Source organism: Rhinolophus sinicus, linkage group LG02, assembly GCF_036562045.2.
Source record: "Rhinolophus sinicus isolate RSC01 linkage group LG02, ASM3656204v1, whole genome shotgun sequence".
In the NCBI taxonomy this organism is placed as follows: Eukaryota; Metazoa; Chordata; class Mammalia; order Chiroptera; family Rhinolophidae; genus Rhinolophus; species Rhinolophus sinicus.
In genome coordinates, this window is record NC_133752.1 from 71,845,830 (window position 1) to 71,990,008 (window position 144,179).

Sequence of the window (144,179 nt, forward strand, 5' to 3'; positions counted from 1 at the left end):
CGGCATCTGGGTCTGCCCGGGGGACCCGCGCGGTGAGGTTGCCGCAGCCGCGGAGGCGAGGGCCCAGGCCCGCATTTCAGTCCAAAGATAGTGAAGCAGAATGTAAAAAGGAAAAGAAAAAGGGCGAGCCCGGTGGCCCGGGGCGCGGGCGGCCGGAGGAGGGCGTAGAGGCCCGGGGCCAGGTGCCAGGGCCGGCGGGAGGCCGGGCGCACGGAGGCAGCGCGGGGCGCGGGCCGCACGCGGCGCGCTCAGGCGGCCCCTCCTCCTCGCGCCAGCGGCCGCGGCCCAGGCTCCCCCACTCCGCCACTCCCCGCCCTCCGCTCTCCCGCCCGCCCTCCCCGCCTTCCCCGCCCTCCCCGCCTCCGCCTCCTCCCTCCCGGCCTCCCTCTCCCAGCCAAACTGAAAGCCGGACCCCAGGCCGCCTCCCCGCCGCCTCCCCGCCGCCGCCCGGCCTCCCTGCGGGCGCTCCACCATGGACAGTCCTGTTTTCACCTTATAAAGATGGCGGTGCGGGATCGCTGCAACCTTTAGACTAATGACTGTCCGAAACATCGCCTCCATCTGTAATATGGTGAGTGGCCGCCGCCGCCGTTGCCGCCTCGGGGGTCGCGCCCGAGGCGCGGCGAGGCAAAGAAAGGGAAACCCGAGCCGCACACTCGCCTGGCGCCGGGGTGGGGGTGGGGGCGAGGGGCGGCAGGGTCTGCGCCGCGTCGCTTGAAGTTCCCCGCCCCGGGCTGGGCGCGCCGGCCGCAGCCCCTAGAGCCCCCGGGGGAGGGGCCCCGAGCCCCCCTGCCCCGCTCTCTGCGCTGGGACCTGGGAACCCGCCCGCTGGTACCCGGCCGCGCCGGGTGCCTCCGCCCTCGGGTTGAGGTGGAAGCGCCTTAGCGGGAGGCCGAACCCGGACGTCCCGGTGGAAGGGCTTGCGGGATAAGCCGGGGGTGGGGGGTACCCATCCTGTCCTTGCGGTAGATGAAGCCCTGCGGGTCTCTCTGACCGCCCTCTTCACATTTTGAGTTCACTCCTTAAACTGTATTTAAAATGCACTTTCCAAAGGCAATCGCTGTATCTGGAGAAATTTGAAATGTAATAAAGCTGTAAAAAAAAGTGCAAAATTGTGCTTAGGGAAGTGAATTTCACCTGGTTTGAGAAAGCACGATAATTGGTTTTAGGTGCCTCAGTTTCCCCACCTGTGAAAGAAGGACAAGGTTATATGGCAGTGACATTTGAAGGCCCTGAGAGTGGTGAGACAGGCTGTGGGAGAGGAGAAGGTCTCCAGGGTTATCCGGCCTGATGCGCTGTGGGCTCAGTGTAGGCTGGTGGGCGTAGACACTGCAAGGGAATATCACGGGGCTCTGACGGGGACTGGTTCCATGGCGGCGTGGTGACTTTAACTTGGGGTTCTCTTATTGCTTTCCCTCGCTTTTCAGTTTCTGCAGGAACAGCTTCCAGCCCTTGAGTCCCCAGGGTGCACCCTGCTGGCACCCCCACTTCTCAGAGCCTTGGGGTGCACAGATTGCCTCCTGGAGTAAGACATTGCCCTCCTGTGCAGGGTGAAAGAGTGTCTGCCTTCCTTCTCCAGGGTCCCCTTGCCCCAGCAAAGCTCCCCTATCTCCAGCTGGAACACGTGCTTTTTTAATGCTAGTTTGGGGAAAACCTCCCTTATAGCTAATAATACAGGCCCCTAAAGGAAATCTGAGGAGGTTTGATTAAGAAGCCTAGAGGTAAGGTGATCTGGCTGCCCTTCCCCCATCACAGAGCTTTTTAAATCTTCTGTCCCACATTTTGTTGTAAGATTAACACATGGCAGAGAAGCATTAAGGAGCCATGTGTTCGCTCAGGAGTGGAATTGAGACCCACTGGTGCTGGCTTCAGTTTTCAGCACTGTTGGCTGTGGTCACTGCCATGGCCAGCAGAACAAATGCTGGGGCTTCCCAGAGTGATAGCTGCCAAGGTATTGGCACAGGACCAGTTAGATGTGGTGGGTGGCTCCTGGAGCATATCCATTTCCTCTCTTTCCTGTCCTTCTCTACACAGTTGGGTCTCCTGCTCCGTCATCCTGTGGAGATAATGTTGCCTGGTGCAGTGAAAAGGTGACGCCTTTCTTCTAGGTTTCCCTCTGTGCTAGACCAGCTCCAGAGGGGCCGGTGAAACCAGAGCAGCTCTAACACTCTTGTTTCATGCCTGCTGGAGTGGCCTCAGGCTTACAGGGCAGTGAGGTGCAGTCCCAGCCCTGGGTGGTGTTCCCGTCCTAAGCTGGTGTGTGGTGACACCTCTCTCTACTGAAGCAGGCTGGAAACTTGAGAGCGAGTAGCATGTCCCAAGCGGAAGCCAGCCTGCAGCTTTTAAAAATTTATTTATTTCTCTATCTATCTACGTACCCTCGGTGCAGCTGGGGCTCTTTGGCACATCTGGACAGAATGTCGCAACCTATTCGCAGTAAAACTCAGCCAGGGAGGCAAGCAGCAGGGAGGACATGAGAGGAGTGAGCTAGTACTATGTCTGGAAAGTTGACACCTCGTGGAATCTTTAAATAGGTACCAAATTTAGGCTCATCACCTAAGTGTGGTGAGGAACCAATAAATAATTCAAAAGTAAGGAGTTTTATGTTCTGGTTTGGACACTGTGTCTTAAGCAAGTGATGAAGATTTGGGCTCTCAAGTTAGACTTTCTGGGTTTAAGTCCTGGTTTTAACACATACTAGCTCTTTGTCCTTGAACAAGTTGTTCTTTGTCTTATCTATAAAGACGGGGTGATGATGGTTCCTACCTCCTAGGACTGTTGTAGTAAATGAGTTACTGGGCCTGGTACATAGCAAGTACTTATTGAGTGTTAGCTGTTTCCAACATCATTATGTCACCTGCAGTTGTTCAAAGGACAATGGGGAGTATGCCTTCTTGGACTTGATGACAGCAGCCACTAATATAAACAACCCACATGTTCATTTATGCAAACCAAGCCGAGTGACTGTGTACAAAGCCTGGAATGGGAATCCTTAATCCCGCCCCTTATGAAAGGCTGCTCAGGTCACCCCGCCCCTCCCAGTCTCACTTCCCACACGGGAAGGAAGGCTTGGGGATGAGACTGCTGTCTTTTCGCCTGCTCAGATGTAAATTTTCATTGGACCTGTCTTTAGATTCTTCACTCGATGATGAATTGTTTTCAGGTAGGTGTTCTGTGGGTCCCTCCTCACTGTTCAGCTTCTTTCTGGGGCTGTTATTGATTCTTCCCACTCTTAACTTCATTTGGTCCCAGCTGGTTTGAGTAGTTGTTATAAGAGCAAGTGGCGATGGCATTTTTTTTTAAGCAGGTCATTTGGTATATTTTAAACAGGCTGATGTATGTGTCTAGAAACGGTGTTAAACGATAGCATCTTTCTAGGTAACACTTGAGCAAACCAAGATCTAGCATTGAAAAATGGATTCGTTTCGTCCACCAGACAAGAGAGGACCCAGCAGAGCAGAAACAAAACTTACATAGCAAATCCTTCATGTGATTGAGAAATAAACACCTTCTCTTCCCCTCATACTACTTGTGCCAATTTTAGATATAGGGACTTGGAAATTTTCACATGTCTTCACTTGTCACCTTCCCCACTGAAGTTTTATTGTGCATGGGAAGTTTAATGCTAGCTCCCATTTGTTTTAATTTTACTTCCATGTGAATTCCTGCCATAGTGATTCTTGATCAACTTGCTTAGGGCTTGTCAGCTTAGCTACACAGCATGTCTGGTTCACAGATAGTAAAGCTTGTTTGGCTGGTGTGTTGTAATTTTTAAAATGCACTAGCTGCTACCAAGCATGAGAAAATGTCCCTTGTTGATAATCCTCTGATATTTGTCCAGACCAATGGATTTAGCTTCCTGCATATTTTTATGACTTTACAAATTGAAGGTTTTTGTGTTTTCATTTTTTGGGCAAGTTTTCTGTTTGAAGAGTTTGAGGAATTTTCTAAAGAGGAAGCATTTGTTAGGAGAAACCAACTGTGCTCCCTAGAAATGTGACTTGGACTAATGCAAATAGGTCTAAATCATCTAATCTTAATTTAACTTGTTAATAGTGTTACAAGATGTACCATACAGGAAATGCTGTGTGTCAAATAGGTTACCTTTTTGTCCCCGTAAATGGCCATTTGTTGAGGACCTGCTGTGTCCGTGTCGGCACATCCTATGGGCAGGTGCTAAGTAAATGAAGGAGGTGAGTCCCTGTCTGCGTGGAGCTCAGCAGTGTCTTGTGGCCATGACATGGGTAAAGATGAAATTTTTACTATAGTGTGGTGTCTGCACAGATAAGGGTTGAACAAAATCTCAGAGACGACACAGTGGAAAGACTGATGAACACAGCAGGACGCTTCTTTAATATATTTGTTTGACCATAGTTTGTGTTTTATATGAGGACGTGATTATAGTCAGTGTAACTGAGAACTGGAATCTGTACCATTGGGTGTCTCTCCAGTGAAGCCTGGGTCTAACGCTCACTTTGGACAAATCATATTTCTTGGGATCTTGGTTTTTCTCAACTTGTAAAACTGACATATTGTTTTGTTGTTGTTTTCAAAAGCTTTTCAGTAAATAGTATTTCTTGGAGTCTTTATAAAAAAATCTACATCTTTTAATTGTTTAGTGACCACGTGAGTACCTAACTACTTTGTTTAAAACTGTGTCAAACGAACCAGATAGTAGGTTAGCAGCCAGTGAACAATCCCAGGGCATTATTGGGCACCATCATGAGTGCCAGATTGAATTCTTTTAAATACGCGTCAAGGAAGTTACCTTGATATGAAGGGAAAGTAAAATTAGTGAAAAACAAAAAGAGGATTTTACAGAGTTTATTTTGGTAAGTCAATCACTGACCTGAGGCAAATATTTGAGAATCATTGGAAAACATTTTTTAAAAACATTAAAAAGTGTGTAAGTCGCATAATTTGGGAGAAGAGAGAACTTGCCTCTTCGCTCTCTTTCTGTTACTCATGCTTCCCATTCTCAGAGATAATTTGAGACTGTACGTTTAGTTTAATGTATCAGTTGGAAGGTGTTAACAGTCGTGTGAGGGTCTACTCAGATAGTTGTCAGGTTTTAGAACTTGCTAGGTGGGGTGGGTTAATGTTTAAAGAAAAATTCTGTTCTTCTAGCCTCTCAGCCTAATATGTAGGCATTGTGTTGGTCAGGTTCTGACAATGAGGTTTACAAATTTTTCTGTTTTGGAACCCTAAGGGAAAACAAAGTTGAATGGCAATATTTAGTTAGAATTCAAGCTTGTCATACCATTTGCTGGATATCACCTTTATTTGTTCCAGTTCACCCATACAATAAAACCTATTTATTTTTTACTAATGTGGAACTTTGGTATGTTTGGATTGTAATTGAAAGTAATTTTCAGTTTTGATCCTTTAGTAATTAAGAGAAAATTCTCTTGTTCATGTGTCTCCCCCCCCACCCCCCCAGCTTGGTCTGTCTAGTTAGTTTGAATGGGTTGAGGATTTATGATGTTTAATTCTGTGGTTATCATCGGAAAGGTGTCTCTTGGTGGTTTTATCTCTTAACCTACCCATGGAGCCAGTCCAAAGCAAATTGACTTGAAGAATTGTAAAAGACTAGTGAACTCTCCTGGCCTAAATATTTTAATGCAACTTCTTACAATAAACCTTCAGTTGTGGTGAAACCAAATGCTAGTCTAAGGGTTTGAAAGGCCTTGCTGACCTTTTCAGAGAAAAGGCCACCCAAAAATGAACCAGGAAAACTTTCTCGAGGCTAATAAATTCTGTATCAGGAACCAACCCCAGCACGCAAGGCATTTTGCAATGTTTCTGTTCTGGGATCACTGCTTAGAATTTGGGGGATATCATAAGTTCTCTGCATGGAATTTCACCATAATTCTGAGAATAATTATTTGCTTATGGATAGCTTTAAAGAGTGTTTGTGTGTTGGTAACCCTACTGGTTCCTAAAGCTTCACTTTCCACTTATAGGTCCAACCTTCCTCCTGCCCATCAAGTTTAGAACTGTCAAATGCTTTCAAGTAGCTCCGACTTGGGACTCTCTTTCTGGGTGATGATAAATTTCAGGCATACAGAAAAATATGGAGAATGATAGAGGGCATCTACCACCCTGTGAAGAATTATATTACAAATATAGATGAACCCGTCCCCATTTCATTCCTCTTCCTCTAGATGGAGACTACTGTTCTGCATTTGGTATTTATCGTGTGTTTTTATACTTTTGCTAGGTATGTATATATTCATAAACTAGATACAGTATTGTTTCCTCATGTGTTAAACATGCTCTGTGATACTGATCAACTCCTCAGTTTGCTTTTGTTTAAATTATGATTTTGAGATTTATCCATTAAGATACATGTAATTCCAGGTTGTTTTAACTGCTGCTGTATAACATTCCAGCACAGAACTGCTAGAATATATTCATTCATTTTATTGTTGATAGGCACTTGGGTTTCGTTTCTGTGTGTGCCATTTTAGAGCGATGAACAGTTTTGAACTTGTGTCCCTGTCATCTTTAACGTTTCTCTGTGGTGTATACCTAAAAGGGAAATTTCTGGGTCAAAGGACATGGGCATCATTGACTCTAATGTGTTGGCAGATTGCTCTCCAAAGCCCTTGTGCCAATTTGCAGACCAGCCGCAGCGTTTGGGAGTCCCAGTTGTCCACAGCCTTGCAGACACCAACGCTGTTAGACCTGACGTTTTGCCGGTGTGATGGGTGTGAAATGGTATCTTCCTGGTTTAAAATTTGCACTTTCCTGTTTACTAGTGAAGCTGAACATCTTTTTATGTGTTTAGTGTGCTGGGTTGTTTTTAATCCAGGAGTCTTTGGAGCAGTTTTCCTGAGTTTATACATTAGGATTGCGTTTGGTTTTGTGTGGAAATAGGGAAAAGGACAATAAAGGGGGAAATCAGGGAAACACACACACACACACACACACACACACACACACACACACACACACAAAGTCAAGCAAGGTAGGACTGGAACGGAAGAGACAAGTTGAGGGAATGATAACACGGTGCAACCAGTGAATCCTTGTAGCGAAAAGACTGTAGACGAGAAGATATCTTGAGTAGTGAGAGTAAATTCGGGGCGTATTACTGTGCTGGCCAGGCCTCTCAGTTCAAATCACGTTTCTCATAATTCACATTTTTCAATTGAATTGAAATTGGCTTTGGTGCAGATCGTGTCCGGGGCTTTGTCCAATGAGAACAGCAGCAAGGCTGGACTTGGGGAGTTTTCCTGTTTACCCAGTTGCTTGTTGAAGTTCTTTCAGAAAGACAATGTGAAATTATATTCTTCACAGAATACATTTCTTTGTCCTTCAGGTTAGGTACACGGGGCAGGAAACCAGCTTTTATCAGGATCCGCTTGAAGGTGCTTGTGAAATTACCTATCTCAAATATTTAGAAAACATTCCCCACACTTTATTTTATTTTCAGAGTATGATGAATGTCATCTTATTGAATGCAGACATGTATGGTTTTAAAAATGTGATTAACAATAGCTCTAAAAATATGTTGTATTTTGTGGTTCTTTGGTATACCAAAGAATTGTGCCCACATGTGCACTCTGTTACTAAAATTTCAGACTCTGGGTGCCACCCCCAGAGGTTTTGATTAGGTGGACCTGAGGTGGGGCCGCGGAGTCTGCATTTTAAATAAGTCGTCCTTCCTTCTCCCTGCTCCCTCCTCATTCTATTACCGGTGAGCTGACAACTACACTTTTAGAAATATTGATTTCCTTTGGTAATAAGCTTGGCCTCCTAAAAAAATATTGCTTATAGAAATTACCTGCCCTGTGAAAGTTCTTTAAAATCTTTGTAAAAATTTTAAGGTGGTAATTTAACTTCAAGAGCTGTATTGATCATTGCCATTCTGTAGATGTATTTCTTGATATTAAATAGCTAGGTTTTTATTACTTTATGCTGCTAGAACAGGGATTCCCAACCCTGGCTATGTATCACGTCACCTAAGAAGTTTTTAAAAGAAATTTAAAAACAAATCACAAAACATTAACACCCAAAAAAATAAGGAAAAAAATAATATAATTTAATATATGTAATATACCCAAGTGCATTCATTCTAACTGCTCTGTAACCATATTCTTTCACTTAACTATGGTTTGCTTATTCATTTCCTTATTTAGGGACAATTGGATAGTTTCCAAAAAACACTCTCTCTGGAAACAGTGCTGCAGTGAATGTTCCTGTTTCTGTCTTCTTTGCATATATGTGTGCCTTCATTTCTCCAGGATATAGTTCTGAAAGTGGAAATGCTGCTCTTAGGATGTGCCCATCTGCGGCTTTATTAGGTATTGTCAAATTGTTCCCCGAAGTGTTTACATCAGTTGGAGATTTTTGTTTTATTTTTTTCAATTAAAGTTTATTGGGGTGACAATTGTTAGTGAAGTTACATAGATTTCAGGTGTACAATTCTGTAATACATCATGTATATATCACATTGTGTATTCACCACCCAGAGTCAGTTCTCTTTCCATCACCATATTTTTGAATTTGGAGCTTTTTTGATAGGAAGTTTCCAGGGCCCAGTCTCAGTTTCTGACTATACATAGGTTTGCGGTGGGTTTTAGGCACCTGCAGTTTTTTTGTTTTTTTTAATTGTCACAGCTTATTCTGATGAGCATCAAGGTTGAGAACTCACTGTTAGACTGGCAACTTCCCGAGGGCGGAGCTGTGTTGACCTTACTCACTGTTGATTCCCCAGCATTCAGCACAGTGCCTGGCCTCCGTGTGGAAGATGCTCAATAGATAATTATTGGGTAAATGAATGAAGAGGTGTAGCATGGTACAATGGAAGAATTGCCTTGTAGTAAAGCAGTGCTCCTCAAATTTTATTGTCCATAGAAATTACCTGGGGATCTTATTAAAATGCAGGTTCTGATTTTGTTATTCTGGAATGGTCCGAGATTGTGCATTCCTCGCGATCTCTCTGGTGACCAGATGCGCCTGGTTTGGGGAGGACACTTCGAGCAGCACAATCCTAGGGGGAGAAAAAAAGGAAAAGAAAACATCTTTCTTCCATACAGCTCTATAGTGGAGGAGTTCAAGATTTGGAATGTCAGAGCTTGATAAATCTCGGAGCCTGTTTCCTCATCTCTTTACAACACAGAAAGGCAGGTGATGAACTTCCTCCCAGCTTTTTTGGGAGAATCAAAGAAGATCCTGCCTACTAAGCATTTTGTGAGCAGTGATGCCCTCATGCATGTTGTATGTCACAGTTCTCACCCTTTTCTTGGATTAATATTTTCCTTTGTTTGCTGAAAGCACAGAGCTGTGGTATTGCGGGATCTAATAGAATTCTGCTTTCATTTCAACCTGCCGTCTACATTTAGTGGGCATTTTGGGAGGAGTGGGGAGGGGGGAAGGAGGTTGGGCGAGAGTAGAGGCAAAATTCACCAGATGGTGTGGTTCTGACGGTGGGTGCTGGGAAGGTGGGGGGGTCCCTTCTCACTGTTTCTGTAGTATGGGGAGGAACAGGCCTAGAGAGGGGCCCATAGCTCTCTCCCAGTCAGCTCTGCACTGGAGCAGGTGCTAGAATAGTAGGGAGGCCCTCTAACGTATTCCCTAAGTCAGACGCTTCTTAAAGTGAGGGGGAGGGGGTGCTCAAAATAGTTATTTGGTATTAATTGATCAGCTATAGGTGTGATTGGAGCTATTCAGGGCAAACTAGGACTGTGGTCAACCCAGGGTGAAGCCACCACAAGACACTGCTGTTTAAATGCAAGTTTTCATTCAGGGTGCTTTGGTAACGGGTCCTGCCTCATCCATCTGAGAGAGGCAGTGTGGTGTGGAGAGAGAAGGGCAGATAAAAATAAAAACACACACAAAGGTGTCATTCAGAACTAGCGCGTATTGTCTGCTGAGGTGGGGGTGGTGGTGCACCCATTATTGCCAAGCATCTCTTCCTCTAGAGAAAAACCATCGAATGGATCCAGTTCCTTAGACCAGCAATTCCCAAATGCCAGTTTGTTGTTCTTCCTGGTTTTCATTATATTTGTGAACCACCTGAACTTATTTATTTAGTACTTTTCCTTAAATCTATTCACCTTCTTTGGTTTCATTCTGTGCTACGACATCTGAAATAATGGATTTGATGAGCTAGTTATATGTCAAGTTAAAAACATTCATACTCGTGCCACCTAAGATTATCTCACCTCCTTCCAGATTCATGGTCCAGAGTTTGGGAGACATTGGCTCAGATAAGAGGTTCTTTATGGAGGTTCAAATAACTGGCTATTGGAGGACAACTGTTACACTGGCTTGTAGATTATGGGCTGGTGAGCTTCCTGGGAGGCAGGTTGGCATGCGGATGAGATCTGGTTGGAGTTTCCGAGCTGCTGTTGTTGGGTGTGAGGGCTCACCATTATGTGCCCTCTCGGGGACTCTGCTTCGCATCCGTAACATGTGCGTGATGAGAGAACTTCCGTGTTGTCGGGCTTAAATGGAATCATTTATGTCTAGTGCTCAACCCAGTGCCTGGCCATTTTATTACTGTTTTCTCCCAGATCTCCTCTTTGTCCCACCAGCAAAGGAGTCCAAATGATGTAGTGGAAAGAGCCCTGAACTAGGGACCCGGGGTCCTGAGTTCCAGTCCTGACCCTGACACTTCGTAGCTTTCGGGACATTGGGCAGGTGGCTTAGGCTTCTCTGGGTCCATAAGATGTGAAGAACCATTTCTGCTGGTGAGCAGTGCTGAGGAGGAGAGGAGCAAGCACATTGTAATCTAGCTGTGGCTTCCAGTGAGCGACAAGACCAAGGAAGAAGAGTGCGTGGAGCGCACAAAAGGAGGAAGAAGCTGTGATTTCCGACAGATGTCTTGGAAGAGGCAGCGCTGATGGTGTGTGCCAAAGCTTTTGTAATCCTCAGTCAGGATACAGTGTTTTTCTCTTCCTGATAATAAGGGCACATCATGTAGAAAAGATTTTTAGTCATCCAGTAAGCGTATAACATACGTTTTTGTTTTATTCGCTATACACAGGTGTTTCGAACTGAGAAATACACAAAGTGGCTAAGCTCAGTTTCTTTTCTTTCAATATTATTTTTTTAAAATTTTAAATAAAATTTTTGAAAAGGTAATATGAGTTCACATGGTAGAAATTTTCAAATTGTACAAAAGAATATGTGTTGAAAATCTACCTACCACTCAATTCTTGTCTTTGGTATCAATCAATATTGGCTGTGTCTCCTGCTTCCATTCAGAGGTGTCTTCTGCATATACAAGCAAATATGTTTCTATTTCTCTCCTAGTTTTTCAAAAACACAGGTAGTACTTATAGCATCTATTCATGTGTCCTGATCTGCTCCATGTTTTTTGTATCTTGGAGTGTGGGAAGAGCTTCCTTATTCTTTTTTTATGGCTACAATGATAGTTTTCCAGTCTTTGGTTTTTACAAACAAGCCTGCAGGGAACAACTTTGCACATCATTTTGCATATGTGGGAGTATATCTGTCAACTGACTTCCTAGAAATGGATTTGCATTTTAATTTTGGTGGGTTTTGTGAAATTGCCCTCCACCAGTCGTATGTGCAACTCTTGTTGCCTACAGCCTAGCCAAAACAGTGTGCGATCCAAAAACCTTTTGATCTTTGCCAGTCAGGGGAGAAATGGTGTCTTAGTATATTTTTAGTCTGCATTTCTCTTACCAGGAGTGAGTTTGAGCAGCTACTCACATGTTTAACAAAACAAGCTGGATTTCACTTAACTGCTTTGCTGTTGGCAATTATTTTCAAAGTCTGTCGGGAAGGACCCGTTTTATTTTTATTTTCAATCTGTTGTAGACTGATATTTTTGTAACATACAATAAAAGAGCATTATTAGCAAAGAGAAATAAAACCCCCAAACATACATAAAACACAAACCCCAATTTTTTATTACTAAACTTGACAGATACAAAATTACTTACTCATTATACATGTTTTCCGTTTATGAACTTCGCTCATGGCAGAGTGTTAGCACTTTGAGTAATATTGCTGCTGTAAAGAACTTGCTCTGTCTCTTTTCTCTCATTGCCATGCCATTTGGGGATGGGTGCAGAGAGCACAGAATTTTATATTTGATATTTCACAATCAGTGCATTACAGGATGTTTTTGTTCCATTTGAGTAAGAGATCTCTGATGGTGGAATACTGATGCAGAGCGCTTGGTTCCCAAGCACAGAGAAGCCACACACACAGTCAGGCAGGCCTCCCATGCAGTGAGGCAGGCGGCACGGGTGTCCTGGGTTTTCAGTGATGAAGACATGGAGCTTAAACTAGAGAGGGGGAAATGCTGGAAATGAACCTCTTGGTCAGATTTGCCGAGTTGGTCTCTTTGAGCTGGGGCTTTGCCATGATCTCATGCCACCCATGCTGCTTTTCCGGGGAGCGATGGGAAGGGCACTTCTGGGTAAAATAGGAGCTTAAAAAACCCATAATCAAGGAGGCACCATGGTGGCTTTGTAGAGCATTGGATTGGCAATGAGGTCCTTGCCTCTAGCTCACAGAGTTCTGTGACCGGTGGGGAATATTTCCTCCTCCTCCACCTTCCGCTGGAAGACAGACATAGGCCCAGTATTCTTTGTTCTGCTTTTGAGTTGAAATTTTATCTTTGCATTAGGACTTTGTTATGCTGTCTCTAGGCACGTGGAGAGTTGTTTTATAAAGCAGAGTCTAGCTGCTCTTTACTGTCCCTTCCTCTGATGACTTGGGATCACTTAGTATCCCACAGTCATCTTTCTTCAGTTGCAGATGTTTTTGCTTCTATGTCATGATCATTAAGTGAAGTTGTATTGCGGTCTTTTTAGAGTTATTTCTCCCCACCCGATAGCATACAAGGCATGGAAATGGCACGCTCTCATGGTGCAGAACGAAAATGCCCTTTACCTGCCTTCTTGTGGATGACTGGCTCCCGTGAAAGCCTGGAGAGAAACGGGGGGCCGATGGGCACCGTAAGGCAGGACTTGGGTGGTAGTGTAATGGTATCAAGATTGCGGGCTCACAACTGATCTGCTCTACACTAACATTTCACCTTGGCGACTCACTTGACCTTACTTAACCCTCACGTCTGAGATGGGGAATAGTGAGTTCACCCTGTTTGTAACTTAACTGAAGGCAGCGTTTTGCTCAGTGTTGGTCAGTGGGACTGGGTGACTTGTCTGCTATGTAAGCAGGATGGGCACCCATAGCCACTGTGAGTATGGCGTGCGTGGCGGTTAGGGAACGTGTGCCAGCCAGCAGCTCACGAGGACATGCTCAGAAACAGTCCTGGCTCTCGGCCCAGTCCCTACATCTGCAGCTAAGGAATTATTAAAAATATGAATGAAAAGATCATCTTCCCTGACTTGTGGTCAGGAGCACAGACTTTGGAACAGAATGGCCTTGATTTCAGTCCTGGCTCTGTTTTTAAGGACTGAGTCAGCGTGGGCACATTCCCTCCATTTCTTCATGTGTAGAATGTGGATACTAAGTGTAGCTGGCCTTGGGTTAGTGGACAAGATTACATGAGTATATAGATGTGAAGTTCTCTTGAACTAGTGGCACATACTACTTATCCTTCTCCCATGTCTCTAGTTTATTCAATCAGCAAAATTTTTAAGTGCCTTTTATCTGCCAGATGCTCTGCTGCTAGGTCCTGACAAGCCAATCGGAGGGAATCCCTGTCCTCATAGAGCTTATGGTCTAGTGCAGGGGTTGGCAAGCTTTTTGGTAAATGGCTAGATGGTAAATAGTGTAGGCTTTGTGGGCCAGAATGTCTTTGTTGCAACTACTCACTTCTGCTATTGTGTTGTGAAAGTAGCTAGAGTAAGTAAGTGAATGATCATGGCTGTGTTCCAATCAATATTTACAGAAACAGTTGGTGGGCCAGATTTGGCCCATGGTCATTTGCCAACCTGTGGTCCAGTGGAAGATAGATGTTAAATTACAAAGAATTATGTTATTGCAAATTGTGATAAGTGCTCTGAAGCTACTGTTAGGATTCTGTGAGAGGGAAGGGTCAGGGAAGACAGCTTTGAGGAAGTGACATTGAAGCCAAATGGTGAGGAGGAACAAGCCAGAGAAGAAGGGGGCAGAGGGAGCCTGCTGTGAGGGGCAGAGAACTGGCCATACTAGTTCTGAGCCAGAAGGCTCAGAATTGTAATTTTATGGCCCAGCAATTCCACTACTGGATATTTATCCAAAGAAATCCAAAACATTCATTGAAAAGATACATGCACCCCTGTGTTCACTGCAGCACGAGTCACAATAGCCAATATGTGGAAACAACGGAAGTGCCCATCAATAGAAGATTGGATAAAGAAATTGTGGTACATCGGGACGGCCGGATGGCTCCTTTGGTTGGAGCGCGAGCTCTGAATGACAGGGTTGCCGGTTTGGTTCCCACATGGACCAATGAGCTGCGCCCTCTACAACTAGATTGAAGGACAACGATTTGGAGCTGATGGGCCCTGGAGAAACACACTGTTCCCCAATATTCCCCAATAAAATTTATTTTTTTAAAAAAAGTGGTATGTAGATATAATTGGAATATTACTCTGCCATAAAAAATGAAATCTTACCGTTTGCAACAACATGGATGGGCCTAGAGGGAATTATGCTAAGCGATATAAGTCAGACTGAGAAAGACAAATACCATATGATCTCACTTACTTGGAATCTAAAGAACAGAATAAATGAACGGACAAAACAGAAATAGACTCATAGATACAAAGAACAACCTGATGATTGCTCTGTGGGAGGGGTGGGGGGATGGGCGAGAAAGATGAAGGAATTAGGAAGTACAAATTAGTAGTTACAAAATAGTCCTGGGGATGTAAAGTACAATATGGGGAATATAGTCAATAATATTTTAAAAACTATAGTGTCAGATGGGCACTAGACTTATCATCAGCATCACTGCATAAATTATATGAATGCCTAACCACTATGCTGTACACCTGAAACTAATATAAAATAATATTGAATGTCAACTATAATTTAAAAAATAGTCACGGGGGTATATAGTACACCATAGGGAATATAGTCAATAATATTTTAATAACCGTGTATAGTGTCAGACTTATTGGGGCTATCACTTTGTGAGGTATATAAATGTCTAATCACTGTGTTGTTTTGTACACCTGAAAATAAAAATAAAAATAAAAAAGAATTGTGATCTGCATTTCTGTCTTTCAGAGGCACCACAGATAATTTGCAGCTTTCTTTGGATAAAAAAAAATGGTGTTTTTTTCCTGATACATAATTCATGCCAATTCTTCTCTCACCCAATAATCCTAAGACTAAAAAAAAGACTTAGGATAAATAGTTCATAAGCTATATTAACATATTAAAACATTTTGTTCTGATTACTTCTGGTAGGTTATTTTTCTCTCTGTTCCATAGTTTTTATTAGATTATCGTCAGTATCAAAATATTTAGAAGTTAGGGCAGTAAGATTGCACCTTATTCCATTATTAAGTGTCTAGTGGTTTACTCCTTAGAAGTCATTTCTCCTTTAGGATGCTGATTTCTCTTTCTGTTTTTTTCAGCTTCATGTTATTTCCTTTTTCTGTTTGGCTAGACAAAGAGTCACAGTTCTTGAAACCATTTTGAAAAAATCAGTTTTCTCCTTGACAACATCTTTTGTTTTGCCTGACTTCCAACCTCAATTTTACGTTACCTTTAAACAGGCTGCAGTATTCTGCGGAAATTTTACAGAAAAGGACATGTGTGTTCCTCATTCTAGAGTATTTTGAGGGGTGCCTCAGAGGTAGGGGTTCGCCTGTACCATTGTGACCCCTTTGATTTCTTCAGTTCTTCAGTTCCTGCAATTCTGTGGTTTCCAGGGGCCCATCCTCCATGAGAATCTGTGGTGTAGTGGTTGGGAGCACACACTCTGGAGGCAGAGGGTGTGAGTTCAGACCCAGTTCCACTACTTATTAGCTGTGTGAACTTGGATAAAGTTACTTGCCCTTTCTGTGTCTCAATTTTCTTATGTTTAAAATGGGGACAATGATGGCATCCACCTCATGGGTTATTCTGAGGATGAACATGAGTAAAATACACATCAAGTCTTAGAGCAGTGACTGAATACACTAAGTGCTATTTATATGTTTATTATTATTATTGTTATTAATTACGTCTGGGGAACTAGTGTCCATAATTCCTTGTCACCGTTCTTGAATTCTGGCAAGTGGCTGCTGACTTCCTGAGGTGTAGGGATGCTTCAGTTCATTTTTGCTTCACTGTCTCAGTAAAGCTATAGGAATGACCTTTTGTCATCAGAAGTCTGGGAGTGCCAGTCCTTTTGAAAACTAGTCCTTTATATACTTCTGTACTTTGAAAACATACTTGATAAGTAAAATAGGTTTTGGAACATAGACCTAAAAAATGTAGTTTTAGGAACAATATTCACCTCTCCTGACATATATTTTAATTCATAATTAATTAATTGTAAATTAATGACATAGTGTCTGTGTACTTAGAAATCCTTCCATGTTCTTTCTGACTTTTCTTATATCCCTTCTCTACTTTGTGCCGACTTGAAAGGCAGGCTGCCTGTCTTAGGATAAATGGGCAGAAAAATGGGCTACCTTGGGTGATCTTGGGCAAGTAAGTTTACTTCTCTGAGCCTTGGTTTTTTCCGTCTGTGAAATGGTCCAGCTGATCGCCAAGGACCCTTCCTAGTCTCTTGTGTTTTGGTTTGGGCTCTCCATATTATGATAAGGTTCTCGTTTTCTATAGACCTTGCAGTGTCATTGTTCTGATTGTATTCTCCCTCTGGGCAACGATCTGTCTTTTTTTTTTTTTTTTTTCTTGCCTCCAAGGAAGAAATTCTAACATGTTTTTCTCGCAAATTGTTTTTAAAATTGCTTTAAAAAGAAATGTCTTTTCTAAACTCATCTCATGCTTTTATGATTCATCCTTCCCAAGTTGTTGTTGTTGTTTGTTTTGTGTTTTTGTAGCACCCGTTGGCAGTCACAGAATTGCTTTCAGAAGTGCTTTGAAGAGCCAACATTACAGTCTTCTTGTTGGAACTTGTCCCAGCCTAGATTCTATTTTTAATAAAGTGTGGTGCATTGTTTTTCAAAGGTTACCAGATTGTTTCACTGATGGAAATAGGAATTCTGTGTTTCTTAGACCTCCAAACCCTGTGATTTACCGCCACAGATACATTTTTATTCAGCTTCTGGTCATGGAACAATTCTTGTCAATGCCTCCCCATTTTCCTTTTGTGGTCCTGTGCTGGGTGCTAGCAGAAGAGCAGGCTTTTGGGTGTGTAATGCGTGTTACCGTTTACATGGTGCTGATAACATTCTCAGTTTTGCTTGATTCTCTCTGCCACCCTGAGCAGTATGGCAGGCTTCATATCAGCAGCCTGACCTCTCAGGCAGGAAACTAAGGACAAGAGTAGAAGTGACTAAAATCAAAGGCAAATTCACACTGAGGAGGAAAAAAAAATGGTCCATACAGTTCTGAGGTATGTGCTGTGGGCCTTAGGTAACTGGTCTGCAGGATATTCGTTTGCTAAGTTTTTGTTAAGTTTTTTATGACAAAGGTAATGTATGCTCATAGCAAAAAATTCAGTTGAGAAGAGAAAACTAAAGCCCCGTGGTAACCTCCTCATCTCCCAGCCCTACTCCCAGGCCCTGGGACTGGTGGCAATAATCTCTCCAGGATTCTGAAAGGGGTTTCCATGAAAATGTAGGTGTTGAATGGACATGGTCGGCTGTGTTCACCTCACGGGCCCAGAGCAGTGCTCAGGGTCTGTAGGTGGAGTGAACACATTAACAGTCTCGTCCTGTACACAGTGCTTTCACTTCTCTTTTGGACAAACTTTCATAGCCGTACCTATAGAGGAGTCTTACTTTTTTAATAGCGCCGTGGCATTCCATCGTATGGATTACCACAGCCATGTAACCAGTTCAAGTTATTTCTAACTTTATTCTGTTACAAACCTTGCTGTGAGGACCATCTATGACATCGACAGCTGGATGTTCCCTCAATATGCATTTTCCATTTCTAATTTTAGCTGGTCATGGCAGCTCAGGTGAAGACCCCGGTTGCCGTGCTCCCTTGCAGCTCAGTGTGGCCGAGTGGCTAGGTTAGATTCTGACCAGTGAAATCATGAGCTGAAGTGAAAGGTGCAGGCAGGGACATCAGTGAAAGGGGAGGAGCAGGATCTCCCTTCTTGTCTGCTCCCCCAGCAGAGGATGATGGTAAGAGCTGGAGTGGCCATCTTGGTTCCGGAGATAGAAGCTGACGGTAGAAGATGACGGAGCAATAAGGTAAAAGGAGCCCAAGCCCTCAGCACTGCAGAGCTGTCAGATCAGGCACTGCTTCCTCCTGAACAGTTACATAAAAAAGAAATAAATGTCTATCTTGCTTAAGACATGCGTACATTATTTGGGTCTTTGTTACAGCGTCTATATATACATTTTTATCTGTATGAGTTTATTGGTAGAGTATATTGCTTAAAGTAGCATTGCAGGGATGAAGGAGATGCTCATTTTAAATTTTGATTGAAATCTGCTTAATTGGTCTGTAAGTCGTCATCATCATCTTGCAAAACATTCTTCGTCATGTCTGTGTCCTTTCATCATGCCGAGATTTACATTTAACATATTGAATCACCAAATCTGTTAAAGATGCACAAAAATTCATGGTACCAATGGAAAATACTAGCATGTGAAGCAAGAGTTTGGTTCTAAATGTCAATATCAGTGACATTCTGTATCCATGGGAAGCGATTCCTAGAGTGTGTGTCTACAAAAGGGGAGGGGAGAATGGGGGAGTGGTGGAGGGTTCTACTTAGGCCTCACTGAGCAGTAGACGGAGAGCTCACACGTCTGTGTCCAAATTATTATGCACACGGAAGCTACTCAGGCCTCCCTAGCCATCCTCATTCATCCATCTGTCCGTCCGTCCACCCATCCATCCATCCGTCCGTCTGTCCACCCATCCATCCATCCGTCCATCTATCTGTCCATCCATTCATCCATCCATCCATCCATTCATCCATCCATTCATCCAGCCAGCCAGCCAGCCAACCAGCCAGCAGGTGCTGTGGGCCTACTATGTGCTAGCCACAGAGCGTGCAGGCCAGACACAGTCTTTGCTCCCTTGAGGTATATAGGGGATAGGACGGATGTTATAATTACATAAATAACAATAGGAATAAGTACTATGAGGGAGACACACAGGATGCCACGAGCGGGGAGTGGAGGTTGCATGTGTGGAGGTGTAGTAGTTTCCTATTGCAGCTATAAAAATTTACCACAAACTTTGTAGCTTAAAATGACACACATTTATTTTCTTAGCACTCTGGAGGTCAAACATCCTAAGATCGAGATGTTAGCAGGGCTGCACACCTTCCAGAGGCTCTAGGAGAGAATGTTTCCTTGACTTTCCCTGTTTCTAAAGGCTGCCTGCAGTGTTAGGCTTATGGCGCCTTCTTCCATCTTCAAGACCAACAGCTTGACAAGTGCAAATCTTTCTCTTTGTCTCTTTCTGTGAACTCTGCTTCTGTCATTGCATCTCTTGGCTCCCTCTCATGAGGAACCTTGTGAGTACACCAGGCGCACCCAGGTAATCCAGGACAATCTCCTCATCTCAAGATCTTTAAATTAATCGTATCTGCAAAGTCCCTTTTGCCATGTAAGGGAGCATAGTCCCAGGTTCCGAGGTTTAGGGTGTGGACATCTTTGAAGGGCCATTATTCTGTCTGTCAGAGGGACTGTGTGAATCCAGGAGTGGTCAGTGAGGACTCCCTGGAGAAGGGTGATTGGTACAGGTAGGTGAGGAAGCAGGGAGAGCCGTCAGGTGACGGGTAGGATGGAACTTGAGGTACTTGAGGAGCGGGCCATTGTGACAGGCCAAGTGTAGGAGCCAGTGAGGGGCAAGCAGTGACTTGGGAAACAGCCATGGAAGTCCCTGGAAGATTTAAAGCAGGTTTGTACTTAAAAAGAGCGCTTTGGCTGCTGCGTTCACTTTGAGGTCAGAGGTGAATAGGAGGCTGTTGTAATTCAGATGAGAGACGCTGGTGACCAGCCTCCCTGGTGGTGAGACATTAAAGAGACGTGAACAAGACAAACAAATGAGAAACAGAAACTCATAGACACAGAGAATAGTTTACTGGTTACCAGAAGGTAAGGGGTGTGGGGGGTGGGAGATGAGGGATAGACACAGAGAATAGTTTACTGGTTACCAGAAGGTAAGGGGTGTGGGGGGTGGGAGATGAGGGTAAAGGGATCAAATATATGGTGATGGAAGGAGAACTGACTCTGGGTGGTGAACACACAATGGGATTTATAGATGATGTAATACAGAATTGTACACCTGAAATCTATGTAATTTTACTAACAATTGTCACCCCAATAAATTAAAAAAATAAATTAAAAAAAAAAAAGAAGTGAATGGACTTGAGAGATACAAGGAGTGAATCAGTGAATGGGTGCAGAGTGCAGAGGGGCGAGCGAGGTAGGACCCAGAGGGTTCTAGCCAGGAGGTGGGTGGCATTGTCATTTACTCCGTGGGGAAACACCAGAAAATGATTGGATTTAGGGGGAAGGAAAAGTGCAAGGTCTAGTTTTGGGTAAACTGATCTTGATGGCCTGTGACAAGGAAGAGGAAATGCCAGTCAGTACTCATTCAGTTTGAAGGAGCTTAGAAGTGCGGTTTCTGGGATGAAGATAGAGTTGGAAATGGTGGGCATGTAGCTGTTGATTGAAGCTGTGAATGGCTGTTGTCTGGACCCTACAGAGAGGCAGGCTGGGGGGTTGGGGGATGTGTCTTGGACAGTGCTCTGAGAAAGCCAGGACATAAATGTGCCCCCCGCAGTTGGCACTATTTGGAGCTCCTGGGGATAAAGTGGGGTAGAATCTAGAAGGGGCTGTTTTGAGGGAGGTAAGAAGGTAGAGACAAGTCTTAGTATGGAAAACTTCAAACATATTGTGTTTCCTATTGCTGCTGTAACAAATTCCCATTGACTCAGTGGCTTAACTAATACAAATGTATTATTTTACCCTCCTGGAGGTCAGAAATGGGTCCCGGGAAGCTAACACAAAGGCGGTGCAGGCCTGTGTTTTTCCTGGAGACTCTGTTTTCTTACTTTTTAAGCTTCTAGAGGCTTTCTGTGTCCCTTGACTCCTGACCCCCTTCCTCCATCATCAAAGTTAGCAAAGCTAATCACATATTGTGGCACTCGGATCGATCGTTCTGCTTCTTCTGTGCCCCACTTTTAAGGATGCTTGTGATTACAGTGGTAATCCAGGACAACCCCCCTGGATTCAAGGTCAGCTGATTAGCAAATGGAGTCCATCTACAACCAGAATTTCCCTTTGCGGGGGGACTGTGTTCCCAAGTTCTGGGGATTAGGACATGGACGTCTTTGGGAAACCATTGCTCACCTATACACATGTGTGTAAAAGTATAAGCAGGACAGTATATTGAGTCCCACACCCACCACTCAGCTCCAACACAATTTTATCCCTACCCTCCCATCTCCCGACTTCAACATTGGATTATTTGAAACAAATTAGAAATCGTGTGACTCATTTATAAATGTTTCACAATAGACGGTTTAAAAAAGTTTAGCAATGAAGGGGAGGTGGAAAGAGGGTGGTAATTAGTGGAGATGTATAGGAAAGTACGTATGCCTGTATATTTAATAGGACAGACACTTAAGCGTGCTAAATTCCTATGGTAAGAACTTAGTAATGGCGGCGAGATTGGCCTTGAACGAGAGAGAGATCTCCATCATGAACAGGTGAGCACATAGGTTTGAAGGTTTGGGAGTGCAAAATGAAGGGAGTTCCTTTCTGCTGGTTTAATTTTTTTTTTCTCTGTTGAGTGGCAGGCCAGTGAGAGGGGCAAAAGGGGTGTTGAAGTTTTGAGGAGCTGGGGACAAGTTGGAAATAGTCATTGTAGAGTGGAGAATGAGTGAAATAGAGAAACACTGTCGGAAGTGGGACATGTTGAGGACCCCTTGAATGTGGTGGGTTCTAGGGAATCTGGTGAGCGTGGTTCTGTGCCTTCCCCCAGCATTGCCTGTCTGTCCGGGTGTATATTCAGAGAAGGTGGATAATTTGGTTCTTACTGGGTTGCTTTTTTTGTCAGGTGGTGTGACCACAGGACAGGGTGAGGGGTGTTTATAAGAGCACTTGAAGTCCTGATCTGTGGACTGTCAGCAGAATCGGAAAGTCGAGGAGTAAGAGGTCTTGGTGAGATGTACGTGTAGCCGTGATGGGATGCTTTAGGAAGCCAGCAGGCAAAGCTAAGCCTGGGTAGGTTGTAGGGGGTCACTGCATCCAGGGTATGTCTCTGGGAGTGGGTAGCTGGAGTGGAGTGGAACAAGAGGCAGTTGGGAAAAGGACAGCAGCTTGTTGAGAGAACAGGGTAGGGAAGACTCCTCCACACAGGTGTCAGAATCACCCAGGATGTTGGCAGCAGATGGGATTGTAAAGGTAAGTCTTCTGTGAATGGGGGTCAGCCCAGGGAGGAGAAAGGAGGGGCTGTGTACAGTGCGGAGGCAAGGCCACTGAAGGGCAGACATTCTGACAAGGTGTTTCTCTTAAATACTGACCTCTGGGTCACTGTCCTTAGTAAGAGTCATTACCCCAACTCCCCCTCCAATAGGGAAATACTAAGGTAGATAGAAAACAGCAGACTCAATCCAAGAATTCCTGAATAGCAAAACTCATGGATTAATTTGAATGTATGGCTACCTTGTAAAGATTTAATGAGATTTGTCTTCATGTGCTATACTTTTATATTTGACATTCCTTGTGGGGTCTAAGCCGTATAGTCTAATGTTGCTTGAAAAATGGCTATGGGTGTATTTAATATGGACTATTTACATTGATTTATGATTAAAATGTAGCTTTATTAAAAATTTTAGTGATTTTTGTCTAGATCATAAAATCCAGCTATAGTATGATAAGCGTTATTTAAGTTCAACCTTGTATATGGGATTGCATTATTGTGAAGGCAGTGAAAACCACACACGCACGCACACACACACACACACACACACACATGAAAAGGTAGCAAAACTGTTGTACACACAGATGACCGCTGAATTCAAGGTCTCAGATGACGGGTAAAGGAATTTCGATTAGTGGAACAGTGTGTATACCTAGGAAACAAGTGAAAACAGGATATTATGATGAGATGGAATGTGCTATTTCTGCTGTGTTATCTTTGCTTAGAATTGGGGTTTTTTGCATTTAATGTTGCTTATTGACACATGACCATTTTGACTGGTTCTTAGCCCACGTTTTGGCCATTTCTTGCTGTGACAGGAGATGCTAATTATATGATTCCAAAGTAAGTAGCAGCAGCAGATTTTTTACAAAATGTAACAGTCTCTCTTTTTAAAATATGTATCTCCCAAATCTTTGAGATTCTGCGAGCTGTGTGTCTTCCGTGATAGCCTGAGAACACGAGAAGGCTGCGGGATAGAGCCACAGTTCGTGGGGAGCCTGATCCTACCCGCCCCCCAAACTACTTACCTTGTTAGACTGAACTTTGGTCAGTTTTCCTAATCCCAGCAGACTCATCCAGGCCTTGGGGAGGAGTGACCATCAAGGTGGTATTGCCGGTGGCCACTTGGCCCTTACTGGGGCTCAGTAAATGGTTTTGTTTGATATGATTGCTCTCATAGCATTTGGTTACGATCACAGGCTCCCAAGTCTGACTCCTGGGTTCAAGTCCAAGCTCTGCTCTTACTGACTGGTCCTCGGCCACATTCTCAACCCTTCTGAGCCTTACATTTCTGTCTGTCAAATGGGGATTGTAATAGTACTTAGCTCACAGGATTGTTGTGAGGCTAAATAGCACAGTCTGGGGCACACTGTAGGAGTACCCAGTAACTTATTTATCCTCGTGCTGGAGTGTTAAACTTGGGTTCACATGGCTTAACAATTTGATGTATTAGGGAATTGTTAGGTTTTAAATTGCATTTTTCCATTATTCACAATATTCCTTGGACATTTCACCTACTCAGTAAGGCCTTCCCTGACCACCGTATCTAAAACTGCAGCTATCCACCTCCTACCACCCACCCCCTCGCCATGTCTCTCCTTCCCCTCTGCTCCCAGGAGTCCCCACACCCATTTCCTGCTTTATTTTTCTCTGCTGCACTCATCACCTTCTGTTCAGTGTACTTGATTTTTTGTGTAGGCTGTCTTCATCCACTAAAACCTGAACTCCATAACAGCAGGCACCCATGTCTGTTTTGTCCATTCTTCTATTGTCAGAGCCTAGAGTAGTGCCTGGCACGTAGTGGGTGTGTGGCAAATCTTTGTGAGAAGGAAGAAATTTACTTTGAAAGGGAGGATATGATTCTGTACACCACCAAATATTATAAAAGTTGCTGCCGCTATCTGGACTTTGAACATTTTATTCAGAAGCTCTTAATGATAGTCTGCTCATTTGCCTATTTCAAACCACTCTTCCCAGTGGAAGATAATTAAAGCCAGGTAGGACAGGTTCCAGGGGATGATTAAGTTGGATGAGGAGAGGATTTACGGCTGGTTTACTTCTGACACCTTTTCTTTCAGCAAGAACATCACCAAACACCAAGCGACTAGGGGACATGCTTGTCTCAAGTGGCCTCTCAGGTATCATTTTACTTTCTTGTCTATTTTACATGCAAAAGAGCTTTTATTATTTTTCTCTTTTAGGGCACCAATGCCTCTGCTCTGGAAAAAGACATTGGTCCAGAGCAGTTTCCAATCAATGAACACTACTTCGGATTGGTCAACGTAAGTATTTAAAAATGTATTCTTTTTATCAAATGTTTTAGCATACTTGACACAACTCCTCTGCCATTTTCATCATTACCAATTTTTAGATAATTATTCATGCTCTTTGATTACTAGAAGTGGCAGATATTGGGGTCTGGGAAATTTAGTCCAGTTTTTGAAAGTATGAGCTGTCTCAGAAAAAAGCGTTGAATTACTTGCATTATTGGGTGAGATTTTCATCCCCTTTCTTCCCCCCGTCTTCTAAGAGATTTCCTTTGCACACATAACTTTCAATGATTTCGTAAGCCTTTGCAACCAAATCTGCTTTTACAAGGTGTGATCAAACAATGCGATGAATGTTTAAATAATAAAAAAAATATTACCGTAAAAGACACATTGCCATTAATCCCCCTCAAAATATTCCCCCTTGCTTTGAACACACTTATTCCATCGTTCTTGCCACTTTCTGAAGCAGCTCTGGAAGCCCTCTTTCATGAGTGTCTTTAGTTGCGTTACCATGGCTGCCTCGATGTCCTGAATCAGTTTGACTTTGAGGAAGAGCCAGAGGTTGCACGGTGCCAGATCCGGTGAATAAGGTGGATGAGGACACACTGTGATGTTTTTATTTGACAGAAATTGCCATATACCAGAGGTGATGTGTGACATGGAGCATTGTCATGATGGAGGATGATTTACAGCACACTTTAAAACACACCTTCTCTCAACTGTAGCTCACACCCGACTGACTGTACCAAACAAGTTGAAACTTGTCACACACCATTTACTAAGGTTCAACGCACCGCTTCCGTATTGAAGATCCTTGCCTTTCCGTTGGCAGTATTCAGCAGCAGTATTCACTGTATTTGTTGATCACAACGGAAAGGCTCTGTGTCACACATCACTTCTGGTACGGCAATTTCTGTCAAATAAAAACATTATGGTCCGTCCTCATCCGCTGTATTCACTGGATCTGGCACCGTGCAACTTCTGGCTCTTCCTCAAAGTCGAAATGATTCGGGACATTAATGCAGCCACGACAGCGCAACTAAAGACACTCAGAAAAGAGGACTTTCAGAGCTGCTTCAGAAAGTGGCAAGAACGATGAGATAAGTTCCAAGCAACGGGCAATATTTTGGGGGGGATTAATGGCAATGTGTCTTTTACTGTAATACATATTTTAAATTTAAACATTAACAGTATATTTTGATCATACCTTGTATATGTTCTCCCTTTATCCTCTGGATGAACTTCTCTGGCAGTCTTTGTTTCAGTATGCATCAGTACAACCAGAGTTTTAAAAGTGTCACCAGCTTATCACCAGTAACTGTTCAACAGTGTAACTTGGTGGTGGTACCTGAAGCAGGGGTGGGGTGTGGGGGAAAAGCTGGGACCAGTTTGTTTCAAAATTCCTTGGCCTCATTTTACCTGTGCTCAGCAGTGGCTCCCTCGTATATGGCCCGACTTACCCTGCTTCCTTGATAAGTTGATTATGACCGAGTAGTGAGGCAGTATCACTCACTGCCCTCGTGAGCTTTCTCCCTTACCCGAACCTTTCTCTGTGGAGTGGAGGTTTTAAGTGACACCAAGTGTTAACTCATAGCACCTGGTTTTCTGGAACAATTGCTCTGTGAGCATAGTTTGTCAGTGCCCAGGTGAGATAGGCAGTGATTTCCACTGGGGAAGCTGGAAATATTCTCTGCGAGTGAATGCTGCCTGTGATATAATGGAAAGAATATTGGCTTCAAAGTAATACAGACCTAAGTCTGAGTTCTGCGTATGCTATTCCCTAGCTGTGTGATCTTGGGCAGGTCACTTGACCTCTCGTAACCTCCTTTTCCCCATCTCTAAATTGGAGATCGTAATGGTTTCTACCTCTTGGGTTATAGTGAAGGACCAATCAGAGCTCCAGGTGAAATCCTTGACATGAGGCTGAGGGGCATTGTGGACACTCAGTGAATGTTAGTTCTTTTTCTTTCCCAGGAGTTGTCCATTGGATCAGGACCAAGTAATGTTGAAGGGTGTCTGGGTAAAGGCAAGACACTGAGTAAAAGAGCGAAGGATGGAAGAAGGAAGGCTGAAATACTGGAATATAGGGCATTGTGTTGATGAAACACTGACTTCTAATTTTCATACAATTTTTTTTAGCTGTTGTGTGCAGGCCTCTGCTGAAGCTCGATGAAGACAGTCAAGTTGTGAGAATTCTGCCTTGGCTAGAGAAAAGACAAGTGCAGGCTGTGGTGGAGGGGGAAGAATTAAGGCCACCTACTAGTTTATGAAGATCTAAATTTATTAATAGCTTTATTTATGTTCACTTTGAGTGATAATTCATGGATGTTCCAGTTTATCTTTAAAAACAGGGTTGTCTCCTATTACATAACTGTGTCCAAGTCGATTAAAATATGTAAAAATAGGCAATGTTCTATCTTAGCATACGTAGAAATGGCATGTTAAGTATGGTGCAGCATCTGTCTGGCTTTTGGGTACACGACACACAAGCCAACAACCAATCCCGAGAAGATGTTCGTGTTCTATTTTAATCTCACACAGCATTTTTTAATCGATGATGTTAATCTTGTTATGGCCTTAATTTTTTTTCCTTTTCATTGTACTGTGTAGGAAAAATTCTAAAATGATAGTCTCGGCTGGTTTTATAGTCAGTAAACATCAGTGAGCTGATGACTTGGTCCCTCTTGCATCATCTGGGCATCTGTGGTATTTGAGAGGCACAGGATATTACTGTGCGAGCCCTAACCTGGTTGTAGGAGACCAGGATCTGAGTGGTATTGTGTTGCCATCTTGGCAGAAGGAAGATGGAGGGAAACTGAGGAGTTACGCGAGAGGAAGACTGTGGGATGACTGGAGGAGGCGGCTCTTTGCCTCCATTTCTATGGAGTAAGCGAGGAAATGTGGTCTGAAGCCAGTGGGCAGGGCCACTAGAATCTTGAAAGAGAAAAACGACAATAAGTCCTGATTCAGTTACGGCTGTTTCAGCTGAGCTAGTGGTTCCTAGTTCCTGGATCTCTTTTTGATTTGGATTTTTGTTTTTCTTGTCATAGGAGTTTTGATGTGTTGCAATGTGGTATCTTTCATTTAGCCAGCTGCTTTTCTGGGTCTCTATATTTATGTCAATTTTTTTCCTTCTCGCTACCATTTTCTCTCTACCATTTAAGCACCAGAAGGTCTCAGTATATTTTTTACCAGGTTGAGTGCTTATTATCATTTTAGAGACACTAACGGGCCGGAGAGGCGCCAGGCTTAGGTAAACTTGTATTCATTTCCCTGTTGCTCAGCTCCTCGCTGGTGATGAGAGTGGTTTACTCATTTTCTGACATAGCGAGCAGGAAGGATTCTGGTACAGGGAAAACCAGGCCGGTTCATGGAGGGTGGTGGCCTCCTCCATCTCCCCACCCGTTCGTCCCCAGACCATGTCCCCAGACCATGATTCGAACCATCCCTGTTGTCCTTTGGCAGTTTGGGAACACATGCTACTGTAACTCCGTGCTTCAGGCCTTGTATTTCTGCCGGCCGTTCCGTGAGAATGTGCTGGCATACAAGGCCCAGCAAAAAAAGAAGGAAAACTTGTTGACATGCCTGGCAGACCTTTTCCACAGCATTGCCACACAGAAGAAGAAGGTTGGCGTGATCCCACCAAAGAAGTTCATTTCAAGGCTGAGAAAAGAGAATGGTGAGTAATGTGGAGATTAATGTGTTTAAGAGTCTGAAATAAGAATTGACAGTTCTGTGTATCTTCAAAATGAATCATGGTGTTTTTTTTTGTTTTTTGTTTTTTGGAAGAGGAAAATAGTATGGCCAACTACTCAAATATAATTTTGTTAAGGAAAGATTTATCCTTTCCCACCCAGTATACATCACATAAAACTGGATAAAAAATTCCTATTTGTCAACCCATTTTGGAATGGTCTTTTTATTTGCCCCACATTTAGAAGGCATTTTTTCTGGGTAGGATCATTGTAAGAGGAAAAATTGCCCAAGGCAGCCTTCTACGCAGGACGCTGATAGGAATAAATAGGTTGATGCAATAATTAAATAAACTAGTACTATCTTATAAACTTGTCATAAGTGATTAAAGTAACTGCATATTATCTACTCAGGGCCCCTGCTGTTTTAAAAATAATATTTCTGATTTTAATTGCCTATGACAATTGGCAGATATTAAATTGATACCTTTATATGATAAAAATATTCCGCTGTCATCTGATGTTTTTCTGCTTTTTCTATCTTTTTCTTGGGGTGGGGGTTGGGGGTGGAGTGGTAGTAGAGACTAGGTCATTCCAGAAGTTTTACATTGGTAATTTTTCTGACTATAGAAATATTTGATATGGCAGCTTATGTTTATCCTCGATTTCGGCCTTACTCCAACAGAGTTGCGCAGTTAAATCAGATGTTTGTGTTATGAAGCCTCATTTAATTTGATTGCTGTCTTTTAAAGTTGTTGTAGTTTATACATAGCAGAATAGAAATAATCTGAGGAGGAAGCAGAGCACTCCCAAGTCTCGTTGTGAACATGATTAATAATGAAGTTTCGCAGCTGCATTCATCTCTAGATTGTTTGTCCTTATGGCGGGGAACAGCAACAGGCTTCTGGAAACATTTGTATTTGGTTTCAGAACACTATCAGATAGATACATTCTCACACACACTTCCCTCGTCAGTCTCCCTTACCCGTTTCATTTAAGCTGCTTCCAGGCGGGTCCAGGGTTTAATATGATCTTTGGGAAGAGACCCCAGTTGCTCTGGATAAATTACAAAATGAATAATTGATCATTGATGTTCACATCATATTAAATATTAATACTTTATTGGGGAACTTATCAAGTAATTTCGGCTATTTTTTTTGTAGACTAAAAATTTGGTAACTTTATTTACATGATGACTTTGGGGAGATTCAGGAAATTCACATCTTGTTGGGTGTTTAAAAATGGAAATGAACAAAAATTCAAACTTACCCATGAAAGTTGCAAAATAGAGATGAATATATTCCATACCTGTACACTCTTTGAATATAAAAACTGAAGTGGGGCATGTAATACGAAGCATTTTGTTTGTTTTCAAGAACCGAAGATTGAAATAACAATCTTCTCCTTTCCAGATCTCTTTGATAACTACATGCAGCAGGATGCTCACGAATTTTTAAATTATTTGCTAAACACTATTGCGGACATCCTGCAGGAAGAGAAGAAACAAGAGAAACAAAACGGGAAATTAAAAAATGGCAACATGAACGAGCCTGCAGAGAATAATAAACCAGAACTCACTTGGGTCCATGAGATTTTTCAGGGAACGCTCACCAATGAAACTCGATGCTTGAACTGTGAAACTGTAAGCATTACATGTAATTTGCTTGTGGATATTTGTACAGGCCGTGTCGTGTGTGAGAGCAGTGTGGTATTACAGCCCCTAGCAGTTGTCTTCAGTATGTGCAGGCAGTTCTGCTTACGTATATGAACCTGAGGTGCCCAGTTTTGGAAGCATTTCTCCATCCAAGCTGGCTAAATTGGGGTGAGGGCACATTTCAAAAACTGGATTGCTTGGCATCCTGGGCATGTTTTAGGGTCCACAAATTGAACTATTGAACTGGACCCCCCACCAGTTATCTTGAAAAGATTTTGGTCACGAGGAGGCCATGTGTGACTTAGCAGACCATCTCCCTTAGGAAATCAGCTGTGTGGTATGCTCAACTTGGAGTCTGAAGACAGGCTCCATTCCTGATTCTCCAGCAGTTAGTTGGGTGTTAGTTACATCACTGTTGTGGGCTGGGTGCGCTTTCTTACGTGTTTGGGTGAGGCTGGTGCATGGTCCGCACTTCGTGTTAGTTAATTTGAAGACATGCTCTCCAGAGCATGATTCAGGATGTCATGTTTGCTTGATATATTTGATTTAACGCTATGCATGGCTGTATGTGGTAATTAAAAAGCCCAGCTCTCAAGCTGGGCTGCCGAGTTCGTAGGCTGTCTCAGCCACCCAGTAGCTGTGGGGCCCTGTGCTAATTATTCAGCCCCTCTGTCCTCACTCACTGTAAATTCAGGATGATGAGAGTGCCTGTCTCATAGGGTGGCTGGGATGGGGGGATTAAATGAGTTAGCACTTGCAAAATGCTTAAAACGAAGCATAGCACATAGGCGGTATGCAATAAATGTCAGCTATTATTACTTATTGTAACTACTAACAACATAGAAAATCTCTGGGTTCATCAGGGGTCTCAGAATTTCTTGACAGTGTATAAAAAATTCTATAGGATTGTGCCTTTTTTTTTTTCTGGGGAGAGAGTAGCTTTCATCAGATTCTGCCAAGGGACTGTGACCCAGAAATGGTTAACAAATTTGGATATAAGTGGGAGGCTCTGTTTTTTTCTTGACAGTCTTTCTTTTGTCCTTTTAAACAGTTTTGGAATCGACATTCTGATTTGTTCATTGTAGACACAATTAGAAAACATGGCTAAGCAAAAAGAGACTAAAAGTTACCAGTAATCTCCCCATCCAGACATAAACTTGTAATATTTTCTAAAAATGGTGATCCCATTAATCCAGAGATAACCTCTTGAACATTTGGACGTATATCCTGCCAAAACTTTTTCTAAACATCTATTTAGAGATTTTTCCTTCCTCCTTTCTCCTTCTGTCCCTTTGTGTTTTATATTCCAGTGAAATTCCAATGCATACAAAAGTAGAGAGACTGGTCTAATAAATCCCACGTAGTATTACTTGAGATCAGTGATTTTTAACACACTGGCCCATCTTGTTCATGATTTGTTTCATGCCCCCTCCCCTACTCACCAAACTGGTCTGTTTTTAAGCAAATCTCAGATATAAGGAGTCATTTCATTTGTAGTTTCTTCATTACTTTGTTACATATCTCTAAAGGGTAAGAAATCTTTTTTTCTTTTTTTTTAAGTAAGTACGGTACCATTATCGCACCTAAAAATAATCCCTTTAAATCATTATTCATTCAGTGTTCAGGTTGCTCTGATTATTTCATATATTTTTTAGCAGTTGCTTAATTCACATCAGGATCCAAACGTAGTCCAGACCTTGCAGTTGGTGTTTTAATCTATAGGTTATCTTCCCCCCCTTTTTTTTCCCTTGAAGTTTATTTGTTGAAGAAATCAGGTTGTTTGTCCTGTAGAATTTCCCACATTCTGGAAACGTCTGTGGTGGTGTTTAATATGTGTAGTAAATGGCAGTATGTTTTCATCATCCTACTCTTTGTTTTTATTTAACTCACCTATTTTATATTTATTTTTCTCTCGTGCCTTCTTTTGGATCAATGACATGTTTTGTTCTGTTTCTTTTTTGCGTCTATTATTAGTTTCAAATTCTTTTACAGTTTGCTCTAGAGACTACAATAGGCATCCTTGACTTAGTTCATTTTTCACCACTTGCCCAAGAATGCTACAACCTTTAGAATACTTCATCTCTTCCTTCTTTTGTGTTGCTTTGTGATAAACTCATGAATTTCAACATTTCATGTGTTTTAATTCATTGCAGGTTTTCATTCTTTTTGATAATTTATTTTTAGAATAACTTTATGTACTTGAACCATCTAAATTAGGGTTATATTGTAAATATTGTCATTGGTAGTCTGTTTTTATTTCTGTCTTCTAATAAGGGAATATTCCTTGGTGCTACCCTCACCTTACCTCCTCTATCTATCCTATTACCCAGTCCCATCTGTTGTGTCTTCCTAATCTTCTCCTTCTCTTGTCCCCACTGCTCCCACCCCAGGTCAGGCCACCCATCAGCTCTTGACCCGCAGTCTCAACTAAACTACTATAGTAACTTCCTACTGGATTTTCTGCTTTTTCTCTTGCCCTCCTTTATATTATTCCCCAGCCAAAAATATAGTCGTGACCTCCAATTTCTTTCTTTTCTTTGGGAGAGTTTATATAAGTTTTGATATATCTGGTTTTTGAAATTTTGTTAGAACTGGCCACCGATCTTTGCATCCCTGAAACATAAAGCTCAGACTGGCTTGTTTTTTATCTTTATATGAATGGAATCATACAATATGTATTCTTTCGTGTCCCTTTTTTTTTCTTTTTGCTCAATATCTGTTGTGAAATTAATTTGTATGGTTCTGTGATGCTTTAGTTCATTTATTTTCATTACTATATAGTATTCCATTGCACGAATATACCACAACATACTAATCCAGTTTACTTTAGATGGATATTTGGTTGTTTCCAGTTTGGGGCAACTATGAAGAGTGCTGCTATGAGCATTCTAATACTTATAATCTAATGTGTACAAATCCAGTTTCTTTAGGATATATACACAGAAGTAGATTTGTGAGGTTATATGGTGTGCTTCTCGTTAAGCTTATCAGAAAATACCAATTTCTCCAAGTGGTAGCTAGCACCAATTTATACACCCAGTGTATTGAGCATTCTCATTTCTCCACATCCTTCCAAAACCCCCTACTCTTAGATGTCTTCACTTTGGGTAATATAGTGGCTGTGTAGGTGAATATTCTTTTATTCAATGAATGTGTCCCCCCCCACCATCTGCTATGTAAAGGTGCAGGCACTGAGGATACAGTGAGAACCATGCCTTTCTGGAACTTTCAGGATGGAAGACAGACATTAATAACAAAACGAATGATTAGGTAAGTAATTACGATTGCAAAATGCTGAGAAGAAGTACAGAGTACTCTGAGCTTATGGTACAGGAACCAGAACAACGGGGCACCACATTTCTACATTTGTAGCGAAGAAACCTGTAGCAGACTGTGTAGGTGGTCTAATCCTTTTGGTTATGTTTAAAATAAACACGTTACTAAATCCATCTTGCAGTAATGTGTGTGGATTTTCAAGAAGGCTCAGATGAGGGGCTCAATCATATTTGTAGTTTCATTTTTGTCTATGAACAGGTCAGTTGATCCTAACAAATGCACGTATTGCGTCTCAAATATTTGCATTGAAAAAGCTATTACCTAGCCTGTTATTTCCTGCAGGGTTACCGTAAATAAGAAGCCTGAGCCCAAAGATTTCTCCAAAAAATTTGGATGGTACCGTAGAATTTGTGGTAATGGGATTCCAACCATTTTATACTTGGTTTGTGGAAATGAATGAGTGCTGGGTATATGTCTTTCTGGAAGATGGGGCAATCTGAAAAACCTACATTTATTCTCCCTGAAATGATTACTAGATGATTTGAGACAAGAGTGTGTTTTTTCCTTGGAGTAACGTGGATAATCACTTCCAATTTCTTAGATCCTTTAACTGAATGGGATCCTAGGAGTTATCTAATCCTTTCTCTACCCGTGCCCGAGTCCCTTCTAGGACGTCGTAGCCAGTTGGTCACCAGCATCTGCTGGACCCTGTCCAGAGACCGGGAACTCAATCTCCTGAAGAGGTGCATTCCATTTTTAGAAAGCTCCAATTGTTAGAAAGCCCTCTCCACTTTCTAAGAAAATACCTAACCTGCAGGCTTTTTTGTCGTCGTCGTTACTGTAAAATGTTGACGACTTAGTGTAAAAGAACTTGAACCCAGCATTCAAGTTTTCTTCCACGGTGTGAGAAACACGGCCCTTTGCGGAACGTCCTCTGCCCAGGACAGGCAGCCCCTAGCCGCTGCTTCAGTCAGAACTGCCAAGACCCACATTCATGAAATCTCACCATGGGATTAAGCTGCACCAGATCCTGAGCAGCAGATTAGCCCTTGGGGGGGGGGGGGGTAGGGGGTGAGGAGGTGAGCCTTGCCATTGTAGGAGCTAGTTCTTCCAGTTGTGGAAAACTCCGTGTACCAGCCTTCATGCTTTCAGAAAATAATATATATTTTTTTCCTGGGTCTCACCCTTTATAAATGTTGCTTGTGATTGCAGTGCAAATGTCAGCTGGGGGATTTATGGAGACAAACAGTTTCATTCTGCAGTAGACCTGGAGAGACTATTTTAAGGGGGGTAATTCAGTGCTGACTCTCAGATAACCTTGAGCAAGGCACTTCAGAATTGAGGTGTGGGGATTTTACAGAGTAGCCTCAGCGCTCCCTTGGTGGTTTTTTGTTTGGTTCATAAGATTTGCGGAGCCAGTTGGAGCTTAATTTTGTTGTTAATTTCCCCCTTTCCATTTAAACAGTTTTTGCTCTGCAAACCAGTGCTTTTCAGTGCTTCTCAGTAGCTTTAAGACACATTTCTCCCTGTTACTGGAGCCAAAGGTTGTCTAAAGAACTGTTTTATTAAGTACCAGTGGTACGGCTCCTTGCTTTGTTTGCAGAGGTTAAAGTTGATCTAATCGAGTTCCTGAGCCCTTCACGAAGAGGAGTGGGGATGGGTGGGGTGGCCAGGTGTGACCGCACACTCAGCTAAGGTTCTGTGTCCCTAGCATTCAGGTGGGCTGCAATTGCCACTTGACCTAATCCCACCATTTGGGCACCGCTCTAAGCCAGCACATTTTCAGTTTCTGGCTGAACGACTTCAAGCTCCTGCCTGGTCACCTTTTCTAAGCCCAGGAAAGGAGCCTCTGTATTTAGAAGAACATTTGAATATGATTTTAATGACTCAAGAACTTAGCAAATTCATGATTTATATGTATGCCTATAAATTAATTTGTTCTATTAATTGATTTGTAATTATTACTTTAAGAAGAGTTAGTAGGGTCTCGTACCCTTCTTCAACTAGTTTTCAGGGAACTCTATGCCCAGAATTGGGAGAGAATAAAGGAGAACAAGATGTAGCCCATATTTGCTGAGAGTATTGGAGCCTTAGTGATATATATGTTTCCTTGGAGACAAGCTGTATTTTCACTTAGACCAGAATGAGATTCTTGTGTGTGGGAAGAAAATGGTTTTATTTTCTGGCAGCTTTTTGGGAAAAGAGAAAGGAAAAAATAAAATTGCTTAATCACTCATTGCTTTTGACTAAGTCAATCTGGGGCAGGGAGAGAGAAAAAGTCCAAATAGAAGGGTTTAGTGCCATGTTTTGATATCTCCAGCAAGGTTGATCTACCTGAGCATGCTTTTTCACACTCTTAATTCTGGAACAGTTTGCATTGGGAATTGAGAAAGTTATAGTAACTTTATTCAGTTAGTTATATTTGTACCCTTTCCTCCTCTCCTTGAAATAGCTAAGCAGAGGAAGATTTGCATCAAATAGGAGACAATGTTTCTTTGTTTTTGCTCCCTTCAAGTTACAAGAGCTTTAATAGAACCTGATCCTTGGTAGTTAAATTATGTATCATTTCTGTTGGCTGTCATCCTCCCCCAACCAGAAAGGCCATTTAGGTTTAAAAAAAAGTTTTGCTAATTAAAAAAATATAATACCTGTGGATAATTTGAAAAAACAGACACAGGAATGTATAAAAACCAAACCAGTCATAATTCTGCCACCCAGACGTGTATGGCATTTAGATATTTTTCTACTTGTTCAGTCTTTTATTCTGTTATTTATTCATTCATTTACTAAATATTTAATGGGTACCTAACATGCTGAAAGTTATTTTATATCCTAGGGATAGAGCAGTTAGAATAAACAGAAAAATTGTTCCTGCTCTATTGTTTATTAATATACACATTTAAGCTATAAATTTTCCCTTAAGCACTGCTTTAGCTGCAGCCCACAAATTTTGATAATGTGTTCTTATTCAAAATATTTTTAAATTTTTTCTTGTGATTTTTTTTCTTTGATCCATGCATTACTTAGAAGTATGCTGCTTAATTTTCAAATATTTATTTTCCTAGATATCTTAATGTTATTGATTTAGAATTTAATTCTGTTGTGGTTAGGATATATATTCTGTATGATTTCAGTCCTTTTAAATTTATTGTGACATATTTTATATCCTAACACATTGTCTATCCTGGTAAATATACTTGAAAACAGTCTCTCAACATTGGAGCTATTATCACTTAGGATCAGATAATTTTTTGTTGTGGGGTGCTGTCTAGTGAATTTTAGGTTGTTTAGCAGCATCTCTGGCTTCTACCTGCTAGACAGTACTATGCCTCAAGATGTGACAAGAAAGTGTCTCCAAGTATTGCCAGATGTCCCCTGGAAGACTAAGTTTCCCTTGCTGAAAACCACTAAGTTGAAAAGAGTGTATATTTTGCAGTTTTTGTGTGTAGTATTCTACAATTGTCAGTAGGTCATGGTGGCTGGTAGAGTTATTCAGATCTTTGATGTTTTTCTTGATTCCCCTCCCCCCCCCCCCAGTTTTTCTATCAGTTGCTGAAAAAGGGGTGTTAAAATATCTATTGTTGTGGGATTGTCTTATTCCTCCCTCTAATTCTGCCGGTTTTTGCTTCATGCATTTTTTTTTTCACTTTAAAAGCAACTTTGTTAAGATATAATTTATATACCATAAAATTCATGCATTAGTGATTTTTAAAAATTAATGTATTGAGTTGTACAATGATCGTCATAGTCCCGTTTTAAAACATTTCCATCGCACCAATAATATCCCTTGTATCTGACAGGAAATCTCTGTTGCAAGCCCCTCGCCACCACTAAGTTACTTTCTGCCTTTAGTAGATATTTGCCTTTTCTGGACATGTCACATAAATAGAATCATGCAAGATTGTGTCTGCTTTCTTTTACTTACATACCATTTTTGGGGTTCATTTGTGTTACAGCATATAAGTTCATTCCTTTTTAATGGTGAATTGTGTTCCAGCTTCATATATTTTTGAGACTCTGTTAGGAAGGCCTTCCATATTTTTTGTTTTTCTAGTAAATTGACCCAATTATTAGGAAATATCCTTTTTTATTTCTCACAATAATTTTGTCTAAAACCTATTTTATCTGATATTAATTATAGCCCACTACATACTTATGTTGACTCATTGCATAGTATATCTTTTCCACCCATTTAGTTTCAACTTAGCTGTGTCTTTATTGTATTTAAAGTTTAGCGCTTGCGGACAACATATAGCTCGTCTTGCTTTTTTAAACACATCCATTCTGCAGTTTCTTTTTTTTTTTCCCCCCCAGGCCTTTATTGGGGAACAGTGTGTACTTCCAGGACCTTTTCCAAGTCAAGTTGTTGAATTTTCAATCTTAGTTGTGGAGGGCGCCGCTCAGCTCCAGGTCCACTTGCCATTGTTAGTTGCAGGGGGCACAGCCCACCATCCCTTGTGGTAGTCGAGGAGTTCAACCAGCAACCTTGTGGTTGAGAGCCTGCGCTCCAACCAACTGAGCCATCTGGGAGCTCAGCAGCAGCTCAGCTCAGGGTTCTGTGTTCAATCTTACTTGCAGGGGCTTAGTTGCAGGGGGCAGAGCCCACCATCCCTTGAGGGAGTCGAGGACTCCAACTGGCAACCTTGTGGTTGAGAGCACACTGGCCCATGTGGGAATTGAACCAACAGCCTTTGGCGTTAGGAGCATGGAGCTCCAACCGCCTGAGCCACCGGGCTGCCCCCAGTTTCTGTCTTTTACTTGAAATGTTTATTCCATTAATGTTTAATGTAATCATTGATATGGTTGGGTTTGGGGCTCCCATTTTATTATTTGTTTTTTATTTATTTTCCCCTCTGTTTTTTGTTCCTCTGCTCCTCCTTCTCTGCCTTTTTAAGAAAGATATTATTCGAATATATCTGTTGTTTTTTAGTGGTTCTAGAGATTACAATCTTCACTTTTCACAGTGTACTTGCAGTTAATAATACTATTTCACATGAAACATAGAGCGCTTATAACTGTCTAGGTGCATATTACTTCTGCCCCTCCACCCTACCTTGTCCTTTATGTTATAGCTATAATCACATTTACATATATTGTAAATCCCACAGAGCAATGTTATAATTACCATTCTTGATGCTTTTCAGTCTTTCTTGAGGATTTGGATTTCTATCTGGAATCATTTCACTTTTGCTTGAAGAACTTCCTTTATCCTTTTTTGTAATTTAGTTCTGTTAATGAATTTTCTTCATTTTGCCTTCGTTCTTGAAGGATATACTTATGGGATATAAGAATTCTGCATTGGTAGTTTTTTCTTTTATCACATTAAAGGTGTTAATCCATTGTCTTCTGGCCTCCATAATTCTTTTTAACTAATTAATTTTTTAAAATTAAAGTTTATTGGGGTGACAATTGTTAGTAAAGTTACATCGATTTCAGGTGTACAGTTCTGTATTACATCATCTATATGTCACATTGTGTGTTCACCACCCAGAGTCAGTTCTCCTTCCGTCACCATATAGTGGATCCTCTTTTCCCTCATCTACCACCCCCCCTACCTACCCCCTTACCCTCTGGTAACCACTAAACTGTTGTCTGTGTCTATGAGTTTTTGTTTCTTCATTTGTTTGTCGTCTTCTTTTCTTTTTCAGTTTTATATACCATATATCAGTGAAATCATATGGTTCTCGACTTCTTCTGTCTGACTTATTTCGCTCAGCCTAGTAATCTCAAGATCCATCCATGTTGTCACAAATGGCAGTATTTCATCTTTTCTTATGGCAGAATAGTATTCCATCGTGTATATATACCACATCTTCTTTACCCAATCACCTATCGAAGGACACTTTGGTTGTTTCCATGTCTTGGCCACCGTAAATAAAGCTGCAGTGAACATTGGAGCACATACATCTTTACAGATAAATGTTTTCAGATTTCTTGGGGAGATACCAAGGAGCACCATAATTTCTGATGAGAGGTCAGCTTCTGAGTCATTATCTTGTAATATGTCACTTTCTTCTAGATGTTTTTAAGATTTGCTTTTTAACTTTGGCTTTCAGCAATTTGACTATGATGGGCCATGGCTGGCCTTCATTGTATTTATCCTAGTTTGTGTTTATTGAGTATCTTGAAATCTATAACTGTCTGTCCTTCACCACATTTAGGAAATATTCAGCCATTATTTTTCATATCGTTTTTCTGCCCTATTCTCTCTCCTCCCCTTCTGGAACTCTAATTACATGAATAATATTATTTAACAGGTCTCTGAGTAGCTGTTAACTTTTGTTTCAATCTTTTCTTTATTCTCATCGGATAATTTTTATTGATCTGTCTTCAAGTCCACTTACTTTTCCTCTGTAATTCCCAGTTTGATGTTAAGTCCATCTAGTGCATTATTTTTTCAGTTTTGGAATTTCCGTTTGATTCTTTTTTTAATATTGTTTCTATTTCTCTGCTGAGATTTCTTTTTCTTGTTGTTCATTGTAAATGTATTTCACTTTACTGAAGATAATTATAATACCTTCTTTCAAATCCTTGTTTGCTGATTCCAACATCTGGGTCACCCCAGGAATGGTCTCAGGTGTTTTATTTTAGAAATATCTTTCATTCCGTCAGTTCTTCATGTGTTGTAAGTTCGGATCATATCTAGGTTATTGAGAACATTAAGTCTGAGAGACTCTACTCTGGGTTCTGTTAGTTTTCTTTAGTGAGTACTGTGTTTCTGTCATTTTAGCAGGCAGTCATCTTGGTTGGACTCAAACTACAAACTCTTGCTTAGGCAACAGCTTGAATCTTGGGTCAGGCCTTTTGTCTTTAGCCAAGTTACTGTGTGTGTACTCTGGGCATGTGTGGCTCAGGGTCAGCCAAAGATGTGGGCAGACAGACAGAATTAGGGATGTCCTCTTACTCTTTCCCTTCTTTCCAGTGGACATGGTTTCCTAGATTCAGTTTTCTGGCTCCTACCAGAAAGACTGCATTTTCCACCTCCACAGATCTCCAGCTAAAGGCTGTGAAAACGTGAACTTATTTCGTGCAGCTCTTCTCCTCCAAGTATGGGCTCTCCATCTGCCTGTCTGTGTTTACCCTCCAAGGCCTTCAGGTAGCTGCTTTTAGTTGATAGTTATCTGAGTTTATAGTTTTCTAGACGAGAGTTAGAATGGCAGGATTTTAGTCATTACTGCATCCAGTCTTTTGAACTCTCATTTTAGTTAAGGGGGAAACAGACAATAAATAAATGAAAATAAAATATTTATAATGTTCAGTACAGTAAGTTCTCAGTTACCATCAATAGGCTCTGACTTTCAGGAAAACAATGTATAACGAAACCAGTTTTACCATAGGCTAATTGATATGAACAAGAGTTAAGTTCCTACAGTATCTCATTAGTGTTATAATGAAATGATGTTGAACGAAACCACATTATTCGAGGACCTCCTGTAGTTTGTATTGGTTATCTGTTGCTTTGTTACAAACCATCCCCAAACTCTGAGACTTAAATCAGCTATGATTTATTATTATAATTCATGCAACTATGGGTTAGCTGAAGGTCACCTGATCTAGGCTGGACTTGGCTGAACTTGTGTTTGAATTTCAGCTGGCTCACTTGGGTGTCTGTAGGCTTGCTGGGGGTTGGCTCTAGGGCTTGGCTGGGCACTTCACTGAGAACAACTCTGCTCCGTAGGTCTCTCGAATTCTTCCTGGGACAGTGGGCTAGACTGGGCTGGTTCTTCTCATGGTGATGACAGAGGGCAAGAGAGTAATTTCACAAGTGCTTGTTCAAGCTCCTGCTTATAACTTGTCTTATAACATTCCACTACCGAAAGCGAGTCACTTGGCCCAACTCAGAATCAAGAGTGGGGAAACATACCTCTTAATGAGAGGATCTGTAAAGTCGTGTCAAAGAAGCTAATATAGCCAGTGGTAAAGGTTTGGGGACTTTCATGCATTCTACCATAGCAGTAAGAAGTGCCTTAAAAAAAATTAAAGTAGGATGATAGTGATAAGGGTGAGTGTGTGTATGTGTGTGTGTATAAATATATATAGGCCTTTTTTAATACAAAATAGGAATTAATTTATATGTAATTGTATAGCCTATTTTTTCGTTTAATATGATACCACAGTATAGTAAACTGTTCCCAACTTTTTGACCATTTTAGGCCATTTAAAATTTTTTACCCCTCCCTGATTTGTTGAGTGCGTACTTCTTAAAGCACTTGTCCTGTATTGTCTTGTATCATCTTTAAAACAACGTTATAAAATAGATACTCCGACTGTCCTCACTTTACAGATGAAGAAACTGAGGTACAGAGAGGCTAAGTGGCCTTAAGTCCTACATTTTATAAGGGGCAGTGACAGAATGGAGCTGGGCAATCTGTCACAACATTCTGGTGTATACTTATAAAAGTACAAGTTTTATATCTGAATATTTGTTTAGATAATTTCTTATTTAAAAAAATTATCTTATTTAGATAACTTCATATCTGAATATTTCTTTAGATAATTGCTTAGCAGTGGAGTATTGGTTCATAGGGTAATTGTCACACTTAAAGGAGTATTATTTTCATTTTGCTGCCAATTGACCGAGCACTTCAAGGTTGTTGCTGGAATTGTTTATCCCTCCCACTTTAAGTCAGTAAAATGATAGTCTTGCTGGTAAACGGCTGGAATGGAAACCCTTACAGGGTGAGTTTCAATACATTGGAGACCCAGAATTGGTGTGGGGAGAGCTGTGGAGGGCTGAGAAATAGCCAAGGCCAGTGAACCAGCTTGGCTAAGAGTAGTCCATAGTCTGGTGGGGCTGTGTGAGCCACGGCTCCAGGCCAGCTCCAGGTCTGAGTGTTATTACAGACAGCACAGAGTTCTGCAAATGATGACAGCTTCTTGGACCAGAGGACAGTTGTGTGTGTAACTAGTGTGACTCTCCAGCCTGTATAGCCTGTTAGGCACCTCACGCCTTATGCAGTTTGAATGACAAGGCTCAGTAGGGAGGGGTTGATTTCAAGGCAATTTGGGATTTTCTGTAGATTGGGTTGTTTTCAGGGTAACTGATTTCCAGTGAGTATACAAAGCCACACACGACTTTACTGCAGTTACTGTTTTTGGTTACTTTAAGTGTTCACAAGGTACTACGTCTGTTTATTTTGTGCTTTACACATTTTTTCTTTTTCTTTTTTTTTGCTTCAGGTTAGTAGCAAAGATGAAGATTTTCTTGACCTTTCTGTCGATGTGGAGCAGAATACATCTATTACCCACTGTCTAAGGTAACAGCACAAGCTCTGACTGTGGTCTGAACTTTTGGTCGGGCTATTAAATAAGTGGGGAAAGATATCCTGTATTTCTTCAGGAGATAATCTTCCTTTCTGTTAAACCAACGTACTTGGTGTGATCAAAAAATACAGCGAATGTTTAAATAAAAAAATTTATTACAGTAAAAGACACATTGCCATTAATAACCCTCAAAATACTCCCCCTCGCTTTGAACACACGTATCCCATCATTCTTGCCGCTTTCTGAAGCAGTTCTGGAAGTCCTCTTTCATGAGTTTCTTTAGTAGTTGCACTGTAGTGGCTGCCTAGCAATCCAGAATTGATTCAAAAAATTTTCCTTTCATGGTCATTTTGACTTTGGGGAAAAGCCAGAAGTCTCACAGTGCCAGATCGGGTGTATAAGGTAGATGAGGATACACCGTAATGTTTTTATTTGACAGAAATTGCTATGTACCAGAAGCGACGTGTGACACAGAACATTGTCATAATGGAGGATGAAGTAAAGATACTCACAAAAGAGGACTTCCTGAACTGCTTCAGAAAGTGGCAAGAACGATGGGATAAGTGTGTTGGAAGCAAAGGGGAGTATTTTGAGGGGGATTAATGGCAATGCGTCTTGTACTGTAATCAATTTTTTTTTGTTTAAACATTCACTGTATTTGTACCTCGAAATCCTATTTTCTATTTCTTATTTTCCGAGAGAGTAAAAATAAGTGTGTATAGTCTGGAGAAGAGTCTTGCTGAGAAGAAGATCAAGTGGAAGCCATTAGTCATTAAGTTTAAAAATAAGTTTTTAATCTTTAATACAGATATATTAAAGTGACTTTCATACCTCTCTCTTTCTCTCTCTCACCCTCTCTCTCTCTCTCTCTCTCACACACACACACACACACACACACACACAAAATCATACAAGTTAATAAATGCTGTAGCTGCCTGCCATTACTTTCTTTTTCTAAGCTAGCTAGTCTATCATTTTAAAAATGCAGTTTGAGCTGAGAACCAATGAGGGAATTGCCTTATCCTTCATCTTTCAGCATTGTATGGAGATCATTCATGGGAAAAATTCCTCCTCATTAGGGTTGAGTGGAGGTAAGACGCCTGGAGTGTAAGAACAATACATGCCCAGGATAACTATAGATATTGTATATTGAAAATTTGTTCGAGGGGCAGCCAAATGGCTCAGTTGGTTAGAGCGTGAGCTCTTAACAAGGTTGCCGGTTCAATTCCCACATGGGATGGTGGGCTGCGCCCCCTGCAACTAAGATTGAAAACAGCGACTGGACTTGAAGCTGAGCTGCGCCCTCTACAACTAGATTGCAGGACAGCGACTTGGAGCTGATGGGCCCTGAAGAAACACACTGTTCCACAATGTTCCCCAATATTCTCCAATAAAATTTAAAAAAAAAGAAAAAGAAAAAGAAAATATGCTTGAAGTTGAAGTTGATATAAAGACATGGTTCCCCTTTCCCTTTCTTCACTCCCTTCTCTCTCCTCTTTTCAACAAGAGGTTGTGAGTACATATAATTAACCTGGCCTTGTTCTAGATGCTGGAGATAGAGTGAGCGTCAGATACGCTTACATTCTGGTGGAATCCACAGACGGTGATTGGTGCTTTGAAGGGAATTAAAAAGTCTAGAGAGTGCCTGGTAGTGGGGGTGCCAGTGTAGACCGAGTGGTCAGGCAGGCGTCCCCATTGCTTAGGGTATCGCAGTTCAGAGACAGTTTATAGTGTCATGGCAAAGCAGTGTTGATTTTTGTCAGTAAGAATCGGGTGACAGAATTGACCTCTCAGGAGTGCAGGTTACCTGGAACTTCCTAGAAGCAGTAGACTGAAGGGACTTGCTGTGGTGATTGACTGTTAGAAAGTCAGCTTTCAGGGCAAAGCCACCAACTCCAGCATAGAAGCACTTGTTGGTTCATCTGGGAGTAATGTATTGTGTGAGCTGGGGGCTGATTGCTACCCCGTTTCCCTGGACTCTGGCTCGCCCCCTCTATCCCCAACACTGGCTACTTTGATAGTTACCTCAGCACTTCCTGTTGGTTTGGCATTTCAGCTCTTGTCTCCAAAAGCCTTAGGTCCAGGTGTCGGGGACAAGTCTGTTATCTCTTTGTTTAGTAAGCCAAGGATGGGCTCTTTTTCTTCTGAATGGTTCTGTTTATATTAGGTTGGTGCAAAAGTACTTGTGCTTTAAAAGGTTAAAAATAATTGCAAAAACCTCAGTTACTTTTGCACCAACCTAATAGTATGTGTTCCTAATCTTCTAGTGAAAAGAAGCTATTTTTTTATTTCCCCAAAGTTTTATGATCACAGGGAGCAGAAATGGTTAAGGTTGTGCCAATGTTAGTGACAGATAAGGGAGTGGGAGGAAAGGTTTTACTTGCCCATTCCCCTTCTTTGAGAAGAGGGGTTAGGGAGAAGTGGGAGTTAGGGAGCTTGACTGCTTCCCTTCCCTTCTAAGAAGTTTCTGGGCTGTTCAGAAGAGCAGATGCCAGTGGCCGTAGCTTTGAGACTGACCAGGGAAAGGGCTAACTGGTTAGTTAAAATTTCAACCTTTGCGGGACCCTTGTTATAAAGAAATGTAACCCAGGTTTATGTTTTCATTTTTTCCTGGAGAAATGTATATATTGGGCATGCATACATGATGAAGGCAGGCTAACATTTGGAGATGTTAAGGCTGGGATGGGTGAGTACGAAATAGCCTTGCAATACCTTTTAAACAACATGAGATTGTCATGTGATTGGACTGTCCAGGCTCATATTCCTGAAGTGCCTGCCCCATTTTACACCTTAAACTAGACGTGACTCTGTCTTACCTGTACCTGCCTTCATGTACAAAGGTGTAATCTGAAACTATGGTGAATGTTTAAATTTAAAAAAGTATTACAGTAAAAGACACATTGCCATTGACCCCCCTCAAAATACTCTCCCTCGCTTCGAACATACTTATCCCATCGTTCTTGCCACTTTCTGAAGCAGTTCTGGAAGTCCGCTTTCATGAGTGTCTTTTTCTTTTTTTTTAAAACTTTTAAAATTTATTTAAGTGTATTTTTCCAGGTCCCATCAGCTCCAAGTCAAGTAGTTGTTTCAGTCTAGTTGTGGAGGGTGCAGCTCACAGTGGCCCATCTGGGGGATCGAAGTGGCAACCTTGTTTGTTAAGAGCACTGCACCCTAACTGAGCTAACCGGCCGCCCCCATCATGAGTGTCTTTAGTTGCACTGTAGTGGCTGCATCAATGTTCAGAATCGATTCAAAACATTTACCTTTCATGATCAGTTTGACTTTGGGGAAGAGCCAGATGTCGCACGCACGGTGCCAGATCCGTTGAACAAGGTGGATGAGGACAAACCAGTTTTTGACAGAATTGCCATTCCAGAAGCGATGTGTGACCCAAAAGAGTGGTGTTATGATGGAGGAAAAAGACACTCACAAAAGAGGACTTGTAGAACTGCTTCAGAATGTGGCAAGAATGATGGGATACGTGTGTTCAAAGTGGGAGAGTATTTTGAGGGGTATTAATGGCAATGTGTCTTTTATTGTAATAAATTTTTAAAATTTTAAATATTCACCATATTTTTTGATCACACCTCACACACCTAAGATCTCACCTCTCCAACATAAAGGGAAGTCTGCCAGGTGTTGCCATTCATCACTGAGAGTTCTGTGATGGAGGTGGCAGCTTCCCAACCTCTTCCAAAAGGACACACAGTAGAAAGGCCCAGGGAATAAGTGACGTCAGCTGATCCATCAGCCTCTTCTGAGACAAAAGAGAAGGAATGGTTATGACCTTTTTTGGGCCCTTTGGTAGTTTAATTTTGTCTGCATTCTTGAGGGTTTGTTTTTAAAATGAGAATTATGAATTTTCTTCCTTAACATCGTATCTTCATATCTCTTCTGCTGCGATATTTTCATCTTTCATTTGATGATGAAAAAGTTAAAAAAATAAAGCTAAAATTGTGGGATTTAAATATAAGATTTCTGCTACCTCCTTCCAGAATGGTTTCAGTGTTCTATTACAATGTGTTCAGTGAACTTTTGTCCTGAAGAATGCAGGATACAGGTCTAGAGAAGCCATTAAATCCATGTTGTCACTGAGCTATGATTCTGATATTTCAAATCTGGGTCCTGTGTCTTAGGCAAAGTGAGCCATCTATATCATAGGAGGGTACTGAGAAAAGTTGTTTTTTTTCTTTTTTTAAAAGTTCAGGGATGGCTTGGGGCAAAAATTTAAAATACGTGAAGTCTATCTTAATTATCCTTTGTGGCCTTTTTGGTATTTCTGTCTGCCATTTCAGAGCCTCAGTCCCTCCCTGTGTCTCCTTCACAGAAACTTAAGCCTTTCTCCTCAAAGTGCTCTGTGTTCTGAAACCACGTTCCTCTTCCTCTGTCTTCCTCTCATTTAAATTTTCCTGGTGCTGGGGAGGTTAGCTAGGAATCAGGAGGAAAGTAGCTTTTCAATTCTCCCAAAACTCTTATTTTAAAAATTAATCTTGTGGTTTTTTTTGTTTTTTAATTACCTTTCTACTTATTTTGAGAAACTACTTCTACATACTAAGTTCATATACATCCCACCATACTTCATTGCCACACACTTATCTATTAGTTTCTCTATTTTGTTTTTCTGACGTTTGGTGGTGGTTATGTGGTATTTTCTAATATTTGACACATACGTCTTTCTCAGAGATTTCTGTTTTTAATCTTCAATATTCTAGTCATTGGTTCTCATACTTTGGAGTGTATCACACTTGGGGAGGTTGGTAAAAATCAAAGCCCAGGCCATAGTCAACTTCAGTGAGCCTGGGCCTCTATGTTTAATTAATTTTCTGGGTGATTTGGACACCAGTGTTTGAGAAGCACTGCTCTAGATATTTTGCCACTCAGACAGGGGCCCATGGACTAGCACCACTGACATCACCTGGGATTGCATTAGAACTGCAGCACCTCAGGTCTCTCCCCAAAATGAATGAATGAATCAGAATCTGCACTTTGACAAGCTCTCCAGGAGACTTACATGTATTATATATTCACGTTTGCAGAGTGTTGGGAATAGTGGCTCTCAGCCCTGGCAGCATGCAGGAACAATCTGGGAAGCTTTAAGAACAAAAGTGGGTTCTGCCTGGAGAGATTCTGATGTAATGGACGGTGGTGGTGGCGGTGGTGGGGACCGGGAATGGAGATTGAGATTGTTTTTAAAACTCTGCAAGTGAACAGCAGGAGAACCACTGCTGAAGATTATAGAACAAAGATTCTTCCCAACTGGCGTGCCCTGGAATATGGGTTACAGGTGTCTGTTGATTCCCTCAGCTTCTTGGAGGCTATGCAGAGCCATATGGGAACTGCCGTATTGGTTTCCCCCGGCTCCCCCTATATTGTATCATTTTCTCTGTGGGTCATGACATGAAAATTATCGGGAAGCGTTGCTTGAGAATTTTTTTTTAAAATCAATTTTTGAACTTTTGGAAAAGTTAAGATTTTAATTTTTTTTAAAAAGCATCAAATACAGACATGAACTTGGGCATGATAGCTGTCTTTATAATATATAACCTTCCCATGAACATAGTCTTTCTTCATTTTTTCAAGTTTTCTTGTACACATTTCCATAAGATTTTGTAGTTTCCTTTCTTTATAAAGGTGTGCATTTCATATTAGATTTATTCCCAAAGTGTATTTTTAAATAGTGCTTTATTGCCACTATGACTCTTTTTAAAGAAATACACAAAAAGTTTTGCGCTTTCTCTCTAAGCTGTCCTCTGTATCTTATCCTGTTGGTAAGATGTCTCTACTCTCTCCTTCCCCTTTATCTTTCTCGACCTTTGTTGCCTGAGAAGTTTCCTCAACCTTTTTGTTCCAACTACTGTACAGCAGCAACTGAAAGACCTGATCTGCCTCAGAGTTTCCTGCTAGGGTTTTCCCCTTTTCCTCACTTAGCCTCTTCTAATTCTCAACTCAGAGACACCCTGAAAGCATTACCTTCTCTCTCGTGGCAATGAGTTTCTGGCCAGCTGGGGATGGGCAGGATGGGGGATATTTGTAAATCGGGTCTTTAAATTAGATACTAACTTCTGCTATATTTTTACATATCTGGGTCTACAAATACTTCAGAAAACTGTCTTTGAGAAATAAGAGTGAGTAGACAGTGTTTAATCCCTTCTTCATTGCTCTGCTTGCCTTGGTTATTCTGTCTTTGGCTGAATAAAGAGCTTTATCTGTGGTAGATGTTCCAAGGGTGTGAGTCTCCACCATCACCCATACTCACCTCCCCCATTTCCGGCTCCCGCCTCATTCCACCTCAATAAATCCTATGTAGGCCAAGAAAAAATTTCGTATCAGTTACTCCACTGAAGAGTCAGCCCGTATTCAGCTAAATTTGAGTCTGTATTATGCACCAAGCACTTGAAATCTGAGGGTGGAGTTTAATTGCCTACAAATTGTTTCCTTGCCTTTTGATCCCCTCCCAGTTCTTCCTTTACAGCGCTACCAGTAATGGTGTTTCCTAAAAGTTCTGTTTGATTATTGCCTCTTCCTTGCTGGGGCCAGTTGGTGGGACTGCAGAGCCACTGGGTTCACGCTAGCATCTAAGAAATGTACTGGGTGCCTTACCTCCATCCCTCTGTGTTGAGACATTCCATCTGTCTGCAACCCTTGACTCTTATCCACTGGCACACTTTCCGTTTTTGAGAACCCAAGTCAGATATCATCCCTAGGGGAAATGTCCTGAATTACCTCAGTTCAAGTTCATTTCTCCTTTCCCTGGACTTTATACACATGCTTCTGTCTTCATTCAGCCAACATATGACTGAGAGTGCTGGTGCGTTGGGCCTCTTCTCAGTACTCGTGCTGTAGCCGTGATTGACACAGACGGGGTCACTGCCCACATAGAGGGGAGGCAAATAATAAATGAATAGGAGGGTGGTTTCAGATAGTCATACGTGCTCAGAAGAAAACAAGACAGCAATGGGGTGGGGCTGGGTGGATTTGGAGAGAGTGGACAGGGAAGTCTTCTCACAAGAGGTGATGTTTGCACTGATCCCTGAAAGAGTGAAGCCAGCATGGAAGCATCTGGAAAGGAGCTGTCAGTGTAGAGAAAACAGCACCTGCAAATGCCCCAAGGCAGGGAGAGCTAGCACTTGACCTACAGAAGAAGGCCGGCCTGTATGGCTGGAGCAGACTGAAAGAGGTGGGGGTGGGGCAGGAGAAGAGGTCAGAAGAGCCATCAGGAGTTTGAGGATGGCTGGCCTGTCTGCGATGGCGAGGAATTTGGGTTTTATTCCTAAGTACACTGAGGAACTGCTGGAGGGTTTTAGGTAAGGGAATCAATCGTGTGAAATGATTTATGTTTAACCTGCATGAACACTAAATGTTGTCAGTGGTTCCCTTGCATGTGTCTCTGGTAGACTGTGAGCTGTGTGAGGGCAGGTGCTCTCTGAATCCCCAGCACCTGCTCTGGAGTGCTGTCAGTAAACATTCGGGGATTTGATGAATGAACAATCTGTGCTTTGATAAGCTCTGTTTAAGTAGTTGAGTCTTTCACACCATGTAAATAATAAATAACATTTTCGATTTAATAAAATGTGATCATTCTAGTGCTGGGACACTCCCTGTGGATACGGAGATGCCACAGACTTTTTCAGGGTATTATATGCTAGGGTATTATTATATTCTGGATGCCCTTTTCAGCCTTTGGAACAGTACCCCAGGAATGTTAAGTAGAATTTCGATGACCAGAAGAGAATGAAAAGCCATGACATTTAAAAAATGAAAACTATAAGTAGTACAATAAAACCTCATGATAAGGGAAATACAGATATAACATCACAATGACATTTGTTCTCAAAAGGAGGTAGGGTTATGTTCTTCTTATCTGGGGTGTGGGAAAGCGGGGAGCAGAGGGTTGGTAGAAAGTGGTCATCTCCTGATTACTTAGGACTTTCTTAGTCAATATAAGAAGAGTTGTGTACGGTTTAAATTTCATTATCTTCACTTACGAGCTTTTGAAAAATATAGATCACCTGAGACATACTGTTTTTCATTAACTGCACAATTATGTCACCTTCAATCCATTTTATGTGATTGACTTTTTTGGATTCAACTTTATGGTGGGCTTTTACTCCAGTTAGTATTTTTCTATTAAAATTTGTATCTCCAATTTACAGGCCCTGAGCTTTTTCTGAATCATTTGGAAACATCTATCTGTGTGTCCCATTAAATAAAGCTATACTTGAAAATATCTCACGGTGAAATCATAACCCAGTCCAGTAGACATGCTCTAATGGCATCGTAGCACCTACTCATAAGTAGGATCTTTTCTCATTACTTCTTTAGCCACATTTACTTAAAAGTCAGCCTGCAGGTAATAGAGGGTTTAAAACATGGCTTACCAAATACGGTTTGGACTTCTTTTTAAGTTGTAAATATTTTTCTCTGCAGAGACTTCAGCAACACAGAAACACTGTGTAGTGAACAGAAATATTATTGTGAAACATGCTGCAGCAAACAGGAGGCCCAGAAAAGGTGTGTAAAGGATTTCGCTCAAGGGGTGGCTTTGTATCGTGAGAAGGAACCAGACTGTGGAACCTGACAAGTCTGATTTTGAATCCCAGTTCCATTGGCTCACAGCCAAGTAGCTTTGGAGAAATCAATTAGCTTCCTTACTAGTAAAAACCAGGCTAAGAATGCTGACCTTCGAGAGTTGTCCATTATTCTGGTTGTTTGCTCATTTGTTCATTCATTCATTCATTCATTCAACAAATATTTACTGAGTGCTACTACTATGTGCCAGATACAATGCTAGGTAAACAAGTGGTGATCAAATATAATCACTATCCTTTTGGGGTTAAAGGCAAATTATAGAAAGGACTTAGCATAGTACGTAACACATGGTAGTCACACAATAACATTGTTAGTATTGCCTAAATATTGGAACTTTTTATTTAGAAGATACAAGAGATTTAAATAATTAATTATTTAATAAGGAATCATGAAATCAATGACACATCAATTATATGGACAGGTGATAAGAATGTTATCACATTCTGAATTGATGTAGGACCCAATGTTGCCCATCCTTTTATTAGCACCAACCAGCCAGTTACAGCTCTTGGACAATCTCAGATAACCAGTGATTCCCTGTTATTTTCCCCCAGAAGCCAAGAGACTTGACATTTTAATTATCCTGTGAAGCCTTACTGTGAGTTAAATTTACCCTGTCCATGCTTGTGGAATTTTCAAGGTAACTCAGATGCTTATTACTGCCGTCCAAACCCTCAGGGGTCTAGAGCTGAGGTTGAAATAATTTCTATGCCCAGCCTCCCAGCCCTTCTCCCCCAGATATGAACATCTGTCTTCGCAGCCTCAGAACTTGCAAAAGGTTAATCATTCTGGCAGGTGGAGTGGAGGTGGTAGGTAGTTATCTCCCATTAGTGGTCAAGGGACCACTGTTTCCATCCGTATATTCTAAGCCAGCCTAAGGGTAGCCCAGGTCCTCTTAGTGTCATGAAGGTGTTTCTGTTCAGCTCTGGAGGTTATGTATTAAAATATCACGTGTTCCTATAAAATTAGGGTTTTCCATAGTTCGTATGTTTCTGCTGATTTTTTTTGCTTATTTTTATGAACAGGGTTTTTACCTCATTAGATTCCTGAATAATAATCTCTTAAAATTTGCCCTTTTCAAATAGTATGCATTGAAAACGTGCACAGGCCAAGCATCATTTGCATTAATTCGGGATATTCACAGAACAGGGGGCCTGGAACGTGACCGGAATCTCCTCTATTCTAACCAATTTAACTACATTACACTGTTGTCTTTGTGACTTTTTACCAAGGAATACTAATGGTCATCTAGTGAAAAAAGCTGTCTGTGTTTATGTAAGTTTGCAGAATGTTGTTTCACACAAAAGAGAGCAGTTCCTTTACTGCGGGTTTCTCCAAACCTTCAATATGGTAAAGTACAGGGAGGAGCTTCAAAATAGAAAATAGCAGTGTCCAAACTTGGTCGCAGAAACCCTACATCTATTAACCTGTCCAGTGCTCTCATGAGCCCAGTTTGGGAAAGGTCGCCGTAAGCCCACCCTTGCATTTTACAAATGAGGAAACTGAGAGCCAGAGAAGGGAAATGACTTGCCCAAGAGCACAGAGTAAGGAGTGAGAAGGAACCTAGTGTGCTTGGTTTCCTGATGCCAGCAGCTGGGCAGTGTCTGAACATCCCCAGCGGTCCTCAGAACCTGAAGAGCAGACCGCTCCCTTCTGCTTGGCCACTCCCCAACTTCCCTTTCTCAAACGCTGTCACCCCTCCTCTCCATTTTCTCAGGGTGGGATGTGCAGGGGTGATTGTCCAAATATTGTTCCTCCCTGGGAGGCAGAAGGCAGTGACAGAGAGCAATTGCACGTTATATTTTTATTGGTACAAAAATTTGGGATTGTCTCCTTTGACCAGAGACCCACTGTTACATTTTTCTCTTGCTGACTCTGCTCCACTTAGCGGAGGATGCAGGGTGGATAAGGCAGCTCTACATGAGTAAGCATACTTTTATTCTTGTGAGTGGTTTGGTTATTTGCTGGTCTGAGGTTGGTTAGACCCTTTCTGCTCTGCATTTGCACAGGCAACAGTGAATTCTAGTCCCCTAGCAGGTGTTAGGTACAACTGATTTTCTATTTCATGGTTTCTTAGGATGAGAGTAAAAAAGCTGCCCATGATTTTGGCGCTGCACCTAAAGCGGTTCAAGTACATGGAGCAGCTCCACAGGTACACCAAGCTGTCTTACCGGGTGGTCTTCCCGCTGGAACTCCGGCTCTTCAACACCTCTAGCGACGCGGTGAACCTGGACCGCATGTACGACCTGGTGGCTGTGGTGGTTCACTGCGGCAGGTAAGGGCCCCGCGGCCCGGTGCGTGTGAGCAGCTGGGGGGCCGTTCCTGTGCGGAGACAGGCCCAGCCACGCCCTTCCTGGGCTGTGAGACAGTAATAATGGGACTTCTTGGGCTGTCTTCCAAGCTCATGTTTATGTATTATCTCAACAGAAATCGAAACATGCCTACGTAAATAAAATAATAACATAAAATGCATTATGATATAATGATAATACAAATGTTCGCTCACAAAGGAAATAATAAATCTCCGTTGGATATAAATGATGCTTAGGAAGAGTTTGAAATAGCATGGAGAGGAAAAAAAAAAAAGAAATAGCATGGAGAAATAAAAGCTTATGCTATTTTAATTTTTAAAAAGCCAACTTATGTATGTAATAGGATCTCAAGTGTTTCAAGATGTATGAATAAAGATTGGAAGTACATAGTAGATCTAATTGTTTTGGTATTTCGAATGATTGAAAATGTACTCTTAAAAATATTCTTTATGCAGTTTTCAGTCTTTGCCCAACATTCTATAAGAAATACATAACCAGGAAAAAGAGAGAGAAGGTCCTTAGATACAGGAGAGCAAAGTGTTTTGCTGAAAGTCCTTTGAACAAATACTTTTTATTCAGTAATTTGAAAAATGTCTAAGCATGGAAAAGTCTATTGAGAATTCACCTTTGGTTTCGCTTTGCTCAGCTGTGTTGGGTGCATGCTGTCTTCCTGGAGCAGGCGCGGCCTTGCTCCTGACCGTGCAGGTGTTGGCCTGGGATGCCACACAGCGGGCGTCCTTTCCTCCCTGTCTGCCTGGATTGGATGGTGGGGAAAGGAGCATCACCAAAAGGGTGCAGTTCTACTACAGGAATGGATGGATGCATTTTTAACCCTGTACTGGGGTGGATGGTATCAGAAACTGTACCTCACATCTGAAGCACCCTGTGTTTTGTCCTGTGCATATTAACTTTAAGTCACTGGATATTTTCTTACGTTCCCAGTAAGTTATAGTTATCGGCCAGTTACAAGCCAGCTTTGTGTTTTCTCCAAAGAACAGTTCTAACAGCAATTCTTGTAAAGCACACAAGGGTCCGGTGATCAGGAAGCTAGCCGTGAATGCTGGTGGGACCCCTGGTAGAGGTTCAGAGGAGGCAGTGTTGGCAGGGCCAGAGCCTGCGACCTGGGGGTCCTTGTGGCCGAGGCAGGCGGTGTGGACTGGTGAAGGGGAAACAGCAGTGTGCAGATTGTAGGGTATGTGTGGGTTTCCAGTATGAATCTCTAGGTGCCACCTCTAATCCTTGGGAGCGCTGGTGAGGGCAGGGCACACACCCATGTAGGGGGCTGAGGGACAAGTGGGGGGTTGGGTTCTGGAACAGTACGCTTCTGTAATGGGGGCACAAGTCCGAGCAGCCCTGGCAGCAAGGATGAGTTGGTGCCAAGGCATGCATGCTGCTAACAAGGATTCTTTAAATTCCTCCCCACTAGAGGTATGATTGTTCTGATACATGGAGCAGAGCGGGCCTTTGCACAGAGATCTGGGTGGGGGCCCCGGAAAGCTGTGAAGTTAGGGAGCTGAGCCCTTCTTTCTCCGTGCCGGCATCTCCTGGCCCACAGTTGCCGCGGGTCCGCAGCCTCATTCATTGATTTCTACTGCAAATATTTTTTGAGCCCTCATTTCCTGGGTTCTGTGGCAGGATCTAAAGGGACAGCAGTGAATAAGACACACAGGGGCTCTGCCTTCATGAAGCTGAGAATCTAGTGAGAAAGGTAATAAAGAAGTACACACAGCAGCCTGCCACCAGCAAACCCAAACCACTGCGAACTAATTTGTGATTTTGATTCATGGTGTGAGGAATGAACAGGACAATGAGAGAGCAATGGGAAGTGCCTCTTCAGGGAACGTGATCGGCAAAGATCGATCTGCCAAGGTGACATTTGAGCTGAGGCCGAAGGGATAAAGCGGGCCAAGCACGCAGATCCAGGGGATCATTTCAGGTGGTTACAGCAAGTGCAAAGGCCCAACCTGTGAAGGGTGATGTGTGTGGAAACAGAAGAGAGCAGAGTCGGCTGGAGCTCAGAGGGAGAGGGAAAGAGTGGCTGGAGGAGGCTGGAGACAGGCAGGAACAGGTCACGTGGGTCATCGTGTATTTTAAAAAAAGCAAACAAAAGGAAATTCAGCTTTTCAGCTTTAATGGTACACTGAAAACACAAAACTGCAGATTTATGGTTAAATTCCTCTCAGTTGTGCAAATCTCACTACATACTAACCGCTGTTTAGTTGTTCTTTCTACTTTTTTCCATATTGTGTAGTACACACGTTTTTAATTTAGTGGTTGCTATTGTTATGCATTGTCATTTGTTAACATCTTTCTACAACTTGCATCACATCATGTCACTCCTCATAATTTCCCAGTGTCTTCTGTGCGCTTTCACAGCAACATCTGAAATCTTAACCATGATACCTGACTCCCCACTTCTCAGGCTTCCTCCCCTGGCTCACGCTGCCCTGGCCTCCTTACTGTCCCGCAAACATAGAAAGAACTGTACCCACCTCCTCTCCCGGATCTTTGCACTTGCTAGTCCCTATTCCTGAAACTAACTTCCATCATGTAGTCACGTGACTTGCCCCACCCCACCCCCCTTTCCTTCAGGGAAATTTCCTTCTGCTTAAGTCTCGTGTTATCAGAGAGGACTTCTCTTACCACTTACCTCGAATAGTACTTTCCCTCTGCCAATCACTATCCCATTACTCTGCTCTCTTCTTCATGGCACTTACCACCCCTGGAAATATGTTTATATTTCAGTTTGTTTATTGCAGATTCAACCCCCTCCCCAAGAAAGTGGGACTTGGTTTTTCTCACTGCTTTTTCCCCTGACAGCCAGAATAGGGTCTGGCACATAGTAGGTATACAGTGATTATGTATTAATATTTGTTGAATTTAAATATCTGTTTTCCCCCAGTGGATTGTGAGTCCTTAGAAAACAGATGTTTTGTTCCTGTCTGCATTCATTCTCCCGTGCCCAGCACAATGGCACCGGGGCGCCTCCATAAACTGTCACAAGAACGTGGGCATGGACAGGACCTGGGCCACGTCCTCTGTCCTAATGACACAGCTTTTCCTAGGGAATCACCGCTTATAAAGCGCTACCTAGAGTTGTATAGAGAAGTGAATGCTAACGGGCTAACTTTGTCTCTTCTCTTCCAGTGGTCCTAATCGTGGGCATTACATTACTATTGTGAAAAGTCATGGCTTCTGGCTTTTGTTTGATGACGACATCGTAGAGGTTTGTACGCAGCGTGTTCTACAATAGGGGGAGGGTGCCGATGGCATTTGGGGGGATGTGGATGTGTGGACATTTTCGAAAATAGGCCTATTTTTCCATAATATGACTTGAAAACAACTTATATTTCTCTCAAAAGTAAATCTGCTCCCCATTCTTTATGAAAAGGGAGAAGGGTGGGTATAATCATGAACTCATTAATCTGTGTTTTTGCTAAGTTAACTCATCAGCCATAGACAGGGGATCGCTATGCCACCATAAATTCATATTTATATGTAAATCCTTTTTCCTAATATGACTCAGGCCCTCTCTGGTACAGACCACATAATAAACTTCAAAGTTCTGCTAACAGTCTCTCATTATACTAAATTTTTCTTGTATTAGTTATGATTTAAATATATCTGTTCAGTCTGTTGGACCTGGGAGTCGGTATATTACACCAAAGTATTCCATATATTGATTTTATTTTAAAGGAATACTAGCCGGAGAGAATTCCACTAAAGGAAATGAACTATGAAAGAATCAAGGTTATTCCCCAGACTCTCCAGTTTACCATTTGAAAGACAGAAATCCTGGCTTCTTCCAAGAGTGCTCACATATGGCTGCTGCTAGATTAAAGGGTGGCTTTCTTCCCCAAAGATTTGCAATTTATGTAATCATGTTCTTCTGCCAAGTCTGTGGGTTTATCCATTTGCTATTGAAAGTTCCCCAATTGTGATTTTATAGCCAACAGTGTTTCTTACATTTTTTTGTATGTGCAGTCCATTAATTTTTCTTTCCTTCTAGTAATCATATTAAACAACTATATTGTTTTTTTTTCTGTTTTATTGCAGAAAATAGATGCCCAAGCTATTGAAGAATTCTATGGTCTGACGTCAGATATATCAAAAAATTCAGAATCTGGATATATTTTATTCTATCAGTCAAGAGAATAACTTAAAGAACTGTGGGACTAATTTGAGTGGGGGAAAATGTTCAAAGCACTATTACTTGGTTTCTCTGCAGACTTTCTTCTTCCTCAGTGGCTCACCAATGGTATTACTCCAAGTCTCAATGGTCTGGCTGTGTGCGACTCTCTCTCTCTCTCTCTCTCTCTCTCTCTCTCTCTCTCTCTGTTTTTTACATGCAGCACTATTCGTGGTTTTATTTTAGTCTGAGGTAGAGTTAACTGCAATCAGATTGTAGTAAGATTTATATGAATAACAGTTGCTAACTTTAGGATTGTGTCAGCTGTGCCACTGGCTATGTCTGGCTGAATTAGAATGACATTTCCTATGAATGTCTGCAGTCTATTTTGGGTCTTTGCTAAACTTCCTAAATGGCTTCCAGGGTCTCCTTTCAGAGCATTCCTTTAACTTGTCCCTGGAAGCATTGCTACCCATTTTTAGCTTCTCTGCCTCTTACCTGACAGAAGAATTGGGTAGATGTTCACTTTTTAGGGCTGCGACTATAGCTTTAAGTTTGTGCAAGTGAAAATGTTTAAAAGTGAGTAACCTCGATACTAAAATCATCCTCTAGGTGGAACAGGGTTGAAGAGCTGTTCGTGGTGGCCAGCGTCTGCCCTGGGCTGTGCTCACCTAACCATTAGAATTCCCGGGGCAAGAAAGGTAAGGAGCTCAGGGCAGGCAAAGACAACAGGAGGGAGCATCTGTGGACAGTGAAATGTTACTTTGCTTATCTTTCTACCAAAACCAAGTTTCAGGAAAATAACTCTTTGTTGTTTGTTTTTAGTGACACTTTTCTTCTGTAAGGTCCTGTGACTTTATCTATCCTTTATCTGGCACTGCTAAGCTTTCCAAGGTGTGTTTCCAGACCTGCTGGTGTTTCACAGTCTGTGGCCGCAGGGCCGGGACACCATGGGAACTGCGTCCGGCACAGCTCTCCTTAGCCAGTCAGTACCAACGTCATTCTCTATCCAGAAGAACGAAGGCACTGCACCTTTACCATCAGCAGCATTGTACAGCCGTTCACTTTTTAACATTTTAGTCTGTTTACTGAGGCACTGGCAAGTCCTAGGGCTAACATGGAACCTTCCCTAGAGGGAAGAGTGGAGTTAGCTGGGTATGAAGGTCAGTCAAAGGACGTGTCAGTGGGTGTGTGAAGGAAGGAACAAAATGGCGGCATTTCTTTGACTCTGACTCCTAGAACGCTTGACGAGACAGTTTTTTGGAAGAACCTCATCTCACCATAGTTACTTTTACTTTTTTCACTTTTGTTATATATGTATTTATTAGGTCATTTGAGTATTGGCACCTTTTATTAAAAGGGTCGATGTGGTGTTTTGCTGTTGAGTTCATTTTTGGTTTCCTACAAATACTATGAGTCATAGACCTTCCTTTGGGAAGTCAGTTGACTTCCATACACTATAATATACTGTGAACATAATATTTTGTTACCTAATAAATCCGTGAACGAACATGCAAACGTTTGGCATAATGTGAACTAAAATTGAAATTGAAAATGTTAGTGGCCATTTTGCAACAATTAAGAGCATAGCACTTTATCTAGATGAAAACTGGATTTCTTATCTTTAAAATATCTTGAACTGTTTATTGCTCAGAACTTAAATAAGCATGCTGACACTTCATCTGTTCATGCTTGAAGTGAAATGTTTTACTTTTCACTGGAGAAGATGAAAACAGGGTGATCTTCACATTATTGTTTTATACGAGTGACAAAAATATATCTTGCCTTATTTAGAGGCAAATTCATATTTATAAATATTTTGTCTGTTTTTCCTCCATGAAACATATGCAGTAATCACTTACCGGGAAGGTGAGTTTTTATTCTGTTTTCCAGGAGAGATGCTTTCCAATTGATTGATGTAGGGAACTATTTGTACCATATTATAACCCATATATTTGACTGCAGGTTGCAAAGTTTAAAAAAAAATGATGGTTGATATCTAATATATTTGGAACTGATTCTAAGCAAAACTATTAAAATTATCTTTGAAATGACTCTTGAAGCTAATTTATTAGAAAAAAAATGTTTCATTTGGAAGCCTATTGAAGTAATATCTACATGCCAAGTCATAGATTCAGTACTTTTTTTTCTTTTAATGTGTAAAGAGTTTTTTTCCAGTGACTTAACTGAAGTAATGCCTTCTAATAGAAAGGATCAGTTAAAATTCAGTATTCAGGGATAGATTTTTAGAATTAAAAAAAATAAGTATGGAAGATAATGCACAGACATAAATGGTTGTGTGACAGGAAAAGAAGATTGGTAAAAGACCAAAATGCACTTATCTACCAACACTCCATCAGTTTTTTTAAGCATTAGAGCTATCTGGTAATTTTTTCCCTCTTCCTCTTCCGTTAATGAAACAAACACTGGGAAGCTACATTTCCCTCCTAGTCATCTCTGTTTATGTAAAGACAGCATGCAAACATTTTAAATTTTTTATCCCTCATTCATCACATAAAGCAGAGATTGGTATGGGATATGTGAGACCATTCTGAGGTCAACAATAGCACAAAGACTCAACAATATGCCCTCAAATGGCCAGTGTTTTTGTGTGTCATTTTCTGGCAGGAGTGAGTAGGCCTGTGGTATTTCTTTTAACTGCTGGGTGATTTAAAATAAGTCACAGTGTTTTACACTTAAAGAGAAAAAAACATTTGCTTTATTGGTTACTTACTAGTTTAGCATCTAGATTATGGTACAATATGCTAAAAAGTCATTTGATTAAAGGTCAATTTTGGTAAAATGCTGACGTCAGTCCTCATATGTTGATACATTTTCCGTTCCAAGGCAGCACGAAGTGGCCTGGTTTGGAGTGAGCCAAGGAACAACTCTAGAGGCTGTTGGTTTGAATAGGAAGACAGTCGTATTTGGTGTTAGAGCCTGGGATATTTTGTATTTCAGATGAAGTGGGGAAAAAAATGACAGGAATGGCCCCTACGCATTTATTTCCAGGGACGCCCTTAATCTCATGGGCCTGCCTGATAGTGGACTATGTCCTAACGGGCATAAGACTTATTTTAGATATTGGAGTGTGGCTTTATTACAGATGGATTTTATCTTTAGACTTCACATTTTGCTCAACGTTGTATATTCATGTGTATTAAAATATTGTGCACTAAATGTTTTGCCCTTGTGTGCTGTCATATGGTCAAGGCATTTAATAGCACTGTTGTGATTCACTCATGTAAATGGCATGGGTCAGGGGAAATTATTTCCTACTTTTCTGCCTAATTAAATTTCTGTTTTCCAGTATTACATTAATTTATTTTTGGCTTCCCTTTCTGTGTAACCAAAATAGTTACTGTATGTGTGTGGCATTCATATGATTCTGTTGCTTTAAAAAAAAAAAAAAAAAAAAAACTCCAGAAATTTAGTTTTTCTTTAAAATAACCTGTACCTTAATTTTTTTAATGTAACCAATTCAAGCACTTTAAGCAATAATGTCAATCTTGTGAAATTTCAATCACTTTAACACCCCTCCCTCTGAAACTGTTGGCAAATTAATAAAATAGGAATTCTCTTCTTAGAGAATTATATCCAGGTAATGTTACACGCATGGACTTAAAATCCTTTTTAGAAATTGTGAGCCATTGGTAAGTCTCATGTCCAGGTAATCCTTCCAGATTTAATTGCAAAGCAGTGGAAATGTAAAGAACATTCTGGTCATTGTAATATATAAAGGCAGTACTACTGTCAGGGTTGATAAAGTCAATGTTCTGGAGATACTTTACCATTTTTTTAAGTGAAAAGATCAATGGAATTAATCCAGAAACCTGTACCTGGGGAATAGCAAATTGAGAATATCAGTGACCAAAAAAATAAATAAATAAATTAGCAGATAATTAGATATCACAATGAATTGTTTAGCTGGGACTTTGCATATAAAATAAAAGATCTGTTCCCAAAATAAGGAAGTGGCCTCCAGCTCTATGATCCCATCAGCCTCTGGTTTCTAAGAAAGAGTAGGAATGGGAGCTTCTTGGCAGTTTCTGAGCTGTGGGGACCTCCACCTGGCTGCACATCACTTCCTGCATTAGCCTGTGTGTGTGTGTGGGGGGGGGGGGGGAGGCAGGCAGGTCGAGGTCCTTGTCCTGTGGTCTCAGAGTGTGGCCTCCAGGGATAAGACTCAAGCTTGCTGTTAACATGCCTAAAGCTTTTTTCCCCAACCAGTCACTTCAAGGAATCCATGTGTGGGCAGGAGGTTGTCATCTAAATGCATTGGCCTAGATCCAATTATGGGAATAAAAACCCACAGATCAAGGGCAGGGTAATGTGCCATTAAGTTTCCCAGATTCCATCCATCATCTTTTGAGGCAATTCAGTTGGTCCTGACTTAGCTGGAACAGGCTTGTTGGGAAAGTCAGCTGTATCTGCCATGAAGTCTGTAGGAGGGAAAGACTTCAAGAAATGTTGTTCTAGGCCTTCTTTTGTTTATCTGGCAAATGGGGTTTATAGAAGAGGTCTGCACCACCAGCATGACACAATTTCTGGGGAATGAGAAGTGTGCCCCATTTTTCCAGATTTCCTTCCATTTCTGTTCATTGAATACTTAAAAAATACCTTTAACAGATGATGAAACCTTCCATTTCCCTCGCCTTACATTTTCATGAAGATAAAAATATTTGCTAAGTCATTTTTTTTCCCTGAGGCAAAGTTTTCTTTTTTTTTAATTTATTGGGGTGACAGTAAAATTACATAGATTTCAGATGTACAATTCTGTATTACACCATCTATAAATCCCATTGTGTGTTCATCACCCAGAGTCAGTTCTCCTTCCATCCCCATATATTTGATCCCCCTTACCCTCATCTCCCGCCCCCACCCCCCTTACCCTCTGGTAACCACTAAACTATTGTCTGTGTCTATGAGTTTTTGTTTCTCATTTGTTTGTCTTGTTCTTTTGTTGTTTTTGGTTTATATACCATATATCAGTGAAATCATATGGTTCTCTGCTTTTTCTGTCTGACTTATTTCGCTTAGCATTATACTCTCAAGATCCATCCATGTTGTCACAAATGTTCCTATATCATCTTTTCTTACCGCCGAATAGTATTCCATTGTGTATATATACCACAACTTCTTTATCCATTCATCTATCGAAAGACATTTTGGTTGTTTCCATGTCTTGGCCACCATAAACAAAGCTGCAATGAACATTGGAGCACACGTGTCTTTATGTATAAATGTTTTCAGGTTTTTTGGGTAGATACCCAGGAGAGGGATTGCTGGCTCATGTGGTTAATTCTATTCGTAATTTTTTGAGGAACCTCCACACTGCCTTCCATAACGGCTGCGGCAAAGTTTTGATCATGGGAATAATTAACTAAAGACAAACCACTTGTCCTACAGATGCCTCAGGCGGACAGATTTTTAATTAAGCGATTATGTGGCACCTGTTACATGCTAGGCATTGTGATTGGAGTTGGAGAATAAAAGGTGAAGCAGATAAAACCCTATTCTAGTTACTTGCTTCAGAAAAAAAAAAAAAGTCCAGGGGAAAAATTTAAATTATGGAAATAAAATGTGTGGGGGTAATTCATCATAGGTTAGCACAGTTTGGTATTTGGCCTGGGTCTTAGGAGATGGGCACCGCATCAGATGGGTACTGTTTGATAAAGTAAGCCAGTCCCTTTTTCTCTTGGATCTACTTCTTGGAGCCCCACTTGTTTGCAAAGCAGTGGAAATGTAAAGAACATTCTGGTCGTTGTAATATATAAAGGTGGTACTACTGTCAGGGTTGATAAAGTCAATGTTCTGGAGATAACTTACCATTTTTTTAAGTGAAAAGATCAATGGAATTAATCCAGAAACCTGTACCTGGGGAATAGCAAATTGAGAATATCAGTGACCAAAAAAAAAATAAAAAAAAATTAGCAGGTAATTAGACAACAGTGACATCCCTGTCTGCTCTCAGTGTTGCCCTAGTTTGCCTTTCAGCTCCTAGGGATGACACAATTTTAAAAACAATATATAAATTCGTTATAATGCAGCAGTGGGCCTGAGCATCTTGCCTCTTAATTCTCATGTTAAAAGAACCAGAATATTGAAAGTCTTAACAGTGGGTTTTATGAATCAAATATCTAAACAATCTCTTTACACTATTGCTAAATAATTAGAGCCAACCAGGGCATAAGTTTTTAAGCTATGCGACTAATAATTTTTTTGGCTTATCAACCAGTGTTTCCTTTTATGGGTTCCCTTATGTTTTAACAGCGCTTTGAGCAAAAGCACATGAGGAGCTTACAAACAAATGAAAACTGACTTCATTTTGGTTATGAGACACTAGAGTCAGAAACAACATTAGATTTTGTAACGATTCCTAATTTTGTGCTCATTTCCCACATGATAATTCATAATAAAGCATTAACGACCTTGGGGGTATCATTCATCTTGTAAGTTACACAGTTGCATCTTTCACTTTTTCCCCTCCCTAGAGTGAGCTATACAGGTTATTAAGGCAGTGTGGAATTCCACAGAAACTCTTCATGGGAAGGTTGGGTGCTTGTGTTATGGGTTGTAATCTTATTGTATTCTTAACTCATTGCAGTAGGAGGCTTTCAGAAGAATATTGCAACTTAGGTTTGAATTGGCTGGAAGCAAAATAATTTGCTGTTGAAGCCAGCATTTCTCTATATTTAACCAATTCCTTCTCCAGTGATCCAACTCAACTGTATTTGTATTTCAGAGTCTCTCTTAATTGACCTTGGCTGACAGAACATTCTGTGCTGAGACAACTGAAAGTAAACACAAGAAAAATTTAAGAGTGAGCCTTCATACCTTCTGCAGCAAGCTGAGTCTTTTCACTCACTAGCTCGTCTCCAGGTTGAGAATCGCTCGGTTTGCCATGCTAAAGCATAGAAAAATACTTTTAATGGCTTACAAAACCTATGTGAAGAAGAGACTCATTCTGTTGGGCTCCCTTGCACCCCCACCCCCAGGATAAATTGTTTGAAAACACTTTGAAAAGTTACTTCTGCATATTTTTCCATCTCTGCTACCCCAAAGCCCAGAGAACAAAAGAAGCATGAATGGCTAACCTAAGTCTGTCACATGTGCCCCTTGGACTTAGTTTTCAGCAGAAGTTGGTGTGAAGGAGGTTAAATAGAGAGGAACCCTCTTCCTGGATGTTCATTCATAGACCTGGCTTTTAAACTACGTCATCTAAGGAGTCTATGAAGGTTTATAAAGAACAACCTCACTGCACATCTGCCCTTAGATCAGAATTTGTACAGAATATAGAAGGAGCAGGTGTGGATCTCAAGAGTAAGAGGAGGGGAATAAGGCTAAGAGCCTTCTAACTGCCTAGCTTCCAGCCTTGGTTTCACTGCAGCACCTATTCCAATCTGTGCACTTGCCCTGCAGGGTTAGATGGGACCCCAGTGAACCTCCCAAGTGCCTTTAGTTGGCTGATAACACTACCTACAGATCCTGTGCTCTTTGTTATTGCCCTAACCTTGCTCTCTGATAGAATTTTAGACTCAATTCAATAGTAGCATGAAAAAGCCCTGCTAGACTTGGAATCACAAGTCCAGGTTCTGGTATGGGCTGTCACTAGCTGGTGCCATCGTCACAGCATGTGGGGAAAGCAAAGGATCGAAGTCCTAAGATCTGAGTTCAAGTCCTGACTCGCTTCCTGGTTTGATGAAGTTAGAGGCCTGTCATCTATGTAAGTCAGAATTTGGGCATGATGTTGGGGTTAGGATGCTAATGAGGGGTGTATGGCTAAGGGACTCTTCTCCACAGTCCTCAAGGGAGATAGACACACAATTGCCAAAACAATGGTAAGCATAGAAGAGCTAGCTAGTATTACTTAAATAATGGAGAAGTTCTGGGATACTGTGCTATACTGTTTGATTTCCTCACACCATCTTCCCAGCATGAAAGACAGGACTAAAAACAGGTGAGGAAAAGAAAAGCAGTCCCTGACAGCTAGGAACTAGCTGGAGACAGCTGTGTTTTAGAGGTTCTTGGGACATGGCTTGGGGCTCGCAGCTGGGCCTTGGTGTTTTCTGGTTGGACATAAACAATCTCACAGAGCTCCAACCTCAGACCAGGTTTGCTGTGACTGTGATGAAGCGAGACAAAAAACATGACCTCTTCGTAAACCTACTTAAGCATAGCCAAAAACACAGTCCACGGCAAACCACAAAATGCCATACAACTGTCTCCTACCAAATCTGAATCACTGCTGCTGCTTTACCAATGAGTGTTAACTCTGCCCGCATCTGTCCTAGAGGAGATTTATTAAGCTATATGATCAAAGAATTATCCCCACTTCTTGACAGCACCCAATCCAGAGTGAACTCCTCTTCCTGGAACCCTCCCCAAAATTACAAACCAAAGCCCCAGTCCTATAAATTCTTTCTAACACCCTCCTACTGAGACACCCCTGCTTCCCCACTGTGTGTGGTTTCTCGCTGCTGTGAGTGTTAAACATGGTTTGTTCAACCACAGTTGTGTTCCTGGTGGTCTGGCCAGAGACTGACAGGAGTGTGCTAGACAGAGAAGCCACTTCCTGGGGTCAGCCTGAATCTGCTGTTCTGGTGGCTGGAAGGACGAAGGGCCACACACATTCAAGGTTGTCATTATGTGTCCCAATTAACTGATCTACAGTAACTGCTGCCCAGAGGGGAATGGTGGTGTTGGGCTGGATGCCAAGGGAAGCTTCTTACAAGTAACTTTGGATAAATCTGGACCTCAGTTTTTCCTAACCTGTAAAATGAAGTTTGAGAAGGGTTGTGATATGTAGAAATTGCTGTAAAGCGCGATAGGTATATCATATGATTATGAGCAGGCTATAGTAAGACTGATAAGCTTTGTTCATTGTAACGGATTTCTGGCCCATTCACACCTTCCTGTAGAATCTCTCAGGCTCAGGTGCGTCTGTCTCTAGAGCCCTTGAGTTCACTGAGGTGTCAGAACCCCTATCTGAGGCAGGATCTGAAACCAGTAAGATGGGACTTGAACTCCATCTCTAGGGAAGGTGCAAAGTCTACTTCAGGAATTCCAATTTTCTCCAACAAAGAAGGTCCCAGTTCTGTCTGGATCTTGTTATGTATGCCAAAGATCTTTTTAGAACCACAGGTTTCGGGTTGGGTAGGGGGCAATGAATGGTGGACAAGGCAGAGGTCATGAGGTGTGATTGAGGACACAGTGCAGGGTCTAGTGCCCTCTAGTGGGAACGGCCTAAAAATACCCCTGGATTTTTCTCAAGTGCTCGACGCATCTTGCTGGGGTTTTTTTTGTTGTTTGTTTTGTTTTTATGCATTATTTGTCCATGGATTTTTTTCTTAAAAACAAACCCAAATCCTGAAAACAATTAACCAACCAAGGCTTAAGTTAAACAGGATCTCACCTTTCTGTAAGATGGAGCAATGGAACAAAGGATCCCAGAGTCAAAGGAGAGAGGAAAATGACCTTGAAGTCAGAGTGCTCTGTTTACCCCAGAAGCTTCCTGCCTAGAAAAGGTCTTTGAGTGAAAACAAACACATGACATCAGGCAGGGACTAGAGTGGAGGAATCGCAGAGGAGTAGAGGCAAATTAATTCCTGTTCCTATTTCACTTGTTAGTTACAAAGCAGGAAAGGAAGAAAGAATAAGAAGGAAGGAATGAAAAATAATATCCTTGAGAAATTGATATAAGGGTTTAAATCAAAGATTTAAGAGCCACTTTTCTTTTTTTCGGAGCTATAGGGAGAGTGCCCAGCAGCAAGCCAGCTGAGGTGACAAAGCATCATTTGAATCCAGTCCTACCTAAGAACCAATACACTGTTTTGTTTCTGCTATTCATGTTTTGATTAAAATTCTTTGCAAGCTATTGATTTCGTGCACAAAGACTGTAAGACCTCCTCAAAAGTGATATGGGATAGGGAGTCATTGATCGCTTTCAAATTTCTGAAAAAATGTTTTGCATTTTGGAACCGTTTTACATTTTTACTAGAGGCATTTATTTGTAATCATGTCTGCTGACCCCAAACTATAGGATACGTAGTAGAACTGTAATTACATTAGGCTCAGGATTTTTCTCTTCTCCATTTGGATATATGGGGGAGTGAAGTTTGGGGCAGAGGGTCTATAGTGACATGAGAACAGGAGTTATGAGTAAAGGAATGATAGAAGTGTGAGAAGAACATTCAATAAAGAAAAATTGTGAAGGATAGCCGAAGGGAACACGGAGACATGATGCGTGGCTCTTAGGCATGGCTGGTTGGTACGTGACTTTCGTCACACTAAGATTTAGATGAAACTGTCTGAAAGAATCTATTTTAAAAATAGATTTCAGGCAAGGCAGATATATTTTATTTTAAAAAACTAGCATGGGAAATTTTAAACATGTACAAAAGTACAATAGAGAATACTGAACCTCTGTGAACACGCAACTTAGCTTCAACAGTTAACTAACTATGGCCTATCTTGTTTCAGACTGATAGACTTTTCCGATAGTATTGGAAAGTTACCGAACTAACAAATCCTCTAACATTTCAGAATCTCGAAACCCATAAAGGATAAATATATGAGGTGTTAGTACAATTCAGATTAACAATCACTGCTAAGGGATTATTTATTTTGTCATTCCTCTAACTTGAAATGTTTCCACATAAATGTGGAAAACACTTTTGCAATACAGACATTTTATGATTAAAATGGACTTGATTTGTATAATGGCTAAATACTGTGAAATATTTTCAAACTGAAGTGTTTAAGGGTGACCACATTTATTTGGAAAATTATAATGAAAATAGTGGTCCTTTATAACTGATACAGATTGCACAATATTATTTTACGTATGCATATGCAAAGGTGAAAGCTTCTGCAGCTCAGCTGTCTCACATGATTTCTCAGCTTTCACTTTCCATCTACCCAGTACTTCTGGAATTTTCCCAAAGAGATAGGGCCAGGCTCAATGTTTCTGTTTGTCTCTACCCTTTCCCGTTGGTATTTTCCCTTATGGCATGCCGTTAACAGATTCTACTGATAATGGATTAAATCAAAGAATGCCAGAGAAGGAAGGGAGTTCCTGGATAACTGCAAACTTTCCCAAGTTGAGAAGGAAATGGAAGCCCTGAGATCTTAGCAAGACTTGCCTACATTGCTTTCCAAGTCTGTATTACCTAAAGTAAAGAATGAGGGACTGGTGGACGTTGTCCAGCATTGAGGCAGGGTCTTGATTCTGTGTGGTGGCCCCTTGCAGCAGGAAAGGGCTGCAAACTCCATTTTGCTTCCTGATCTCCATCTCTCTCTACCTGGTACCTGCAGATAGGACCTCAGAGCTGCAGGGGTCTGAGCAGGGAAAGAGAAACAGGTGGTCTTAGTCAGGGGTAGAGCAGAGACCAGAGGGTCTTATGTTTAGAACCTCACCCTCCCCACCACATTGTCCAAATGATCTAGGGCTGAGGTTTTCATACTTTTCATTTAGTAGCACAAACTTTTTTCTTTTTTTTTTTTTTAAAGATTTTATTGGGGAAGGGGAACAGGTCTTTATTGGGGAACAGTGTGTACTTCCAGAACTTTTTTCCAAGTCAAGTTGTTGTCCTTTCAATCTTAGTTGTGGAGGGCTCAGTTCCAGGTCCAGTTGCCATTGTTAGTTGCAGGGGGCGCAGCCCACCATCCCTTGCCGGAGTTGAGGAGTTGGAACCAGCAACCTTGTGGTTGAGAGCCTACTGGCCCATGTGGGAATCGAACCGGCAGCCTTCAGAGTTAGGAGCATGGAGCTCCAACCGCCTGAGCCACCGGGCCGGCCCAGCACAAACTTCTTGAAAAATAAAATCTTATGTAGACCCTTACTGTGTATGTATATAGTATTTTATATGGCATTTTATTAGTATACATTCTTTTTATAAGTTAATGAAAACAATAAGGCTACTTGATGAATGTGAAATTTTGAAATCAAGTACTGTTGGTGACAGTGGCACTTTTATTGGTCTCATTTCCCAGTTTATATCTAAATTTTGTTTTGCTCACATAGGATTAAGAAAAATCCCAGATCAGTAAGATATATGGTTGCAAATCATATTTTTTTGTTTTGTTTCCGTTTTTTAAATAGCTGTCTAGCAATATCCAGGATCCTTTTCAAGAAAGAAAAATAGTGGGGGAACTTTTATTTTTGAGATCTTCATAAAAATAAGGTGACTGGCCATTACCTCAGTGGGGGAGGATCTCCAATCAGTTTAAATTTGATCTATAACATACTTGAGTATGTCTGTTGATTACTAAACCAAGTTATATTTAAAAACTGAAATCTTAATGAAAACATTTGTGGAACCCCTTAAGCCGGGTTCCATGGCACACAGTTTGAAAACCACCAATCTGGAGTTTAAAAAGGTAAGGCTTTGTTTCCTTACCTAAGCATCTCTGAGTCTTTAACGCTGCCCTTTCATGATTTTCTTTCCCCTTTAAAGATGGCATTCAGCTAATATTTTTCCCAGCTTTACTGAGTTTATTGGGGTGACAATTGTTAGTAAAATTACATAAGTTTCAGGTGTACAATTCTGTATTACATCATCTATATATCACATTGTGTGTTCACCACCCAGAGTTTGTTCTTCCATCTCCGTATATTTGATCCCGTTTACCCTCATCTACCACCTCCCGCCCCCTTAAAAGTAGAACTTCTAAGATCTGCTCTCTTAGTAACTTTCCAAATGAGCTTTGATCTCATTTTAACTCAATTTCACTAAGTTAGCACTGTTGGTAGGAGAACGGAAAGGAGGGTAAAGAGCCAGCCTGTTCTGCCTGGGTCTCAGTATTCCCATCTTCCTCTCAGCTTCCTCCCCTGACATACAGATGGTGAGTTTCAGTACCAAGTAAAATTGTCAGGTAGGTCGATTTAATTCTCATGGCTTCTTCAGTCCTTGCATCAAGACTTCCCTGTTCAGTGTCCTATAACTCAGACCCTGTCTGATAGGAAGCGTTTGCTGGCTATGCCGGTAAACTAATCCAGCATAGGTTTATCGGTACTCTTTCGCATGTATTAATTATTTTTGTCACATATTTTTTGAGCAGTTGCTGTGTGACAGATACTAAGCTCAGCACTTTACATGAGTTACCTCCCTTGAGTTGTCACAACAAACTTGTGAGATAGGGTCTATTATTACTATTTCCATCTAGAGATGAGAAAACTGAGGCTGGACCTTGCAAAGCTTTCTGAGTCTCCTCGGGCTCTTTGTTTTGGTACCACCCAAGCTACCTGGTTTGAATTCCAGGTAAAAGTGATGAGGTGGTTTAGAACCAAGCTGTCGGTCATCTGAAGAATGGATCTTTCCTCAAATAAGACAGCAGTTAAGAGCACAGACTGTGAAATCAAATTAACATAAATTAGGATAGAGGCTCTGCCGCTTACCAACAGTGTATTCTTGGTCAGAGTCTGTTTCCTCATCTATACAATGGGCACAATAGTAGTGGTACCCATATCTAAGAGCTGCTGTGAGGATAAACGAGATGAAGTATGTCAGGCACGTAACACAGCTCCTGCCACAATGTTCAGTGCATTTAATACATTTGATGCTGGGATGTAAGCGTTCAAGAAAGTATTAGCTGTTATTTTATTATTAATTCATTAATATGTCTGGACTAGTGAGCACAACGTACCAGTCAAATCTTCCACTTCAACACATACTTAAAATAGAAGTAAGTGAAGTTGCCTGGATTAATTTTAAAAAAGAAGTGAGACTATGCTAACACCAATTAGCTGAATTCTTTCATTCTTTGAAGGTCTGCCCGCCTCTCTGACACCAGGTCGTGTGTCTTCGGTCTCTGCTATGGCCTGGTTCTCAAGTTAGCGTTTTGTATCTTTTCCTTTAGGGCAACAAAGTGCACAGGTGCGGTCTGGGTCATAGTGGATGCTGTTTTGGCAGAAAGAGCTGAGGTCATCACGTGGTCCGTCTTGCACTTTGAACAAACTTCTCTTATAAGCAGCTTTGGGAGAAATTTTGCCCCCTGGAGCTGTTCATGTTGCTTGTGCCTCATTAAGTCAGAGTTTTCCCACAAGTGCTGCTTCTGCACTTGGCTTGCTGGTTGCAGGTCTTCTCAGCGAGGGGCAATCTGTGCTGGCAGATGCCCAGACTCACACATTGCAGTCTCGCCTGAGCCTAAAGGGGCCTAAAGGAGCCTAAAGGGACCTGCAGTGCGGCCCACGGTGAAAGTTTCTCATTTCCTGTCCATCCACTAAAGACTGGCCCGGCAAACAACTGTTACAAATTTGTAGCAATTTGGCATCTCCTTTCCTGAGCCTTTTAGGGATTTCCTACTGGGCTCTTTAATTCAGAAACACCCTTGCTTTCCCTGTTCCAGACAACGTGTTTATCTTTTCTTTTTAAAAACACTGTATTATTTTGGGAGGGAAAAGTAGTAAATGTTTATTGTCTACAATTAGGAAAACGTAGAAAAAGAAGAATCTTCACAGTGCTTTTTTGGCATTGTTTTGGGTACGTTTGACTTACATATATTTTTTAATTATAGAAGTGATGCCCAAATCATGATTATAGTTAAAAATCCAAAATTATCCAGTTCAATAGAGTAAACACTGAAAGTTCTCCTTTGTTTTCTCCCAACTCCATTTCCTTCCCCAAAGGTAATCATTAATGAATGTTCATAGATGGCCCCTCCAGACCTTTTCTTGCATTAACACACCTACCATGTTTCCCCGAAAACAACACCTAGCCAGTCAGCTCTAATGTGTCTCTTGGAGCAAAAATTCATATAAGACCTAGTACTATTTTACGGTAAGACCAGGTATGATATAATATAATATAATATAATATAATATAATATAATATAATATAATACAAAAGACTGAGTCTTATATTAATTTTTGCTCCAAAAGACGCATTACAGCTGATTATCTGGCTGGGTCTGATTTTCAGGGAAACATGGTATATGCACATAGATATGTAAACATGTACATACGTAGTTTTGATTTTTAAAAAATGTTATTAAGTATTATTCTGAAACTTGTTTTTCCCCCCAACTTAACAGTCTTGAAGATTTTTCTATAACCAGAGCTACTTCATTTTTTTAAAAATCCATATAATTCCATAATATGGATATACTGTAACTTAAAGAACATTTAGGTCCTTTTTTGGCTATTATAAACAACCTTGCAATGAGTACCTTGGTACATATATCTTTGTGCAAACAGCGTTTTTAAACTTAAAACTTTACCCCTCAGGCAGGAAAGATTTACACACGTAGGATCAAAAGGTTTAGCCATATTTATATGCAAGTGTTAAATTAGTTCAGGGAAAGTACTTGAGGGAAATTCGAGGGATTCATTAAATCTTTCAGACAAGAGCTGACACTGAACTTCAGAACTACTTGGTTTTATGAATACCAGAAGATATTTTTTTATTTCACATTTGTTTAATGTACATAGACCCTAGATCCATCATCTAAGAATAATAACTGGAGACATTTTAAGATTTCCAGAAGACAGTGGAATAGACTTGATGTCTGTCCTCATCTGGTGTTGGGAATTCTTTCAAGTATCCTGGAGCCAAGAGAGGCTTGAAAGTTGATAATGTGTGTTTTTCCATTGTTACCTTTTCACCCAGGTCTACAATTTCCAAGGGGTTCAATTGTGAAACTTGTCTCGCTGAAATGTTTTTCCTTCATTTGGGGTTGTTTTGTAATTGCTGCCAAAGTCACATGATTTAAATTGTAAATGCCACAAAATGTATTTCTATTCTGCTATTCTTGAGATAAAATTTAGAAATCTGCAAGGGTAGAACTTGGAAAGAGTACCTAAGAAACTGCCATTTCAGTGTTCTTAATGAAAATGATGGCAACCCCCCTGCTTTGACCTTAAATTCTCTTGAATAATCTTGTTTGTCTGTCAGATAATCCCTGAGACTGACTAATAAACCCACGCTCGCCTGAGGGTAGTTTCACTCTGAAACAGCGAGAAACACAAAATTCAGCAGGGGCAGAGACTAGACTCCAAACTCAGATGATTCCCAGAGCAGGGTTCTCCTAGCTGACTGTGGATCAGAACAGGTGGGAAGCTTTCAATAGCGTAGTTTCCGGGATCTCACCCCACATCTAATGAGGCACAGACTCTGGCATGTGGTTACAGTTCGCCCATGAGAATTTATTATATCAATGGAAGCAAGGTATAAGTATGTAGTTTGTAATAATTATATTAATGATAACACTTATTACATTTATTCTTATGGTGATTTTAATGATTCTTGTAATATGTTGAAAAATATATTAATAGATCAATCAGAAGGAAACTTGTGACAGTGACAAGTGTAAATATAATACTTCCTTCCCTTCAGTCCCCAGGCCCATTCCTTCACCTCGAAGACATGTATCAACCACACAGGCATCTCTTTATGTTCACGGACACCGGCCTGGTCCAAGACCTCTTTCTGTCTCGCCTGGACCAACCTTGATTGCTCCCTCCAATCCGTTCATGCACAGCACAACATCCTGACGGATTTCTTTTACCTTTTTATTTCGAAAACCTGCAAATGTAGAGAAAAGTTGCAAGAACAGAATACTAAGCAGCTGTATGCCTAGATTCACTGATTGTAACATTTTGCCGTATCTGCCTTATTTCTCTTTGTATATGAATGTATCATTACTTCTATTATTGTTACTTTTGCTGATCCATAGGGGAGTTTGCTGGAGACAGTATGGCCTTTCACTTCTAAATATTTCAGTCTGTATCCTCTAAGAGCAAGGACATTCTCTCACAAATCACCACAGTACAATGATCAAATTCGGGAAATGTGACATTCATTCAATACTATTATTTAATATACATTCCATATTTGAATTTCACCAATTGTCCCCAAAATGTCCTTTATAAAAATTTTTTCCTTCCAGGATCCAATCACCAACAGATCTTTAGTTGTCATGTCTTTAGCCGTTTTAAATCTCAGACTTTATTTTTCTTACGTAACATTAAGATTTCTGAAGCGTACAGGCCAGTCTCTTATAGAACACACCTCAGTTTGGGTTTATCTGAGGTTTCCTCACGAGTAAATGAAGGTGATTCACTTTTGGTGGGGTCCTTCTCAGAGCATCACACCAGGGGCTAGAGACACCTTTTAACCACGGAAGTCATAGAGTGCTTCTGCTGGGTGTATCACCTGCCAGTGGCTCTCAGTGAATTAACTGTCCAGAGCATGCCAGCAAAGCCGTGCAAGTCTGGTCCCTGCTTCTCTCCAGCTTCTCTCCTGCTACTCTCTCACTGCGCTCCAGCCACACTGGGCTTTTCCCCTTCTGTGAGCCAGTCAAATCCTCTCCCTGGAAAGCTCTTTCCCACTTTTTGTTGTTGCTGTTCTTCTCCTCCTCCTCCTCCCCCTTCTTATTTGTATTCTTAAAGTGCAGTTGATGTACAATATTATATTAATTTCATGTGTACAACATAGTTATTCAACATTTATATACCTAACAAAGGGATCACCACAATAAGTCTAATAACCATCTATCACTGTACAGTTATGGTATTATTGACTATATTCCCTATGCTGTGCCCTATGTCTGCGACTTATTTATTTTATAACTGGAAGTTTGAACCTCTTAATCCCCTTCACCTTTTTTACCCGTTCCCCCACCACTCCCCTCTGTCAACCATCAGTTTGTTCTCTGTATCTATGAGTCTGTTTCGATTTTGTTTGTTTATTTTATTTAGATTGCACATACAGATGAAATCACCTTGCATTTGTCTTTCTCTGTCTGACTCACTCCACTCAGCACAATACCCTCTAGGTCAATCTATGTTTTTGCAGATGGCAAGATTTCACTCTTTTTTATGGCTGAATAGTATTCCATTGTAGTTCTACTTGTAATTGGTTGGTCTGCTCATTCCAGGAGGAGAGATAGAGTAAGGAATTGCCAGTTCCTTGATGACTGCAAGATGACTCGTTAAAAAGCATTGTTACCTCTCTAAGGCTATTGCGTTTTGGGTTTTTTTTGCTTGATTCCTTTAATGCTGGATTACTCACAAATCAGGATAAGCCATAACTGTTACTTGGCACACTCTGAAGTACAACATGTGACAAGTTAGGTCTTGTTTTTGTTATTTTTAAAAGGATGTTTGCAATAAGAGAATCTAAAAATCAGCATTAAAAAGTAAACTTTTAATTTTAGAATAATTTAGATTTACAGAAAAGTTGCAAAAATATTATAGCAAATATCTGTGTAAGTCCTCATGCCTTTCCCCCTCATGAGAAACCAAGATTAGTGCCTTGTTATTAACTAAACTCCAGATTCGATTCAGATTTCCCCAGTTTTTCCATTGCTGTTCTCTGCCTGTCCCAGGTCCCAGTCCAGGATCCTACATCACATTTAGTTCTCATGTCTCCATAATCTACTCTGGTCTGGGGCAGTTTTGCATTCTTTTCTGGTTTTTCATGATTTTTTTTCATCCAACAAACTTTTATTTGTTAAAATGTACAATGTGATGATTTAATATGTGTATACCCTGTGAAATGCTTATCACAATCAAATTAATGACCATGGTTTTCATGATCTGGATAGTTTTGAGGGACACTGGTCAGATATTTTATACAATGTCCTTCAATTTCAGTTTGTTTGATGCTTTTCTCATTATTAAATCCAGCTTATTCTTTTTTGAAAGAATTCCACAGGGAAGAGGTGCCTTCTCATTGCATCCAGTCAGCAGGTATATGCCATCAACAGAACTTAGCACGGTGGATGTCAGTCTTGTTCCCCTGGTTAAGGTGCTACCTGCAGCCTTTGCCGCTGTAGCATTATTTTTCCCATTCCACACTTTATTCTTTGGAAACAAGTCAGTATATGAAGCCACGTTTGGGGGTGGGGGTTGGCGGTGATACAGGGTGAAAGTCAGCTTTAAAAATTTTAGTATACATGTTAGATTTGCAGTTTAGACTTTAATACTTGTTTTTCTTTCCAACTCTTCTGGGGGCAGAGGGGCTGTATTCTTTTTAAATGTTTTAGATCCCACTTCATTACCTCCCGAGCACTAACTATAAATGTCTTAATACGATGCGACATTTCCTAGCTGGTTCGTAGCCAGAACTAGCAAAGATTTGTTAGGAAGTATTATGTTGAAAATAAAGGGGGTCAAATATATGGTGATGGAAAGAGAACTGACTCGGTGGGGGACATACCATGTGATATATAGATGATGTATTACAGAATTGCACACCTGAAATCTATGTAATTTTACTAACCATTGATTGTCACCCCAATAAATTTAATTTAAATTTTTTTTGCAAAATACACAAAAATAAAAAGAAGTACGAAAATATTTTGAATCCGGTAAAGAATCCCCTCTATTCACTTACTCATCTAATAAGTAGCTGTTTTTGGAGTGCATGCTATGTGCCAGGCAGTGCTGGGACTCCATGGACACGGTTGTCCATCCGGAAGTTTGGTGTGGGAGAAGAAATCTCATCGCAGCCTCTGGGGGAGCGCCTATGACGTGCGAGGCACTGGGCTGGGCACTCTATATTCATCATTAATCCTCTTGACTGCAAGGAAGTTTTGGCTACCTTTATTTTATTTTACTTTAAAAAATTATTTTTTAATCAGAAAAACTCAGCATCAAAAAATTTACTGTGAAACATAGGAGTTCATCACCCATAAGCCATGCAACCCCCCAGAAGGAATTCCCCTTGCCTTTTCTAGCCATTTCTCTCGGTGTTTAGCTCTGTATTTGTAAATGATGTGCTTAAATTATTCTTAACTTAAAAGTGAATATGTTTAAGGTAAAATAAAACAGATACAGAGCACCACACAAAGCCAATGAATGGTTTAATGAGATAGTGGGAGCCAAACAGCCTGTCACCACCACCCAAGAAAAGAAGCAGAACTTTGTGAGACTCCCCAGAAGCCCCCCATGTGCTCCATTCTAACCCCCCACCCCCAGAAGTAACCACTCTGCTGACTTTTACTGCTATTATTCTCTTATGGTTTTAAAAATAGTTTGATTACTCAATGTGCATTCTTGGACACTATAGTTTGTTTAGTTTTGATCATTAAAAGAATTGTTACGTCCTTTAAGTCTCTCTTAATCTATAAATTACTTCTCATCCTTTTTTTTTTCCTTACAAAATCCACAATCTGGATTTTCTTGGGTATAATCTTGGAGGGTGTCTTTTATGTGAGTTTGCCCAATGCTGGAGCCCCTTACAGACTGGCTAGACATGCAGATAGAGACTGGCTATCTGCCTCCAAACATTCTTACACCCATCATTTTTTGGAGACTTTACAGGCAGTCAAATGATCATTTTGGAAGACAGAAAGATGAAGGCCAAATAGAAGTGTGGGTGCCTGGTCGAGTCTAGCAAAATTTTACCCAACATTTTTGCCTTTAGCAGAAAAATAATAACTATAGATACAGTTTTGCAATGAAGAAGACTTTAGAAATTGCCTACTGATTAATTGTGCTCTGATGTCTGCCTGAGTTCAAATCCTGACCTATTTCTTCATGGCTTTGTGACCTTGTGCAAGTTACTTCTTGTTGCCTCAGTATTCTCTTCTGCTATGTAGTGGTGATAATTGACATAGCATCACATGAAATAATACATGTAGAGGGCTTTGAACAATGGTTGGCAAAGTAAACACTCAATATTTTAAGCTGTTATTGTTATTCTTTCAGTGGGGTTTAGATTGAAAATGATCAGCTTAAGTCTGACGTACATAGCTAGGATTTTCAATTCCTTTATTGGCTTTTCCTCCTGGTACATTTCCAGCTCTCATTCGTGTGATGGGGGATAAAATGAATTCATCCACAGCTGTTCTTTAATCTCTGGTTATTTTCTGATTCTGGCAAATAAATTATTAACCTTTAAACTAAACAATTAGTCCTAGCTTGAAAGAATTTGTATACATCTCCAAGGACATGCACAATGAAACAAATCCTTTGTTTCCTCTGTTTATACATAAGCTGTGGGCTGTTACTACTGAAACCTCTGCTCTCCTCTATGGTATTTGGGGTAGAAAAACAGACTATAGTAATTAATGTTTAGCAACAGAGAAAACTAGTGGTTTCTGTGTACATTCTTAAAACCCAGAAATCTCGAAGTCTTTTTCCTTCGATCATATTTATTACTATAGGTGTTTATTCCTTTGTAGTGGGTTAAATTATTATGTCTCCCAAAAGGATATGTCTAAGTCCTAACTCTCTGGTATCTGTGAGTGTGAACTTATTTGGGTCTTAGAGATACAATTAAGTTAAGGATCTTGAGAAGCAATCATCCTGCATGTAGGGCGGGCTCTAGGTCCAATGACTGATACATATAAGAGACAGAAAAAGAAAGACAGACACGGGGAAAACCAGTGAAGACCGAGGTAGAGATTGGAGTGATGTGTCTGCAAGTCAGGAAATGCCACGGTTGCCAGCAACCACCGGAAACTAGGTGGAGGGCATGTGAAATGAATTCTCTCTCAGAGCCTCTAGAAAGAACTCTGCCAACACCTTGATTTCAGACTTCTGTAACTGAGAGAGAACACATTTTTGAAGCTGCCACATTTGTGATAATTTGTTATGGCCACCCTGGGAAACTAATACAACCCTCATGATAAAAGAAATTCTGAAAATCTTTTTATCAGGATCTGAAGAAATTAGAAGGTAGACCTAGACGTTCTGCTTCTGCCAGTGCAAATAACACCCCCTTCTCATACACACAACTTTTATTTATCCTAAACTAAACATAGTTGGGAAAAGGGCAAGTTCTGGTTAACTACCCTGCCCCATACCAATATCCACGTTTTTAAGGAATCCAAATATTTAAACAACATTGCACAACTCTTCCTTCTTAGATGATACAGACGCACTGTGTATCGTCGGAGACCTGGAAGTTATCTGGCATCCAGTTAATCACTAAGCCTTATAAACGTTACTTTCTAAATAGCTCTTGTGTTTATCCACTTCTTTCTATCCCCTCTGTCACTCTAGTCCCAGCTGCCAGCCGCTCCCGTCCTGCAGCGGCCGCCCCGTTGGTGTCTGCGTACCCATTCACCACATGGCAGCAAACCCGTCTTTAACAATACAAGTCTGATGGATTATGTTACCTCCTGCCTAAACTCCTTCCAGGAGGCCATGGCTCTCCAGGAAAAAGATCAGACTCCTTGAGAGGAGAGACTTTTTTTCTTCTCTATGTCAATGCCCAAAACAGTGCATGGCACACAGTAGGTGCTCGATAAATGTCCATGGAATGAATCACTTAAACCTACAAGGCTCTGCATAATCTAGCTCAGGATCTAGGCCAGTCCCCAAATGTCCTGGCTGTGTGACTGTGGGAAAATCAGTAACGTTCTCAGTTTTCCCCGGGGTCCCATTCCTCCTTGCTCACTGTGCATTAGCCACACTGGGCTTCTCAGGTCTTTGCATATATTCAGTTTCTTAATTTCTCCAGGGTTTTTACCAGGCAGTTTCCTCCTCCTTCTCATTCCTCTTCCCTTTAGTGAGCAGCTGCACACCAAATGCTACCTCCTCAGTGAGACTTCCCAGGTGAGGTGTCGTCGCCCTGTTATAGGCTCTCACAAGACTATGCATTTCCTCCCCCCTTTGCATGTGACTCCATAATTATATATCTATTCAGTGATTTCTTGTTTACTCTCTGCCTCTCCCACTAGACTTCAAGTTCCATGAGGAGAGAGACAGGCTCTACCTTATTCACCCCCGTATTCCCCAGAGCTGGGTACAGTGCCTGCTACACAGTAGTTGCTCAGTGAAGCTTTGTGGCATGAGTGAACTGCCCTGTGGTGTCCCAGCTTTGTCATTATGGCTGTCAGTGGAACAGTGGGGTGTTTTCTGGCTTTGGGGTTCATGATATCTATCTGAGCATTCACAGTAGCATTCGCTGGGACCAAAGAAGGGTACAAGATTCTATCTGATGTGAGTTCTCCCCTGGGCCCACTGCAGGGGTATGGTGGGAGGTGGGAGAGGAGGGGAGAGAAGCCTGTGTGCTGACTTAGAGTGACGGGCAAAGCAGAGGTGGCAGAGACCAGCTAGAGACTCACTAAACCCATGCCCTCCTCTTCCTGGCGACAGAGGACTACATTTCTCAGCCTCCCTTGTAATTCGTAGGGATTCCCCCTCAATCTTCATGCATGCTTCTCCTTGTTCCCCCTTTCTGCCTTAGCTGTTGGCCCGGTGCAGAGGGTCAAGTGACAGCCTAAGGTTCAGAAGACAGCCACTGCCTGCTCAACAGTCAACTGAGCTTTGCGTGAGCAAGACGTAAAATTGTCTCATGTTAAGTCACTAAGATTGGGGTTATTTGTTGCAAAAGTTAGTGTGCCCTAATAGAGAAGATGAGCCTATTTGCCTAGTTTTCTTCTCTTCTATTTTACTTTTTGCTCAAACCAGATAGTAATCACACCCTGGAATTTAAAGGTACATCAGTGGGTAGAGAATGCTTTGTTCAAGCAGTCCAAAGATGGAATTCTTGTTCCATATTGTTCTAATTAGCAAACAAGCCAAGTAATTTGCCATCCCTTTAACTTCATTTTCTAACGAAATGAAAAACAGGATTTAAAGAATAGTAATTCTTTGAAACTTTGGGGATACATTCTCTGGTATTAATCCTATTCCCAAATCTCATTATCCCATGGAGAATCCCTGACAAAATTTACAGGAGCTTGAGCTCTACTTAAAAGCCAAAACATGCAATCATCTCCTTAGAACAGAGGTTTCTCCTGGGGGTGTGGGATTTGTGGAATGTGGTTTAAGTTAAGCTTTTGCAGCAGGGGTCTTTCATATGAATGAAGATTACTCTCTTGGTTTAGCCCCTTTAGAAGGTCACTGTGATCTCAGCCTCCAAGGGCAGCATATCTATTTAAGAAACAAGGCCCAAACTTGGAATTAAAGGAAAGCACACAATAAAACCTGCCTACTCCTCAAGATCAGGGGCACATTGGTTTGGGTGCTAGGCCAGAAATGAGGGTCAGGAATCTCAGCTATCAAAGTCACCACAGCAGAAGAGGTTGTTAGAGCATGAAGCTCAAATAGCTGCAACATGTCAGGTGTCCTCTGAATGTCTGTGGCTTTGCAATGATTGTTATGGATGGAATGTTTGTGGGCCCTGAGGCCCCCACCTCCAAATGCATATGTTGGAGCCTTAATGCCTGATGTGCTCATCTTAGGAACTAGAGCCTTTGGAAGGTAATTAGGATCAGATGAAGTCATGAGGGTGGGGCCCTCATATTCGGATTAGTGTCCTTCTAAGAAGAAGAAGAGGTACCAGAGCTTCCTCTCTCATTGCCAAGTGAGGACACAGCAAGCATGCAGCGATCTGCAAGCCAGGAAGAGGGTCCTGGCCAGAACCCCCACTGCTGGCACCCTGTGGGGACAGAGACAGGAGTGCAGTTTCCAGGCCCTCGGCCTCACATGGAAAGATGCTGGCTCAGGTAGTAAATGGCCATCAACTGTGATTGGATGGCCATCAGCTGTGGCTAGTTGGCTGTCAGCTGTAACCAGTGAGCTATTGGCCACTAATATAACTGCTGTATCTATGCTAGCAGAAAATGGGGGTTAGCAAGAAGGTGGTGGCTGAGTTAGCAGGCGCGGATTACAGCTAGCGAGTGAGGTTGGTTGGCAGAGAGAAGTGGATGGCAGGTTGCGGATAGTGTGGCTCCTGCTTCCTGTGTCTCCAACCCAGCCACCAGCGAGACTATAGTGGTAAGACTCCCCTATCTATGGCTCCATGGGTGTTCCTATTTGGCTTTACCATGTTCTTATGTGGGGAACAGAACCAGAGACCCCGCGTGACACCCTGCATGACACACCCCGATCTCAGACTTCTTAGCCTGTAGAACTCTCAGAGATAAACTGTTTAAGCCACCAGTCTCTGGTGTTTTGTTCTGGCAGCTGGAGCTAAGACAGTGTTTTACTTTGTACTTCAGTTTAAAAAGAATTTCTGGGGTTTAGAATACAGGGACTGGGTTCTTTCCCTTGATCCAGTGATCTTTTAATGAATCCATATTAGAAACCTATCAGAATCACTTCCTGTCTGAATTCTGAGAGACCTCAGAAATCTACCCAAATCTAGGCAGTTTGTTATTCTAATTGCAATCACTCAGATCCCATGTCCTTCTCAAATGTATAAGCGTAGTTACAGTATTACATGGCACACGGTGCTGTCCTCTTTCCAAGCTCTCAGCATTCCCAATCCCCGCAGGAAGACCAGGTGGGTCAGTTGCTTGCACGTCTCTCCCATCAAGTCTGCCAGTTCTGGGCCTGTTTTCCGTCAAGTCATATCAGCGAGGCATCCTTTCCCCTTTACTCTGTGCTGGTTGCTCCACCAGCTTATCAGTTAGCCCTCTTTCTTTGCAACTGACAATAAATGTAATGCAAACTGGCTTACGTAGAAATGGGAGAATTATTTCTTCATGTAATTGAAAAGTTCTAGGGCTCTATCTCCAGCTACAAGCCTAGTTTGAGCCAGAGTTCAAATACTATCACCAAGATCCAATCTCTCTTCCCTCTTTCCTTTTATATCCTGTGTCCCTCCTTTTAGCGCTCACTCTTTCAACTGTATTCCCTCAAGTTCAGCTCTTTTATCAAAATGGCTATAGCCCTAGATCTTCCAATGTCTGAGGTTCAAGGTCATCAGGAAAGAGCATTTGCTTCTATCCCAGCATTCCCACACATGGTTTCATTGTGTCTCCCTGGCTCTGATTAGAACATGTGTTGGTACCTCAGACCAACCACTGTGGGTGGGGAGTTTGAGCTGTTTGGCAGAGGTCACATGCTGTATCCCTTGAGCTTTGGGGGGTGATGGTGTAGGGATGAATTGAGGGGTGGTGTGCGTCTGAACCTCATGGTATAAGAAATTAAGACCAGGGCCTGTTAATGGAAGTAAGGTGACACTGGATGACCCCAAATCAACAAATCTCCATTACCACTCCTGCCTAAACCTGTAGTCTGCAGTAAGATAACAAAAGAGGCTTTAATTTCCTAAAGAGTGAAAGGAGACCTCCATTTCCCCAACGTTTTTGGCCGAGATTGCATTAGAAATTTTATCTAGAGTGTAAATCCATGTGCTTGAGGGAACAAAGTTTCAGACACAAGGGTTGCGTCTGGGAATGTATGGGGACGTGGTCAGCCTTGCACAATACGGGGTAGAAAGGAGGCCTGTGTATTAGTACTTATCCTCCAAGCCTTGTGCTCAGCACTTTACATGTGCTTCTGTGTCCAATAAGGAAAACACAGACATGAAAAATTAGAATGTTCGGTCACCAGCTCCTCACTGGATGGAGCAGGGACATGCAGTGCAGACCTCACTGCAGGTGGGGGAATGTGACCGACTCATTGCTGACCCACTAACCTGCTTTCTGCTCTTGTGTGGCCATTGTGTTCACTGTTCTTGAGTGTTTCTTAAGATTTAGAACCCTAAATGCATCATTTGTATTTCTTTTTCTTACCAAATTAGAAAGAGTGGGTAGGTTTTTCCTAAAACTGCTCTTGCTGCCTTTAGATGTAAGCGCCATTTCACTCCCACTAAACTGTAAACTGCATGAGGGCATGGGTTTTTCCTTTTCATATTTTTATCCTTGTTTTTATCCCTAGTATGTAAAATAGTGCCTAGCACAAAATGGGCAGGCTCCCATGATCCTCTGAGCTCCCCAAACTTTCCTGGGTTTGAATCGGCTTGGGGGGTCACCTGGAGGGCTGTCCTGACAGGTACGCAATCCTCTCTCAACAGTGGTTTCAAAGACTGTGGAGTCCCTGGTGATTGGGGGTGGCTTAGAACCTAAATGGCAGACACAGTGTATAGCCCTTTTCTGGAACTCTCAATGATGGATCCTTTAAGTCCTATAGGAAACGACTAGATCAATATGGTCCAAGGAACCACAGGGAAGCTGAAGAGTAACAGCTTAGTTTCCAGTACAGAACATTCAGTTGAGTGTTCCCCAGGCCACATGGCCACTTGATGTTATGTTCCTGCTCATGCAGTCACTTCCAGGCACCCTCCCCTCGCTGACGTTCCTAGGAGGACTTGCAGTTAACCATGGTACGTTGAAAGCAATGTTTACCTCAGTCCACTACCCCACATCCATCACCAGTATCTAGTAAAGGGACAACCAAAGGTGAAATCACAGAGGACACCAACTGAACAGTGAATACCCTCTTTCCTAGTTCCCTTTCCCCACTGGGTTCTGAAAACACATGCAGACAGGGGGAGAAGTTTTATATCTCTCTCCATCCTAGCAGGGACTCAGAGGATTCTTCTTTGGCAAAATCAATCAGCCCTAGAGAAAAGAATTAATGGTATTTAGCGCAATCATATGAAGAATTAGTCATATCTAGTCTGGTATCCCATCTGTCAACAAGCCCTGTGCACATAGTTTCTATTATTTGTCACTTTTCCCCTAAACTAATGTATGACTTCTAGAGACATAAAATGGTGTCAGCAAAGAGGCTGTGCCTAAAATGTGAACTCACACTTGCTAAGGGCAGGCTCGCTCTCTCCACAGCCAACTCCAAAAGGGAAATGGACGGTTCTACGCTTTGCAATATCCACAAGATAAAAGCCAAGCAGTTGCTCTCAACTTTCTTCTCTCTTACTATACCCGTATTCCCCTACTTACGGTTGCCATGGAATCTTCATCTGGACTCCACTTTTGTAGATTTAGTGTCTGTCCTCTGGGGGATCTCAGCAAAATTCCATAACCTTGGCCCTATTTGAACTGAAGTCACCGTGATATGTCACTCCCGTACCTAGCACACACATTTCCATTCTCATAATGGCTGATGAAGATACCTCTTGGGATAATTCTGTCATGGCTTTTGACATCTAACCCACCAATCCGTTAGGTTGCTAAAGAAGATGAAAGTGACGATGGGGTTTAATTTTTTAGAAATAAAAAAAATTTTTGTGAAGGAAACTGGTGAAGGAGGAAGGGTTATTAGCTCTCTAGGATCCTGTTTTGGAACTTTGAAGTTCCCTCAATGAAGCAGTCATGCGATTGAACTCAACTCAGGGCATACCCTGTGCTCTGCAAATTTACTACGTGGAAGCATAAAGCATACATCTTTTATTCTGAAAGCATGAGAGGATTCCCTTGTGATGTCCCCAAAATATCTGAACAGTACAATATAAATGATGTCCCCAAAATATCTGAACAGTACAATATAAATACAGTCATCTTATCTGGTCACAAAACAGCACAGCAAAGCAGAACTTTATCCCTTTATTAAAAATGATTAGGACAAAGAATCCTGTGTACAGATAAGTTATTTCTAGTTTAGATATTATATTGCTCCTATTTGCAACATATATTGAATATCTATTATATGCCAGGCACTGAGCTAGGTGTTGTGATACAATGACAAATAAGACCCTGCCCTCCTCAAGGGGTTCATCTAGCGGCGGAAATAGGTACCTACAGAAACTTCACTAGAATACCTTGTGATCAGCACTTTGAAATATGTTTGTACAAAGCGTGGAAGTACATGAAGGACCAATGAATTCTTTACCACAGGGCAGGGGTTGACAATGAGGAAGAGTGATCTTTTTGGAGTCGTGCTTATCTTTTCACATTTATAGGATAAAAGAAAAATAATAGCCAAAGTAATTTAATTTAAACATCTATTGAATCTTGGACAGTGGATATAAAGAAAAATAATAATACGCAGTTCTTGGCCTTGAGAAATGTCTTACTTCTTTTCACTTTTTTAAAAGATTTTTATTAAAAATACAGCTAACATACAATGTTAGTTTCAGGTGTACACCGTAGTAATTCAACATTTATATACCTAAAGAAGTGATCACCATGATAAATCCAGCAACCATCTGATGCTGTATTATGCCATCACAATATTATGGACTATATTCCCCATGCTGTGCATTACATCCCCATGACTTACTTGTTTTATACTTGGAAATTTGGACTTCTTTTTTCCCTTCCCTTCCCCCCCTTTTTAAATTTATCAATTACAGTTGACATTCAGTATTACTTTATATTAATATCAGGTGCACAGCGTAGTGGTCAGACATTTATACAATTTAAATTGTGATACCCCTGACTTGTCTAGTACCCACCTGGCGCTATGAATAGTTATTACCATATTATTGATAGTATTCCCTATGCTTTATATCACTGACTATTTGTAACTACCAATTTGTACTTTGTAATCCCTTCACCTTTTTCACCCTGTCCCCCAAACCTGCCCATCTATCAACCGCAACAAACCTATACCCATCTGACACCATACATACCGTGTTTCCCCTAAAATAAGACCTAGCTCGACCATCAGCTCTAATGCGTCTTTTGGAGCAAAAATTAATATAAGACCCAGTCTTATTTTACTATAATATAAGCCTGGGTCTTTAATATAATATAATAATATAATACCGGGTCTTATATTAATTTTTGCTCCAAAAGACGTATTAGAGCTGATGGTCCAGCTAGGTCTTATTTTTGGGGAAACATGGTAGTTATTACAATATTATTGACTATATCCTATATGCTATATCTTACATCCCCATGACTACTTTGTAACAACCAATTTGTACTTCTTAATTCCTTCCCCTTCTTTCACCCACACCACCAACCTCCCTCCCATTTGGCAACCATCAAAATGTTCTCTGTACCTATGAGTCTGTTTCTTTTTGTTTCTTTATTTTGTTCTTTAGAATTCACATATACGTGAAATCACATTGCATCTGTCTTTCTCTGTCTGACATAATTCACTCAGCACAACATCCTCAAGGTCCATACATGTCGCTGCAGATGGTAAGAACACATTCCCTTCCATGGCCGAGCAGTATTCCATCATATATATGTACCACCTCCTCTTTATCATTCTTCCATTAATGCACACCCAGGCTGCCTCCACATCTTGGCCATTGTAAACAATGTTGCGATGAACATATGGATGCACATGTCCCTAGAAATAGTGTTTGGGTTTCTTCAGATAAATACACTGAAGTGGGATTACTGTGTCCTTCATTGTCTCTTCTTATAGCCTTTGTTTTAAAGTCTATTTTGTTTGGTATAAGTATTGCTACACTAGCTTTTTCTTTGTTGTTTTTTAAAATTTTATTTCCATTTTCATGAAATATCTTTTTACATTCCTTTACTTTCTGTCTATGTGTGTCTTTCAGTCTGAAGTGAGTCTCTTGAAGGCAGGATATGGGTTCTGTTTTCTTATCCATTCACCCCCCTATGTCTTTGGATTGGAGCATTTAATCCATTTACATTGAAAGTAACTGTTGATACATATGTAGCTATTGCCATTTTATTGTTCATCTTTCTTTTTTTTTTTTTTTAAGGGTTTTGATTTTTTTTTTTTTTTAAGATTTTATTGGGGGAAGGGGAACAGGACTTTATTGGGGAACAGTGTGTACCTCCAGGACTTTTTTTCCAAGTTGTTGTCCTTTTAATCCTAGCCGTGGAGGATGCCGTTCAGCCTCAAGTTGTTGTCCTTTCAGTCCTAGTTGTGGAGGGCGCAGCTCAGCTCCAGGTCCAGTCGCCATTGCTAGTTGCAGGGGGCACAGCCCACCATCTCCTGCGGGAGTCGAACCGGCAACCTTGTGGCTGAGAGAACACGCTCCAACCAACTGAGCCATCCAGGAGGCAGCTCAGCTCAAGGTGCCGTGTTCAATCCCAGTTGCAGGGGGCACTGCACACCATCCCCTGCAGGACTCGAGGAACCGAACTGGCAACCTTGTGGTTGAGAGCCCACTGGCCCATGTGGGGATCAAACCGGAAGCCTTTGGAGCTAGGAGCACGGAGCTCCAACCGCCTGAGCCACCGGGGCGGCCCTGTTCATCATTTTTATTTTTATTTTTTTTCAGTCTTGAAGAAGTCTCTGTAACATTCTTTGTAATGCTGGTTTGGTGGTGATGCATTCCTTTAGCTTTTTCTTGTCTGAGAAGCTCTTTATCTCTCCTTCGATTTTACATGATCGCCTTGCTGAGTAGAGTAGTCTTGGTTGTATGTCCTTAATTTTCATCATGTTGAATATTTCCTGCCAATCCCTTTTCTGGCCTGCAAAGTTTCTGTTGAAAAATCAGTTGACAGTCTTATGGGAGCTCCCTTATATGTTACTAGTTGCCTTTCTCTTGCTGCTTTTAGGATTCTCTCTTTGTCTTTAACCTTTGCCATCCTAATTATAATGTGTCTTGGTGTGGGCCTGTTTGGGTTCATCCTGTTTGGGACTCTGAGCTTCCTGGACTTATGTGTCTATTTCCTTCGCCAGGTTAGGAAAGTTTTCAGTCATTATTTCTTCAAATAGGTTCTCAATCTCTTGCTTTCTCTCTCTTCTTCTGGTACCCCTGTGATGCAAATATTGTTATACTTGATGTTGTCTCAGAGGTCTCTTAAACTATTCTCATTTTTTGGATTCTTTTTCCTTCTTGCTTTTCCGATTGGGTGTTTTTTGCTACTTTTTCTTCAAATTACTAATTTGATCCTTTGATTCATCTAGTCTACTGGTGATTCCTATTAATGCATTCTTCATTTCAGTTATTGCATTCTTCACTTCTGACTGGGTGTTTTCTATTGTTTCTATGTCTCTTTTTATGCTTGCAATCTCTTTGATGAGGTTCTCACTAAGTTTCTTGAGTATCCTTATAACTATTATTTTGACCTCTATATTCTGTTAGGTTGGTTGCCTCCATTTTGTTCAGTTCTTAGTTTCCTCATTTGGGCTGCCTCTTTGTGTTTGTTTCTGTGTATTAGGTAGGTCGGCTATGTCTCCCAGTCTTGGCTCGGTAGTCTTATGTTGTAGGTGTCCTGTGGGGTCCAGTGGCATAGTCTTTCTGATCACCTGAGGCAGGAATTCCAGTAGTGTCTCTTGTATGGGTTGTGTGTACTATCCTGTTGTAGTTGAGCCTTGATTGCTATTGATACATTAGTGGGTGGAATTGACCCTCAGACTGACTGGCTGTGGGATTTAGCCACATCCACCACTTATGGGCTACTGTGCGGGAGGCTTACCCCCACTGAGTGGCATTTACCCTAGTGGGTTCTGGTGCTTGTTGAGACCATCCTTTGTGCGTGCCACTTGTGGGGCTAATTGGGCAGTGCTCTGCTATGGTTTGAAACCAACCTCTAAGTATGTTGCTTTTGGGGCTTCTTGGGAAAGGCTCCATTACAGGCCAAGGTTAGCCACTGCCTGTGACTGGCTGTGGGCTACCTGTTAGGAGCTGCAAAGTGGTCCATACTTGTTTGCTGCCTGTGCTAAACCTGGAGGCACGTGGGAGAGGCCACACTGAGAACCAAGCATAGCTGCTACCAGTACCAGGCCTTGGGTAACTCCTCAAGAAGCCATGAAACCTGGAGGCCTGCTACTACCTGCTGGCTCCCTTAAGGTTCAGCCTCTGATAAAGCCTCATGGGATACATGAGTTGGGTGAGGCAGAGTTTCAGATAGTCACTAGAGTGGGAAGAGTTGTGGTCACCATGTTGATGTCGACTCTGGTTTGGTGCCAGTGATGAGCCTGGAGTGACTCAGCATAAGTCTCAGATCACACTGAGGCCAATCGCCACCCACTTAGGGCCTGTGGAGTTTTCCAAGAAAGAGTGGGTGAAGAATTTGCCAGTGGAGCTGGCTGCTTGCATGAGGAAGTGCTTCCAGGCGGTGCGTGAGTTGGGTGGGGTGGGGTCCTAGTTGAGTCAGCAGGGCAGAGCAGCAGAGTTCACCAGGCCAATTGGATTCAGATTTAGCCATGAGAGGGTGGGCTCAACCCAGAAAAGATGGCGCCCACCTTCCAGCTGCATGGGAGAAGTACCCCTCACTGGGAAAATGCTGACTGCCCTTCAGTTCTTCTCCTGAAGCCACACACCTCAATCTGCACCCACCCGTATGTGTCCAAGGCCTCCTGAGTCACCATCTCTCCACTGGAATCCAAGGTGAGTGCCTGGGAATGAGTGAGTTTGTGCACTGGCTGTTTACAAGGATGTCTGGGTTTCCCACAGCCTTCTGTCCTACCTGAATGGTCAGAATCCCCACTGTTTTTCACAGCCAGGTGTTGTCGGGGCTCCTGTTTCTGACACTAGTACTCTGGGCTGGGGAACCTGGTGTGAGGGGCTGGGGTCCCTCACTCCTCCAGGGACAACCTCCATGGCCAAGACATCCCTCCTGATTCTCAACCACCACAGGGAGGTTTGGGCCCTGTTCAACATCTCCAACCCTCCTATTAGTCTCAACATGGCTTCTTCTTTAAATTTTAATTATAGGACTTCTGTTTGGCTAGACTTCAGATGGTTCACCAGGTTGATTGTTGTCTAATTTAGTTATAATTTTAATGTGTTCACCAAATATGCAGGCACAGTGTTTATCTACTTCACCATCTTGGATCACTCATGTCTTACTTCTTGTGTGTCTGAAATCTACTGGATCCCTATAAACATTATTCACTAGGAAAATATAATACATACTTCATACAGTTTGATAAGTATCTTGATCTAAAGACTAATGAGGACATAATTTGCCTTCCCAGTCTAGATAGGGAGACTATGATTCTAAACACTCAGGGAGTAATTGATTGAACAGATATTGGGCTTATTTTTTGTAGCTCAGGAAAGCAGAACTAGGGACAATAGGTGGAAATTACATAAAGGCAAATATGAGCCCATTCCAAGCAAGAGTTACTTTTCTGATATCTAGAACTCTCTAAACCTGGAACAAGCTGTGTTTTGGGGTGGTGAGTGCCTTGTTCTCACCAAGTAAAGCAAAGATGATAAAATGATATTCAGGTATTACAAACAGTTGGACCAGATTCATTTATTCAAGAATTATCTACCATATGCTCAGCATTCTGCCAGGCTCTAGGCATTTAATGAGTAAGTCATAGATCTTACCCTCTAGGAAACAGACAGGTACATAAGCAGTGTATATATTATGATGCATGGCAGTAGAATTAATGTGCTGGAAAGGATTATGGAAACCTTCACAGAAGAGGTTACTTTTCAGCTGAGATCCAAAGGACTATAATATAGCCAGGTCAAAGTAGTGGCAGGAGTAAAGGAGGAATCACAGGAGATTTCTGGTAATAGCCCATGCAAATGTATTGGCCAATATACTTTTTAAAAAAAGTCTATGTTTCCCTTTTTATCTGGAGCAGGAAAAAATAAGATCATGAATATTAGGCATATTTTAAAATTGTAATTAGCTATATCATGTGGCTTAGTAACTATATGCAAATTAAAAATAGAAATTCACAGAGGGTTGCATGTACCCTCTTACTCTCCCTGCCACCCAGTTAGACTATTACTTAACTATCAACACCTCCCACTCCCAAAACCTTCTCTCCTCTCCTTGAACCATTAAGTGGGGATGGTGGAGCTGGCAGCATAGGTAATTGAAGGGGAGCTGTGACAGATGTCCCGTGCTGACTTGCACCTTATTTAACTTCCCTAAGTAGGGTGACGAATTTTATGTTCCCTGAGTGGCTGTTTCAGTTACTGTGTCTGTGTAATAATCTCCAAAACTTAGTGGCGAAAATAACCATTTATTATGTTCATGGATTCTGTGGGTCTGGAATTTGAAAGTGGCACTGCAGGGAGGGCTGGTATCTGCATCAGCTGGAAGACTTGAAGACTGGGCTGGGATTTTCTGATGACTTGTTCACTCACTTGGCTGGTGGTTGTTGCTGGGAAGGCCAAACATCTGGGGACTGGACAGCTGGAGCTCCTTGGGCATTTCTCTACGTCTCTGTTGTTTCCCCACATGGTTTCTCTAGCACTGCAACTTCAAGGTAGCTGGGCTTTTAACAAGGTGGTTCAGGGCTCCAAAGGTACACACCAAGAGATGGAGGGTGGGGGTGGGGAGAGCACACCAGGAGGAAACTGTGTCCTTCATATGATCTAGCCTCAGAAGTCCCATAGCATCATTGAGCCCACCCAAGTTGAAGGGGAAGGGAAATAGATTCCACCTGATGGTAAGTAGAAGATTCTAGAAAAGCATGTGGAACTGAAAATACTGCCATGGTAATTTTTGAAAAATCCAATCTGCTACAGTGCTTACACATATCTCTATTATAATATTTACCATCTTGATATAATTAGTTTCTTTCGTGTCTATCCTTCTGACAAAAATGTGAGCACCTGGGGTTTTGGATTATGTTTTATTCACTTTAGTGTCTTTGGTACCTTTATAAATATATGTTCAATAAATGGCTTAAAGTAACCTATCTGAGCCTCATTAAAAAGAAGGAAGGAAGGAAGGAAAGAAGGAAAGGAGGGAGGGAGGGAGGGGGGGAGAGAGAGAGAGAGAGAGAGACAGAGAAACAGAGAGAGAGAGAAAGCATCAGAAATAGTAAGAATTTTGACCTAGGAGGCCAAGATCCATTCCAGCTATAACACTGTGAGTTGCCTTTCTTTAGGGGGTTAAGAGAATAGCAGGTTGAACTGGTCTAGATATTAAGCAGTAATTGCTTTTCCACCTGTCAAGCTCTATAGCAGTGCTGCCTTATAGAACTTTCTGGAATGATGGAAACATTCAGTATCTGCTCTGTCTGTTATGTCATCTGTGGCTATTTAGAACTTAAAATGTGACTAGGGTGTCTAAGAAACTGAATTTTAATTTTGATTAAATTTAATTTCATTCTAAACAGCACATTTGGCTAATGGTTATCTTATTGAACAGCTTAGTTCTAGATCAGGGTTAGCCATTCTGTTCCTATTTTGCAGGAATAAATACTACTGGTGTTTTCTTTTTTTTTAATTTTTAAAAATTGAGGTATAATTGACATACAACATTATATTAGTTTCAGGTGTACAACCAAATGATTCAGTATTTGTATATATTGAAAAATGATCACCACAATAAGTCTAGTTAACATCCATCACCATGCATACAGAATATTTTTTCTTGTTGAGAACTTTTAACATTTACTCTCTTAGCAACTTTCAAATACAGTGTTATTAACTAGTACGTTACATCCCCAGGACTTATTTATTTTATAGCTGGAAGTTTGTACCTTTTGATTCCTTCACCCATTTCACCCACCCCCTCAACCCCTGCCTCTGGCAACCACCAATGTGTTCTCTGCATCTATTAGCTTAAAAAAATTTTTTTTTTTTTTTTTTAGATTCCACATATACGTGAGAACACATAGTATTTGTCTTCTCTGTCTGATTTATTTCACTTAGCATAATGCCCTCAAAACCCATCCATGTTGTCACAAATTGCAAGAATTTTTTTTTAAATGACTAAGTTTGTGTGTGTGTGTGTGTGTGTGTGTGTGTGTGTGCGCGCGCGCTCCAACCAACTGAGCCATCCGGGAGCTCAGCGGCAGCTCAGCTCAAGGTGCCATGTTCAATTTTAGTTGCAGGGGGCGCTGCCCACCATCCCTTGTGGGAGTCGAGGAATTGAACTGGCAACCTTGTGGTTGAGAGCCCACTGGCCCATGTGGGAATCGAACCGGCAGCCTTTGGAGTTAGGAGCATGGAGCTCTAACCACCTGAGCCACCGGGCCGGCCCGCAAGAATTTTTTATGGCTAAATAATATTCATGTATATATGTATATATATGTGATATATATATGTGATATATATATATATATATATATATATATATATATATATATATATATATATATATATATATCTCACATTTTCTTCATCCAATCATCTGTCTGTGGACACATAGCTTGGCTATTGTAAACACTACTGGCCTGTCTTTCTTCAGCAATAGAAACAAAAGCCACAAAGGGTTTTTTTGTGTGGCCTTCTCTGATCTTACCCTCCCACCCAACACTCCTTTAAATTCCTCAGACAGCTCTTAGTTGCTGGTTTCAGCAACTTCCCCCTTCTACTCACAGTCTCTCTTTATTTTCCAAGTCTTTTGCCCAGTTGATCTCAACATTATAAATGCTCTTTGTTCACATTTTGTTTTCTACCTGGAAAAAATGCTTCCTCATGTCTAATCTGTATCTTGTCTGTATGTACACTAATGTAATTATTGTGTTAAATGGTTGTTGGTTTTACTTAAGCCAGTTACTGCTTTCATGCACTTTAATTAAACCCACCTTTAAACATTTTTTTTTTTTTTATTGTGTTCACTAAGAATCTTTAATCTGGCCTCTCCTGCTTCCTTGTTTAATTCGAATTATCATTCTCTAGATGCTTACTTTTGGCATGTCTCGGAAGCTCAAACACAGTGTTCAAATATATTTTTCAAATAAATGAATGAATGATTTAATCAACCCCAAGTCCTCTAAACTTAGTCCATTTGGAGCTAGTATTCAGCATGAGAGTTTAAGCTTCTGGCAACATGAAACTTGTTTTTCATTAAACTGTCATTGGGATGGTCTTGCTTTTAATGTGGCTTTTGGAAGTTACGAGCATTGTCTTTTTCAGTCTTTATTGACCGAAGTGTGTAGCTTTGGAATCCTGTTTTGAATGATTTGGGAGTGAAAACAAACAGGATTTCTTCCTAAGCCCAGAGGTACTGCCATGTAGAGAGTTTAGAAGCATGACTGGGGCTCTAGAATATTAACTTTGAGGGGCAAAGTTTATTTTCATAAGAACAAGTGTGAAATTAGAATCTGGAGTGACCTGGGAAATCTAAGTTTTGCAGCAAAGGCACTTGGGCTGCTCTGAAAAGAAGCCACAGATTACCTGGGGCGTCTCAGGACACAACTGGAAGTTCAGGACAGTGTCCTAATAACATGATAGCTGGATTTAACCCAGTGAATGGCAACTGTATGCATGGATGGACGGAGAGAGAGAGACAGAGAGACAGAGAGACAGAGAGAGAGACAGGGAGACAGAGAGATTTGTTGAAGATAGAGTTTTGTCTGTTTTATTCACTCTTGCACCCCAGCACCCATTCAATTCATTAACCAGCAAAACAGAGTCAGATGTCTATCATGGTGGAGCTGAACTTCTGTATGCAGTGGGAGAGGAGGAGGAGGACACAAATGAAAAGCAATAAAGAAGCAAATTATAGTATGTTAGGAGGTAACGTGCTATGAAACAGGAAAGCATAAAAGCATAGAGCAGAGTGAGCGATATGGGAAGGCTGCAATTTAAACTGCAATTTTAAATATAGTGGCCAGGCTAGGTGATATTGAAATGATATTTGAGCGAAGACCTGAAGTAAAGGTAGATTGTTACCTAGGACAATGCCTGGCTCAGAAAATAGTTGTTAAATGAACAAATAAGTAAACTTTGTCTATCTGTCCACTCAATTTATGTGTTCTTCAGGTGAGCTTGAGATGAGGTGTGGGAATCTGCTGGCCCCTGGTGAGTTTAGGTTGCTCTATTATCTCTCCACAACAAATGTCTATATTAAGGATTTTCATACACCTCACCCCCTAGTTGTAAGCCAACAATTTCATTGGTTGTTCAACTGAGATTCAGTGATATGCTTCAAAGCTAGAGGAAAAATGGGCCTTATTGAATTTACTAAAATGTGCATTTATACAGTATTATTATCTCCAACTGGGACTTTTTCAAGGCATGTGAGAAATACATGTCTGTCCATTGAACTGAATACTGCGTATGTTAGGTGACGGTGTGTGGGGGAAGGGTTGTGGAAATTTGCACAATTCAGGTAGAAAAGCATCACAATTTTGCCGGAGGCTGGCCCTGTGGGAGAGTACTAGTAATGAACATGCTTCATGGCTCTCAAATTATTTAATTTCATGGTGATTTTACAACTCCCATTTTAAGACTTGAGGCACAATGAAAACAGATCATTTGTCTGAGTTCCTCCAGAGCGAAAACACCAAAGCCAATAAAAAGTTTCATGTTGCCAGAAGCCTAAACTCTCATGCTGAATACTAGCTCCAAATGGACTAAGTTTAGAGGACTTGGGGTTGATTGAATCATTCATTCATTTATTTGAAAAATATATTTGAACACTGTGTTTGAGCCTCCGAGATGATGCCGAAGGTCCTTGCCTCCTGTTATGTGTGTCCTTGTGTGGTAGTTCCCTTCTGCAGCCACTGGGGCTGACCTGGGTTACCAGCAGGACATTGTGGAAACCACAGGGTGTGTGACTCATGAGGCTAAGACATAAAACACATTCTAACTTTGATCTTGCTTTCTTGGGGCACTTGCTTTGGGAGAAGCCATCATATCCTGAGCCCCTGGAGAGGCCCAAGTAGCGAGGAACTGAGGCCTCTTGCCAACAGCCAGTACCAGCTTAGCAGCCATGTGACTGACCCATTTTGGAAGCAAATCTTTCAGGTTCAGTCAAGCCTTCAGGTGACTGCAACCTGGGCTGTCATCTTGATTGCAACCTCACAGAAAGTCTGCAATCCAGAACCATCCAGGTAAGCTGCTCCCAAATTCCTTACTCTCAGAAACTAGGAGATGATAAATGTTTATTGTTGAGCTGTTTCTACTCACACTTCTGACACCAAATGTGTGTGGGTTTTCCACACCTACAACCTGTTTTCTGATTCTCTGGATACCAACTGGGTGTTTAATAACTCAATTTAATTCTTTTTTGTTAAAGACTCAAAGTGAATATTCTATATTTTTACCATTTTTAAATTTTTAAAATTTATTTTAAGTGTGTTTTTATAGGACGTACCAGCTCCAAGTCAAGTAGTTGTTTCAATCTACTTGCGGAAAGCGCTGCTCACAGTGGCTCATGTGGGGATCGAACTGGCAACCCTGTTGTTAAGAGCACCACACTCTAACCAACTGAGCTAACCGACTGCCCCTCAATTCAATTCTGATACTACCTGGAGTTGGTGCAGACTCCACAGGTCAGTCCCACAAGACTGCAGCCATTTCAGGTGCCAGTTACAAGTCCTAGGTCTTCTGTGTTTCTGACCAATCGCCTATAAATCAGATTCCTGTGACACCCTCCTCCGGTTTGGTAATTTGCTAGAATGGCCCCCAGAACCCAGGAAACACTTTTCAGTTTATTGTAAAGAATCCAGCTCGGGAAGAGCCAAAGGGAAGAGGTGCACAGAGAAAGGTATGGGGGTGATGGTGGTGTGCAGGGCTTCCATGCTCCCTCTGGGCACACCACCCTCCTAGCACCTTGTTGTGTTCACCAACCCAGAAGCTTTCTCAACCCCATTGTTCAGGGTTTTTACCCAGGTTTCACTAAGTAGGCATGATGGATTGAACTCAACCTCCAGCCCCTCTCCTTTCCCCAGAGGCCAGGGTATGGGGTAGGAAGTGAACGGGGGAAATGAGACCAGGGGCGTCTGAAATTTCCAATCCTCTAAACATGCCTTGGTCTTCCTGGCAACCAGCCCCCATCCGGAATCTATTTACGGGTCCCCAGCCACCAGTCATCTCATTAGTATATAAAAGACACTCGTATCATATTGGAGATTCAAAGGGTTTTAGGACCTTATTTTAAGCCGGAATAAACTCTGAGGGAATATTTTCCTCAATAATTGATAACTCATCCAGATGTTGGTACCTGGAAGAGAGGTGTCACCATGACAAAATCCTGATACATAGGTATGATTTTGAAACAGGGTGGTGGACAGAAGGACTTTGAAAAGAGTGCTGTGAAAGCCTAAAGAATACTGGTGACACCTGACGCAGAGCCGCACTGACATCGGGTTGTCACTTTACATTTTAAGAGAAAATTTTCTACTAAACCCCAGATAGCTGTTTCTTTCTCAATGACCCCCTTGTTGGTATGAAAAAAAGCTTTCTTAGGTACTTTCCAGAAAGATTTCCAAAAAGAATGCATCCTAAGCACCAGGAAACATATGCAGCCCAAAGTCGCCTTCCTCCTTCCCTTTTGTTTATTCATGTATTCAACAAATAACCGTTGAGCAGCTACCACGTGCTGGAAACTATTTTAGGCACTGGAGATAGAGTAGTTGTGAACAAGACAGATTACGGTTCTGCTCTCAGGAAGCCTACAAGCCAATAGGAGGAGATGGAGAATATGTAAGCAAACTAATAAACATGATAATTTCCAAGGGTGATGTAAATGTTCTGAAGAAACTAAAGTTTATGATAAAACTAACTCCAATAAATGGTCCTCTTTGATTTCTAATGACCCATTCATCTCACACTGTTACAAGTTCTAGATTCCAAGACTTCTGCCTACATCTCACTTTTTACCCTACAATGCAGTAATTGCCAACATTTAGAAGCAACCAATATGTAAGTGCCCATAGAAAAATTTGGCCCTAGGTCACGAAAAGGATGGATGGGCGGGCATCAGAAACAAGTCACCTAAATGATTTTATAAATAGCTTGTTATGTTAAACCCCAAGGTTATTCTAAAGGCTATCTCATTTTTAAAAAATTGAAATGAATTGATTTTTAAAAATAGATTTTACTTTTTACAGCAGCTTTAAGTTCATAGCAAAAGCGAGTGGAAGGAACAGAGATTTCCCATATGCCCCCTACCCTTACACACATGCACAGCCTCCTCCATTATCAACACCCCCCACCAGAGTGGTGCATTTGTTAGAATCGATGAGCCTACATGGACACATCATAACCATCCTAAGTCCATAATTGTACATTCTTTGGGTTTGGACCAATGTATAAAGACACGTATCCACCATTATAATATCATGCAGAGTAGCTTCATTGCCATAAAAATCCTCTGTGCTCTGCCTCTTCATCCTCCCACCCACCCCGACCCCCACAACCTCTGGCAACCACTGATCCTTTTATTGTCTCCATAGTTTTGCCTTTTCCAGAATGTTATATAGTTGGAATCATATAATATGTAGCCTTTTTAGATTGGCTTTTTTCACTTAGTGTATGCCTTTAAATTTCTTCCATGTCTTTAATGACTTGCTAGCTCATTTCCGTTTTGTGCTAAATAATAGTCCATTGTCTGGATGTGCCACAGTTTGTTTATCCATTCACCTCCTGAGGGACATCTTGGTTGCTTTCAAGTTTTGGCAATTATGAATAAAGTTGCTATGAACATCTGTGTACAGGTTTTGGTATGGACATAAGTTTTCAACTTTTTTGGGTAAATACCAAGGAGCACAATTGCTGGGTTGTATGGTAAGAGTATATTTAATTTTGTAAGAAACTGCCAAATCATATTCCAAAGTGTCTGTACCGTTTTGCATTCCCATAAGTAGTAAAAGATTACTCCATATATTTGCCAGTATTTGGTCTTAGTGTTCTTGATTTTGGCCGTTCTAATAGGTGTGCAGTTGTAACTCATTGTTTTAATCACCTTAACATTAAAAAAATTAATATAATTTATTTTTTAGTTTACCTTAATTTTTAATGCACCCCCTACACATTTAAGTGCCTTTAATACATAGATACTCCCACTTAGCTTGATAGGAAGATAAAAGGAGTCCACGTGGCAAAATAGACTTAAAAATTTAACTGGAAAATTAAAATTTTCCTAGCCTTTCCTGAATTCTGGGAAGAATTACTTTATTTTAGAGAAGTTGTCTAGCTTAGTGGTTAACTATCTTGGATACTGGTATCAGATAGCAGTGGGTTCAAATTTCAGCTCTGTAAATGACTAGCTGTGTAGCCCCAGGTGTGCTTCTGTTTCCTCAGGTGTAAGTTCAGTATACTAATAATAATACTTGTCTCATAAGGTTGTATAGAAGACTTGCCCTTCAGTTTCTGGAGCGGGACAGTCAGGGTGGCTCCACCACTTGCCAGCCATATGACCTTGGCAAGTCATTTCCTCTCTCTGTGCCTCAGGCGTCCTCCTCTGTAAACCTAGGATAAATTATCAAAGAACTCCTCTCAGAGTGCTGTTGAGAAGACTGCATGAATTAATGTATGTGTTATGAGTTGGACTATGTCCTCCAAATAAGGTATGTTGCAGTCTTAACCCCCAGTACCTTAGAATGTTATTTGGAAATAGGGTCATCGCAGATGTAATTAGTTCAGATGAGGTCATTAGGGTGGGCTGTATTCTAATATGACAGCTGTCCTTTTAAAAATAAGTAGTTTGGACATAGACATACATAATGAGAACACTACCTGTAGATGAAGGCCGAGATTGGGGTAATGCGTCTACAAGCTAAGGAATGCCAAAGATGGCCAGCAAACTGCCAGAAGCCAAGGGAGAGGCATGGAACAGATTCTCTCTCTAAACCCTTCAAAGGGACCAACCCTGCCAAAACTTTGATCACAGACTTCTAGCCTCCAGAACTGTGAGAAAATAAATCTCTGTTGTGTCATCCACCCAGATTGTGGTACTTTATTACAGCAACCCTAGGAAACTGATACAGTAAGTAAAGCACCCAGAACAGGGTTGGAATTACTATTACTAGAAAGGGCATCAAATGAATTACTATAGGGAATCAGTGGGGCATAAATTAAGTGGTCAGTGGATGTCAATCATTATTTTTAGAACAAAAGATACACTGGTGGGCCTCTGTGTTTACTGGAAATGAGGGGCTTGGAGAGCTCTCAATCCACTCCTTGCTGAGGCCACATTGGCCTTGACTGCCCTCCACTTTGATGCTGAGTTTGAAACTGCTATCTTTTCCTGACCATTTAAAAGTGACTATGAATCCTGCAAGTTATATTGCTGTTTTTGGCCGTTGTTGTTACAGGCAGAAGGAGCCATCTCCCTGGTGTGCTCTCTTTGCCCTCAGTTAACACTGTGATTACAGCCTGCTTCTCCCACTATCTCCTATAACAAAGAAGGGTGGGTATGTGAAAATTGCCCATGGTGTTTACAGCACTGGGAAAAAAACATCCGTTTGTTCTCAGCAGGCTTGCTAATGTCTTATGAAACCCTCCCGGGTCATGGAATGTGAGGTCCCTCTGGGAGAGAGCAGGGCAGCCTCTTCCATCAAACTTCCATCAAACTCCCAATCTTCTGTTCTCCTTAAAGGCACTGACCGGGCTGTGTCCACTTTAGCTCACTATTTAAGAATAATAACGATGTGATTATTATGCGTCCTTCTGGAGTTTATCTGAGGAGGGGAGTTGAAAGTAGGTTATTTTGATCAGATTTATCAGCCCATTGTATTCTATTTGAATAAAACATTTCTCCAGAGGGCTCTGGGTGAGCATAGATATCTGTGCAGCATGTCCTGAAGAATTTGCAAGGTCCAGGATGAACTTGTTCAATTCTGTGCTGCCCAATACAGTAACCACCAGCTGCACGTGGCTACTGAGCACTTGAAATCTGGCTAGTTGGAACTGAGAGGTGCTCTAAGAGTAAAATACACGCCAGATATCGGACTTAGTACAGAAAAAGAATGTGCAACATCTCATTCATAATTTTTTTATCAATTACATGGTCAAACATTTTTGATATATGGGTTAAATATCAAAGTATTATTAAAATAAATTTCACTTGCTTCTTTTTACCTTTTAAAATTTTTCTAGTAACCATTTAAGACTTTTATATTTGTGGCTCATATTACATTTCTATTGCACAGTGCTTGTCCAAATCATTTGTACAGTGTTTCTTATAATGGTTATTTGTATTTTTCATAAGTTGTTTTCCTATTAAAAGTTTAGTCCTGCCTTCCAGAAGCTGATAATCAGTATCTCATTCAGAGGTATTTTGATCATCTCCAAACCAGAGAGCTGGAAGTGATATAATCCCTAAGTAAGGCTCCTTCTGGTTTCAGTATTTTATGATTCTGTTTTAAAATTTGTGGCCTTGTAAAAGGAAGAGGAAAATCTAGATTAATCTTGGAGTGTCTTGACATTTGAGGTGTGATAAAGTTTTCCAAAGATAATTTCCCCCCCCCCCAATTCTATTCCTGCTGAAACGGAAGCCTGGAATCAGAGCCTGTGGAAAAGCCAAGGCGGAGCAGGCAAGGAGGGGCAATGCTGCCTCCTACTGGGCTGGAGGGGAGTCACAGGTCTGCAGTAAGCTGCTGGTCAGCAGAGGCCAATAGCTCAGGCAGCAGACACAGCAGAGTGGTGTGTGTGTGTGTGTGTCCTAACAACTCTTGTAGCAAGGGACTAACGTTTGATGCAAACAAGAGCTCAGAGCCCCTTCTGATTACAGTGCTCCCTCGAAGCTGGAGACAGCAGGCCTGAGAGAAGGTGCATGACAAACCAGGAGAAGCTGACTTTAGAGATTAGCCCCAACTGGGCTTCTGTTTCTTTCTACCAGGAGTCCTGACCAAAACAGTCCATAAAGCAGTTCTTTAGAAGAAGGTGAGCTGACTTTCTGAATCAAAACAACCGTTGATCAGTAACGTAAATAGAAGGGACACCTACCCTTTTCTCTATATGTGATTATTTAAAAGGAAGGGAATCTAAGTGACACAGGAAGGCACAGCAGAATAAGGTGTGCAGAAGCCCCAATGAGTTTGTTCATTTCTGTTAACTCTCCTAGTCAGACTTTTCTACCCTGTTATCTCCCTGTCATCCCAAGCTTATCACTGCCATGACGCCCTCTACGTATTTTACACAACACCCTATACAAATACATACACATACACTGTACACACACACACACACACACCTCAGTAGAAAGCAAATACCTGTGTTACTTCAAGTAAGGCAGATATTGCTAGCATATACATGGAAATAAGGAAAACAGAAATTTCAAGGTTGTTGACAGGCTTCTTGGGAACTGAGGGAAAGCCACACAACTTTCAGAGAAGAATAAGAACCACAGGACAGCAGAGCATCAGAAGGCCCAGAATGAATTATGGCATATGGAGGTCATTTAATCCCCACACTGTCCTAGAGACAGCTATCTTGTTGTCTATCCTATCTCCTATTTTCCCCCTTCCCAGACGCTGGAATGTGTTCATCAGCAATGGTCAACTGTTATGGGACACATGTCCTTTGTGTCTGTATCTCTAACACATTAAATGACTACTCCATTCTCATAGTTGGCATGTATTTTGACTTCTGCTTCCTCATAGCTCCAACTTACTTGAATTTCATAATTTCTGCTTTCTCTTGACCTTTCAATATTTTTCCTCTCATCCTGCCTATGCTTTTTCTGTGCTTTTTAATTTTATTTTTCTTTCTTGCTTCCAAAATCTGGACTCTCTCCATATCTCCATTTTGTCTTCTTGGGAAAGAGAATTTGATGCCTTAATCACCATCATCTCTGTAGGGCAGAGATTTCTCACCAGGCTATCTCACAGGCTGCTGGTCAACCCTAAATTGGCTACTGTTGGGTTGGATGTCCATCGCTGGTTTAATCAGCTGTGGCCCTGGGGGTGGTGTCACATGGCACAGAACATAGCCATTTATGCTCATGGACCAGAAGTTTAGTGAAATGAATAACCCTGAGGATAGCCCTTTATGAAGCGTTGATGGGGGTGGTGAGTCCTGAGACTTCTAACCCATATGCATGTGCAGACTGCCTCCAACTCCACGTACAATGATGTTTTCCTGTCTATTGCTCATTTTCGTGGTCCAAGATCACATTTTATAGATTCCCACCTGCCTAACTTGGACAGGGGACTAGTCTTACTTTTCTCTTTAATTGAGAGTAAAAGATGGGGTAGGGAAGAGCTGGTATAATTTTCCTTCTTTAATCAAAAAGGACCTTGAGAAAGAAGGAATTGTTTCATGGTGATATGTAACAACACACATATCTTGTGCTAATGTAGTACTCTAGGACTCTTCCATTAAGATGAATTTTGGGGGAAACGAGAAGTGGAGTGGAGTGCGAGGTATTTGGAAAGTAACCTTGGGCATCTATCCCAACACACTTTTCCAGTGACCATTGCTGGTTCAGGCCTCACACCCTGGGACATCAGCTCCAAGGCCACATGACTCGGTGAGCCTTTTTATTTAGTCCTTTAGTGCAAACCTAAGATTTTCCCTATGCAGTCTCAATCTTCTGTTCTCCTTAACTAGCTGTCAGAGATTGTGCAACGAGATAAATCATAGGGAGTAACTGCTCTCCTTGCCCTCAAATGCCCTGGTTTCTATCGTCTCTGAATGAAATAACTTCAGGTAATTCTGGATCTGGATGATTGATTCGTGAAATCTGAGGAGAACTGAAATTGGGAAAGAATACATTTTCTTACATTTTTCTTCTTCCTAGTAGTGTTCTCATGTTCCAGTAAGGTAGACAGCTATGCTCCTCTGAAAGGTTCTGGAGTGCGTCTCCTGCCTGTTAATAATGACCCTTACTCTCTGTTTAAACACCAGGCTCTATTTCCCAGTAGAATTCAGGATTCCGAGGGCACAAATTCCTGCTATACACCAGGCAGCGCTATAGGAACTTTCCTGATGATTAAGACAGGTGTATTTGGTAAGGTCATTCTAGAATGTGTAACAAACAAACTCAAGAATGTACAATGGCTCAAACATTCAAAGTTTATTTCTCCCTCACATGAAGTTCCCAGTGGGTATCGCTGATGAGTGGGTGCCTCATCCAAGTAGAAATTTGAAGACCTAGATTTCTTCCTCTTCAAGGTGAGGCTTTCGAGGTCTCTGTGGAGCATGGAGAACTGCCTGTGGGGGCATAGAGGACAGGGCAACAGATTCTATCTAGGGGTGATAGTTTAACCATGTTAGATAATAAAAACTAGAACTGTGTTCAATAATAGTAATATTATTATTAGGCATCGTTTTTGCTTCTTGAACTCAATGTTTATGCTCCCAATATTTCACTGTTAAATATTTGTTAAGATGTTCCGTTTCTCTCACATTCGGAGAGCATCTTTGTCATCCTTGGTTCATTTTTGAAGAAGATACATTGAACGGTGACTAGATGACGACAGCCAGCACCCAGTGTGCAATAAGGAAGATCAGTAAGGTAGTGGCAGGCCGGGGCTGGGGCAGGGCTGCAGCCAGGAGACGGGCGTGAATCGCAGAGCTAGGTGAGGAAGTACGAGGGCTTGTGGGTGTCTTCATGGTTTCTAGGGAAATTGATTCCAACCCCACAGGGAAGTTTATTTTAAAAATTGTCTCATCATTGTCATAGGAATTGCCCTGTGGGCTGTAATTTTAAAAGGCAGTTACAAGAACTTTGTGGCAGATCTTAAGAAATTCATTTGCATTGGAAGGCGCATGCCTCTTTAGACTTTGCAGCATTTCATGATTTATGATACAGCAGATAGGAACAGAAATAGAGCATGAGAAGTAAGATTGTATATTCATTTGCTAGGGCTGCCATAATAAAATATCACAGACTGAGGGGCTTCCACAACAAAAATTTATTTTCTCACAGTTCTAGAGGCTGGAAGTCCACGATCAAGGTGCCGGCAGGGTGGGTTTCCTCGGAGACCTCTCTCCTTGTCTAGCAGATGTCCTCCTTCTCGCTGTGTCGTCACATGGTCGTCCCTCTGTGCATTTGCCCCTTGCTGCTCTTATAAGGACACCATTCAACTGAATTAGAGCTCCACCCTAATGGCCTCCTTTTAACTTAATCACCTCTTTAAAGACTATTTTCAAATACAGTTACATTCTGAGATATTGGGGTTGGGACTTAAACATATGACTTTTGAGGGGTTACAAGTCAGTCCATAACAGGTGGTGAAATCTGTCTTGTCAAGGCAGAAAGCCTCCTTGACTAACCCTTCTATATTGTTTCGGTGAGTTGAGGAAAGAAGAGTCTCTGGGGATTGGGTTGGCCCACCCAATGTCATTACCCAGACTGGACAGGTAAGTTAGCTTAACCATTGTACAATGTCCCTCCACAGAGACCATTCTTACAGCAAGCTTTATGAAAAGGCTACTTATAATTATGGTGTTTTCTGGACAGAGGCACAGCCAATCTAACATATGATGGTTTTAATCTCAAAACCAATGGATAGGTGATGAACATAAATATCCAGAGCAATGAAGGGGCATTGGTCTGGTTTTGGCAGCATGGTGGTGGTTTTATGGAGAAAATCTTTTCTGTGCAGAATGGCCAGTCAGCAGGCCCAGAAGAGGAGAATTAGTGCTTCCTGTGCTGAAGCAGAGCTTCCCAGAATTCTGGGGATTTTGCCAGCGTCCAGCTGGTTCTCGGACAGGGTCATTGGACTTCTCGGGTGACTGTCACAGGTCCCCTTCTAACTGCTGTGCAGCCTGAGCCAACTTGTTCCCTGCCAGTCTCTGCACCAGATTTATGAATGATGAGAGGAAATAGTTCAGTCCAAATTAGCTAAAACATAATCTCTGTTGCCCTAGCAATGCCTCTAGGGCTTCTGACGATGAACTGTTTTTCCAGGCACTACATACTTCACTTGTCACTGTCAGCGGCCAGGATAGGGCTGGTATTAAGAAGGTTATAAATAAATTGAGGTTTGCAAAGATCAATGACCTCAAGTCAGAGTTAGAATGACCCATGTGTTTATTCATTTATTTGTTGAGCACCTACTACAGGGTCAGTTATTGTTAGTGGAGCTAGGGAAACACTTCTGATAAAATAGACAAGAATCCCTGCTCCCAAAGGGCTTTCACTCTATTGAACAGACACAGACATTAAATTAAAGCATTAATGAAATACATCTTGTGTCAGATGGTGATACATATTTAGAGAAAAATGAAGCAGGACAGGGGAAATGTCCCAGAGATGGTGGGCAACTTCGCAGTTGTAAAGGGTGACCAGAGAAGGCTTCACAGAGAAAGTGCAGTGGAGCGGAGTCTTGAAGAAAGTGAAGGAGCAAGGCTTGTAGGAAGCTGGGGGAAGAACGGTCCAGATAAAGGGAAGGCCTAGTGCCTGCCATGCCCTGAGGTGATGCATGTGGGAAAAGCAAGGAAGCCTGTGAAGGTGAAGCAGAGAGAGCAGAAGGACAGATAGGAGGAGATAAGGTGAGTGGGGGGTGGGCAGGGTAGGCAAAGCATTTAGGGTTTTGTAAGCCACAAAGCACTGTAACTTTGAGAGAAATGAGAAGTGGGTGAGAGGCTTTTTTCCCTCTAGCTTTATTGAGGTAAAAATGACAAATAAAATGATAAGATATTTAAAATGTACAAAGTCATGATTTGATATATATATATATGTATTGTGAAAAGATTTCTCCCATTGAGTTAATTAACACATCCATCAATGTCAAGCAGTATAGCCACTATGGAAAACAGCATGGAAGTTCCTCAAGAAATTAAAAAAAGAACTACCAGCAATCGCACTTTGAGATATGCATCCAAAGGAACCAAAATCATTACCTCGAAGAGATATCTGCACTCTTGTGCTCACAGCAGCATTATTCACAAGGCATGGAAACAACCAGTGAGGGTTTTGAGCAGGTGTGGCATGAACTAATGACTTTTTAAAAAGTTGAGAACATTCCAAGGGAGGCAAGCGTGGGATCAGGGAAACCGGTGAAGAAGCTGCTGCAATAATTCAGGCAAGAGACACTGGGGGCTTGGACCACGGGGGTAGCAGTAGGCTGGTGAGAAGTGGATGGATTTCAGGTTTGTCTTGAAGGCAGACTCATTAGGATCTACTGACAGCTTGGATGTGGGTTATGAGAGGAAGAGAGGAGACAAGGTTGACCTCAAAGTTTTAGGCTCATAATAGTTAGCGATCTAGGTCTAAAGTAACTAGAAGTATTATCAGGAGGTATTTCTAGTTGCTGGACTTGGGAGTATCTAATACTCAGACATCATTCTCCTACACTACTCTATGAGTACTGAGTGTATAAAATGCTAAAATCCTCCAGTCTAGCTTTGCAGTAACTGATACTTCCAACTCTTTCACTTATTTATTCATTCCCTTATTCATTCATTCTTCAATCATTCCATTTATTTAACCAATTGCAGATGTCAGCCAGGAACTCCCTATTCCTGGAGATCTAGAGATTTATTTGAACACCCGAGTCCATGTTAAGTGACAGTCCAAAGGTCTCCCAGGGATTTCCATCAAATGCCAGGTCTTCTGGCTTCCTCTACATCCTGGATACCAATGCTGCCGTGGTTGTGCCCTCACACCAAGTATCTGTGTGGTGGGCACTCTGCTGATGATTTGGGTTGGGCAGTTCATTCTCCTCATTCTCCTCTTTCTTCTTCTTTTTCTCCTTCCCCTCTTTTTGTCTTTGTTTATTTGGAATAAATATTGAAGCTTTTCTCAGTTTGACATTTTGTACATAGGATGTTTATAAGCAATTGTACAATTTGAAAGGAGAAGGCCTGTGCTTGCTTCTGTGAGCTGACCAATTTCAGGGAGAGGTCAAGGTCTCAGGGTTTGATGACACTTGGTTTATTGTTGGGGGGGCAGGGTGAGAGAACAGGAAGGATGCAAACTAGAATGGCAAGCCCTTTGGCTTCTTAGCTTGCATTTAAACACCAGGCCCTTGGTTTGACTGGGATATGTAACCTTTCTAAATGAAGCAGAGGTCTGGCTTAACTGTAAACCTAATTTGTTTTTCTTGTCAGTGAAGAAACAGGCAGAAACAAGAAGGTCAAAGCAAGAGACCTCCTCTATAGGGATTGTTGAAAGCTATTGTTCCATAATTACTGTGACTAAGACAACACACTCTATTGAAGTTGACAGCTACATTAGATCAGTGCCCTGAATTTCTGTAGGTTTTTCTTACATGTCCTCAGTAAAGGTTTAGCATGTTTTCACAGAGCAAGTAAAAGAGGATAATAGAAGATAATAACTCCAAAAGTGCTATTGTGATATATTGCCAATGTGGAAAGAAATGCATTTCATTTAGGCTTGTTTTGAAATGTAGCAAAATATCACCATATTGGGGAAAGAGTCTATTCTCTATCCAAAACAATGAGAAGTTCAGGAGAGTTGAAAATTAATGTACTTTCCATTTAAACTAGGCTAGCCTAGGGTAATCTGACTGCAATGCTAACCTAGTTGGGAACTATGAGATAGATATTCATTTTTTTCCCTCCTTTTTCATGGCACACATTATATAGTGAGTGCTCAAGAAGAGGGGTTTTTTTTTTTGTTTTTTTTATGTTGCATTGAGTTGAGCTAGTTTCAGTTATCCAAAAATTCTCTTTATTTCACTAGAGAAGAGAAGAGGGGAATTTGTGGCCATATTTCTCACCTGGTGGCACATTCATTCTTGAAATCCATTTTATCATGTCTGTCTCTGCATTAGAATAGTAGTCACAAGTGAGCCAGCCTCTGGACATGGATACAGGAACTTCTGGAAATATTTTCTCTCTTTATTTGATTGGCTGCAGATTCAGAGACTCATGAGTGTATTAGTGAAAGTAGGTATGAATATAATAACTTCAAAAAATTTCTGAGTAGATTTTCCTAGATTTCCTATCATTGGCAATTTTTTTTTTATAAGAGCACAAAAAACTTTTAAAGACCACAGACAAAAAACCCAGCAGTATTTACAATGCCATCTTTCACCATGAAAAGTCCCTCACAATTCTGCAGCACGAAGGAATTTATCTCCTCAGATACCTAATTTAGAAGGAAACCATGTACTAGATCACTAAGAGAACTGGTTTGCTCTGAGGTATTTATATCAATAGACCACAGATATTTACTGAATACTTACACTTGCCAGGCTTTGTTATAGATGACACAATGACGAATAAGCTAGAGTCCTTTCTCATATGGGGCTTGAGTTCTGGTGAGGAAGACAAAAGAAAACAAACAAACAAACAAATATATAATGTTAAATGGTGAAAAATCTTATGAAAAAATAATGTAGAATAAAGGGTTAAAGAGTGTCAGGGCTGCCAGGGATGATTTCCTTGAAGAGGTGACATTTACACCAAAGAGAACTTCAAAACACAATGAAAGAGCTTGGCTTATTTGAGGAATAATCATGAGGTCAGGGTGGCTATAACGTTAACAAAAAATGACCCTAATTTGGTGAAAAGCATCAACACGCAGCACTGGCTGAGATTCCTATTGGATGTCAAGGTGAAGATCTCAAAGGGAAGGGGGGTGGGGGTAGGAGATGAGGGTAAGGGGGATCAAATATATGGTGATGGAAGGAGAACTGACTCTGGGTGGTGAACACACAATGGGATTTATAGATGATGTAATACAGAATTGTCCACCTGAAATCTATGTAATTTTACTAACAATTGTCACCCCAATAAATTAAATAAATAAATAAATAAAAAGCGACATGTAAGTTGCATATGTGAGTCTGAAGTGCAAATTGGTACTGGAGTCACCCATTTGAGTCATTGTATATAGATGACATTTAAATCCACAGACTGAATGAAATCACTTAGATACTGAAAATAGAAAAGACATCTGAGGACCAAGGCTTGAGAGACATGTCAGCCCTCAGAATTTGGGGCAATAAGTGGAAACCATCAAAGACATTGAAAATAATCAACTAGTGAAATACAAGCACAGTCAGGAGGATACAGAAGTCAAATTTAGGAAGTGTTTCAAAGAGGACAGATGATCCTGTTGAATTCTGTTGAGAGATACAGTAAGATGAGAGCTAGTAACTGCCCATCAACTTTTCCAAGATGGAAGCCATTGGTAATTTTAAAAGAGAAGATACATAAGAATGGTAGAATGCCAGCCTGATTGGAATGAGTTAAGGAGACTATAGGAGAAGACAGTAAGTATAGAAAACTTTCCCATGTGTTTCTATGTTGCTCAGATGAGATGATATAACTGCTTCTTATAGTTGAACATTACTGTGGGTCTTACATGCTGTTATTTAGGGAGGATACACTACAGAATGACAATGTCCGAAGGGGATTTAGGAACCATATCCTCCAGTGATTTTTAGGAGGAGCTCTAACAGGACCCATAGAGCTGCCCCTCAAGATAGGATTGGCTGGGTTCACTGTCACTTTGGGTATGCTCGTACCGTAGCTCCTTTTCATATTGATATTTTAAAAATATCTGTTTAAATTTATCTGGAGAAGAAACTGAGCCCTATGCTGTGTGGGGGAGGGTAGAGGACTAACGGTCATTATTTCTCTTTTGAACCAAGCAGCCTAGCGCTGACCCGATGTTCCTGCCTCACAGGTATGAAGTGTCTCCATGAAGCACGCTCTTTCTTAGGGACCTCACTTCTCTACTTCAAGTATTCCTTCTAAACATAACGTAGTATTTTTCCTTAGGGAAATTCTGATAGATTCATACTTTCTGTTAGGATATCAATTCAACTCCATGTAACAGAAACACAAAATAGCAATGGCATTCGTGAAATAGTACTTTGTTCCTCACACACAACAAACGCAGTGCAGGAACAGCAGCTTTTCTCTGTGTGATCATTGGGAGCCTAGACTCCCTGTCTCTTGTTCATCCACCGACTGGGTGGTATTGTTCTCATCCATGTGGCCCAAGATAACTCACCATCAGGTATGGAAAAGAGGAGGGAGTAGGTGTGTCCATTCCCTTGAAGGGCAGGACCTAGTGTAGGATGCATCACTTTATTTTTATCTTTTTGGCCAGCACTTAGCCACACCTTATGCTCTGCTAAAAGAATCACTGTGGCAGACAGGAAAATGTATACTGACAGAAAACCAGCAGTCTCTGCTTCAACACTGTGCTTTTCCTATGTTCTATGATGTTTCAGGCCTCGAGAGCTCCTGTAGAGATTAGCACTGGGGCAAGTGGCTGGCCTGCCTCTTATTCTGCATCTGCCCTTGGGATTGCTGCAAGGATAAGGAGGCGGTGTAAGGCTTGATCCTACAATAAATGTTTAATAGGTGCAGCATTTCCTTCAGTTGTGTCACGCATTTGACTTTTGCATGAGGTAATATTTGAAGAAAGGGTTACATAGCTGCAATGGTTAATTTGTGTGTCAACTTGCTTGAGCCATGAGGTGCCCAGAGCTTTGATCAAACATTATTCTGATTGTGTTTGCGAGAGTGTTCCTGGATATGATTAACACTAGAATCAGCAGACTGAGTAAAGCAGATTGCCCTCTCAAATGTGAGTGGGCCTAAGCTAATCGGTTGAAGGCATATGTAAAACAAAAAGGCTGACCCTCCCATGAGCAAGACAGAACACTTCCTGTCTGAAAGCCTTGAGATGAGACATCAGTCTTTTCCTACCTTCAAACTTGAACGGAAATATTGGCTCTTATTGGGTCTCGAGCCCGAAGGCTTTCAGACTGGAACTTATATCATCGGATCACCTGAATCTCCAGGTTTTATGTGAAGATCTTGGGATTTCACAGCCTCCATAATTGCATGAACCAATTCCTTATAATAAATCTCAATCTCTCTCTCTCTCTCTCTCTCTCTCTCCATATTTATATCCTATTTGTTCTGTTTCTCTGGAGAATCTCAATACACCACTTAAAAAAACAAAACACTGGAAGCCATTGATTTAGTTCCTGTATGTAACAGATGGGGGAATTGGGGCCCAAAACCATTAAGTGGCTCCCCAAAATCCAGGACTAGATCTCATCTTCTAACAGTCAGCCTAACCCTCCATAGAGTCTTTCCTTGTTTGTCAGGGCACATTACAGATAAAAATACACTGTATTTTACTAAAAGACATCCACATACTGCTTCTCAAGTACAGTTGATCTTGGGCTTCCTATTATTTGAACAATCTCCATAGAAACTGTAAAATAAAAATTCACTTTTCACATGAAGGTTTTCCTAGGCTAAAATGATGGGAAAATGTGGAAAACAAACATATTTTGCTATTTTAATGGCCAGCGCTGCAACAGAACTCCTTTAAAAACTCTGGTAGCTGAATTGGTGATTTAATTCCACAAGCAAATGCCAAAATCACCAAAGTGAAAACACAAGTGTTAGAGAAACACTCTTCATTAAGCAGACTAGACTCCAGATTTGGTTTGTCAAAGCTCAAAAATAAATTAACCTCTTGCTGTGGCAGAGTTCGTATGAGTAGCGCCATGCCCCATTCTCCCGTGTAGGTGGGTGAAAGGAGAACACGGTTAGTCTCTTTGGAACAGACATTGAGAGGAATCATAATTTCTATGCAAACAATGACAATATTTTTTGTACCCCAAAATAGGTTATGTCAGCAATAGCTTTTCAGATAGAGTTAATGAAAACTCAGATTTGATAAGGCCTGAGGAATTCTGGGAATTTGTACCAATTATTATATTTCTATACTGTTAAAAAGCCCACCTTTTTTTGAGAGATAATCCACATAAGATAAAGTTCATTTAAAATGTATAATTCAGTGGTTTTTAGTATATTTACAATGTCACATAGCCATCACCACTAATTCTAGAACACCAGCATCACCCTAAAAAGTGGCCTTTTACCTATTAGCAGTGATTCCCTATTTCCTTTTCTCCCCAGTCTCTGGAAACCACCAATCTACTTTCTGTTTATAAGGACTTGCCTATTCTGAACATTTCGTATAAATGGAATCTTACAATATGTGACCTTTTGTATCTGGCTTCTATCAATTAGCACAACGTTTTCAAGGTTCATCCACATTGTAGCATTGATGAATGAAATGCTCATCCACCTTTTTTTTTTTTTTTTTATGGCCAAATAATGGTACAATATATGGGTATACCATATTTTATTTATCCATGAATCAATTGAGGAACATTTGGGTTGTTTCCACTTTTTAGCTATTATGAATAATGCTGCTATGAATATTAATAAAAGTTTTTGTGTGGATGTATGTTTTCTATTCTCCTCAGTGTGTACCTATGAGGTCTGATAATTAAGTTTGCAAACTTGTTGCAATGATGTTGCTAATCTTTTTTGATATCAGAAGGAATATTCACTATGAATTTGTAACAGCTGGACAAACAGTTAACCAAGTTCACTATTTGGAAGTGCTGAAAATGCTGCGTGAAAAAGTTAGATGACCTGAACTTTTGGCCAGCAATTCATGGCTCTTGCATCATGACAATGCACCAGCTCACACAGCACTGTCTGTGAGGGAGTTTTAGCCAGTAAACAAATAACTGTATTGGAACACCCTCCCTACTCACCTAATCTGGCCTCCAATGACTTCTTTCTTTACATGAAGATAAAGGAAATATTGAAGACATTCTGATTACATTCAGGACATCAAGGGTAATACGACAACAGCTCTGATGGCTATTCTAGAAAAAGAGTTCCAAAATTGCTTTGAAGGGTGGACTAGGCCCTGACAATGGTCATAGCTTCCCAAGGGGCATACTTTGAAGGTGACCATAGTGGTATTCAGCAATGAGGTATGTAGCACTTTTTCTAGGATGAGTTCGCGAACTTAATTGTCTGACCTTCGTAGTCTTGGTTGTATGTCCTTGCCCTTTATCACGTTGAATATTTTCTGCCACCCCTTTCTGCCCTGCAAAGTTTCTGTTAAGAAATCAGCTGACAGTCTTATGGTAGCTCCCTTTTAAACTACTAGCTGCCTTTCTCTTGCTGCTTTTAGGATTCTTTCTTTGTCTTTAACCTTTGCCATTCTAATTATAATGTGTCTTGATGTGGGCCTGTTTGGGTTCATCTTGTTTGTGACTCTGTGCTTCCTGAACTTCTGTGTCTATTTCCTTCGCCAGGTTAGGAAAGTTTACAGTCATTGTTTCTTCAAATAGGTTCTCAATCTCTTGCTTTCTCTCTTCTCCTTCTGGTACCCCTGTGATGTGAATGTTGTTACACTTGATGTTGTCCCAGAGGTCTCTTAAACTATCCTCTTTTTAAAAAAATTCTTTTTCCTTTTTGATGTTTTGATTGGGTGTTTTCTGCTACCTTTTCCAAATCATTGATTTGATCCTCTGCTTTATCTAGTCTGCTGGTAATTCCTTCTAGTGCATTCTTCATTTCAGTTATTGTATTCCTCACTTCCGATTGGTTCTTTTCTATGGTTTCTATGTCCTTTTTTATACTTGCTATCTCTTTGTTGAAGTTCTCTTGAGCATCCTTGTAACCATTGTTTTGAACTATGTCTCTGGTAGGTTGCTTGCCTCCATTTTGTTTAGTTCTTGTTCTGAATTTTCCTCCTGTTGTTCATTTGATGTATTTCTTTGTTTCCTCATTTTGGCTGCCTCTCTATGTTTGTTTCTATGTATTAGATAGATCTTTTATCTCTCCCAGTCTTGTCTGGGTGGTCTTATGTAGTGGGTGTCCTGTGGGGCTCAGTGGCAGTCTCCCTGGTCACCTGAGCCGGGTGCACTGGGGGTGTCCCTTGTGTGTGCCCTTCTGTTGTAGTTGAGCCTTGATGTTATTGGCATGTCAGTAGTTGGGATTGACCCTCAGGCTGACTGGCTATGGGGTTTGGCCATGCCCACAGCTTATGGGCTGCTGTGTGGGAGTCTTACCCCACTGAATGGGATTTGCCCCAGCAGACAGTGGTGCCTGTTGAAACCATCCTTTGTGTATATCACTGGTGGGGCTAATTGGGGGGTGTTCTGCTATGGTCTGAAGCCAACCACCAAGTATATTGGTTCTGGGGCCTCTTGGGAGAGGATCTGGTACAGGCCCAGGTCAGCTACTGCCTGTGACTGGCCAGGGGCTACCGGGTAGGAGCTGGTTTTTGCTGTCTGTGCTAAATTTAGAGGCATGTGGGAGAGGCCATGCTGTGAACTGAGGACAGATGACACCAATACCAGGCCTGGGATAACTCCACCAAAAGCCTGGACACTTGGAAACCTGCTGCCACCTGACATCTCCCTTACGGTTCAGCCACTGATAAAGCCTCATGTGGCACGTGAGTTGGGTGAGGCAGGGTCTCAGGAAGTCACTAGAGTGGAAAGAATTGTGGTCACCAGTTTAATATAGACTCTGGTTTGGTGCCAATGCTGAGCCTGGAGTGACTCAGCAAGTCTCACAACTCACCAAGGCAAGTCGCCACCCACCTGGGGCCTGTGGACTCTGATAGTTTTCCAAGAAAGAATGCAAAGAGTGAGGGGCTAAAGTGCCTCCACCTGGTGTGTGAATTGGGTAGGGCGGGGTTCCAGCTGAATCAGCAGGGTGGAGCAATGAAGCTCACCAAGCCAATCTGATTCAGATTTGGCCTGTGGGGGCGGGCTCAACATAGAAAAGATGGCATCCTATGTGGGAGAGGGACTCCTCTTTGGGAAAATGCCGAGTGTTCTCCAGTTCTCCTCCTGAAGGTACACTCCTCAGCCTAACCCGCGTCTGCCTCCGAGGCCCCCTAAGCCACTGTCCCTCCACTGGAGTCCAAGGTGAGTGCCTGTGAGCAAGTGCTTCAGTGCAAGGGTCATTTGAGAGAATGTCTGGGTTTCCTGCAACCTTCGGTCGCATCCGAATGGTTGGAATCCTCACTGTTTTTCATAGCCAGATACTGTGAGGGTTCCTTTTCCCAGCACCAGTAATCCAGGCTAGGGAGCCCGATGTGGGGGCAGGGGTCCCTTGCTCCTCCAGGGGAAACCTCCATGGCTGAGTTATCCCTCCTGATTCTCAACCAACACAGGGAGGTCGCGGGCTGGTTCTGAGATTTCGCCCCTCCTATCAGTTTCGACGTGGCTTCTTTATATTTTTAGTTACAGGAATTCTGTTTGGCTAGACTTCAGATGGTTTTTCAGGTTGATTGTAGTATAATTTAGTTGTATTTTTAATGTGTTTATGGAAGGAGGAAAGCAGTGTTTATCCACTCCGCTATCTTGGATCTCCTTGAATAGACTGTGTTTATGTAAATTCTTGATTCTTTTGTCATAGATTAATTAGCCATATATGAATGGACTTATTTTGGGGCTCTCTAATTTTTTCCATTGATATATTTGTCTGTTTTTATGCCAGTACTATGCTGTTTTGATTATTATGGCTTTCTAGTATAATTTGATATCAAGTAGCATGATACCTCCAGCTTTGTTCTTCTTTCTCAGGATTGCCATGCCTATTTGGATTTTTTTACAATTCCATATAAATTTTAGGATTATTTGTTCTAGTTCTGTGAAAATTGCCATTGGTATTTTGATAGAGATTGCATTGAATCTATATATTGCTTTGGGTAGAATGTACATTTTAACTATATTAATTCTTCCTATCCATGAGCATGGATAGGAAGCAATTTCCCAGTGTGTAACTTGCTTTTTTATTTTCTTAATGTTGTCTTTTAAAGAGGAGAAAAATTTGGTTTTGATGAAAGTCTCTATCAATTTTTTTTCTGCTATGGTTTGTGTTTTTGGTATCCTGTTTATGTAATCTTTTCCTATTCAAGGTTGTGAAAACTTTACTTATTTTTTTTCAGAAGTTTTGGATGCCGTGCTTGTATGCATAGGTTTGAATGCATTATGCATTTGAAGTTAATTTTTCTATATGGTATGAATTTCAAGTTCAGATATCCCCCCCACCAATCTGGTATCTAGTTGTTATAACACCACCTGTTATTATTTCCTCACTGAATTTCCTTGACAACCTAGTTGAAATCAATTGCTATATATTTCTGTTTCTGGAAACTCTATACCGATTGATCAGTACCGATCTATGTGTCTAGCCTTTCATAGTACCATAGTATTTTAGTTTTTATAGCTTGACATGTCATGAAATCAAGTAGACTAAGCCCTCAAACTATTATCTTCTTTGCAAGATTACTCTGGCTATTCTGTCTTAGCATTTATATATAAATTTTAGAATTATCTTATTAAATTCTACAAAAAAAGCCTGTTGGGATTCTGATTGGGATTGCTTTCAATCTGGATAGATTTCAATTTGGACAGAAATAAGATTTTAATAACATCAACTCTTCCAATCCACGCATCTAGGATTCCTCTTCAGTTACTTCAGTCTTTAATTTCTCAGTTTTCAATATAGAGATAGTGTGTATGTTTTCATTACATTTATTCTCAAGTATTTTAGTATTTTTTATTATTATAAGTAGTATTGTTTTTGAATGCATTTTCCAGTTTTTTGTGGCTATTACAAATAAGCACATTTGATTTTAGTATATTGACCTTGGATCCTATAACCGTAATTGCTTTAACATTTTCAATATATGTATTAGCATTTTGTTGTCTATAAATAAAGATAGTTTCTTTTTTTCCAGACTTTTTTTCCTTTATTTCCTTTTGTTGCCTTATTGCACTGGCTTGAACTTTGAAAATGATGTTGAATAGAGGTAATGAAATTAGGCATCCTTTTTTAATTCCTGATCTTAGCAGGAAAGAATTCATTCTTTCACCATTAAATATCATGTTATATTAAATATTAAATAGCATGTTATCTGTAGATTTGTCATAGGCACTCTATATGAAAATTAGAATATTCCTTTCTACGTATAGTTTGTTGAGCATTTTTAATCATGCAGTCATGTTGAAATTTATCAAAAGCTTTTTCTGTATTTAATAATATGGTCATATAATTTAACTCTATTGTTAATGTAGTAAGTTAATTTTGATTTCAGATGTTAATTCTATCTTGCATCCTAAGTATATATCCCATTTATCATGATCTATATTTCTTTTCATAAATTGTTGGATTTATTTTATAATATTTTGGTAAGAATTTTTACATATATATTTATGAGGGGTATTGATCCTTACTTTTCTCATAATGTCCTTGTCAGATTTTGGTATCAGATTATACTGGCCGCATAATATGGATTAGGAGTGTTCTCTTCTTCTCTGTTTTCTGATAGTGTGCATTATTTCCCCCTTAACTCGTGTTAGAACTCATGAGTGTGGCAGGTTGCATTCTCTATAAGCAAATGCTGAGATGGAGTTGGAGGGTAAAAGATGTCTATTACTGATTAACACCTATATTGGGAGAGGGAAGAGTATTGGTTAAAGGCAGAAGTCAAATTTCAGTGAAGGCCTAACAATCCTTGGCTAACCTGGCAGGCCGGGAGCTCTGGAGCCAGTATTGTTCATTAATGTTTCAGGTCTAGCCTTTATACCTTGCCTTGCATGTTGCTTCAGGAAGGCCATAGCAATGGATGGGGCAGTACTCTGCTGCTCATTGGGCCTCATCAATCCTAGTCAACTTGGTATCGGAATTCTAATCTATGTCCCTCAGCCCTCTGAGATGGCCAGTCTCCTTCAGTGTTCTGCCCTCTGTGCCACAGTCCAGGAAGTGCTGGGCCCGTTGTGGTGCTCACCTCATTTGCTTCCCTTCACTCAAGGATCACAGTTCTGTACTTCCTATAGTCAAAGAAATTGATTGTTTCATTTATCTTTTTCAGTTTTATAATTGCTTTCAACAGAAGGGCTGGTTCAAGACCAGTTATTCCATGGTATTGAGAAAAAAAATTTTTTTTCCTAGTTTAGCTTTTGACAGCCAGTTACATAGACATTTATGTTCATTATCTTTATTAGGAATTTTTTTTTGTCACAGCATAATCATTTTAAGATATAATTTTTCTGCAGCTGACCACAAAAGCTTAGAAATCTTGGAAATACAAAAGGCAGCAATAAACACAGATCTCAGCTCAGAATGTTTTCCTAATGTAGGTCTCTCAGATGTTCACTCCTCCTCCTACCATCACAATATGCATTAAAAAATAAAAATAATCATATAAACAAGTTTTATGGCAGGTTTCCAGACTCCTCAGCCAAAACAGAAGAGCCCTATCACACCTTCCTTCATAATCCAGTTCTACTCCCAGGCCATCTCAGCAAGAACCCTTTCAAACCTGAGTGGTGTTACCACACTTGACATAGTGGGGTGCTGCTGACCCACTCCTTTGAGCTATCAGCATATTCTGGGGGGCTGGAAACTCAAACCTGGGAAGCTTTTAAGGGTCATGTTTTTCAAGAAAGAGTATTTGGGATAAAAATTGGTTGGGTAGAATGAAAGGAAGCAGGAGATGGTGTAGAGAAGGGAGGAGCTTTTGACGTATTTCATTTTTATTTGGTACATTGCTAGGTATACAGTAGACCTACATGTAGACAATAGATTGGTTATTGGGTCGTGGAATTTAAATATTCAGTATAACTGGTATTTTTCCTTTATTAGCAGTCAACTCATTTTCAACCCTACATTTCCCTGTGGAAAGAATCATTGCTTTATTTTGGCAGTTTTAAAATAATGGCAGACATTGCGAATGCAGGAGCAATAGTAATGGAATGGAAAAAAGTTATCAGCAAGTGAGATTTCTAGTGTGGGTGTTGAAAACTAATGAAGTGCTGTATTATTCTGTGTTCTACTCCAGAGAACTTTTGATATTCTTCTTCTTTAGTTAAATTTGATCTATTAGTTATTATTGTTGCAGAAATGTGAAGAATAAAAAGTTCAGAAGACATTTGTGTTCAAATAGAGTGCAATTAAAAAGTCCCAGGCAAGCGTTATAGGCTCACAAAGAAGAGAACTAGCAAGAAGTAAAAATCGAGAAGCAGATGCTGAAGCAAGTTATAACCTGCCAGCTATGAGAAAGGCAGTTGAAAATCAGAAAGAAAAGAAAAAGAACAGTTATGATCATTAATTAGCAAATGGAAAAAGACAGAGGTCCCCTAAAAGGCTGAATTATTAAAAATGCTACTTCATTTTCAACAAAGAAATTCCAGGCAGTGACAAGCTTTTCAATTTACAATGAGAATTGATGAAGAGAGGGAAAAAAAATTGGTATGAGGATATTTCAGGGTATAAAGAAATGAAAGAGTCCAAGATACAATTAAAAAAAAAAAGCTACTGGACATGCAACAGTGCATAGTCATGACACTGGAATAAAATGGCTGCAGTAATTTTTCTGCCACAGCAGCTGAACTCCTTGACATTTCTCACAAATGGAATCACTCCTGCCGGCAGAAACATCATTTCTGCCAGTGTAGAGAAAAGCAGCCACTTCCAGCTGCTGCCCAGTCCTTCTGTAGCATTATCCACTTTATTAGAGAAGTGATACTAAATATTGTGAGAAGATTCTGCTCATTTTGGGATAAACATGATATGCTTTCTTGAGGCTTCACAGAAGTTACTGGGGTGGTTTTAGCCTCAGCTCATCTTGAGTGGTCACATGCAGAGTGCTCGAGCCCATGAAGTCTGTAGTCTGTGGTCTTTTACATGGAGGAACAGAAACTAACCTAGTCTTATTTTGGGTGTCATAACTCTCACAGACCATTCTCTCTCCAAGTGCTTCTTCCACTTGAAGACCGGTACAGAAGAGCAGCTGTGTTCCTTGTGGTCTCATCTATTCTTTTTGAGTAATATTTCCTTGGAAAGCATAAGGCAATGTGAAAAGCAAGAGAGATCTTGCATCGAGTAGTGAATGTCAAAACAGAGAAACTGAATTTTACGCAGAATATATATTAAAACCAACTGAATGATGAGAACAAATGCAGTCCATTTTTATGGCCCTCATACAATTCTAAATCATTGGCAAGAATTATTGCAAAAGAAACAGTTAATTGAACTATTTTCATGCAAAAAAAAATGGAATGAGCATTATGCAACAAATCTTTTCTTGTCATATAATTTTTATTAAATTTTTATGTAGTCAAAGTTGTATTACACGATATACAGATATTATTAGTGCCATGCACCTCCCTTTCGCAGGATGCAGGTGGCAAGCCTGGGATATACATGTGATTATATATGTGCATATGTTGGATTTGTTTCCTTCCTCATTTAAAGTAAATTCTCAAACTCCTCAATATTATAAAGCTGCTGACTTAATGAAAGGTACAACTACTGTGAGCAGGAGTGTATTGTTTTGGTTGACTAACTCTTTTTTCACTAAATTAATTGAATTAGATATTTAAATAGGTGTAATTTTTCTCCTTTAGACAAAATTGTCAAATCCAAGTCTAATGTCTTTCAATGAACAAAAGGAACTTTTAAAAAAATAAAGAAGGAAATGACCTTTGCTATTTTAGAAATACACCAATTGTATTTTGAGAATCTTAAGCAAAAGAAAATGTATTCTTTTACATTTTTTAAGAGCCTGTTTTTTTCTTTAATTGAACTTTTACATAGGCAGTTGAATTAGTGTAAGGCCATCTGCCCCCCACCCTTTTTCTGCCCCCCCCCCCTCCAGTGCAAGCCATTGTTTCTCAGCCTAGTTGTGTAGGACACAGCTCCCTGGCCCATGCTGGTATTATGAGCCTTGTGCTTCCCCGTCATCTGACACCCTACAAACTCTTTACAATATTATTGATTATATTCCCCAAACTGTCTTTCATATCCCCGTGGCAATCTTGTGGTTACTAATTTGTGCTTTCTAATCCCCTCACCTTCCCCCTCATCCACACCCCCTCCCATTTAGCAACCCTCAGTTTTTCCTTTATAGCTCTGAGACTGTTTCTGATTAGTTCATCATTTATTCTATTCTTTAGATTCCACATACAAGTGAAATCATATGGCATTTGTCTTTCTCTGTCTGATTTATTTCACTTAGCGTAATGTTCTCTAGGTCCATCCATGTCATTGCAAATGGTAAGATTTCATTCTTCTTTATGGCTGTGTAATACTCCATTATATGAATGTATCACAATTTCTTAATCCAGTCGTCTACCCATGGGCATTTCAGTTGTTTCCATGTCTTGGCTATTGTGTATAGCGCTGCAATAAACATAGGGGTGCATATATTTTTTCGAATTAGCGTCTTGGATTTCTCTGGATAGATACCTGAGAGTGTAATTGCTGGGTCATAAGGTAGTTCCATTTCCAGTTTTTTGAGATACCTCCATACTGATATCCATAGTGGCTGCACCACTCTGCAATCCCACCAATAGAGCACTAGGGTTCCCTTTTCTCCACATTCACACCAGCACCTGTTATTTGTTGATTTATTGATGATAGCCATTCTGACTGGAGTGAGGTGGTATCTCACTGTGGTTTTTATTTGCATTTTTCTAATGATTAGTGAGGTTGAGCATTTTTCATATCTGTTTGCCATCTGTATGTCCTCTTTAGAAAAATATATCTTCATGTTCTCTGCCCAATTTTTAATTTGGTTTGTTTTTTGTTGTTGAGTTGAAATAGTTTTGTGGTTTTTTTAAAATAAATTTGTGATATTAATCCCTTATCAGATGTATCATTGACAAATATCTTCTCCCATTCCGTGGGATGCTTTTTTGTTTTATTGATGGTTCCCTTTGCTGTGAAAAAACTTTTTAGTTTGATGTAATCCCATATGTTTATTTTTTCTCTTACTTCCCTTGCCCAAGGGAATATATCAGTAAAAATATTACTCAGGGTAATGTCTACAAATTTACTTCATATATTTTCTTATACGAGTTTTATGATGTCAGATCTTACATTTAAGTCTCTAATCCATTTTGAATTTATTCTTGTATATGGCATAAGGAGGTGGTCCAGCTTTATTTTTTTTGCATGTGTCTGTCCAGGTTTCCCAGTACCATTTACTGAATAGACTGTCTTTATCCCAAAGTAAATTATTGCTTTAATTGTCATAGATTAAATGACCATATAGGTATGGATTTATTTCTAGACTCTCTATTCTGTTCCATTGATCTGTGTCTGTTTTTATGCCAGTACCATGCTGTTTTGATTACTATAGCTTTGTAATATGATTTGATGTCAAGTATTGTGATACCTCCCACTTTATTATTTCTCAAGATTGCTATGGCTATTTGGGGTCTTTAATGGTTACATATAAATTTTAAGATTATATATTCTATTTCTGTGAAAAATGTCCTTGGTAGTTTGATAGAAATTGCGTTGAATCTGTATATTGCCTTAGGCAGTATAGACATTTTAACTATATTAATTATTCCTGTCCATGAGCATGGTATGTGTTTCCATGTATTCGCATCTTCTTTAGCTTCTCTCTTCAGTATCTTATAATTTTCTGAGTACAAGTCTTTTACTTCTTTGATTAACTTTATTCCTAAACATTTTATATTTTTTGAAGCAATTGCAAATAGGACTATTTTCTTAATTTCTCCTTCTGATAGTTTATTATTGGTGAACTGAGTTTTTTATGAATAGTTAAGGATGAGAGAGGTGACAAAATAATGCTGATAAGATAAAAACATATGGTAGTAAGATTATAAAAATTTTATTTTTCATTTCATTGACATGTCATGTTAAAATTTGAATAAATAAAATAAAAAACGACTATAAATCTTAATTGATAGCTAAGCTTTAAAATATTAAAAGCAGTCCAGATATTGAAAAAAGAAATTAATGAAGTAATGTAGACTATCACTTCTCTGGATTTGTATTATTGAAACTATCATCTTGAAAATCTATACAGGTTATCTAATACAAGACAACTATGTATAGAATATAAACCCTCACTGCGACAGTAATACTTGCTTGTAAGATATATGATACTATATGACTGTGGATCTCATTCAAGGGTCTGAAATCACTGCACGCATTGACTTTATAAAGTGTGTTCTAATGTTTCTTTGTTAACAAATTCATACAAAATGTGTCTTTATTCTCTTAAACCAGACACAAATATGCACATCTTTTTTGTTTTTTACTTTGGTGTTTGCACAATGGAATCTGAGGTTGCTAACAATTCAAGTGCTTTGACTGAGGGGATGGTTGGACTACTCATGATCAGGGAGTTTGTGAAAGTCTTTTTTATTTTACTTAACATTTTATTATGAAAGTTTTAAAAATAGAGAAAACATGAAAGAATTTTACAACAATCTCCCATATGTACAGCACTTAGATCCTACAACACCAGATTTACCACATATCTATCCATCAAGCCAATCCCCTATCCATCCATCAATCTATCTTATTGTGCAATGGATTTCAAAGGAGGTTGCAGACATCAGTATACTTCCCCTCAAGTCCTGCAGCATGTATGACATTAACTAGAGCTGTGAAAATCATTTAATAACAAGAGTTAAAAATCACATTGTCTTAGAAAAAATAAAGTCCTTGGATACTTGAAAAAATGATAATGTTACATTTGGACACTTGGATGAATTTTAGTGTTTGATAGCTAAGGCTCAGAAAAACAAAGACAAATTGATGATACAGCTTATGATGGAGATAAAAATCAAATATCTAAACGCTTTAAATTTCATCAGCAGGAAGAGGGCTTCTGAAAGGTCGTTCATCCCCTAAGACGGGCATTTTCTATAAAGCTTAGTTCTGATATGGCTGTAGAAGTTTCTCTCTCTCTCTCTCTCCCCCCCCTCCCCTTCCCTCTCCCCCACCTCTCCCCACCATTAAATTCAACCAAATCCTGACAAAGGTAAAGAAATAGAAGAGAGGTTTTTACCTGCAAAGGGAGAAGGTCATGAGCTGACCTCGAAGTCGTTTTAGCATTCTGGATAATTTACTGTCCAGCCAATTAACTCCCAAGTAATTGAGAGGCTGCTGCAGGCTAGCTCTAATGATTTCTAGAAATCCAAGTGCCAGAGAAACTAGAATTCTTAGCCTCTGCACTACCAAAATGTAACAGAGAAGTGGCCATGTGATAAGGAGTTAGTTTATTTAGCCTCTCTGCATTCTAAAGACATCAGATCAGTCTGCATTTAGGAGAAAATATTTAATAAGCTTTGAGACTGCTGAGAGGCAAATTATCTTGGTATTAGTTTTGCTAATCTAGTGTCTGACCTAACAGCATGCATAGACTTTTCTCAGTGGATTTAACATTGAATTAATTTCATAGATCCAATTTTCATTCCTAAACTTCCATTCAGTAGTGAGCTGTGACCAGCTCTGTTTACTGTTGAAGATGTCCTCATAGACTTTTTCCTTTCTGATTGGTGTTTGATTTGTAAAAATAAGGTCTTGTCTTTTTCTGGCTTGTGTCCAGGCAAGACAGAAGGTCTCTGACCTCCCCCAGGAGCTCTCTTTGAAGCTGAGGATTTAGAGCAGTGGTTCCTGCCTCCATGTGTTTGTTGAAGTAGCCCCCCACTTCCTCCCATTTTTTCCTATCTAGTCCCACCGCTGTGGTGAGGATGCTAGCTACTGATGAAGAGGGGAGAATGGAGGCTTGCCACAGCAACCTGCTCTGAGGGACCTGCAAGAGGGGACTCTTTGTTTCCAAGGTGACTATCAATAAAGGTAGGTCTTGGGACCATTGCCAACCACTACCCTAGTAGGCATGGAGCCTAAGGAGGAACCTCCAAACCAGTGGTGAAGAGATAGGAAGGGCACGTGGAAAGTTTTCATACCCAACTTGATGGGCCTGCCCCAAATATTTCCAGGGCCCAGGGCAAGATACCAATGAGGGTTTTGTATACCTTACATTTAAGCATGTAGAAGTTATAATCAACTTAACAAACTGTTAAACAAAATGTTCTAGTCTCTGACCTTGACAACGATACGTTTATAAAGACCTGGAAGACCAGGTTGGAATCCAGAATTCCTGCACCCCAGCCCAAAGCATCCCAAGGCTGCGCCACTACATAGAACCTTTAGTGCATAGTGAAGGTGCAGTTGTGAAGCTTGGACTTAGGGCCATGAGACAGAGTTCTGGTGCCAGCTCCTGGGCCAGAAATTGGTTTCGTTGGCTGTTGCTCATTACTGCTACTAAAGTTGGTTCTCTCATCCTTTGGACTCTTGAATTTTGCTTTCCTTGGCCTGTTGTACTGACCAAATTCTTTCTACCTGAGCTGGCTTTACCTAAGTAATCTTCCCTGCCCAGTACTTTCTTGCAGTATTTTCAGCGGGACCTTCCCCCTTCTCCCAGCCCACCCTCCCCCAGCATTCCATCCCTTACCTGCTGTACTGATAATTCCCTTTAGAATAGTTGTGCCTTCCCCGAAAGCCCATGCCCCCACACCAGCTTTGCCTACTCTATTTCTGTCTGAGTAAAGCCAGAAGGTAGTATTACATTCTTGAACCACACTTTGAACTTTCCTCTAAACTAAGCACGAACATGGGGAGCTAAGAACTAACCCCCACATCTCCCAGTACGCATAGGCTCTGGAACAACATTTCTCAACTAGAGGGTGGGTGGGAAGCTATTTTGCCCCCAAGAGGACATTTGGCAATGGGGACCTTTTTGGTTGTTAAAACTGGGGCATGCTACTGGCATCGAGTGGGTAGAGGCTGGAGAGAATGCTAAACTAACTACAATGTGCAGGACAGCCCCACATCAAAGAATTATCTGGCCCAAAATATCAATAGTGCTGAGGTTGCGAAACCCTGACTTTAAAAAAAGTGAAAATATTAGAAATGCATCACAGGCCAGGCTTCCATAGCTCTGTAGCATCCACACCAGCAGCAATCCTACACCTTTGTGCTGAATTACTCTTTTATATTCTGTTGCTCAGACACAAGAGGAGGGCACTGTACTCTGGATATCACTTATCTACTGTGCTTCCTGTGGACCCTTCTGGGTTTTTAAAAAGGACTGTATGAATAATGAAAGCTCATTTGGAGGACAAGAGTCTTTGATCTTCCAGGCCTTTTCCTGTTTCCTGAAGGATTTTGCACTTTCCTTCCTCCTCTTCAGCATAATTCTAAAACCATATAACTGAGTCCTTACTCGAACTCTCTTTGTAATTTTAGTAGATTGTTGCCATAGGAAACTAGACCATGTCTTAGATGGATGCTGCTTCTGTTAAGGTTCAAATTTACAGTCTGCTCTGTTTTTGCAGAAACCTAACATCTTCACAGCCAGGGTGGCCTTCATCATTTCCATGAACCTTTATTTGTGCAGAATTTCCTTTAAGATGGTAGATTATTGTACATTCTGGGGCATAAGGTGAGAGAGGAAAGTCCATCACTGATAGAAAAAGGAAAGAGCAGGTCTGATCTCGATGGGGTAAAATGAGAGGTTGAATCAGATCGCTGAGTCAGTCTTGTAACTTCGGAGCTATGAGAGATGACAGGTCAGTGCTCCAAAATAAGAAGAAACTCCAGCCGGTGCCATGAAGGATTATGGAGCTGTGGGGCCAGAAGGTCAAAATTGGGGGCTTAACTTTTATGTTCCATAAAATGGGAAGCAACTTCTGTAACTATGACCTCAGATCTTACAGTGATTTAGAAATCCCCACAGAGATTTCACCCACATCGTGATTTCATTTGCTCCTTATCACAGCGGCCTTGGGTGGTAGGCAGGTCAAGTGTTATTACCCATATTGGGCCAAGAGGAATGCGAAGTTATAAAGGTTAAGAGACTTAAGATAAATGAAACATAGCAGTATTAACTCACTGAGATGAGAGATGCACGACTTTTGAACGTTGCCAAATGTTTCGAATCATGCTCAGAATAGTTAAAATGTAAAACAATCTGCTCTTTATCTCCAATAAGTTCCTTTATCAGACAACAAGTTTTAATTTTTTATTCATAATATATAGTCACTAGAATGTTTGAGCTGGAGTGGCCAAGTATGAATTTTCTTATTTATTCATTTAGCCACTGTTGATTATTTTGCATGCGTTACATGTGAAGTTTTGTCCAAGGGGCTGGAGAGGGTGGGAGACAATGATAAATAAGATATAAAATGTGGTCTTTGCCCTCGTGTTGCTAATAGTCTTCTAGACAATGCAGACATGATAACCAGCAGTTGCATGCAGGCAGAAGGGCTTGAAAAGTGGCAGAAGGCTGTTGTGGAATTAGAGTGGAAGAAGCAATTCATTCCGCTGTGAGAGAATGGGGAAAGACTTGAGGAGAAGTAGTTAGCATGTAATCTGGGTCTTGAAAAAGCAGGATTCTGAAAATCAGGGAAGATTAGTATATCACAGAGGACGAAATGTTCAGTTCAAACTCTTGATGTTCCTGGTGAAGATTTATCCGAAGTTTTACGTGTAACATCAACTTAGACACTCTCAATTCATTATCTGACAGCGTCTTAGACTGTAAATCTGCTGACCTATTAACACAAAGGAAACATTTTGTCTCTTTTCCTTCTCAGAAATGAGTGTGACCTCTAGTTAAGGGCACAGTATAAATGGAAATTTCACAAGAGAAAGTCGTCTCATTTTTCATTTCTGTTTTCAAAGCCAATGCAGCATTGATCAGTTACCTTTTCTGTATCTTCTTCCTTGCATAACCTGGTAAAGTATATACAGATATAGATAATTACACACAGTTTTTTTATATGTACTTTTTCTAGGCACTGTAAACATATAATTACTTAATCTTCATTGTGTCTATAAGTTAGGTGGTATTATTATTTTAATTTTATAGTGAAGGAAACAGGTTCAGTGGAGTAGAGTAATATGTTCAAAATCACACTGATACAAAGTGAGAGACATAGTATTGAAGGGTGTCTGTTTCACCCAAACACCCTACTCTTTATATGATACTCTACTGCCTCTGCGTAATTCTATAAGAGAATCATCACTGTGGCAGAGACTGATCATTGTACCCCAGAATCCATTCTCCTTTTCTTCCTTCTAGTAATAGAACTGACTGACTCCCTTCCACCCACCAACAGTTTCATCAGAGAAGAACACACAACTCTCAGCTCTGGCTTACATCTTAGGCTTGCCTTGCAGCTAGGCGTGACCTTGTGATTTAGTTCTTCCCGACAGAATGGGAGCTGAGTTAACGGTGAGCTACCTGGGCATCACATCCTGAAAGGGAGATTGCCTGCTCTCCACTGATTTTCTTTTCCCTTCTGTAGGCTGGACCATGGTCATGGTACTGGTGGTCTTCCCTAATACTAGGGAGCAACAAGTTAGAAAGAACCTGGATCCCGGACAATTTGCTGGAGCTGAGCTTGGACCACCCACCTATCTCTGGGCAGTTAGTGAGAGAGAACTATGTCTCTTTTTCGAGCCATTGTAGTTTTTTAGTTTCCTACATTATTCCCTAACTAATATAATTTCCATGATGCAAGAGCACTAGTCAAACTTTCCAAGGTTGTCAGAACTGTTTCATTCCAGATATATAAAAAGTGCAAATTGTGATGGCTTGCTCCTAAAGGCCCTTTGGCAAAGGCCTGTTTGCCTTCTGGTGCTACCAGGCTTAATCCCTAAAGAGTGTGACCCTGGATGTCCTTGTTGCTTTACAAGTCTACTGCAGCCTTCGGATGTTAGCCCACATCCTGTGCTTACCTATTATTAACAGCAGATGATAGGAGACTGTAATCACTCTTGAATTCAAACTGCTAATCTCAGGAGAATACGACTGTTTTCCCATCACTAAACAGAATGGCCCAGATTACCATTACATTGCCTGCCACCTTCTAATCAAATAAAGGAAATATACCAAACAAAAGTGAATTTCATCACCTATTTTCCTTAACACACTGACTGTATTATTTGTTATCAGATTTCATTGGCTACTGAGGGATACCCAAGCAGATGTGATTTACTACCTGTCTGAACTTGGGATTTTGAATTTTTTTCTAATTGCCCTTTTTGTCCATTGTAGCCCTCAGCAGGACATAGCAGAAGTCACACTTATGATAACTTCTGCAGAAGGCCCGTATGGAAGAATCTTGGGATTTGTATGGGAAATGGAGGTCCCTGGATTGGCACTAACTGCTGATCTGGGAGAGAAGAAACCATCCTAGGTGAAAGTCAGACATGTCAGTTAAGAGTGACTTGTTCTAAGAAGAGGTATTGCTTGGTAGAGCTACTCTATAATTGTGACGCAGTTTCTGAGTTCTAACCCCCCAGGGCCTGCTACTTTGCTTTGCCTCTTATCTTTAGGACACCAGGAAATTAGCATGAAATGATCACAGCACATCTATCATCTTTAGACAATGAGAAATTAAACCATGAATGGAAAATTTGTAATCGTTGGGAAGTAGACTCCTTTGATCAGCTGATGAAATTGACAGAAAACTGCACATTCACTCATAAGTTTGCATATTGTAGGGTTGTCCATAAAACTCCATGGAGTCCATCCATGAATACTCAGGTTCATAACCCAGGCATCTGTGGCTGGTTGATAGTAGTACATTTGTATAAAAATATATCATAATGTTCAATATTGTCATGCACTAATTTAGAAATTCCTTGAAGACACGAGTTATAGTATGTTGGTCTGGTACAGTCCTACGTAGTAGGTATTTTAAGAGTTGTGCAGAGAACCAAATATCATGGGTTTGATTTTTCCATTTGTTCTAAAGATTTCCAGTCAAAATGCTTTATTTTTAGAAATATTTAGAAAATGGGGTAAGAGAGAGGGAGAGAGAGTGAAAAAAGTGGTAGGGACTCAATGTCCAAGAATTCTCAGTTCCCTCCATATGTAAATCATTTAATAGCTTGTAAATGATTTAGCAGCTGGTCACTGGTACTAGAATAAATCTTTTTATAGGCAAGAATCCTGCCTCTTTTCACTAAGATCCAGCCTAAAACTGATGTAGTACTTCGAGGCGGCTAATTTTGCTTACTGGTATAAAGATTCTTAACTTGTTCTCAATTAAAAAAACAACAACAACAGTATTTTCTTGCCTTCTGTGGCAGAGGCTGTTAGTTTCCCAATATCCTTTCTCTCTTCCTCAGTAGAGGACTTGAGGATGCTGGCTAGACACATGACTCCGTAGAATAAAGACATTTCTCAGCAGCCTTTGCAGCTGGGTGTGGCTATCTAACTAAATTCAGGCCAATGGGATGAAATTTATCTGTATGACAGTTAGGAGTTATAATTAAATACTAGTGGGGGAGCTGCTCTTTTTCTGGTCCGTTCCTCCTCCGTGCTGGTGGAAGTGTAGACATGAGGAAGAGCCATCCTGGAACACGAGGTTCAGATGCACGTTGAAAATGGCAAACCAAAGGTAGTGGGAGCCTGGGTCCCTATCACCGTGGAGCTGCTCCTCTGGTCCTGAAGTGTTTCGGGGTCCCCAAGACCACCCCCACATTCAGAGACTTGTGAGAAAGACACTGCATATAGTTGTGCTCATGGCTAGGATTTATTACAGCCATGTAGTAAGGATATACCGCCAGATCATAAATGAAAAGGACACAGGTGGAGCCTGGAGGAATCTGTGTGCAGACTTTCTTGTGCTCTCTCTGCCTCCTGGGAGGAGTCACACAGGACTCATTCTTTTCCCAGCAATGAAAATGCAGCAACCCGTGTGTGATGCTTGTAAATGGGGAAGCCCATTAGAGGTTCAGATCCTAGTGGGAAGCTGGTCATGTTAGGCCTGTGCTGCCCAGCATGTACCAACATTCCAATCTCTCATGAGGAAAGAAGAGACATAATCTAGGCATAGTGCTTAGTGGGATAAGATCCTTGATCTCAGTTTTTTAAAAATTCCCCACTATTTTCTTGCGTCTGTGCAGAGATTGCTGGTTGTTCCCCAATATGAGCTCACTGTTGACTCAGGACATGGCAAGGACCACGTTCCTAGATGCCAGCTAAGGGCTATCCTGGCAAGTAGGCCTTTCTGAGGAGAGCATGTTCAGGCCTGGTATATTAGCTCTTCTGCACATGGTTGGGCTACATTTACCTGAAAGAGAAATCAACTTTCAACTCGTTAAGCCAATGTTTCTTTGGGTTTTCACTCTTTTAGCCAAACCTAATTCTAACCAACAACCTTCCTTCTTCACGGACTTGACACCGAGGTAGAACTAAGCCATGATGCCCAATTTTACAGTGGAGGTGGACCCTGCAGGCTGATTGGGATATGCTCATTCAAGGACACATGTTTTCATTTCTCCATATTCTGCCTAGACAGCAGGCAGCATCAATGTACAAAAGAACCTGTGTTCCCAAGATTCATTTGTAAACTCACTGTACAAACCAGCTCATGAAAGAAAGCCAAGGTGAGCCTGAGGTAGCATGGGAGGGGAGGGACCAGGACCCAGAGAGGAACCTGCCACTTGCTTCTTCCTCCTTCTCTGAACCCTCTAGTGGGACAGACAACGACCCTATGCAGAAGATGACTTAGGAATGACATTCCTCCAGCTCACTGTAGCTCTGATACGTCACAAAACCTCTTCATCATTTCGGCTCTGCTGTGGTGGTTCACACTGAAACACACTACACTTTATAGATTTTCCACATCAACATTCAAACTCCAGAGTTTGGTGGCTGTTTTAATTTTTTTTTTTACTGTTTCTCTTTTTGGAACTGGATGGATTTGAACCCATTCCCTCATTTTACAGAGGTGAAATGTAGCCCATCTCACAAGACCCAATAAGTTAGCAGAAATGGACATAGAAATCTGTCATCTTGGTCTCCACCCACATATCACCCTGAATAATCTCCTGTGATCATCTCTCTATTTGTTCGACAAAAGTGGGAAATCTGGATCGTCTGTGAAAACAGATCCGGGTACATGGACGGTCGCTAAACATTGATTCACTGACTGTAATGTCACCGAGTCACCCTCCAGCTGCGTGGTACCTTCAGAGGCAGGAAGGAAAGTCATCTTGTAGAGGCGTGTGTATAAACAGAAGGCACTTCACTCTGTGACATTACATTTGTTTCTCGGGTATTTTAAATAGTGCCTGTGGGAGACTAAAAATGATCCTAGAACACAGGAAGCAGCTCAGTACCTCCATGTTGATCATAACCGCAGGACTTCCCTTTGAGTTGGCGTCACTTATTTGGCAACTTCTTTTGAGGTGTTCCTGGGATACTTGTTATTAACATTCAAGCCACTAATTAATTTGCATGCGCACCATACAATACTGCGGTTTCCACATGCTTCCACATGCGTGTAGGCATTTGACAAATGTTACTCGAGGATGCTAATATCTATTCATCAAGCTGAAAGACATTTCCAAGTTCTTGAATAACAACCCCTTTTAAAGATAAGAGTGTACTGAATGGGAAAACCCTAGTTTTAAGAACCAGTGACTCGGGGTATTCTGGATGTTATTTGGAGCCGGTGGTGGGCATTTGCCTCCTGCCCACTTATTTCAGATGTCTGTGCGCTGACCAGAGTCTAAGGGCAGTTCAGTAATTGGCTGCAGAATAACCGTCAACTTGCTGAGGGCTGCTTTTTGTTGCCTAATAGTAATGCCAAACGAAGAGTGGGAGTCCTTATGAGCCTCATCAAAGAGGAAAAGCCAAAAAAAAAAAAAAAAATCACTGAAGAGCATTCAGTTTAATCTGGGAGCACCAGGAATGGTGTGACAAGCGCATGGATTTGGGAGAAATCTCAGATTAGCCTCTCATTCTCTGGGTGACTTATTTTGCCTCTATGAGCCTCAGATTTCTCTGAGAGTGCAGCTAGCATTACCTATCTATCAGGGCTGTTGTGAGGATAAGAATGAGAATGTTTATGTAAACATCTGTGGGGTGTCAGGAAGACACAAAGAGGCCTGTCTCACCCCTTCCATCAACTTCTCAGAGGAAAAGGAGTTTTCTTACTATGGAAGACATGATTAGACTCTTGAAAGTGTAAGAAATCAGCTACATAAAATGGGAGGCATATGTTAAGGTTCTGGTGTGGTGTTTTTTTCTTCAGATAGGAAAGATGTACACATTTTCTCATTTTCACAGATGATGACACGTCAGTCACGCCGTCACTTCCCAGATGGTGTTCTGTGAGCCGGCCTGCTCTGATTTGTTTGTTCATGACCTATTTTTAGGTTTACCAACATAATTAAAGCACTGTTTAGTCAATAAATATTTCCAAGGTTATATAATTTTAATTATTTTTAGTACTTCTTTTTATTTTTATTTTGTTTTCAAAAATGTTTTAGTTTGGATGATAAATTAAATGGGCACCACCCACATTCCCACCATTAAATACAGACACTATTAACAGTTTGGGGATAGACTCTTTCATTATTATACCTAATCATGTTTCTTAAAACTGGGGATGGCCTTTTTTTTAGGAGTTAATGTGTTTTACTGAACATTTTTCTATGTCATTAAATGTGTCTCTGAAAGCACAATTTTAATAGCTCCAAAGTATGGAGTTATGGATGTTCCGTGATCTATTTAGTCAATCCTTTATTGTTAAATATTGTAGCTGTCCCTATTGCTTCACTGTAAGGAACACTGCTACAATGAAGATGCTTGTATAGGAACAGAGATCACACTGTCAATCTCTTCCTTAATTTGCAGGAAGCTAAACAGTCACTGTTCAAGTGAAGCCTAAGGGAAAACAAGGCTGTTCCAAAATGTCACCTTAAACAGGGACTTTGAAGTGTTGAAAATAATAATGAAAAAGGATCTGATGACCTTGTTTTCTTTTCTAAGCAGAGAGCAAAGAAATAGAACAGGAGCAAGATGACATGCTTTTGCCCTCCCAGACACCAAGAGACAGATTTATTTCCAGTTTCTTGAGCGCTGAGATTATGATGAGAAGGTTTCAGCTCCCTGCTTAACCCCAGTAGCCTCAGGCTGCAGGTCAATCACTTGATGAAGTGAAAGCCTCCAGCCCCGACTATCTGTGCACCAGTGGAGATTAGAAACATGTCCAGGGACTAGTTTGGAGAAGTAACTTATTTTTGTTTGGTGGGAAGCTGGGGCAAGGGTGGTGAGAAGACACTGCCCTAAATATGATATAATCCAGCTGTCCAAACATGTACACTTCAATTCAGCCATCATCCATTCTCCCAAATCCAGATGTTTGCCATCACACCATCTCAGGGTATCTTTCCCTCTATTGAATGTAACTTGTACTAATCATGTTTGTCAGAGTTGCATTTGTTTTTAATTAGAAGACATCTATTTTGATTCAGGCAGGCCCTCTTTGCCTCAGCACAGGGACACAGCCTACATTGTTAACAAGCTTTCAATCATAACTGCCCTTTGCCTTCTGACAAAGCACTGAGGTTTTCATTCTATCTCAGAGGTCAAATAGAAGAAATTTCAAGACTACATATTCTCTAACCACTGACTTGTCATGATGGTAGTGGCCTGTTAATATTTGTATTTCTTGGTGTTCAGCAATCTCCATCAATGATGTTTCAAAGTTAGACCTGCTTTCAAAGTCTAACCAGATGTGTGACCTTGCTTAGGTCGTTAGTGGTGTCTCTGACCTTAATTTTCTTATCTGAAAATTAGAGGATGATAAAGTGTTATCGTGAAGATTAAATGTCATAATATGTTTTAAACACCCAGTAGCGTGCTTAATATGTAGTATATATGCCCATCCCCACTGGCTCCTCCTATAATCTTCAAACTCTCTAGCTAGCGGTCCTGCCTGTCTGGGCCTACCACCAGGAAACTGCATCAAGTTTTCACTGAAATTAGTTTTTTAAACTTGAGTTCTTTCGCCAGAAAGACAGTGAGCAAGAAAAGGAAAGACCCAGGATGAACCTTCTGGAAATGCTGGAAGCAAATAAGGATGATTCTATAGTGGGTCCCTTCCTTGTGAAATACACTTCTAGACCATTCTTTGAGCTGATGCTTTGCTTATCAAGAACAATTCTCTGACTGCTGAGTTTACTTCTCAAGTACAATGCACCAGGGGAGCAGTGTCTGTCATTCATGACTTTGGGAAGCTACGTCCATTATTAAAAAGAAATATGTGGATTGTAAAATTATTTTTATTTTCATGGATTTATGTATTAGGAACTGCTTTCCAAAAGGTGGCCCATTCTTCATGAGAGGACAGAATCAAGATTCTGAGTGTGTACAGCTGAGCCAGGCCCCAGAATGATGGAAACACACCGACAGAGGTCTTTCAAGGCCCTGCGGGGTCAACAGATATCCTGTCCTCTCTTTCTGTCAGTCTCTTTCACTGTCTATGCCCTTCTCTGCCTTCTCTTTCTTTTCCTCCCTCTCTTATCTCTTTGCAGATTCTCTGCTGTGCTCTGCTACCTTGTTCTGGCTCCTGGCTCCTGGTTTTCCATCACCATTAACACTGCCAGGTTTACACTCACCTCCTTGCTTTAACTCTCAATATTTTTATCCAGAGTATGAGTCAAATTTAAGCCAGCAACAGGTTGAGGCATAAAATAAATGTTTGTGAGATGGCATCTGAGAGGCCCAGCATCAGTCTGCTTGTAAACAGAAAGTGGCTTCCAAGACCGTGAACGTTATTCCCCATGTACACCAGGTAGTCTGCTAACTGCCTTGCATGCACTGTGATAGCCTGAATGTTTGTGTGTCCCAGCATTCATAGGTTGAAACCCTTACCCTCAGTGTAGCTGTATTTGGAGGTGGAGCCTCTAAGGAAGTAATTAAAGTTAAGTGAGGGCACGAGGGTGAGGCCCTAATCCAATAGGATGAGTGTCCTTAGAAGAAGAGACACCAGAGAGCTCATGGACACTCACTTTCTTTCTCCTTCCGAGCTCGTGCACTAAGGGAAGGCCAGGTGAGCCCATAGTACAATGGTGGCCATCTGCCGCCCTAGGGGAGAGCTCTCACGAGACATCGGTCCTGCTGACACCTCCATCTTGGATTTCCAGTCTCCAGAACTGTGAGAAAATAAATTTGTTATTTAAATGATCATTTCTGCGGTATTCTGTATGGCAGCTTAAGCAAGCCAATATATGCCCTGTTTCATTTAATCTGCTCAATGATCATATTAGGTCTTATTATTTTTATTCCCAATGAAAAGATGAGGAAACTGAGGCACCTAATGGTCAAGTAATCTGCTCCAAAATATACAGTTGTTACGTGATGGAGATAAGGATTTGAACCCAGTTAATCTAACTCTAGAAACCAAGGTCTTAGCAACTTTATATTTTTGCTTGGTCTTATACCATTAAACTAATAAATACACCCTGGTTAAATTATGGAAAAAAGGAACTTTCAGAGTGTAAAAATGGTGAAGGTAATTTTGAAAAAACTGCTTTGTATTCAAAAGTCTTGAGTTTGACTTAAGACACAATGACTTAGCCAGAGTGCATGAATTAATAGTAGAATAAAACATTGACGTTTATTGCATTTCTGTTGAGCTATAAAATTTTGATTTACATAATTGTACTTAATATTCACTATTTTTCAATTTAATACATGTACTTTCAAAATTCCATTTGTTGCTTATTAAGCATTCAATCACGCTGCTGTTGGGTCGTGACGGAAAGGACCTGCCCCCTGCTTTGAAGGAGACCACTCGTAGTAAGGAGCAGACACTCACACCCAGGGCATGCCCTCACGCATATACTAAATAAATATTTTTTTGAGACCCTACCATAGGCCAGGTACTATAAAAACGATTGAAAGATGACAAGGAGTTTGCCAGGTGGATAAAACTGTGTGTATGTGGTAGTGGAGGTGGTGTGTGTGGGTATAAGAGGCAATTCAGGAGAGGGGAGACTATATCTCAGAGGGGCGAACAGACTGAGCAAGAATTTGTGTGTGTGTGTGTGTGTGTGTGTGTGTGTGTGTGTGATAGTGGAGGTGGTGGAGGTAGGTATAAGGGGACATTCAGGCGTGGAAAGAACTTGTGATGTGTGATGAACAGATTGAGCAAGATTAATTTTTTCTATTTTCTATTTTTTTTGGTGTCTCGCCACAGCAGGAACCAATGTGTTGCAGGATGTGTGGGCTGAACTTGTAACTGTGAATGACCCTGGCTGCTAAAAATTATTTTGTGCTGTGTCTTTCACCTTCACCAAGGCTTGCTTAATGTGAGAGGAGGTACCCAACATCTCAACTCCAGTCCTTAGGCTGGTTGCAAAGGGAAGACGCTGAGCCAGGTACCTGCTGCCAGCCTAGAGTAAAGAATGTACACACGAGTATGTGATTTTATAAAAATGATAGAAAAGGACTTAGAACTTAAAGCCACAGTCCCCTGGCCAACATCTTCCAAACATTATCTCTCCAGAGATGATTATTTGTAATTTGTTTAATAGTTTCTGTTTTTAACAGAACCATCTTCTGATGGTTCCTCCATGTCACTAAGTATATAATTATAATACTTACCAATTTTAGAAATTATCTATTAATTTCACTCTGATAGATGAGGAATTAGCCCACCTAAAACTGTTCTGCTGCCATTCATTTCCAGATAATATCAGTACTCTCTCTAGTTCCTGTATTGGTTATCTCTGGAAATTTAAACAAAACATTTACCTCATTATTTCTTGCATTATCAAATACAAAGTTTGTCTCTTGACTCCCCTCTTTACAAGACGAAAATATTAGTCTCCTTAGCCCTAGTGCAGCCTTTATCTCTCATTTTATCCCAGTGTTTGCCATTTGTAGTTTTACCTTTATATCATCGTGATTGAAGCATTTAGATTCTTTTTTGTGAGCATGATTAAGGAATACCTATAGGTTAATTCTAACTCTTCAAAGTTGATCACATAAAGCTTGTTCATTGCAGGGTCAAATGGTTTTCTTCAATTACATTTTTTTTGCCTTATATAGATTTAGTTTTTTCTGTTGTTTGTCAATATCATTAATTTTTTCTTGCTTTTGTCTTTATTGCATTTTTAAGCCCCACACATAGTATCATGTATTTTAAAAGATCCATGCATCTTTTATTTTCCAGTTTCCTATGTCCCGTGTTTTCCTGATTTTTTTTTACTCCTTCACTTTGTCAGTTCACATCTTCAAGTATCTTCAAAGAGTGTGGGGGAGGTAAGCTTTTAGGATCCTTGCGTACCTGACAATAACTCCATTATACATTCACACTTTACTGATATTTTGGTAGTGTATAGATTGTACTTTGAAAATAACTTTCAGTTCTTTGGAGAATTAACTCATTTGTCTTCTAGTCTCAGTTTTTGTCAATAAAAAGTCTTTTGACCCATTCTTGGATTTTTTTGTAATTGAACTCTTTTGTCTTTCTGAAAGCATTAAAATTTTCTCTTCATCCTTAAGGTTATAAAGTTTCACAATGATATGTCTGCATATTGTCATGTGGAAAATTGTCTTGATGCCGTGTAGCTTCCACATATGTGTCCCGGAAGAGGTAGCATTAGCATACTACTTCAGAGCTTACAGTAGTATGTTCAGAGCACATAGTTATTAAATCAGTTTAAACCATACAGCAGGAAGGTGAGAGAAAGTGATTGGGTGAGTTAACCCTTAAGATAAAGTGTATGCAGGGTACAAGAGACTGCTGGTCCTTGGGGACACAATGTACCTCTCTCTTTCTCTGTCTCTCTCTCTGCCACACCCACCTTCATCTTCCCTACAGATGGTAGGTTAGTGGGACCAGAGTTGGATGGTGTTTAAGCAAGGGGGCTCATGGATGGAAGCTGCCCTGGGCCAATGGCACTGACTTGTTCTGTTGGAGAGATACCAGACAAATATGCCTGGCCACAGCTACAGGGAGCCAATTAGCCTGCTCAGTGGTCATGGGTTTTGTTATTGTTTTTTGAGCAGAAGACACATGGAGCCAGCATGAGTGTCACTACTGGGTGGTTGAATTAGGCCTCTGAATACTGAGTGTTTCATGTCTCATGTCTCATGTATAGTCAGTGAATTCTGAGTATTTAGTGCCTGGTATATATTCAGTATATCATGAATATTTAGTACCTTGTGCCTTATATACACTTAATACCTCATGAATATTAGTCATCTTTTGGTTCTTTCATCCCTTCTGTTTAACACACACATTCTCTACTATTCTTATATGTATGTAAGATATGTGAGTTTCACCCATCCCATTTGGTTTTTTTCTTCCTGTAGCAGAATTGCATATTTTCAAATAATACAACAACTGAACATTACCATTAAGAGTCTTTTTAGAAAAATTTATCCTACTTAGAATTTGATCAATACTTTTATATTGAAGATTCATTTTTTATTTCACAAACAAAGCAGAAACAAACCCACAGATATAGAGAACATTTTGATAGTTGCCAGATGGGAGAAGGGTTGGGGGTAGGTAAAAAAGGGGAAGAGATTAAGAAGTACAAATTGGTAGTTACACAGTGGTCATGGGGATGTAGGATATAGCATAAGGAATATAGTCAATAATATTGTAATAAGTATGTATGGTGTCAGATGGGTACTAGATTTGTTGGGGTGATAGATGGGAGGAGTATTGGGGGTGGGGTGAAAAAGGTGAAGGTTTTAAGAAGTACAAATTATAAAATAGTCATGGGGTATAAAGTAAAGCATAGGGAATATAGTCAATAATAAGTATGTATAGTGCCAGATGGGCACTAGATTAGTCAGGGGAATCACTTCTTAAATTATATAAATGTCTAACCACTATGCTGTATACCTGAAATTAGTATAAAATAATGTTGAATGTCAACTATAGTTGAAAAATTAAAAAGGGGGGGAAGGTGAAGGGGAATAAGAGGTTCAAATTTCCTGGTATAAAATAAATCATGGGGCTATATAATGCTTGTTAATTGCAGGGTCAAATTGTTTGCTTCGATTATACAGCGTGGGGAACATAGTGAATAATATTGTGATAGCATAATGCAGTGTCAGATAGTTGTTGGACTTACCATGGCGATCTCTTCTTTAAGTATATAAATGCTGAATAACCATGGTGTATACCTGAAACTAATGTAGTACTGTAGATTATCTATATTTTAATAAAAATTTCTAAAAATAAGTAAATAGAAAATATAAACTTTGTTTTTTCCCAATAGTTTTAGATTAACAAATAAATTAGAAAGACCATACAGAGAGTTTTCATACCCTGCAGCCAGTTTCCAATATTATTAAGATCCTATATTAGTACAATGCACTGGTTACAATGAATGAACCAATATGAATACATTATTATTAACTAAAGTTCATAGTTTATTTAGATTTCCTGAGCTTTTACCTAGTAGCTTTTTTCTTTTCATGGATTTCATCCAGGACACCACATTACACTTACCTGTCATGTCTCTTTTGGCTCTTGTCCCACTATTGGAATTTGTCTGATATTTTTTTCATGATAAAACTGGGGTTAGGGATAATGGGAGGAAGAATGCAGAGGTGACGTGTCATTTTTATCACGTCATTTTCAAGGGCACATTCTATCAACATGACTTATCACTGTTGATGTTGGCCTTGAGTGCCTGACTGAAGTACTGCTTGTCATGTTTCTCCATTGCAGAACTAGCCTCTCCCTCCCCACTTTCCACGCTACTCTATGGACGGAAGTCAGGACGCACGGTCAACACCTAAGGAGGGAGGAGTTTTGCTCCTCCCCCGCACAAATTATTTGGAATTCTTCTGCATGGGAGATTCGTCTCTTCTCCCCAGGAACCACATTTTTAAATTTCCAAACCCTGTTTTTGTTCTCTGATTGTCCCTTTCTCATAGCATCCCATTCATGTGTTCTACATCTTCTGTCATTGTTCGGACAATATCATTAGAGGTTTTGGCAGGAAGGGTCTCTAGTTCTCTAAATGTGCTTGTTGAAGTCTTTCTCTGACATTTCAGTGTCTTTTCATTTCTGGAGCTCTTTGGTTACTTATTCATATTCAGATGAAAATCAATAAACGGGAGAGCTCAGAGCTCTGCCTATGGAGCAGAGTTTGTTGGCTAACACATTTCACTTTAGGGTGAGAAGGGAGCTGTTCCTTACCCCGGAGCCCCTCCAAACCTCAGAATGCAGGGAGATAGACCTGAGACACCAACACTCCCAGGAGTTGCCCTGCTTATTCCTAGGCAGCTTATGTGGTCCCCTTAGAGAAGAAAAGAATCCCCTTTGGATTTGTCTTGGTGGGGAGCTAACTGCCTGGTTGTTCTGAGCACAGAATGGGGTGGGGGTATCACTGGTGGGCATTTTGTCCCCTAGACAGCCCTCCATTGTACTACATGTAGTTTCCATTCCAAGGTTGATGTGTCCTCAGGACACTAGTAGGCAGAATCCTGAAGACACCCCAACTTATGGGACCTGCCTGGACTAGATGCTGCATTGTCCCCTCTGCTTCATTAGTCAATATTCTTTCATCTGCTTCCTATCTCTTGGGAACTTGCTAAGATCTAGCGTAGTCTGACGGGGCCCCTCCTGTCGTGGCTGTTATTCCTTAGTGTCATTATATGATCATGGGGGGGAGAGAAGAGAAACATGTTCAGTCTGTCACCTTGAACACTCCTTCATTTGTTTTAATTATAAAAACATGATGTATTGACTACAGTAGGCTCAACTGCTGGAGCAAATTGATCCTAAAGCATGTCCTGTCTAATAGAAGTTTATTTCACATTAGTGTAACAGTCCAAGGCTTCTGGTGGCAGCTCTCCTTGCTGTAACGATTCAGGGACCCAGGTTCTACCTTTCGGTGGTTGCTCCTTCTCCTAGGGCCACACTGATATCTGCCCCTGGTCAGCAGAGGAGGAAAGAGATTGTGGAGGGGGCATGCCAGCTTCTTGGAAGCTTTGGGCCAGCAGCACACACATCGCGTCTACTCGCGTTCCTTTGGTGAGAACTGGCCCTGTACCCAGTTAGGTTCAAGGAGACTGGATGAGGCAGATTTAACTAGGCAGTGCCTTCTCAGCTCTATCTCTGTGGGATGCAGAGCGGGATGGATCTGGCGGTACATCTGGTCTCCTTGCCACACGTGTATGGGACCCAGAATGGAGGTGAGAGGCAATGATAGGAATTAGTCAGAATTACACTTTGCTTAATAACAATCGTTAGTCTGTAACAGTGTGGTGCGATACTTTTATATTCCCCCAAACTCTACCATGCATCTTACTGAGCTACCCTGGCTGCTTTGAAGGGAAAACAAAGGAAAATGAGACTTATTTAATAAGATCTATGTGTCAGGCATTGTGTTCAGTGATTTCCATAGAACCCAGACAACACATGTTCTCCTTGAGTCACAAAAAAAGCTGTTTCTCCCTCTCAATGAAATTTGTCTTTCCTGTGGGAAAAGCGTAATACTTGGGGATCTTTTTAAAGGAGTAAGGTGGCATAAGATTATTGCTCTCCTACTAAATGTTAGACTCGATGCCAAGTTTTAGGAACTAGTCGTCAGGAGCTCAGTTTTTTCTAAAATGCAAAGAAGCAATCACAATACAGGTGAGTGCAGTGGTGAAAGGCAGAGGAGGGAGAGAATTTTCTCTGCCTAAGGGGCAGGATGAGCCTGGAGGAGGGGGTTGGAGAAGGTGTCACAAAGAAGGTGTCTAGCATTTGACCAGGGCTCTGAAGGAGAGTTAAGCAATTGCAGAGAGAAAGGAAGAGAGGGATGTGTTGGTGCCTAAGATGAACACACAAAGGTCAAGAGGCATGGGTCACCCAGAAGAGTTATTGGCTGAAACAGGGGGCTCCCCAAGAAGGCAAGGCTAGAAAGGTGGGGTGACAGCAAGAAGGAGGATGGGAGCCATCGCTAGCCTATAATCCACTTCCTGCTGGAAACTGCAGTGTCAGGCTTGCCTCCCCCTCCGAGCCAATGCATTCCAGGGCCGCTTTCCTCACCAGCAATTTCAGCTTCCTCAGTGACTGGAGCAGACAGCTCCCTG

The 144,179-nt window shown here is 41.0% G+C and overlaps 1 protein-coding gene across 1 annotated transcript; it reads left to right on the forward strand.

Annotated features, from left to right (window-relative positions):
• Window positions 1–237: 237 nt before the first annotated feature.
• USP46 (ubiquitin specific peptidase 46) lies at window positions 238–60,962 on the forward strand. The gene is made up of 9 exons (XM_074324566.1): window positions 238–571; window positions 24,657–24,737; window positions 28,191–28,404; window positions 29,830–30,059; window positions 42,528–42,604; window positions 51,039–51,122; window positions 53,278–53,475; window positions 56,660–56,738; window positions 57,569–60,962. Exons 1-9 carry the CDS (start codon window positions 536–538, stop codon window positions 57,668–57,670), a joined length of 1,101 nt encoding a protein of 366 aa, XP_074180667.1. The 5' UTR covers window positions 238–535; the 3' UTR covers window positions 57,671–60,962.
• Window positions 60,963–144,179: the final 83,217 nt, after the last annotated feature.

Excerpts from the sequence above, each read along its gene's own strand:
- USP46 (XM_074324566.1), top strand. The coding sequence starts at position 536 with ATGACTGTCCGAAACATCGCCTCCATCTGTAATATG. Across the intron at positions 28,405-29,829 it reads AAGGCTGAGAAAAGAGAATG|ATCTCTTTGATAACTACATG; the intron begins GTGAGTAATGTG and ends TCTCCTTTCCAG. Across the intron at positions 51,123-53,277 it reads AAACAGGAGGCCCAGAAAAG|GATGAGAGTAAAAAAGCTGC; the intron begins GTGTGTAAAGGA and ends ATGGTTTCTTAG.